This window comes from Rhodamnia argentea, chromosome 10, assembly GCF_020921035.1.
Source record: "Rhodamnia argentea isolate NSW1041297 chromosome 10, ASM2092103v1, whole genome shotgun sequence".
Classification (NCBI taxonomy): Eukaryota; Viridiplantae; Streptophyta; class Magnoliopsida; order Myrtales; family Myrtaceae; genus Rhodamnia; species Rhodamnia argentea.
Window position 1 is genome coordinate 5,684,157 of NC_063159.1, and position 144,179 is coordinate 5,828,335.

A 144,179-nucleotide genomic window follows, 5' to 3' on the forward strand; every position below is an offset into this window, starting at 1 on the left:
CAACCGGCATCCGGGTCATGGGTTTTTCGTTTGTAGGTCATGTTAACCTGTGGAGCCGGTTCCTTATCTTTCCTTACCGCAAACCTCTTAGTCATCGTGGTGACATCATCGTACCAACCTTTCTTCATACCGTTTTCAATTTCTTCAGCCATTGCGATGAGATGGCTGAATGACGTAGCTAACGGATCCCGTAATTCGGGTTTTCATAATTCGCGGCGAGTGGAAACAAACAACTTCATGAGCTCCCTTTCCGGAGGGGACCGGTTTTAGGCGAGATGCCACGTTCCTCCACCCGGTGGCATCTTGCTTGATTGTTTCTCCTTTCTTCATCTCAAGCTGTTCAAGATCTTCTGCGGTGGTGAGTACGTCCAAGTTAAAGCTAAAATGTTTGATGAAAGCATTAGCTGCCTTCTCCCAATCATCCATCCGATAGATCTCGTAGTCCGTATACCACCTCATGGCAGCTTCTTTTAAACTAGCCTGGAAAGTCTGGACCATTAGGGGGCCATTGGTCGCATGCTTGTTCATTCTTGCCTGGTACATCCGAACGTCTTGAACCGGGTTGGAAGTTCCATCATACTTCTCAAAGTCGGGCATCTTGAACTTCTCGGCACTTTGTGACCTTTGAAAAGACAGACAAGTCAATCCGGGGTATGTTGTGAGTCCCCTCAACCTCTCGGATCCTCTGTTCCATTTGGGCCAAACCGCTGGCCGTATCACCATTCAACCCGGGGGCCACGGGGCTGGCTTGGGGGATTGGGACTACGGGCGGCGTGCTCGTGCTCGCGCTCACGCTTGTGAAGATCACATCTTCTAGCGGCATTGTCGATAGGGAGCGGTTTCCGGGGGCTTTACCGGAGTTGTCCATAGGAGGAAATGGAGCGGGAATGGTTAGCGGTGGGCTGGTGGTGGATGATTGAAGTTTGGCGGCGAAGGCAGCCATCATTTCTTCCATCTTTCGGGACATCATCCCTTGAAGCGCTCGGTCAAGGAGCCAAGTTTCTCGTCTAGGGCAGCACCGACGGTGGCGTTGATGTCGGCCATCTTCCTCGCGGCCGATCGAGTAATATGTGGAGGATCCGTGATAAATTACCTGTACGTAGTAATAAACGCAAAATGAGTACGGAGAGCAAGAATATCGAGCCGGTCCATGGCATCCTTCTAGACTCAAACGAACAAAGTGATTATAACCAAAGGATTGAAACATGTAATTTTCAGTTTGTCCGCTTTTACGAAAAAATCCGTATCAATTTGCGCGTTGATCAAAACATGTCCAAATTTTACGAGCTTATAGTTGAGAAGATGATGAACAACTTTTATGTTGGCTAATCGGATTAGAAATGCACGGATCAAAGCAGTTTAATGTGTCTTTCCAAAAAATCACGTTCAGAAAACTATTATAACCGCATGTTGTTGAAAAAACGAAGGGCCATATTAAATTATGAATTTAATTCTGAAATTTTGTAAGACATTAGTTCAAACATAGGTCTACAACTTTCGTGTTTGGCACTTACTCAAAACTCGATCATAGAATTTAGTAAAAATCGTACAACAGGAACAAGCCAAATCGGAATTGAGGACAAGCGATGAAATTGTAAAAACTACATAAGCAAAGTGTGAAATTGGAAATAAGACGATGAGATTCCTAAACAATCAACCTATGAAAGTAAATACATGACTCAATTTAAGCAAACCAAGAAATCAAACGGTTTTTCTTTTTTTAGAGGCCACGTGATCTATAGACGAATGGGCCTTCAAGGCGCGCCGCAATCGTGCATTCTCCTTTGCCAAAGCATCCGCCTTTTCTTGGGCCTTCATCGCCTTCTCTTCGCTGGCTTTGAGTTGAGCTTGACGGGTATGCTGCATTGTCACGATCGGGATCTTCGGGAGTATCTCAGCGGGGATGGCATGAACCGAATATCCCGAGTTGTGGCAAAGTGACTCCTCATTTTTCCGGTGAGCTCCTCTATGGGCCAAATCAGCTTCTGATTAGAACACTCCTGCCAAGCCTCGGAATGACGTCTCGGTTCCGCTCTGTAGTTCTCGTCCTTCTCAAATTGAACTTGGAATTCGTTGGGCCCAAGTGAAGGCGGGATATCTGCGGAACCCGAAATTGTCGTGTAACCCGAAGAGGGCGATAGCTGGTTGCTCCATAAATGCCCATCAAAGGCACGGGTTTCGGTCGCCATGGCACAATCGAGCTTCTACCACTCGGAACCATACAGCTTGCCAAAGGAAAATCTTAGGATTTGGATTCTCGAATAAATGGACCCACTTGCGTATAGTGCAAGTTTTTAGTTCGATCCTGTATTTGTTTAAATCTTAAAATAGGGTTGTTAGTCATACCCATTTCAAATACGATCATGTTTTCCCGAATTGAGAAAGGTGTGAGAAAAACCAGATTTGTAAAAGCTCAATTGGGGCTCGAAAAGTCTTATCTTTTTCTTTCTTGTTTTCTTTTTTGGAATGAGCGAAACATGTTAGTGAAATGAAAGTTTCAGCAAGGATGGTGTTTACAAAATTGACCCCACCACAAACTTGTTTTACCGTCCATGCTATCACGGGATCTATAGCGTTCTGACGGAATGGAAAAATGATAAGTCCAAAAAAGGTTAAGATAAAAATCTTAGATCTCATGAGGTCGGAGTTATTTTCAAAACATTCAATGAGGAAAGATAATGGGCATGCCCGTGGGTTACCCTTGAGCACTTTTTCAATTTCTTTTTTAGTCGAACCCAAAAATTCAGCAAGCACTACCACCGGATCTACCCGAATAGGTGGTTCAACCACATCCAACTCAATTGATTTTCCGATGGCAATCTTGTATTCTTCCGGAGTGGGTGTGAGCTCAAACTTACCTCCGAACACAAACGTGGTCGTCTCGGGGCACCAAAAATGAGCAAGTGCTTGCATGATCCCGCTTTGAACATCAATCTCAAGAATTGGCAACATGAACCCGATACGCTTGAGCACGTACTTGCTGGCCATCCGGTTTCAACTTACCCCATAGCTTCTTGAGCTCTAGCTTTGGAGTAGGCACGAAACGGATATCGTTGCGACCCATTCGTATATAGATCACGTGCCAATTAAATCAACCTAAACCATGGACCAGCCCAAAATAAAAATGAGATAACAGGGCATAAGAGACAAGAAATTACCGCTCGTAGGAAAAAAATGTCAATCACAAAGACATGCACATGAAGTGTGGATTCAGATTTTAGTTCTTTTAGCAAAATGAAATGAAAGACGGAACGACATGTCGCAGCCTCGCGTACGTTCATCATGACTAGTTGCTTTGCCTTGCATACATAGTCACGACTAGTCGGGTCCAATCATCTCGGCTTGGTTCGGTCGACAAGAGCAACTCTCATGCATCATAGCCTTACGTGCATGAGAATAACTCTTGAGCCATTTTTTGAAGAATTCGGGATCAAGCGGGATAACCTTTAGCGAAGCCTTACCGCCAAGGTTAAAGAACCACATAAATACCATCCCGAAACTATCGGGTGACCCGGGTTCGGTCACAAGTCAAGGTGGTGTAGTGCAATTATATAGAGGCATGCACGACATTTTAAAAGCAATCAGCACTCCGATAGTTCAAAAATTAAAATTCTCATCACCAAGCCTGCAAAACAGAGGTTAGCCACGGGACTCCTCCCCTTATAACTCCCTTTCCCGCAAAACCATTTAACACCTAAGGATTAAAATTCAAAAAAGATTGCCGGATCAAGTGATTTTATTTTTCATGAAATTATTCTGGCCTAAGTCCTCTTTAGTCCCCAGCGGAGTCGCCAAGTCATCACGACCTAAAAAATAAACAAGTTAATTTTCGGGCTAATGGATTATCAGGTTAATTAATTAACTAACCTAACTCGGATTCTCCCAAGTCCATACCAAATCGCAACTTAAGGTTCAAATAATTAACATGCAACGTGTTTTGAATTTGGAGTCGCCACTAATCATTTTCGGTAGGTTGATTAGAAACCTAAATAAAATAGCGGGAGAAAACTATCTTATTTCCGCGAACCGGAGATTTTGAATTCGGGGATTTGGTTACGCTAGATTACTCTAACGCCCTTTCGGTACCATTTTCATGAAAAATATTTGATTTGGCAATTTTGATGGATTTTACTTGAAATTCAAAGATGCAATTTTTTTGGTTTTTTCTTCTTTTTTATGGGGATGTAAAACATTGAACTTTGTACGATATACACCATGGATGATTTAGAAAGAAAGAAAACGCAGCCAATCACGAGTATTTACAAAAATAAATTAACATGTAATAATGCTAAATTTTGGGACACGTGACATGTCTAAAATAAACAAACAAATGTTCACACCAAACGATTACATTTTTGTAGATCGAGATGGAAAGGGTTACCTTCTATTCCACAAAATCTTACTCACGTACACGTTATGGCTTCCTTCAAGATCTCGGAGTTGGAAGAACGTGGCTATCGTCGAAAAAAGGCAAGCAGTGGCGTTGTTGGATGGCGAGAGGCGAAGTACGTGCCGGGACTCGTCGAAGATGATGCTCGACTAAAACTCTTTTCTTCACTCTCAAATTTTCTCTTACGATTTTTCTCAAGAACTCTCTTTTTTCCTCTCTAAAGAATTTCTCTCACAAATTCTCTCAATTCTCTTCCACTCTAAAACTCTCTCAATTCTCTTTCACTCCCTCTTTCAATTCTCAAGAACTCTCCCCCCTTTTATAGCCAAATTTCTCCATCATCTTCCCTTCTTCATCTTCTCTTCATCATCTTCTCTTCATCACCTTCCCTTCATCATATTCATCTTCTCTTCTTCATCTTCCCTTCACCATCTTCCTTTCATTATCTTCTCTTCTTTATCTTCTCTTCATCACCTTCCCTTCATCATCTTCCCTTCATCATCTTCCCTTCTTCATCTTCTCTTGGTATTTGCAATGCAGTCCCCGAAGTTTCAAGTATTTGCAATACGGTCCTCGAAGTTTTAAGTATTTGCAATACAGTCCCTGAAGTTTCAAATCTTCTCGGTATATTTTTCCATCCCGTGCCTAGTCTAGACGCATGCTAAATTAAGTGTTACGCTTGCCCAATTATATGCCAATGCAATGTACGCTAAAAATAAATATATGAGATGATTTTTTATAATTTTTATGCAAAAAATAGATTAGTCAAAATTTAGGCGTCAACAGTATCTAGTAGTATCTAGTAGTATCTAGTAGTATACTACATTTGACCCCCACAAAAAAAGGTAAGATACTAAAAATGAGTTTGTAAAGTAACACAACTTGATCTTTTCAATGTGGAAGTTTACCTACAACTATGTATTTGTAAAAATTGAGATATATAAATGGTGGCTGAAGTGAGCTTTGTTTCAATGTTCTTTTTATTTTTTATTTTATATTTTTTTCCATTTCTACAAGGAAAAAAAAGAATTAATTTCAGGAAAAACTTCAAGCTGATATACGCCTATAATAAATTTAGCCCAAATTATTTTTCGAAATACAAAAAATCTCAAATTGGTACACATGTAACAAATTTATCACAAACTAATTATTTGACCACTAGAAATTTTAAACTGGTATACTTGAGATAAATTTACCATCTATTAGTCCCGTTAAATTAGGTTAATACCATAAAAATCACAAACTGGAACACATGTGACAAATAAATGGTAAAAACCCAAAGCTGCCATACTTCTCGCCGCAACGTGTCATCTAACTCAATAATTTGAGGTTTTTGCCCTCTATTTGTCACATGTATATTAGTTTGTGACTTTCAATGTATTAACCCAATTTAACGAAAACTAATATATGGTAAATTTGTCATAAATGTATCGGTTTTATATTTTTGATAATTACAAAAATAATTTATGGTAAATTTCCCATAGGTATACTAGTTTATGATTTTTTTTGTAATAGTTTTGGATAAATTTGTTATTAGTTTGGGATTTTTTTTATATTAACCCAAAAAAAAAGATGAGAATTCAAATAAATTTAAAGAAATTACAAAAAAATTTTAGGTCAGTGCCGACTATGGTCGAAATCCATGCAAGTAGTTTTATCGACTATGTTGGAAAATCGTCAAAGCTTAGGATTAAATTGACTAGATTAAAAAGTGTATGGCTGAATTAGTTATCGTATATTAAGTGTTACTTTTTGGATAATTATCCCCATTAAGATAAAACACTTGACCTCCTCCTTAGTCTTAGGACCCGAACGCCCTATCTCCTCCTAAGTCCAGGAGTCAAACATCTAATCCTCGATGTTCCGTCCCTTTCACGCACATCAATTAAGTATACGTCCACCCGTTGGCGGACCGTCACCTATAAACATAAAGATACATCTGCTGTTGTAGTTGTCATTTATAATCAAGCCATCACTGCCCTAATTTTACTTTAAAACGGTATATATTATCAAGAACTCTAAGGAATTCCAACGGAGATAATTGCCAAAAAAAGTCTTAATACTTATTGTAATTGTGTCAATTCAGTCCTAAATTTTTTTTTTTTTTACCAATTCAGTTTTAAACATTTTACATTTGTGCCAATTTAGTCCTTCTGGCTAACTTTGGTGGGAAACCGCTAACGTGACATGACCGGCGTTAACGTGATAATTTTTAATAATATTTTAAAAATGAAATATGTTTTTTCTTTTTTTTTTTATTTTCTCTCTCCTCTTTTTTTTATTCTTCTCTTCTTCCTTGGGTTGCTAGTAGACAGCCGGCTAGAGCTGTGGGCGGATGACATCGCCTCTCCTGGCACTGGCGATGTCAAGGCCGGCCTCGAGAGGGACGAGGTCTGGCCTTGCCCAAGCGACCGCGATTGCCTGGCCTTGCTGTGGGGCAGCGAGGCCTGGCCTCACCGTCACCTGGGCAAGGCTTGCAGATCCAGTGAGGCGACCTACCTCTCTACGCCTGCAAGCCTCTTTCTGTATCAGCAACCTCGCCCTCTTCCTCTTCTTGCTCTCCCAACTTCTTCCATTTTCCTTCCTTATCTCCAGCAACATGACGCATCAGCGATGACGACCACCACTGTGGCCGCAATCGCAGATGTGACAACGACAACAACCGAAAAGAAGACGACGATAACCCAATTCTCAGATTCATCAAGTCTCACACCCCTGTGCAAAACCCACCATGCGCAGAAAAAAAGAGAGAAGAAAAAAATATGAGAAAGAAAAGGAAAAAACAGCAAAAAGAAAAAAGTAAATAAATAAATAAAAATTTTAAAATATTATTAAAAATTTACCACGTCAACGCCGATCATGCCACATTAGCTATTTTCGATCAAAATTGGCATGAAGGACTGAATTGACACAAATGTAAAAGGTTTAGGATTAAATTGACATAAACGCAAAAGGTTTAGGACTGCATTGACACAATTGCAATAGGTTTAGTACTAATTCATGTCTTTGGATTTGATTACACTTTAAAAAATAACGTACGTTGTGTTTGGTCACCCAAATTTCTAGTCAAGATAGAACTGGATATAATAGAATAAGAAATCATATCCTATCTACTATTTGGTGAACTATGGATTTAAAGTAAGATAAGTAGAGGCAAGGCACGATTGAAATTGACTTTATTTTGCTCAAACATCAACATGCCTTAGAAATTATTCAATGATGAATTATGATAAGTGAGTTATTTATGAGTCGAGATTTGTGCCATTTGACGTCGTGCACAACATTAACGAAGCAGACCTCATAGAATTGGGGGGTCTTATCAAGCGAGTAAATAAGTGCATAACAATCTAATTATTTGACCTCTTCTCGCAAATTGAAAATCCACTCATGCAAGTCATCCAATAGAGCTCTTTCGAATGTTGAGACCCCTTCTAAAAGTCGATGATAAATCTTGAGTTTTTCGTAACATGTTGATTTCGAATGTTGAAAAGGTTTAAGTAGTTAAAAAACAAAATCGTGGAGATACCCAACTTTGCGGCCGGAGACCCCAGCCTAGCGTCGCCGAAGAGGCGGCCACACTTGATGATCACCGCCGTCAAAGAGGTAGCCCATGTTGGGTTTTGACGGAATATGTACGGGCAAAATTAAAACGCCAACGCAATAGAAATAAATATGTTTCTCTAGAGACATCGTTCGTGCGTTTCAATCGAGAATCAAACCGAACGAAATAGTTTGCGGAACACCTCTTGAAGCGTGCTCAAAGTGACTTGGTTCGGACGTTCTTCAAGTCCCACAAGTGTCGAACCTCTGAGTTAGACACACCACCAATTACGTCGAATGGAAAGACGAAACTCGTGAACGATCATCACTTTCAATTGTGCTACCAATCTCGTGGAGATAATTCTCCGAACTCTCTCATATTTTTTATCACGGCAAGTATGAAACGAAAGCAAGAAAGAAAATAAAAGCTTTTTTTTTGTTCTTTCACGAATAGCTTCCGCGCACCAAGAACGCTTTAAGAAAGAAAAGAATTTTTCTCTCAAAATTCACATGCACTCTAGAGATAAGAGAAAAACTCTTTCGTATCTCGTTGCACGATAGCACTACCACTAGCTTTATACAAGCTCGAGCAACTTGGTCTGCAAGATTGGACCCAAAAAAAAAAAAAAAAAACTTGGTATGGAAGTTCTTCAACTTGGAGACCAAGTTGTTGACCAGGCACGGTCAACAACTTGGTGACCAAGTTGTTGTCCTTTTTCTATTTATTTATTTATTTTTTAAAAACACTTGGTCGGCACAGCTCATTGTGCTGACCAATAGTGTTGCACGCACATCTCATATGCGTGCAATACCATATCTTATATATTAATGTAAAAAAAAATTAATTAAAAACAAAATAGAGAAATCACATGTGTGCATATTGGACACATCAATATATGTCCAACTTAGGTGTGCGTGTACATTATATGCACGTAAATCCATGACCAAAACATAAGAATTAAATTAAATCTCATTTAATTCAAGTTCAAATCGACTAATCGTGATTGCAAACATATTTGCAATACCATCTTTCACGTTCGACGTTGTCATGTATTGGTCATGGTATGTGACATTTCTATCTTCATCATTGAGCTGACGGTAAGACATGCATTATCGCATTAGTACTTCCAAGAAAATTGATTGTCCTTATCAACCTCCGGGTCCTACAAGCCATGAGTGACATCTAGCAATATGTCATTGTTATCCAATTAGTGTGTGAATGTTTCAAGAATATAATGAACCTGTCGGCTTTGGCTATAGTATAATTCAATCCATCTGCCTTACCATGTCCCGATCGAACAAAGGCCACAGAATATTTGTCAAGCCACCAATTCAATCGTATGCACAAATCCAATTGGCATGCATGTATATGAGACACGAACCTTTCATTCTCGGTTACAACCCTAACTAAGGATTTCAATATAATGTTACAATTAAATCACATAGGACATCAACCTTGCATGTAATAAAGAAATGGATTCCATTTTGCGCACATGTGTAACTTCGTATATGAACGAACTATGACCATCAAGTACATAGACGAATCAATGAACCGGCAATATGGGCACTTGTGAACCATAGCAATCCAACACACAAGTCAACATTGTGCCTCAAGTCTAAGGATTATTTAGATAAGATAAAGCATGAACAATTAGACATTGACTACTCTTGAAGCTTCTATGTTGCTAATCATTCAATGCGCGTCATGTTCAATGAACTTGTTCGGTATAAGTACCTATGTTCTAACTCGGATATCACAATACCCAATTACTTGTGACTTGTCATTCATTTAAGTATCCAATACTTAATGGAGAAGCTAAGACACATTGGTCTCTACAGGATCATTAATATCCGCTCAATGATCCATCGATCGGGAACAATTTAAAGATTCAATATAACCGTGAATCTATCACATATATTTTTGACGTCTTAAGATTAGGTTCAATCATAACCGATCTTATGGAATCATTCATTGAAATAATTAGACAGATGAATGAACGCATCTTTTCCATTAATTAAATATAAAATTGAAAAAAATTCCTAACATGTTACTATTACATGGTTGCTTTAAGGCATACATTTAATAGCCCCCCCCCCCTCCCCCAATTGGAGAGGCAGTCCGGCGCGGCGGAGATGTGGCCTAACGCGAAGGAGAGGTGGTGTTGTGGGAAGAATCTGATTCTCCGCGTACCCACTCTCTTGAGAAATCCTATCACGGTCTATCCCACCTCCTCCCGTGAGATTTTTTTATCTTGACTATATCCTCATTTATCCTTTCTTGGATAGCTACCAAACACAAAATAGGATAAAATATATATATCCTATCCCAGCTTATATACTGACGACCAAATGCAACCTAAGGGTTTGATTGGATCAATTAAAAACTGCAAAAAAAAAAAAAAAAAACCGATTGCGTTTTGAACCCAAGGTTGAGAATTCTTCAATCTTTGTGTAGGTTTCTCTCCCACTGTAATGTTATTTGGATGTGATGTTGAAAAGTCATGGACCATCAATTCTCTTGATTAATGGTGGAAAATAGAGGAAATGGATCTCCTAACATTGCCAATTCAAAATTAGGGATGACATTGATCAAATTGGGCCGTCCAAATGAAAATGGACGGCCAGATTTGATTCATGTCACCTCTTGAAAATGGGGAGAAAATTTTGGGCGGAAATTTTTAAAAATTTTGAAGAGGTGACATGGATTAAATCAGGCCGTCCAGTTTGATTTGGACGGTCTAATTTGATCAATGTCACCCATAACATGGCAATGTTAGGTGATCCGAATCCGGAAATAGATGTTAGATGTCTGCCTTTCACTATTTCGAGGTATCAACGTTGAAGTTGCCATAAGTTCATCGTCCAAATTCTACTTAACTTCATGTTATAAAGCACATGTTATACACCTTTCAATCTTGGATTATCCATAAATGATTAATATTAGGGAAAATCCCCCAATCATGTTCAACGCGATTCGTTCTATATAGGGCCGGCAATCAAAAGATTGAAACTTTATCTAGGGATGGCAAATTTATTACGCAATCTATTTACAAAATACGCGATTAAGCGTGTTCGGATTAAGTTTGAAGGTATCCATATCAAATCAACCCTTCTATACATCAATTTGAATATGTCTTGTGCAGGTCGACCCTTCTAACCAGTCTATGGCATGCTTAAAAATGATGAGATGGACAGGTTAACATAATATTCGTATTAATGAGACATAATTAGATAAATGTGTATATGTCCACACAATATACACCTATTTATACGTATACGAGAGCTTATACGTATACGTGTTAAAACGGGTCTGCGGACGTAACCTCGAGCGATCACGACGCCAAACATGAACTATTCAGCCCTGTTCCTGTCCCTGTCTTCAAAGCTAGCAGAAGCATCAAACCAGACGTTAACATGGAGTCAGAGTAACCGGAACAGGGAAGCAAAAGAACAAATTCAAAAATCCTGAGGTGTATGTGTGGGTGGTTCTCCTAAAAGTTTCCGATTCAGTGCATTTTCTGTCAGCAGCTCATTTCTCTTGACCTCCTCAAGTTTCTCTTGGTTTAGGAAGAACATATTGACGTCGCATGACGAAACAATTTTGCTTCAGCGCGTGTTTACAGAACCTAGCAATTCATCTTTGGTTATGGACTCGACGATCCTCACGAGCTTTCCATGAGAATGGAAAATCAAGACCTAATGGACTTCAACATGTTCGGGCTCCTTGACCGCCCTCCGCCGACTCAAAAGGCTGGTTGTGTGAGGAACTCTGATGAGAGAATCCACCCTGCTCACTCCATCGACTGCAGACTCCGAGTCCTCTGTAATTCCAGCAAGCATGGTGTCCGGGTTTGCCTCGATTTGATTGGACCCGGATTTTTGACTGATCCCATTCTCCTGCTGGCCCGGGTTGCCGCCTGGAGCACTGGCTATGGATTGGCTTGGAGGTTGATCATTCTTGAAGAACAAGCATATGACCGCACAGTCATCGATCTTACATCCTGGATACTTGGTCTTCCATGCTGTAACAGCGTGAGCAACCAATAATTTAGCAGCCACGGATCTCTTCTTTGCGGATGCAACAATCCTCACGACCTCTACATTGCTTAATACATCCCACACCTTGCGAAAGAAAGGAAAAAGTGAAGTCTGTCTCCCCGAAAGGAATTGAAAAGAAGAGTCTAGGATCAATGATAACGAACAATAACATCATCTTGACACCATGTACAGTAATTTGCAAATCAGAGCAACGACAGTAATTTTAGAAATCTACACTATTATCCAACGGGCAGTGTAATCTGCTGCCGCTATGGATTGAATTACTCTACTCTTACCCCATCGGTGGCTAGAACCACGAATTCATCATCTTGTGTAAGCTTTCTATAGGACACTTCAGGGGTGGATATCAGGCCATAATCTTTCAAGCAGAAATCTCCAAAAGCCCGAGCCATGGCAAGACCGGGGCAATTCTCGTCAGGCAACCATACTCTGAACACTTCTGGCTCTTCATCCATGGCAAAGACTCTGCCTTTGCATTTCTTGATCCTGTCTGCTTCACCTGAAGCAAAACGTTGAATGGAAGCAAAATTGCAGAAGGGTTAGGATGAGACATTTACTTGCTTTGAGAATGAATGAGGAAATAAAACGCACTTTTGATGTTCGGTTTCAGATCGACCGTGAGTTGGATGGGAACGGGCTGATTTTTCTGGCCTCTTGTGCACAGAACTGCTCGGGAATCTCCCAAATTGGCAATAATAAGATGATCTCCCTGAAAAATTTTTGAATGACACATTAGTGGATGTGACAATTATACTCATCAACATCTTCTACTTACAATTCTTTATCGTAGCTATCGCGTCTCTGTTTCGTACCTGCTTAACCATGGTTACTGCAGTCGTGCCGCTGCAGAAGCTGTCGATGGAGGAGTCGAGGCTAAGCTCTTCATCGATTTCTTTGAAAGATTTGATGAAACTAGCCTCCCATGTAGAGAGAAGCATGTCAGGACCAAAATCCTCCTCACAACTCTCTCTCGCATTGTCGCTTCTTTCTTTCTCTCCAATTTCTTGGCCCTCATCATCCTTATCCACCAGATCAAGGTCCCTACGAGAGCTTTCCTTGTTCTGCAAGGATTGGATCACTGAAGAGAGCTTCATCGGCAAATTGTCACGCACGTGGTGTGCAACTCTATGACCCACCGGACCATGGCCATCGAACACCCCGCAAAAGAATGCATCTTTCTGGCCATTGAAGTCCTGAAAAATTATCGAAGCTTTCGTCAGCCGTAGCGAGTCATAGAAATTACGGTGCTATCATCATGAGACGAAACACTTCGGCGTAGTTCCCAAGGTTCCAATTAAGCCATATGGCAGCATGAATCTACAGAGCCGATGGGTTCATGCGTTTAATTTCTGTCTGAAAGGTGCAACTTTTCATTGTAGATTTTGATCTTTTTTAACTAATGACTTTGACTTTTGAGTCCATTTGCACCCTCCCCCCCAACCATTTTTTACATGCACAAAAACATTTTTGCTTGTCTGGCAAGTAATTAAAAACCTCAAAAAAGAGAGAAAAAAGAACAAAACTCAAAGATCATATGATCATAACAGAACAAGGCAGAGTCAGAAGTCCCATATTGAATCACCAAGAACATGACCCATCTGCTCCAGAAAAATACATAAGAGGATTGAACCCAGAAAACTGTACGGCTCCTAGAAAAAGCAGAGCGTTCCCAGAAGCAATATCAACGGGGAAGCAATGATCAAGAACATGACCCATCTGCTCGAGAAAAATAGACAGAGAATTGAACCCAGAAAACTATACGGCTCCTAGGAAAAAGCAGAGCACTCCCAGAAGCAATACCAACAGAGAGGCCACCCCATAAAATCCTCAAAAGAACATGATAAAAAGCAGAAACTAACGAGACAAATTCCTTAAAAATTTACCTCCCAGACGGCCATGGCGTCTTGATTGATGCCTTTCCTTCCTTGCTTGGTGAACATGCAACAGGAATCATTCGAGCCTCTCAGCCTCACCCGCGCCCCAAGATCTCCTTCGCTCACACCACCTCCTCCTCCTCCTCCGTCATCGCCCTCAAACTCATCATCTCGATCATCATTCACCATCTCGACCCAGTCCCGACCCTCATCGCGGTCCGTGCTGCAGCACGCACCCATTTCCAAACAATCCCACACACGCACACAGGAACGAAAAAAGGAAGAAAAACGAAAGCGAAAGGGAAGGAAAGGAAAGGAAAAAAAAAAATCAAATCTTTCCGGGGGGAAAAAAACAACGAAAAGAAGAACAAAAGGAAAAAAAATTCACAGCAACCGAACACCCCCCAACAGAAATTTCTCCACCCTCATTCCCGGCAGATTTTGCCGGAAAATGGCGCGAGAAAACGACGGGAAAACAGATTGGGCTCGAGGGGAGGCCACGAAAGAAAAGGGGAGGCGAATCCGAGGTGGCAGCAAGTGTTTCTTTGGAAAGCGGGCGATTGCATGCGCCTTTTTTTTTTAAGAAACAAGAACAAGACAAAAAAAAATCAAGGAATCACATGCACCAAACAAAAAAAAAAAAACAAAGAAATGACGACAACTTTGTAACTTAACAAGAACAAGAACATAAATTTCTTCTAAAAATATTTTTTATTTTATTTTCAAGTCAAAGCCTGAAAATTATATTATTTTACTGATTTTTTTTAAAAAACATTCCCATTTTTTTTAATTACTAATTTTGGGGAAAACAAGGTAAATATGACAACTCACGTTGGCGCAATCTTTAGAAAGAAGGAACAGAAATTCAGTCTAATCAGAAAAGACTCATTCCTCGTTTGAAAACCAATCCTAATCCCTATCGATAAGGGGTCAGCTTTTCACATCTGATCTCATTCGTATCTTGAATTCCTATTTAGGAGGCTTTGCTAATTCTACGCTTCTAGAAAAAAAAAAATTCCACGAGAACGATGTACGAGGAAATTCACTATTTTTTTTTCATTTTTTTCATTTTTTTTCATTGTTTACTTCTTGCCGGTGGCCTGTCTCAGGCAACGGCTAGCCACCGACAAGGGCTGGGCAAGGTCAGCCCTTGCTGGCGATCGGCCCAGTCATCGGCAAAAAACTAGGGCACAAAAAAGAATGAGAAAACAATAAACAATAAAGGAAAAAAGAAAGACAAAAAGAAAAAAAGGAGGACAAAAAAAATTACGAAAATGCCTTTGGACAAGGGTACTTAGACCTTTTATTTAAACAATATCCATTTCGTGCCCTTTTTGGAAAATTTTCCTAACATTTTGCATGATTGTACTATAGATGTTAATTATTTAGAACTAATTACGATTAATATTGGTCCGTATCTCGCGCTTAATCTTATCAGCAAAATAATCCCTAAGAAAATGAATTGTTACGTGATATTTACTCAAATGACATGCATTTGATTCTGCAAATCCTTATCATTTGGTCAACGGGGCATCGATACGTTTGACATTTAGCTTGCTCCTGTTTGGTATTTGGTCTTGCAAAATCGAATCAATGTTCTTTTGTTGTTCCTCAAGCTACTCTTGCCACTTTTGGTTGCTTCGAGCGAGATTCTAATCTTCGTAGATTTGCCGAATTTCCGTGAGAACGATGCATGAGATACTAAAGAATCGATGGAATAAGGAATCTTATGCACTTAACCCTCTTTCTGTTTAGGTTAAGAAACATCACGCGACTTGTCGACGAGTTTGAGAAATGTTATTTTATCTCTTTTTTAAAGACCGAAGTAAATTCCATACGAATTTTAATTTCGGTTCACAATGCTAAATTTACAATTCGAACGTGTTATCCAAGAAACTAGATCTTATATCTTAAAATTTCAAACATATCTAACAATGATTTTCAAATAAAGCGATAGGATTTGTTATCCAAGTAGGCTAGCAACTCCAAAAGATTGGAAGAAGCCAACACCCAGCAGGTGGGTAAGCAGGATCTGGAAAACGAGAATTAGGAACAGAGCATGGGGGTTGGGTAACTGACCTTATTTAATTTAAGATTAATACCACGAAAAATCCCAAACTAATAAACCTATAGCAAATTTACCTCCAAAATATTTTTTTGACCATAAAAAATCACAAACTGATACACTTGTGACAAATTTATCCTCCGTTAATTTTCATTAAATCTAATTGTTAAAGTGCTAAGTTGTATGATACGTGGCAATTTACAAGTATATCACATTGGGATTTTTACCCTCTGTTTGTCACATGCGTATTAGTTTGAAAATTTTTGCGATATTAACTCAATTTAACGAAGAGTAAATTTGTTACAAGTGTACCAGTTTAGGATTTTTGGTGGTCAAAAAAATAATTTGAGGTAAATTTGTCACAACTATATCGGTTTGGGGTTTTTTGTGGTAAAAAAAATAGTTTGAGGTAAATTTGTCACAAGTGTACCAAATTGAGGTTTTTCGCGATATTAACCCTTTAATTTACAAGTAATTAAGCTTAACCAAGGGGATTAAGTCTCTTCGGTTGGCTTACCAGATTGAATTACTTAACGACTTGGACAAGTTAACTATGGTTCATTATTTCATCACGCAATCTGTCTGCCATATGACGTGATCGCTAGCGCTCGTTTGACGCTGCCTAATTCAATCATTTACTTAGTCAATCGTGAGTTCAAAGGCTGTCGTTATCGCTAAGCCTTAGGCAATTCTCCTATACTTTGCCGATATAGTTAACATCGATTTAACTTCGTGATTATGCCTGCCGAACCTTTGTTATTCTACTATACCCTTATCTTTCCGATTCAATGAGGAGCGTACAACTTTAATGAGGCAAAAAGGTTGAGTCCATCGCTCAGAGCTTGCCTGTTCGTTCACTAACCAAGGGCAAAATTTCCCCGCACGGTTTAGAATGTGTTCTGCCAATCTAAACCGGGTCGTCTATCGGGCAGTTTAGCTTTGTGATCTTGCAAAGGGCCGATAATCGACTTAATTAGTTGCTTCGGGGTGAAACACATTCGGCAGGGTCTACTTGGATCGGTGCTGCACCCGCCAGAGCAGCTGGCCGAGCCGTCGGCTATCCACTATCGAGAGTGAAAATCATCGTGCAAGCTCACTCATGATCGGAAAAGAAGAAAAACCTTAAATCCTCCTAAAATTAGCAGGTCCCAGAAAGGGTTGCCTCTTGCGCTGGCCCGTCTATTCCCTGAATAATACTCGACGTTGCTTGGTCGGGGTCGACCTCAACGGTCCTAAAATCATCGTCCAAACATGTCCACCGGGGAAGTCAGGCCGCCGAGTCCCATGATCGGAGATCCTTCACAGCCGAACGGGAGGAGCTTTACTCGCCAAATGCATCCTGGATTCTGGTTGGCAAACTCACTCCAGAGCGTCCTCGGTGACGTCTGTTGTCAGCAACATACCAACAAAAAAAAAACCATCTTTACGCTTTAACACCGCCGTTCACGAGAGACCCAATTAAAATTGTTTCTGATGTTGTAAACAGAGCATGGTTTCCGTATCAGATGTATTGCGTGAGTTCACCCAGGAAAATATGAGAAACTGACCAAATCGGACAGTACATCGTTGCCCTGAAGATTCCACTTTCACCGATCCGACTCGCGGAAAATGTCTTGTTCATGACTGTCTCGGGATACTCATTAAACATGATTAACGAGGAAAAATCCGGTCTCTACGTACTGATCATGCATATTATTGAAGCAGTCACTGCATCAAAGATTGCCATATTGCTTTATTTGGTTGCTCCTCGAGGCGCCTTTTGAACAAAATCCATATGAGAAATATTGATGAACCAACAACGGTAAGAGGCTGCAAAAAGTGGGCCCTCATATAAGAAAAGCGATGAGAAATTGCAGGCCAACCCGAAACAACAACGCCATGACATCGCAATCAATGGGAAGGAGAGGGGACACCAAAAGACACACCAGACATGCCCTTGGCTCTCAGGCAACAAGTCAAAAGCCGTAGCAAATGCAGTCAAGACAGCACTCGACCTCTACTGGAGTCTGTACCCTCCGAGTGTTCCGTGAATCTAGTATACATGGTCAATCCAACTCGGACCCGACCGTCAGATCTGATGAGACCCACGAGAGACTCGCCATCTTCGATGATTAGATTCAATTTAGTATGTGTGTGAGATTCATATGATAATTTCTCGTACCCTCCATTTTGACAAAACACTACAACCATACCTTTTATGAATGCTATCAGCTTCCTCTTGTGTCTCATCCAGTTGGCCTAGGGCCCTCCACGTTCTTTTAGAGAGAGAGAAAGAGAGAGAGAGAGGGGAAATTTGGTCCTCAACGGCTACTTGCAATTTAGCAGCAAACTAAATAAGCTAATGGCAACACAAGGTTGAGGCAAGGGGAAGAGAATATCTCACACTGTTTCATCCAAAGAATGAACACTACCACCTCTCCCAGATGTGGTCCTCAAATCGCGAAAGGGATATGAAGCGAATGCAGCAAGTGCCAACAGACCGACATGATCCATAGAAGCAAACTGCAATGGCAAGGTACCAGCAGAAAGAGCCACAGAAACTCTTATGTCTGACTAGTTCATAAGCTGAAAGAGAAGCTGCAAAATGAACAGAACAAGTGCACTTTCAATTCAATTGCGAGAGAAACCGTCCATCCGTTGTGTTTCATTCCGGGTATTTCACTAGAGCACTTCATACAATGGATAACCAGGAGAAAAGCCTAAACTGAAGCAGTACAGTAAATGCAACTGTAAGAGGAGAATCACAGCATCAGAAGGAAACATATGGTGAGCACTGGCAATAATGTTTGCTTATTTCCCAAGAGTTACTACCACCATTGATGAACAAGCACTCCACTCTGTCTGAGGGATGTGAAAAGGTCCAAGCATTGCCCATATGTTTTCTCGTACTTGGAGGTTCTCTCGCCGGGACAACATCTCTGCCATCTGTTGTAATGGCACTCGAGAAACAGTTCATCGATCAAACAGATAGCCCCGGTCTCGAACAGCCTGGGAATCAAATCGAACTCAGTTCCCTCCACATCCATCTTCATCACGACGAAATCCTTCTCTGAAACCGTGTTCTTCAACCATTCCGCGAAATCGAATCCCTCGATCTTAGCCACCTCTCCATCACTCGAGGACTGAACCGGCTGAATCCTGCCCATCCCTCTACCTTTGTCCTCGGATTTCTGACCTGGGTCTCGGTATATTTCGAAGGACAGAGTCTCGTTCTTCACCCACGCAGCATAAGGCAGCAAAGTGACACGCTTTTTCGACTTGTATTCCTCATGAAAATGCTCATCGGCCTCGATTGCATACACTTCAAAGGTCTTGTTCTGCTTCGGGTATTGTTTTCTAAACCAACTAACTATACTAGAGCCGTAGCTCCGAGCTCCGACATCTACATAAACATACCTATTCTTGAAATTGATATCAACCATAGATGGCAGATACTTTACATTCTTTATATTCCTCTTCAGCGTAATCCATGGTTTCAATGGCTCGTCCACAATCAATGGCTCCGCATCCCGGACCAATTTCCGCTTACTCTCAGAGACGAAGCACGAATTCTCCGAATCACCACCGGAATTCTTCACCGAGTGGCTAAGAATGCTAAAATCGCTAACTTTCTTCAGAACAATCTCACGTATCTTAGGAAACGAAGTATTGAGACCGGCAAAATCACGCGATCTCACTGGCTGGCAACAATTGAACAAATCAATGAAGGAATCGAAACTGTACGTATCGTTAGCCCTCACATGGAAAACCGCAAACCCTTCTGGCTTCAACGTCCGCGCGATCTCGGCGGCGGCGTCCAGCGGCCGCGGCAGCTTGTCGAAGCGCCCCCCTCCGGAGAACACGAAATCGAAGGTCTCGTCGCCGAACGGCAGGCGATGCGGCCGGCCCGAGATAACCAGAGGCCGCGAGGCCTTCTTCGAGACACCGACCGAGTCCGCCACACCAATCTCCTTCAGAGCGAACACGTCCTGCCCGCTCCCCGACTCGATGCACAGGGCCCTGGAGGCCCGCGACAGGAACCCCTCCGACACCAAATCCCGGAACACGGAGCCGTAGAACCGGACGGCCTCGATCCAGTCCTTCCCTTCGCCGCGGCGCGGGGGGCTCGGGACGGTGGATCGGACAGCGTTGGCGGCGGCGGCGGTTGCGCCGGAGACGACGAGGTCGAGATTCTCCGGCGGGGAGAGGAAGCAGAAGTCGCTGAGCTTGCAGGACTCGCCGGCGATGGTGACGACGTAGGCGAAGCGGACGAGGAGGAGGAGGACGCCGACGACGAGGGCCCGCACGAGAACGCTCCTGACGGAGTTGGGTTTGCCGGATTCCATCTGGGTATTCATGTATGTGGGTGTGTGTTCATATACAAAAGGAAGGAAAAAGTCAGTGAGAATGAGAGAGAGAGAGAGAGAGAGAGAGAGGGAGGGAGGGAGATGGGGACTAGCGAGAGCAGAAGCGAGCGGAGGTGTGGTTGGCGCCGACGAGGGGAAGGCGGTGGGAGGCGGAGGCGGAGGCGCAGATGGGGAAAAGAGAGAGGAGCAAATCGGGAAGACATGGCTTTCCTCCTCCTTTCGAAAGAGAGTTTAAGGCGGCGAGGACATCGCCGACTGCGAGGTTGGAGAGTCGTGCTCGTCTGCGAAGAGAGAGAAGAGAGTGTTTGTTGCAGTCGTGCTTAATGGAGGGAGGAAGAGGGGTGGGGTGATGAGAGAGGATGACGCGGCGGGGTAACCGGACGACCGGACTAGCAGGTCACCACGCGGGGAAAACCGAGTGGGGAATTAGTAGATTAGAGAGAGAGAATCCTGTTCTATTAAGTAATCTCGCGTAAGCTAATAAATCAATTTTTTTCGGAAAATTACAAATAGGTCACTGATATTATTATTGATCTATCTCTGTTTAATACACTTACTCGTTCGCCGACACGTGTATATAAAGGTCATTATGCAATCAAATCCTTCCGAAGCGCATCCATAATTTCAAGAGGGACGGGTACAATATACTTATCGACACGTGATTGATCGGTGACTTCACCCTGGCATCACCGATCGAAAACAAAAAAGTTTCGAGGACGAGCATTCCGGGTCAAGTCGGTGTAGCTCGAGGGATCCGAATCACGCGACCCCCTCGTCGGGAGCGCTCTTGAAATTAACATGAGCTCGAGTTCAATGTAAATCGGACGCCTAGCCGGACGCGGGCGGGTCCGAGTCATGAGATTCATGGACACGCTATTCGGGCGGCGGATCGAAACTCTCCGATTCCGACATGGGAGGGGCTCCCGGGAAAAGCCGATGATTCCGTTTTAGGGGTGTTCGGATTTATTGCATCGGCCAAAAGGGAAAGACCAACTAAAAACGCGTAAGAGCGGGACCGTTTTCGTCGGCCAAACGAACCTCATTTTTAATGTATTTGTAGGTCTGCCAGCTGTCCCATGCCCAACGAATTTGCTTTATTGTTATTGTTGCTATTTTTATTATTATTTCGGTGCGGCATCGTCCCAAAATGGAAGGAGAGAGGAAAATGACTATTATTAAGATAATGGGGTCCACTCACTTTCTCTTTTTGGGGGCAATCTAGGAATTGGAAAAATACTAGCACAGTAACTAAATTTTGACTTAATATGTAATATAGTCGCCGAACTTTATATTTGCTTAATGTAATTCTTAAACTTTAAAACTATCTAATAATAATAAAAGGACAACATTGATCATTTTTATATAGTTTAGAGATTAAATTGAACGTGCATAAAAAATTCAAAAGTTGCATTGAACAATTAAAAATTCGGCGATCACATTACATTTTTTGCTAAAAGTTCATAGACCACATTAAATAAATTTAAAGTTCATATATCACATTACACGTTAAATTAAAATTCATAGATTTTTTTTGTCTTTATTATTATTATTATTATTATTATTATTATTATTATTATGGGGTCCACTCGCTTTCTCTCTCTTCTGTTCTGTTCTATTCTATTATATTCTCTTCTCTTCTTTTTCTTCTTTTGTCTCTGTTTTCCCTTTCGGAGTAGGTGTGCTCTTCCTCTGGTTCTCGAACAAGCAAGAAGAATTTCCGGTTGGAATCTTGCGGTCACGATCGTGTCTGAAGACCGTGAACCGAACCGGGGGTGGGGGGTCATCCTCATCGACATCCCGCGACCCGTGATCATGATCAGATAATGAAAGTTGCAGAAAGTTTTGAGTCGGTGTCAGATGGGACAATCGGCCCTATCTCTACTTTTCACGATTCTGGAAATATTTGATTGGGCAGTTTTAAAAGATTGTCCTCGTTGATTGAATCACAGCAACAGAAGGCATTCTGCTTCTCCTCTTTAAAAATTTGGCGAAAATTATTTAAAAAAAAAATCATAAACCTATTATAATTATCCTGATTTAATCCTAAATCATTTTGTTGCCAATTTAGTACTAAATTTTTTATGTTTATACTAATTAAATCCTAAACATTTTGCATCCGTAACAATTAAGCCATATCGGTCAATTTTAACTGAAAATCACCGGCTTTATAAGATCGGTCTTGACGTGATAATTTTTAAATAATTTTTATAATGTTTTCTAAATTATTTTTTTTTCTTTTTTCCCCTTCTCTCCTCCCTCAGCCACACCTTTAATCGATGACACCTCCAACCGACTAGAGGTGTGGCCTCGCCCAACCCCTCATCAAATCGCCCACCCACCGGCGAGGTCGACCTCGCCACCCCTCCCGAGGCCACACCTCTAGCCGAACAGAGGTGTGGATGAGGTAGAAGGAAAGGGAATAAATAAATAAATAATTCAAAAATTATTTACAAATTATCACGTTAGAGTCGACCATGCCACGTCAACGATTTCCAGCCAAAATTGACCGGAAGAAGTGCTAAATTGAAATAATTGCAATAGGCTTAGGACTTTTTTTGGCAATTATCTAAAAAAAAAAAAATATGTAAGATTCTTTGTAAGGGATTTCTTTCAAAACAATAAATAACATAAAAAAAAAGGATATGTAGATATACATACACATATACATACATGTACATATATTGCAAGTAAAAAAAAAATGAGTAGACAGTTTGTTTGAACTCAACGCTTAAATTTAGGGCACTTTGAATAGAAATCAGAGGGTCAGCTTGGAGAAACTCCTTAAAAAATAAATAAATTACAGATGATTTTCTAATATATGCGAGCCTTTTGATGAATCGATAAAATATTTCCTCTCGGTCAATTTTCTTTTAAGCATTCTAGTCTAAGAAGCACCGATACTCTCCGACGGCCTTTGTGCCGTTTCATGTCGTGTCTGACACTCTCCGACATACAATTGACATGTGATCAACGCTCCGGAAAAGTCGGCGACACTCGAATCTAACATCCCAACATATCATTTCGATACGCACAGAGTTAATTTTAAACACTTTCAATAAATCAGGAAGTCGAAGAAGAAGAAACTCAATATTTTCATATTTGCACAATAATTTATCTTGTATATAAAAAATGTACATTTAATATACAACGTGTCATAATGTCTCAAAATTATTTATTTTTTGAGAAATGAAGTGTCGGCGTGTCGTGTCGTGTCGTGTTGTGTCGCCTAACGCATGTCGGTGTCGATGTTACTTAGATTCTAGTACACCTCTTTGATTCAATCAATTGAGATCACATTATTATTATTTGTTATTATTCATGAAATCTTGCTAATACCTAGAGATCACAAATGGGAATATCGGCTAAATCTGATCGAGTTGAAAAGGAAAGGCACCGCATTAAAAAAGCGCGAGATGAACGTAGAATCTAATACCTTCCGGTCACCATCGCACTTACCGTGGATCCAACCAATATGAATCGTCAACCCAAATGAAAAGAAAAAGAAGAGAATACCCTAATTAAGTACACTTGACTTTGAATGCAAGTGACCTTGCTCACATCCCTATCCAGGTATTTCGGTAGACGTGGCAGTAATAATAGTAATGATCATAACAATATTTAATTATTACTACTTGATTTGAGGGACAATTCTCTTGGATCTCTGACCTTTATTGCGCAGGTTCACGTCCACAGATGCAGCCGCGCCAATAGCCGGACTCAACGGCCATCTTTGATGTGACACCCTATTTTGGATCCAAATCCCCTAATATTGTCAGAGATGACATTGATCAAATCGAGCCGTCTAAATCAAAATGGACGGCCCGGTTTAATCAATATCACCCTTAATATTGAATTGGCAATGTTAGGGGATCCGATCTGGATTTGGATCGCCTAACATTAGGATTTCCGTGACATGCGTGACATTACTCAAATCAGGCCGTTCAAATGAAAATGAACAGCTTGATTTGAGCTGCGTCGTGTGTTGAAAGGAAGAGAAAAAATGTGGGCGAAAATTTTTTTGAGATTTGAAAAATTTTGAATCTCAAACGTGGTTCAAATCAGGCAGTTTATTTTCATTTGGACGGCCTGATTTGAGTAATGTTACGCATGTCACAGAAATCCTAATGTTAAGCGATCCGAATCCGATCCATTTCACCTTATTTTGCCCTGACCCTGTCAATGCGACCCTGTTTTGAATATGCTTGTTTCTTCTAAGGGGGAAAGAAGAAGTTTTGCTCGGTGTTTCATGAGCTTTGAGAAAAACATAGGGGCATGTGATTTTTATCCGATCGTGCCTCTAATTGGCAGGTGGGTCACAAGTCAAAAAGACGTCGCCTTAATGTAAATTTAAGTAACGGTAAATGCGGGTCACTTCCACGGTTGTAATTCACCGATGAAAAGATTAGTTAGAGAAATTTCTCCTCAACTAGGGATTATCCGTAAGATTTGGACTTGTACGTATGATTTCGCACATTGAATATCGATGAGAGGGCATTCGACTAAGTTACATTTCTTTTTTGCTAGTCGTGGTGTAAATTCGAGATGATAAAAAGAACGCCAGATTATTGGGCCTAATGCTCTAAAGAACCTCAAACTTTAGCAATTGTCTCAAAATTTACCTTTGGTCTCATAAAAAAGAATTCAATTTTAGATTCAGTTCAAATTCTACCATAAACTTTTTTTATCCCATGAAAGGCCTCCAATTTTAGGTTATGTCCCAATTCTACCATAACCTTTTTTAATCTTATAAAAAATTATCAACTTTAGATCTTGCCCTAATTTTTTCGTTTCGGTCTCAATTTCACCCTAAACCTTTTTCAATCTCATAAAATCACAAACTTTTACTTGAGTTACAAATCTGCCTCCATTGATACTCCATCCAAAGTTTATCATTGACAACCGGGAAATGGAGAACTCCTAAGCAAGAGCTATTTCGAGAGTCCATAGCACGAGCTCTCCAGCTGCGAGAGATGGAACATTCTTAAGACCGAGTTCAAAATCACTACGGGTGATTTTGACGGATGGTAAATGGGCAAATTTTGGACTCAAGTAAAAGTTAATGATCTTTTATGAGACAAAATAAATTAAAGTAAAATCAAAACTGGACTTAAATTTGAGATTTTTTTACGAGACAAAGAAATGTTTAGGGTATAATTAGTATTGGACTTAAAGTTGATGGCTTTTTATGAGCCAAAAAGTTTATAGTAGAACCGGGAGTTGATCTAAAGTCGAGGATTTTTTATGAGACCAAAAAAGGTTTAGGATATAATTGGAACCGCACTTAAAATTAGATATTATTTTACGAGATAAAAGGTAGAATTGGTATAAGAGTTGAAGTTAGAGAATTTTTTAAGATATTAGTCTCACACTATAGATGTGTTGATGGTTACTTCACATGGAAACAATTTCAACACCAAGTCCCACATTGACTTAGCTAGGCGTGGACAAGGCAACATTATGACAAAATTACCAAAAACGTGCGTAGGTCCTTATGCTATCTCATAGGTCGGCCCATTCATTGTGGTGGCCTGACAGGTAAAAAAACTGTCTTATGAATTAGATTTGTCATCTAAATGGAAAGTAGTACCACTCTCGTCTAAGAAATTGATGCTACATATGAGACCGGAAGAAATTACCAAAAAATTATAAATTCATTTTATGAATATCAATTCAATTTTAAATTTTTTTATTTGACCGATTAAGTCCTAAAATTTTCAACGATTTGCCACATTAGCCATCTTATGTGACACAATCGACGCTGATAATGACAGAATTATGATTTTTTTTTTAATTTTCTCAATTTTTCAAATATTCTTTTTTTTCATTGTGGTTTGTGAGGGTTGTCGGGGCCTCGACAATAAGCGGCAGCTCTCGTTGGCCACTAGGTGAGGGCCTGCAAGCCCTCGCTCGATCTGGATGAGGGCCGTGTTGCCAACGCGATCCTCCCCCACCGCTTCGATAATCCTCACTGGACACAATAGGAAAAAAGAAAAGAAAAGAAAAAATCATAAAATTTATAAACATTCATTTATTTTAGAAAAAATTACAGAAATTATCTACGTCAGCGCCAGCCCTGCTACTCGGGATGGCCAGCACTTGAATTAGCGATTTTTGGTCCAAAATTGGTCCGAAGGACTAAATTGAAAATTGTCAAAAGGTTTAAAATTAAATTGACCAAATTAAAAAGTTTATGATTGAATTGACATATGTCCAATGAATTTACTACTTTTTCGGTAGTTATCCATATGAGGTCGTTACGAAATATAAATCTTTTGCTCTATTCTATCCACTATATGGTGAATTGCAATAATAAAAGAGAATGTTTGGATATCCTATCATACATTGTTTGGTAAAAATGTCATCATATCAATTAGGGGTGACCCTGGTCTAACCTGAGAATTGGATCTGACTGAACCGAATTAGCCCGTTTTCTGTTCACAAAATGTGGAATAAGCGGAACCGGGCCATTTGCCCCAAAATAAAATTTAGGGCTCAAACTCTCCATGCTACATCTCCCTCACGTTTTACCCTTCATCTCTCTCGGCAGAGAACACGGAATCTACTCATTTTAATGTATCCATCAGACATGAGCACCAAGATACAAGCAGAGAACACACAATCCAATACCTCGTGTCATGGCCACACACGAGTTCTAAGCAGGCAGTGGCAGTTAATAATTGATGGCCAGTACAAACTACGTTAAATTATGCCAGATCGAAAAGATAATTCGTCTGCTCATTGCTTTGAGCACTAACACCATCACAATTTTTACTGTAGTTCCTTGAGGAATTCTTCATTGTCAACCAAGGAAACTTCGACCAAGAAAAAAAACCCAAGGAAACAAAAAAAAAAAAAATTGTACACAGCCGATCTTGGTCCAACTCGGGAACCGAACGTCCTAGGTGGACAGGGTCAGTTTTGATTCCACGAACTAGCAACCAGCCCTGTCTAGTCAGGTTCTCGGCTTAGTGTGAGAACCAAGCTACCCTAGAATCGACCACCACTAACATCAGTATAAATGTATCAACGAAAATGATAAGAATCTATCACGATTCACTGCTAAAAGAATTGTAAATGCATAACAAGGAGACAACTGGCAACAATCAATCCATTCCCAAAACTTTAGTGCTTCGACTCTCTTGTTATTTTTATTAAGCTTTGACTTGTACTAGAGAGTTATTGAGGAGAATGAGCCTTGACATTCTAGCTACCTTAGAGAAAGCTCATGGGAAAACCACGCTTTCCTTAATTCGGTTAAGTCAATCAACCCCTAAATTGGCCTTTGTCTTGTCCATCTAAGGCCAGGACTCCCTCGCTAGCCCCGAGCCTTTTGCCTACTCCATATGTAGATTGGATTCTCGATATTCAATAAATAAGTCTAGCCCTTTCGGCTCAGTATTTACTCACAAAAAAGTGAATCCGGAGGTCTAGGCAAGCTCCCTTCAGCCGTCTAGCTCATGGATGGCTCTCGGTTCTTGAGCATGTTGGGAGATTAGGTGGTAGGAATTGCTGCAGGTGGCGCGGTGAAGCTTCGTACACAAGGCATCTCGCTTAGTGCTTACGAACAAAAAAGTCTTTGCTCTTTGATTTGAAGGGAGGCATTTCACAAGTAGAAGTTCATGTTGAAAGTTTGCTTGTAAAACAAACAAAAAGTGCCTTTTCCTTATCTCACGCATGAAAGATGGAAGAATGCAAGATACTTTATTAGTTAAAGACTATTCTAATCTTTCAAATGAATAATAAAGATGAGCGGATTATACCCCACTATACTACGCTACGGATGCGCGATTATTCCGAACCAAACACAACCTTTCATGTCTCAAAAAAATAGTTGATTTAATTAATTCTTTGAACTTTAATTAATTTTAAGTTGTCTTCTTTTCGCTATTATATGTTGAGATTCTATTCAATATTCTTACTTTAACTTCTAGATTTTCGTTTCTTTTCAAAGAGATATAGTCTTCTTTTCTAATTGTTTCTCTTTGAGAGTTCTTAGAGAAATATTAGAAAATTATTTCCCTTTGAGAGTTCTTGGAGAAATATTAGAATTGCTATCTAATATTCTCGGTTGAGACTCTGTTGTATCTGGAAGGAATTTTGTTGGTAACCATCATCAATATTGTGGGGAAAATAATTCATTAAAGAGAGTATTATCACGCCTCTTATTCCAGTTGTTCCCTTCGTACACAATATTTTCCCAAGTGCTTCGACGTGAATCAAAGAGTAAGAGAGTAACATGAAACTTCAACGCGAACTAGAGTTAGGGATGAGATGGAGAAGGAGAGGGTAGGGATTTTTAGAATAATACTATGGTATGAAAAAACCCTTATCCACCTTTATCCCATCTCCACATGAGATGTTTTCATCCGAGTTATATCTCTTTTATATGCGATTTCATTTTGTCTTGGACAATAATAGATAAAATTCATCTTATTTTGCCTTTTATCCTGTCTATCAAATGTAGCCTTAGACATAAATGTATGCATAAAATAATTACCTAAAATAGTAATATCTGATGTTTTTGACAACTGACTTACTAGAAACGAAAGTCAACCGGGACTGTGCGCTCAAAAGTCTTGGGAGACTTCTAATGCAAGCTGGGTTTACATAGGGTTGCTTGAACTCTCAAGCCTTGTTCTGGTGTTCCTGATGGAGTGACCTTCTTCAGAACCTTGGGGTTTCGTTCAAGATAAAAGGGCGGAGAGTTGAGCGGCAAATTTGGATTCACTAAACGGGCTTCTGTTTTGAATAGATAGCAAACAATGCAGAAAATTAAGAAGTGGTGTTCTCTTGATGGAACTAGTTTGCACCTGAATCCGGGCAACATTTGTTCTTCGATTGCTTGCTTCTCCAAATCGTACGGCAATCCTCGTTACCAACTCATGGTTATTCTCGATTCACCGGTGGCCGGGAGGTCGAGCTCCCAACGATTCTGCAGAACCCCGAAGGCCAAGTCTTTTCCTGAAACTCTGATAAAGCTTGGCTGGGAAGGGCACAATCTACTTCGCTTGGAAAGCTAGAGATGGTTGCTTCCTCAACCCTAGCATGTCGGGAAGGGTCGAAGACAATAGAATTCGCATTTCGGAGGAAAGATGGCTCAATTGATTCATGACAGGAAGCTGATTTTATCTTGATGCTGATAAGATGTTATGTGAGACTAGGAATGGCTGTACTTTGGTTTTAGGAAAGCAAACCATACGAATTGTCCGGGGCACAATAGTTAAAAAATCGATGGATTTCCTAGAGTTCCTAGATTTGGCACTAATCTCCCACATATCTATCTTCGTTTTAAACAAAGTAACCTAATATTACGTGATTCAGCTGAATGGATTTCATCGATCTCCCTTTTTTCGCCATCGAGTCGGAATGTTCTCCATAACCTACAAGCACGAAGTTTACTGATTTTTCCCCCCTAATCAAAACTTGCAATTGGATGAGCTTTTTGTGGTAGAACTCCCTGCATTAGAAGATATGAACATTGGGACAACTCAAGAGTTAACACTTTCTGATTATCTCGCATAATTGTTTCATTAGTTGATCGTTTGCTCGACAGGATTAATTCGATTTCTTATGTTTCGTGTGTAAGGGCCAGACGTACACGTTACGTACACGTTAGGTGGAATCTTGAGTAATACTAATGTTATGAATACTTTTTATTTTTATTTTTAATTTATTTATTTTTTATAGCCTTAAGTTTTGGGAAGAAAGATAGATCAAACTTATAAGTAACTATCATTTTCACTGGATTATCTTGTGTTGAGAATTCAATCGTGGAAGGGCACATGGTCGAATTAGACAACGTCGGGATCAAGACGAAATAAAAGTACGTGTTGATGACTGGCCTGCCCCTATAAAAATTCCCATTTGGAAGATTCCTTAATTGGCCTGTTTTATTATTGCGGACAATTGCCCCGAAAAATTCTAAACATATCATAGGGGAGTCAAAACAGTCATACATATTTTAATTATGTCAATTTAGTCCTAGAACTTTTGACGATTTGTCAATTTAGTCCAAAACTTTTAACGATTTACCAATTCAGTCCTTCCGGCCGATTTTGGCCAAAAATTGTTGACGTGATAGCCTAACAATTTTTAATTTTATGGTTTTTTTTTTCCATTTATCCCTCCGCCGAGCCTCATCGATGGCCAACAGAGGTTGTTGGCCTCAAGTGAAGGTCGCCCTCTCTCGATTCGGCAAGGGCAACCTGCCCAAGCGATGGGCACCTTGGCTTGGGACCGATGATGGTCGGTGGAGGGAAAAGGCGGAAAAAAAAAAAAAGAAAAGACAAAAAGAAAAATAAGAAAGAAATTTTTTCATAAAATTAAAAATTTTAAAATGTCCATTTCGGCATCAACCGGTCATGCCATATAGGACAAACGGCTCGCAACGTTATCGATTTTAGGTCAAATTTAGTCAGAATGACTAAATAGCAAATCGTCAAAATGTTTTGGATTATATTAACAAATCATCAAAAATATTTAGAAATGAATTGACACAATTGAAAGATTTAAAACTAAATCGACATAATTCAAAAGTTTAAAATTGAATTGGCCGTCGTACAATATGTTTATGATTTTTTGGATAATTTTGATTTCTTATTGTCAAATTATTTCAAGTGACGACGAGTTTTATTGTATAATTATTTCAATTTATATAATTTAGAAAAATATTTTATAAATAATTCATATTTCGTGAAACAGACGAAGCCATAATTTTTTAGTAATTGTAGGATACTTTGATAATGTGAAAAGAGAATTTATAGAAACGCCTTTCTATACCATCGGCATGAGAGAGCATATAATTTTAATCCACAAATAAAGGATAAATAACTTCTCTTGTGTCGAACTCTGTTTATGCTTGCAGAGCGGTCTATTTTGCAAAAACAAATTTCCATCATTAAAAAAAGATTAATACTATGAAAAATTTTAAATTGATATATCTGTAACAAATTTAATTCGAGCCCTAGTCGCTCAGCATCATCTTTAACCACACAAGGTTCGACATCGGTAAGCATCTTTGCTACAATCTCATCAGCATGTGAACGGTCCGTAGATAGAACCTCGAGAGCACCGATGATCGTGCTTGCCGGATCACTTCCCAATCCGGCGTGGATGGAGGAGCAATCGCGATCGGGCATAAATCGGTCGTCTTCCCCCTCGATTTAATACCACGATTACCAATTGATCATGATTACACGTCATTATTTCTTAAGAGTCAATATAATTAATTAGTTAATCATATCAATCAATTAATTAATATATTAATTAATTAAAAGTCTAGGATAATTCTTGAAAAGTAATGTCACTTTGATCCAAACTGATGTTAGTTGGTCCGCATGGGGTTGCCCCAGCAATCACCTGCTCCCGACAACCTCCCAACCATCTCAAGATGGCCAATCAGACGCCCCCTTGGAATCTTCCCAATGAGCTGTCCGCGTTCTATTGGTTCTAGACTTTCGAATCTCAGTGTACTCGGCTGTACATGATAACACCCGCACGCTAAAGAATAGCAAAACTGAGCTGTCAGAAGGAAGGCGCTTCTTCATTCGCGTAGGCGAAGAAACCACTCTCAACTTCTTCGTCTTCTTCCTTCCACACAACAGAGATTCGCACGCAGAAGCGTCTCGCGCGCACTTCACGCATTCAAAGATTCGATTCCATCCTCGCGAGGCCGATCGGGAAGCAAATCGGGTGAAACCGAGAGCCGCGATGTCGGGCACCGAAGACGGCGAGAAGCCGCAGAAGCCCGTCCAGTCGCCGCCGTCCGCCCCGCCGGCCCCGGACGTCGAGAGCCGGGCTCCGGCGGGGTCGGGGCTGGGGGTTTCTGCGATCGTGAGGCGGGGGAGGAGGGACGATCTGATCCGGAAGGGGTCCCTGGTCCTCCGGGGTCTGGCCTTGCTGTTCTCGCTGCTCGCGTTCATAATCATGGCCAGCAACAAGCACGGCGACTGGAAGGACTTCGACAAGTACGAGGAGTTCAGGTTCGAGTCCGATGTCTCGCTCTCTGTCTCGATTGATTTTGGGATGTGGAGGATTTGGTGTTCTGTCGAGCGCACCGGTCCTAAATCCTAGAAGTGGAAATGAATTCTTATATTGGCGATCAATCGTTTCTGTTGTATCACAATCATTCAAAGAAGTTGCAGCGTTTGAATCATCAATTGAAAAGAATTTAGGACTGCACTCCGTACAGAAATTTTAGGGTTGCAGTGCACTTTTTTCACTGGATTCAGAAATTTTATGATTAAACTGGAGATTTGCGCACAGGTATCTGTTGGCGATATCGATCCTGGCTACACTGTACACCGGAGCGCAAGCATTGCGGCACGTTCACCAGATTTCTACCGGGCAGGAGCTGTTTCAGCGCCAGACTTCGGCTCTGATCGACTTCTTCGGCGACCAGGTGGGTAATCTGTCTCTGTTGCGCTTTTATTTCGTGTTCAAGACATCTACTTTCTCTGTTGTCTGAACATGGCAAAGACAAAGGCTCCTCCTTTCATCCCAGGTTATTTTCCTGAACAGTGTCCTATTAAAAGCTCATGCTTTACTCGGAATGACAGATATTCTGAAATGTTCATAGAGTGAAGAGGAACAGAACATTTTTGCCATTTAAGCATCCGAAAGCTTGCGAAAATTAGATGAAAGATTTGGGTAACGAAGTTTTCGATATGGACAGAAGAATCATTTTGAAATTCATCGATTACTCGTCGTTATGCTATTGACTCTTCGTGTGCCCTTGTGGGGCTAACTTTCTATCCTTTTCCAAGTCAAGGTGACAAAGTCCCTTTCTTCTGTTCAAAAGTTTTCAATTCAGCCCTAGTTGCATCATTGCTGGTATTCGAGAACAGGGGACCCAATTCCATTTGTAAAAGCGAGACCCATGTTCGTTGGACAACAAGACAAGAACAGATCACATGGAGTTTCCAAGTTCTGTCTTAATCATTGGGTATCCCAATCATTTTGCCTGCAGAAAACGTACTCTTTGTATGGTCCTCAATTGGAAAAAGAATTTAGACCTTTTGTTCTGGGTTATAGCAATCACTTGCCAGAGTAGCTGGGATGGCGTTGATGAAAAAAGATCGAGAGCTTGGCCATATGTTCTCAGTAGAGCATTTCAATCTTAAACCATGATCTCATCTGATAGCTTGGTCTTCAACCTGGCAGTTTCTACATGATACTGGAATAGGGGATCGTGCATTCTTTATTTTTCATCTTGATCATTTTGCCTCCTCATATAATTCGATTATTGCACTTTCAGCCTTGACAACGGTCTCACAATTCACATGTCCACATGTCCACCTCTCTATGGAGACTGTCTATATCAATCTGTGTGATGATATTGTTTTGATGTATTGACTGGGATTCAATTATCTTGGGTTGGATTAGGTTGTGGCATACCTCCTGATATCGGCAGCATCTACAGCAGTGCCCATGACCAACAGGATGAGAGATAATGTGGATAATCTGTTTACAGACTGCTTAGCAGCTTCGATAAGCATGGCCTTCTTTGCCTTCCTCGCATTGGCTTTGTCCGCGCTTATATCCGGATACAAACTCTCGTCCCAATCCTACATTTAGTTTTGAGTTCGTTCTGCTCACATGTCCATTGTTTGTGCTGTTGTTATACCTTCATTCTTTACATGCACGGTGTTTAATCATGTCTTGTAAATTCTGATGGTTTCGTCAAAGGAGTGCTGTACGGCTTGCCTCTGTATTCCAGTTTTGGGTGTTTCAATAGGTAAAATTGTACGACGAAGACATGTTAACATGTGGTCACTCTCTCTCCAGTTCTCCGACTATGATGAAGAGATTCTATCTGACTTTTCATAAACCAAATCAAACACACATGCGAAACTGTCTCTTTGCAGAAGGAGATGACACAAGAAGTTGAATGACCATGAGGATTTTGCAAATGTAGAAGCAGCATCTTCATGTTGCTAACACATACTGAAACAGAGTCCCAGTTTTCATCTCTCAATCCTATTTAAATTTATTAGGACAGCTGAAATTGCTATATTTACAGAGGATTGTTGCCTGCGATCCAGCTCTAATAAGGTTCTTGGAGAAAATCCTCAAACAGCACAAACTATATAACAGAAGCTCCCGCGCTTCAGCTCCGACCAGCATCTGAAGAAGGTCTCATCAACAAACTGCCCAGGAGAGCGATCTTTTCAAAATGAATGAGATGCTTGCGGACGCGATAAACATGTAAAGTATACAAGATCGCCGAAATTGTAACTGCCAGAAAAGATAACAGCATCAACTTCCAGAAGTCCTGATGCAAGAACAACAATTTGAGAAGTTAGATTCTGAAGCAAAAAATCCTCATATTTAAGAGGGAGGGAAAAATAGTTCTCCATTTAATTGCAGCAGCACCAGGAATCACCTGTGGTTTCGAGATGAATATTCCCATAACATAAGCCATCAGATCCAGAAAGGACTGGAGTGAATTCTGAACGCCTCCAACGACGCACCGGTCAGATTCTGGTACCTCATCCTGCCAAAGCCAACTAAAGACATGAGAAAAGAGAAACAAAAGTAGTCTTCTGTTCAAGCAATGAACAGCTGCTCCATCTGTCTATGTTCGGGAAATAACAGATCTACAATCATGCTTGTGATATGTAAATAACCTGCATCTGTTGAATAACAGCTAAATCGAACATCCACAGTCCCAGTCGAGATGTCGCCACTCCTGCCATCAGCATGTAGGCAGCTACTAAGCCGTTCTGAACCCATATTGAGCCGACACATAGAAACAGGAAGATCCACTGCAATATATTTTAATTATCTATCCATGTAACGCTTGTCAAATTTACGGACAAAAAATCCCTGCAAAGTTGGAACTGGAGAACCATACTTGGGACCAAACAGACCAGAGCCCTGTTCTTAGTGTAGAAATCCGGGATTGTAAGACTGGATACACCAGAGTGGCTGCAATGCCAATTGTTGCACTAATGCCACGTGCTATTCCGATGACAAATGCAGGTACACCTTCCCACTCCAATGTAGCGGTCATCAAACTTCCGAAGCTGTAGAGTTTGAAACCAAAACAATAAAATTCTTCTACTTGTAAATGCAATGAATTAGAGCGACAAATTCACACTGCCTTGATGATTGAGAAGCAGCGACAAATGCCTTCTCATAGATAGTACGAGAAAATGGTAATGGCATTAAGACAACTCAAATTTGATGCAAGCACAAATCTGTCGTACACGTACTGCACAATTGTCCTCTCTACTTTTAACTCAGCTGAAGAAAAATGAACCTTTGAGGGCAGATCAGTCTTTTTCCTGGAGTGTAATATGCATGTTCTGGGACTAGTTCTAGATATATAATTGCAGAGTGAAGTAATTTCTAGTACATCACCTGAGGACTGTAAAGTACAGCAAAGCTAGTGATACTCCAGGAAGCACAACTTCCTGCTCTAGGTACACTTTCCAAGCACCAATGAAGGGAACCTTTGAAATTTTCTCCCTGAGATTCCGCTTTTGGCTGCTTTCTGCTGATCCAGGATCTTCATTTTGAATCAGTGAGCTCTCCAACAGATCAACCGGAGAAGGTCTCGAGGTTCTTCTCAGGTTTCTCTCAACAAGAGCCGGAATCCCCTTATATACAGACATGAAAAACCAGTACTCCAGCCAAACACATGTTGTGTTCAAGACGGCTAAAGTCATAGCAGATACCCTTAGCGAAACAAAGCTGATTATGAAGCCGGAAACAACCGGAGCAAATAATTTGCAGATCAGATCGATCCTTCTGATGACCGAGTTCATCTGGGTCAAAAGTCCTGGAGGTTGGCCTTCTGACATCACTACCACCCTGCAATTAGAGGCATAATTATGAGGGAAAATAAATTGAAACAAAAGTTTGTAGCAAAAAGATACTGGAAAAACGTCTCTCCTCAATTCGCCAAAAGACTAAAGGCATACTATTAATTAGCCAATATGTGGAAGAGACTCTAGCTATAAGTCTAAACTTAGTATTACCATTCTCTTTCAATCAAAATTGTTCCAGCTAGAGTAGAAAGCATGCCCATAGCTCCCGAAACATTGGTCACAATGATGAGCATGATGAACAATCCAGAATTTGTGGATTTCAGATCTGGATAGGCCAGCATACCAAAGACTGTGGCTCCGGCCACCACGAATGAGAAGTTTTGCGTTATGAGCCAGAGCTGTAGAACCTGCAACAAGTATGAGACTTTACAAAAACAATTCGAACTCATTGAAATATTCTGAGCAATTATTTTCTCTCTGAAAAATGCTTGCTTAGTTCCAAATTTTTGGTTGCAGCATTTGGACCTAAGGTGCCGTCCAATTTCTTTAGCTCTGGTCCTGAATTGAGAAATTTGAGAATTGAAGTTTATCGAACCTTGACATAACTCAACTTATCGACCCACTCTCCAATGGTTGGACCAAGCAAGAAAATGGAGCCAGATTCTACCACTCCATATACGGCAGCCAATAGTAGAGAGTCTGGCCAAATACTGATCATGTACAGACCTACCGAGAATTCCCACATCCTGCAAGACAAGAAGACATTAACCTACTTCATATTCTCATAAGGACTGAGAACACAGATCGAAATGAAGCATGACCTTACCAAGGTTTGATTTTTTCTGTAGAACTGCACATACCAAAATTTCTGGAACTACTGAATAGGTTGGGTCAAGATCTTATTTCACCGAGAACCATGTAAAGGATATGAATGCATGCATACACGAGAATTAAATGGCTGTTTGATTACTTATTCTGCTACATGATCCTGCTATATGCATCTTGCATACTTCTGAAAGGCACAACCTTTTTTCATTTTACCTTTTACCTGTTAAATTGAGGCTAGTAAATCTTCGACCAAAAAAAAAAAAAAAAAATTGAGGCTAGTAAATCAATACCATACAGCAGCTACTAGAACAACTGCCTTTTCCGCTACATAGAACTAGTAAACATCAGTTTGCAACTTGTTTTCCAACTTTTGGCCATGGAAGGGAAACAAATTACTTGTTTTTTTGCCTGAGATAATTGAATTAAGTAGTTGAAACTCCCTTCTCAATTCCAAAACTATGATGTTGAAGTGATAGCAGAAAATCAGCCTTTCTAAACAATGAGAGGAAAATGGAAGAACAAAAAGGAAAAGCTTGCAAAAGTTCGAAACATCTCAAACTTGAAACTGTATGAAGAGTACTATGTTAAACTGGGCCCCATAAAGAAAATGTTCTCTTTCACATTATTAGCAAGTGTTCTTAATATGGGTGATTCCGAACTATCGCCGAAGCTGAAGTGAAATGAGAAGTGTAACCTCGCACCCCATCTGGCCAAGAAGTGGCCGGAGTACAAATATCTGGTGAGCAATGGCGGAAAAGATGGCTGTTGAGGATCCGATTCCCGGTCAAGGAGAGGCTCCCTCATCATTTTAAGTGGCTGAACTGACTTCTTGAATCATAGCAAGTGGCTCCTCCTCCTCCTCTTCTTCTTCCAATGAATTGTGGATGGGATGAACGACTGATTGGGATGTGGATCTTTACTTTGTATTGTGGCCACTCACTGCATGCAAATGATGATAGGCTTTGAGTTGTACTGTACTGTTGTGACGAGTGCCCTGTTTCTTGGTGTGAATGATGAAAGTGATGCAAATGGTATCAAGGAAGTTGTTCGTTCTGCTGTAGACTCGGTTTCACCAAAAACAAGAGCAAATCCTGAAAACTGAGAAGAAAACGGATCAAGAAGTCAGAATCGTGGGTGTTAGGTGTGCATTGCTCCTAAGATATTGTCTACAAGCTGTATGACTGTTTATCTTTGTTTTTTCCCATGTGAACAAAACATAAAACACAGAACCTTAAAAAAAATGTTCAAATCTTTGGATTCAGCAGGATCAGAAAATGGCAGGACCTTTGTCCAGAGAGCAAGTAAATGGCTTAAATGAAACCCAAAAAAAAAAGGAGGAGGTAAGAGCAAAGGTCAAACCTGTGGATTACAAAATGCCAAATGCCTAATGTTTGAAGAGAAAACACAGAGCGTTCCCCGGTAAGATGAGCCATGTGGCTTTGTCTTTTCCTGTCAAAAGGCTAGATCCAAGAACAGCCAAACACATGTTTGTGTCTCATCCCTAACACCAGCAGCCACAAAGATCCAAGGTCAGAATCAGATCAGAACAGTGTAAGATGAAAAAAAGTTCACTTTTTGTTTTTGTCCATTTTGTTTGTCAGAGAGCTAAATTGTTTCCTTATCTTGTCCAGAAGCACATTCGCAGCCGCCATGCCCAGATAGATAACCTGGTAACACCCCCTTGGTTAAAAGGAAAGGAGCCTAGCTTGAGAGGGCAGAATTTCGTTGGGAATATTGGAGAAGAAGTTGCAATATCGATTCGCCGATTGTCATACCGATCAAGTAAGATTTGCTCATTTCTAAGACTAGACCATTAGATGATGTTACTCGAATAATAAAATAATAGATAGAACGAGGAACAGTGAATTTATGCGGTACCATTAAGGTGACCTACTAAATGGAGAGAGCAGAGAGGGGTATAGGATTCTATCATAGATCAAGTGATACAATAGATGTCACAATCACCCTAGAGTTATTCCAACTTCCAATAACTCACTCGTCTCTTGAATGCAATCCACAAAGAAGACCCATTTCTTACAATTGAGAGAACACCTCTCTCTCTCTATATACAGAGGTACTAAGACACTAAACTAGAAGAACATTGAATTAGGAAACCTTAACCAAGATATATTAAATCAGGAAACATAAAACTATGAAATCTTCAACCGGAAAATTTCAAACAAGGAAACATCAAATTAGAAAACATTAGATCAGGAATAGGAAACCTTTGACTCACAAAGGAAACCAAATTTTAAAGTAGGAAATCTTAAAAAAAAAAAAAAAAAAAAGAACTAGCCTTTATTCTTCACTCTTCTTTGAAAATCCATCTTGGATACCTTTTCCTTCTTAGACCTTGATGCTCCCACATCATCTATGTAGAAAAAAAACTTGGGATGCAAAATAGAAAGCCTCAATGTGGCTCCGGCATAATCATCATCTCGATTGGCGTAATCATCATTTCGATCTTCAAAAAAAAAAAATGAAATGCTACGAAGTTAGATGGCACTTATCAGGAACCTGTAAGAAGCAGGCACCATATCACTGTGGCTCGATGGCAATGTGGCCGATCTGACCTCTCTCTGGAAATAACTGTTTTATCATCTCAATCAACACGAGCCGATTGGTGCCCGAAATCGCTGTCGTGGACGGATCTTTCCCCGGGGGCAAGCTTTGCGGGTCAAACATTTAAGAGGACTGGCAACCAGCATCTGGTAAAGCTGCCGTCATAATCAGACTACAGATGAATTATCAAACCAGAGCAAGTAAAACATACATATCATGACAGAGACATGCAATGGATTCTTTCTGAATAATTAGTCATAAACTGTTCTGGCGCCTTCTGTATTAATGCATGCGCGATGGCCTTTCCAGGATACTGTTTCTTACCATGCGGTTGTTATTTTAATGCATGAATGGATGCATCAGCCCTCTCGTTCTGGGCCCTGGATGCCTGGGTTTTACCTCTCTCTGGCCTGCTCTTCAAATGCTTTTTGAAACTTCTTCTGAGGTTGGCCAATGCTTTTTGCCCGTTCATGAAATAATGCTCTAGGGAGATCTTGCAATTCATAATCTAAGGCAAGATGAAATCATTATCAAAGAAACCAACAAGTGGTCTCCGCAAAGTCATAAAACCATGTATAGGGGTTGACGCCTACCCAAGGTCGGAAGGTAAAGGAAGTTGGTGATCTGATGACAAGGGAGGCGGCGACCATTGGTACCCACATCCTATCAATAGAGCCGGACTCAAATAATTCACTATCAATCCAAAATTTAGAGAGTTAGGAATAATTGTCTTATGCGTCCCGAGCTTATTGTAGGATAGTCAATTCTGCCATGAACTTTTCAATTTGGCCGATTTAGTTCTAAACCTTTTGACGATTCACCAATTAAGTTATCTTGGTTAATTTTGGTTCGAAATCGCTGACATTGATAGTTTTTGCAATTTTTTTTTTGTTAAGTTTCTCGAATTTTTTTTTCTTTTTTCCTTTATATATGTTCCTTTTTTTCCTACTTTGGTTTGTTGGTTGCCAAGCCTCGACAATGGTCGACGGAGGTTGTCGGCCACACGCGAGTGAAACAAGGGCGTGGACGCCTCTCGCTGGCCAAGTCCTCACCAGATTTGGGCAGGGTGGCCAATGAGAGTAGCCCTTGCCGGATTCGATGAGGACGACCTTTGCTTGTGGCCGGTGGAGGGAATAAAAAAGAAAGAAAGAAAGGAAAGACGAGAAAAATAAGAAAAAATTTAGCATTGACTTTGTCATATAATATGACAATTGGCACTAATTAGATCGCTACATCAGTAATTTTCGATTAAAATTTGGCCATTGAAATTGAAACGGAAAGGGAGAGCCCCGATGCTCCCCTTTTGGGAGAGAGATGAGAGATGGTGGTAATGGTCAGCCTGCATTCCCCGTGTTCGTGTTCTCGCATGTTTCCAGTATTCCCCATAAATTGGAGTGTTTGAGTTTGAGGGTTCAAATCCTTTTCCTTAAAATTAGGTAAGGAAAAGGCCGTTTCGGAAAGTGGAAAATCGATTGGACCTTATCTTTTTCTCGCATGTTTCCAGTATTCCAATATAAAACTCCTCACAAACATTGTAATTATCGCACCAAGTTTCGCTAGAGGATAAGGGTGTGTATGGTAACGTTTCTGTTCCTGGAACAACTTTTGGAACAAAAACACTTTTTTCTGTTTCTGTTCCCGGCTACGATTTTTGGGAACAGAAACGCGTTTGGTAACTACAAAAAAAAAAAAATGTGTTCAAAAGCTTTGATAAAAAGTCGTCGTCTTTGAAAGTGTGAAGGAATAGTCCAAAAACAGAGGGTTGCAAAAAGTGTTCCTCTTGCGTTATAAAATGTGTTCGAAAGCTTTGATAAAAAGTGTTCCGGGAACAAAGAAATAAGTATTTTTTGTTTCTCGTTTCTGCTCCAAAAGTGTTCCCATTTCTGAAAAGTGTTCCCGGAACACTTTGGGAACACTTTTTTACCATACGCGTTTCTGGAGCTTTACCATACGCACCCTAAGAAAACACCTCCACCATGTTCGTGTTCTCGAACAAAAACAGGTCAAAATAAGATTTTTAAACCCGAGTTCGCGAGATCCATACGACTACCGGGCTACCACAGGATGACCAGTAGCAAATTTAGTAGGCTGGGTGCTGATCAGGGCGGGCGGCTCGGCCACAAGCTTGTCGACCACCTGGTCCATGCCTAGTAACTTCGGCTACTATGCTTGATCTGACTGGCATCCCCGTCCTTTTTGCCCAGGTGCCCAGTCCCCTCTTTTATCGCACCCCCCGAACACCTCCGAACTTGTCTAGGACCTAACTTGGCTCTCCAGGCTCCGATGTAAACTCCGATTCGGCAAGAATTTGAGCCATGAAATCAACAGGCCCAAATGGCCAGCTTCAGATCATGTCCGATTAATTCTGTTAAATGAACAGTGAAAGTAGTTTCCATGTCCAAACCAACCAATCCTGTCCGGATCATGTTTGTCCAGATACTTATTGCTGATCTCCAGGGACGGAACTGGGCAAGGGTTTTGAGGCTAGATTGCCTGGCCTGTCCTTTCTAGGAGCTCAGTCCAAGCCCCCCTCGTTGATCAGATCCATCCAGTGGGCCAAGTACTCATGCAAAACCTCAGCTCATCATGCATTAGGAGTTGAAGTTCAATGACTTCATCATAAGTGATCTCAGGCGTCAGGAAATTGAAGTTCAGTGGCTAAATAAAAGTCACTCAAAGTATGGTTACCGGAAAGTGTAATTTTTATTCAGGATTGCATCTTAAGCATGTGAAACAATCACTCTGCGGGGCTTGTAAGAAAGCACGTAAGAGGTAAGATGAACAGATGGATTTCGCAAATGTAAAATCAGCAGCCGGCATTCCTATAAACATACCGAGTCCCTGATTGTACTTCTCAATCCCGTTATCAAGATCCTGTTAGGACAGTCTGAATTGTTATCCTTTTCTATTTCACCCAGGATTGTCAGACATCATGGCATGAGCAGCTTGTCCTGGAGTATGATATCGTTCCGGAAATACAATGAGATTCTTGTCATGTCTTAGAAAAGAACTAATGAAGTTCACGCGGTCTGACTCTGGTGCGCATCCGAAGACCATATGATCGACCAACTTCCCAGCAAAATGAGCTTCTCAAAATGGATCAGGTGCTTGCGGACACGGTATACGTGTAAAGTATATAAGGATGCCGATAGGGTAACCGACAGAAACGACAACAAAATCAACTGCCAGAAATCCTGATGCAGAAGCCACAAATTAATAATTCAGTTAGATCGTAAATCGAAAGTTTGATGAACTTAAGGTAACTCCACACATGATATAAGTAGTGTATCACTCTTGTCATCATAGGAAGTAGAAGCAGGGGTGATCACCTTTGGATTTGAGATGATTATTCCCATACCATAAGCCATCATATACAAGAGGGACTGTAGAGAACTCTGAGCGCCTCCAACCACACACCGATCAGATTCTGGAACCTTATCCTGCCACAGATGAGAAACAGGATGGAACAGAAAGTGAATTTTGAGGTCTGAGAATTTGACAACCACCACGAGAAACAGTTTTCATGTAGAATGGCATTAAAATATCCAACCAAAAGTTTAAGCTAGTAAATAAGAATGAACCCATATGAAGAACCAACAGGGAGTCGAAGAATGAGGAAGAAGACAAACAGAAACCCCCTCACAAGATGAAATACTAAATGGTGAGCTAAACCTCAACCACACATGAATCAAGAATGTTTGTGAGATGTCTAGGGAAACGAGTGACCGGTGCTATTCTTTTGAGTTATTATTGAAACCGAAATAAAGAACCTGCATCTGTTGAATGACGGCTAAATCGAACATCCACAATCCAAGTCGAGATGCCGCCACTCCTCCCATCAGCATAGAGGCAGCTACTATGTTGTTTCGGACCCATTTTGACCCAACACACAGAAGCAGGAAAGTCCACTGCAATAGTTCCTCATAATGAAAGTTCAATTGTTTTTCGCTAGTCTATACAGCCAAAAAAGTCCTAAAACAAGATGATAGTTGAAAATTATACCTGGGACCAGCTGGACCAGAGCCCAGTTCGGATCGTGGAAATGCGAGACTGTAAGACTGGGTAAACCAGAGTGGCGGCAACGCCGATTGTTGCACTTATTCCGCGTGCTATTCCGATGACAAATGCAGGTATACCTTCCCACTCTAATGTAGCTGTCATCAAACTTCCGAAGCTGTAAATCCATACAACAATGCTGAATGGTCAGTGCATTCAAATCAGAGCAAGAAAGACTCTGAGACTGCCAAAATTTTGCACAGTTTCCAGACAATGCAGCAATGCAATAGTAACTGTCTAGCAGATAATACCAGAAACGACGTTACAATTAAGACAACCTTAGGTTTTGATGCATATGCAAGTTTCCACCTGATGATATATCAGGAATGCTCATCCTGTTTTTTTACCCTTTTACGAGGAAAGCAAAACGTCAATAGTAGAACATTACAGGTAAGTCCCATTAACTAGGGTGAAAGATATGAACTTTGAGGATTCATCAGTTTCCCGTGCGTTACCTGAGAACTGTAAAATACAACAAAGCTAGTGCGATTCCAGGAAGCACAACTTCTTGCTCAAAGTACACTCTCCAAGCACTGACTAGGGGCAGATTCGCGATTTTCTCACCGAGACTTCTCTTTTGGCTTTTTTCTGCATTTGCTGGATGATAATCATCTGGAACAGAAGAGCTCTCTGTCAGTTCAGCAGGAAAAGGTTTCTGGGTTCTTTGTCGATTTCGCTCAGCTAGAGCAGGGCTCCCCTTATATGCTGACATGAAAAGCCAGTACTCCAGCCAAACACTTATGGTGCTGAAAACTGCCAAAGTCATAGCAGATGCTTTTAGCGAACCAAAGCTGATTATGAAGCCTGAAACAACAGGGGCAAACAACTTGCAGATCAAATCAATCCGTCTTATGACCGAATTCATCTGGGTAAGGAGTTTAGGGGCTTGGCCTTCCGACATCACCACCACCCTGCAATTAGAGGCACATTAAAAGCAAATTTGAAAAGAACATGAAAAGAGAATAGTATGCCTTGGGGATGCAAGTACTTAAGCTCAAAGCTATTACCATTCTCTTTCAATCAAGATTGTTCCAGCAAGAGTGGAAAGCACGCCAACAGCTCCGGAAACATTGGTCACAAGGACGAGCAAGACAAAAGTTTCAACACTTGTGGACTTCAAATCTGGGTAAGCTAGCAAACCGAGAACCGTGCCTCCAGCAGCTATGAAAGAAAAGTTCTGTGTCACAAGCCAAAGCCGGAGAACCTGCAACAAATGTTTGCCCCTTCGTGAATGTAATATCACTCAATTATCATATTTAAATAAATGCACTTACGATAACATTGGGAATTAAAGTCCGATGTTTTCTGTAGTAGATAAAGGATTGTAGGTTCATCAGACCTTGATGTAACTCAGTTTATCCACCCACTTTCCAATTATCGGGCCGAACAAGGCAGTGGAGGCATTTTCCACCACTCCATAGACAGCGGCCAACAATAAAGAGTCTGGCCAAATGTTGATCATGTATAAGGCTACAGAGAAATCCCACATCCTGCAAGACAAGCAGACATGAAAGATGGAGAGGTATCAAGAGAGAAAATAACCTGAGAACAGAACTATTACTTTATTGAGAATCGCCGCACTTATATGGTCAAATTCAAGTAAAAGGCTGGATTGAAATTTAAATGGCCATAGGATCGATTTTCCTAGTGCACACATAAGACAAAGTTTTCACTGTTCGTTGATGAATTGGGGCAAATTGATGGTTTCACTAACAATCATGTACCAGTTATTCCAGTGACATAGTATATCAGGCATGGGGAGAGAAGGACGGACAAGTGATGACACCAACTGAGATGATCTGAACTGATGGAAAGGTTTCGAAATATCCGAAGTAGGAATGACACAGAAAGTAGTTACACTAGGATAGAACACTCCAAACCATTGCATATCCAAAATTAAGAGCAAGTCATCATATCCTGGGAGAGCATATTCAGAACGGCAACAGCAGTTTCAGATGAGTTGAACCAAAGTGAATTGCAGAACCTGGTACCCCATCTGGCCAAGAAGTAGCCCAAGTACAAGTAGTTGGTGAGGTGCGATGGGAAAGAAGGCTGTGGAGAAGATGCTTCATGGTCGGGGAGAGGCTCCCTTGTCATTTCTGCAGTAGTTTAAGTCACTTCTTCATTCTTAGCAAGCAACTCCTCCTCCTCCTCCTCCTCTTCCTCTTCTTCTACTTCTTCTTCTTCTTTGTACTCTTACTACAAAGATATCGTCTCTACAAGCCTTTGTTTGAAGTCTTAACGCACTTTGTTCCTCCCCTGTAAAGAAGAAGGACCTTAAGAAAAGCCAACCAAAGAGTTGCTTTTGAAAAGGTGATGGAGGCTGCATCCAGGGATGTGTGGTTGTATGCGGTAACTCCTCCCCTTGAATATTCCTTTTTTTGTCCTCAACACAACAGACATATACTAGTCATCCCTTCCCGCTGTTTGGATCTCTGTGAATCAAACAAGACCGATACTTCATAACACCACTCCGTTGGGAAAATTACCAAAAAAGTCCTAGATTATTGAAATTATTTCAATTCAGTCCTAGGTTTTTTTTTTTTTTTGCCAATTCAATTTTAAAATTTTTGCATTTGTGCTAATTAAGTCTATCCGACTAACTTTGGCTGGTTGATGCTGACGGAGATAGGATCTTTTGAAAAACTCATCCTTAATTAGATCTCATTTAAGTCCATCAGTAGGCAAGAGGATACTAGCATGATCTTCTCTTGCACCATAACATTACATTTTTAGCTACATGGACAGATTTGCCATGCCGATATCCATAGGCGATGCCTATGGCACACTATCTTTAATGGGGAAAACAAAAGAATGTTTTAGCTACTATAGAACGTGCTTCGTAAATGCCATAAGCCTCCTTTCTGACAATTGAACTTTTGGGACAAATAGCCTGTCCGATAAAAGTTTCGTCTCCTCACTCTGCTAGACTAGCGCTGATCGGCTCCTTAATCATCATTCATCATGGATTGATAAGGGCAGACTCTTCCCTCAGATGCCTTGGGTCGAGCCCTTTGTATGGCTGGTAATTAGCATCTCAATAAGCTAATATAGTTGCAGCTAAATTGTGATCATATCAGAGTCAATAAAACTGGTACATCATGACAAAGACATCCCTGAATTTTTGCATACTATGATTCAGCAACAACGCTTTTCCCCAAACGTCGTTATGTACATCATTTAACAAGCAACATTCCTCTATTCGCCAAGTTGGGTCTCAACATTTCGAGAAATCCTTTGGAAAAGAAGCTGGGAATGATTAACTTCTTTTGTTTCGATCCTTTCGACCTTTGCCCCTCACGAGGATTTTCTGTACCAGTTGACCATAGTCAATAGCTTCTCCATATGAACAAGGTGCTTCCGGACACGGTAGACCTGCCAGCAGTAGAGAATTGCAGCTAATGTTACCGCCAGAAATGATGCCAATGTCAATTTCCAGAAATCCTATAGCCAAAAAAAAAAAAAAAATTGAGTAACTGAAGCTCTAAATGGACTTTATTTGAGAAAAGAGAATAATTCCAAATGTGATGTGTTAAGATAATCTGCTTCAACAAATATCATCAATTATAAAACTAAATTAACCACCAAACAACTTTCTCTCTCTAGTGCGAGCGCGCACAATTGTTTAATAAGTTCCTTAGCATGCCCATCAACACTACCTTAGTCAGCAACAACTGACCCAACAATACTTAAAAGAGTGTCCTGGTTTGGATAATACAATAGCCAAAACTGTTGGTTATGCCTTAAGGATCATTCTTGGTCATTTTTTGTTTTGGTCTGTTAGCTGTTTGTTTTTGTTTTACTTAGTCAACAAGATAGTAGGAGTTTGTTGTTCGGTTCCTATTTTGTTGCTAGTTAGTGCAATTCAGTTTTTCTTTATTTTTTGAAAATGCTATGTACTCTTCTCGGAATTTTTTAGAGTGTGACAAGTGCATTTCCAGATTAATCTTCTCTTGTTCTTCTAAATTGAGAGCACATTCTCTGTAACAACGTAGAGCACATTACGTGCAACAAATTGGTATCAGAGCCCTATTGATCTTAAGGGACTTGTGAGAGAGTGCTAAATTCGAAGTAGAAAAAAAAAAGATGGAACAAACTAGTGTTCCCTCTTGCCTCATTCTCAACAATCACAGCTCCAATCTTCGATGGAGACAACTACCAGGCATGGGCAGTGAAGATGCAAGCTTTCATGGAGGGTGCGGATCTATGGGAAGTCTGTGGAAGAGGACTACGAAGTTCTTGATCTACCCAACAATCCAACTATCAATCAAATCGGGTACCATAAAGAGAGAGTAACCAGAAAAGCAAAGGCAAAATCTTGCTTGTTTTCTGCCGTCTCCTCGACCATATTTACTAGAATCATGAAAAAGGATTCAGCATGATATATGGAATTATTTGAAGGAAGAGTATGAAGGGTATGAGAGAGTGAAAGGGATGAAGGTGCTGAACTTGTTAAGGGAGTTTGAGAGGCAGCAAATGAAGGAGAATGAGTCTGTGAAAGAGTTTGTTGATAGGCTAGTTGATATAGCCAATAAGATAAGGGTCTTAGGGACGGATATAGATGATAAAAGGCTGGTTCAAAAGATTTTGGTTGCGGTGTTCGAAAGGTTTGAAGCAACCATTGCTTCTCTTGAGAACACTAAGGACATTTCGGACATTAAACTTGCTGAAGTCCTAAGTGCTCTACGTGCTCAAGAGCAAAGAAGGCTTATGAGGAAGAATGAGCCTATCGAAAGTGCTCTGCAAGCCAAGCCCGCATCTTCGAGAAAAGGGAAGAGGATGGAACCGGAATAGAAGACATGTTGAGGCCGGTCATAGTCATAGCCAAGGAGGTTCAAGTAGTGGTGGACACGATAGGAAGTGGAATGCAGTTCCATGCAAGCATTGCGGAAAGAGAAACCACCCTCATTTCAAGTGTTGGAAGAGACCAGATGTGAAGTGTAGGAGGTGTCACAAAATGGGCCATGTTGAGGCCATTTGCGGGGAAAAGCATCGGCAACAACAAGCTAAAGGTCAAACTGCAGTAGCTAGTGAAGTGGAGCACCTGTTTGTTGCCTCCTGCTTCATCTCAAATGCATCTAGAGATGGATGGCTCGTGGACGGTGGATGCACCAACCATATGACGGGTAATGAAGGATTATTTAGCAATTTAGACAAATCTGTGAAGTCTAAAGTCGGGATTGGTAATGGAGAATGCATAGAAGTAGAAGGCGGAGGTGATGTAGTGCTTGAAGGTCCTGGTGGTGTTAAGCTTATCATAGAGGTTTTGTTTGTGCCAAAGATAGATCAGAACCCGCCGAGTGTGGGTCAGTTAGTAGAGAAGGGGTTGAAGGTCGTGTTTGAGAAGAGTGAGTGTGCCATAGGAGATGAGAATGGTCACATTTTTTTTAGGATTCCTATGAGGAACAAGTGTTTTACATTTGATCCAGTTGATGAGAATTATGAAGTCATGAAAAGTATACAAGATGAGGAAGAGTTATGGCATAGAAGACTGGGTCATTTCCATAGCAAGGGGCTGCAATACTTGCAGCAAAATGAAATGGCAGTGGGCCTACCTATGTTGCAAAAGGAAGTAACTCGGTGTAGAGCATGTTTACAAGGCAAGCAAGTGAGGATTCCTTTCAAAAGGTCAAATTGGAGGGCCAGTGAGAAGCTGCAACTAATTCACACTGATGTGTGTGGTCCAATGCCAGAGGAATCACCGAATGGCAGCAAATACCTCATCACTTTCATAGATGACTGCACTAGAATGTGTTGGGTGTACTTCATAAAGACTAAGGCTGAAGTTAATGAGATTTTTTTGAGGTTCAAAAGAGAAGTGGAGAAGGAGAGTGGCTGCAATATCAAGACAATTAGATCGGACAATGGAGGAGAATACACCTCGGGCGGTTTCAATGTTGTATGTGATAATGCGGGGATCAAGCACCAACTCACTGTGCCATACACTCCACAGCAAAATGAAGTGAGTGAAAGGAAGAACAGGAGTATCATGGAGATGGCTAGATGTATGCTACATGAGAAAGAACTCCTTAAGAAGTTCTGGGCTGAGGTCGCCAACACTGCAGTCTTTCTTCTGAACAGATTGCCCACTAAAGCTCTCAACAAGCAGACACCATTTGAAGCATGGCATGGTTACAAGCCTAAGGTGAGCAACCCGAAAGTGTTTGGTTGCATTTGCTATTCATTGATTCCTTTCGTTAAGAGAGTTAAGCTTGATCCAAGAGGAAAAGCATGTATCTTTGTGGGATATAGTTTGCAATCTAAGGCTTATAGAGTTTATAATCCTGCTAGCAACCAGGTTGTGATGTGTAGAGATGTGAGTTTTATGGAAGATAAGAAGTGGGACTGGTACGTAGAAGGTGGCAAGGCTGAAGAGGAGGTAGTGCAATTGCAGGTTGAACCAAATGAAGTGGAAGTCGAGGATCTAATTGATCATGTTCCTGTGAGAGACACTAGATCTCTTGCTGAAATTTATGAGAGATGCAATATAGCTATGATTGAACCAGCTAGCTATAAGGAAGCAAGTGAAGATGTGAAATGGTGTGCTGCAATGGAAGAAGAAATCAGAATGATTGAGAAAAACTAGACATGGGATCCGGTTGAGAGGCCCGGAAACGGAAAGGTGATTGGAGTAAAGTGGGTATTCGGGACAAAGTTGAATCCCGATGGCTCAATACATAAGCACAAAGCAAGACTTGTTGTGAAAGGCTATGCGCGGGTATGGGGAGTAGACTATTCTGAGACCTTTGCTCCGAGTGGCAAGGTTAGATACCATAAGGATTGCTGCTGGCTACTTTGCACAAAAGGGCTGGAAAGTATTTCAGTTGGATGTGAAGTCGGCTTTCCGAATGGAGAGCTAGTGGAGGAGATATATGTTGAGCAGCCTGATGGCTTTGTAGTGAGAGACAAGGAAGATCATGTGTATAAGTTGAGAAAAGCCTTGTATGGGTTGAAGCAGGCTCCAAGAGCTTGGTATAGTAAGATTGATAAGCATCTGCGGGAACTTGGGTTTAAAAGAAGTTTGAGTGAAGTGACCCTATATGTGAAGAAATGTATGGAAGGTGTAGCTATTGTCTCTCTTTATGTTGATGATCTTTTGGTCATTGGTGATTGCGAAGAGCAAATTGCAGAACTGAAGAGAGGACTGATGAAGCGATTTGAAATGACTGATCTTGGACTAATGTCCTTCTTTCCGGGAATGGAGGTGCAGCAGAGGAAAGGCGAGGTATTCATCCGTTAAAGGAAATACCTAAGAGAGATCTTAAAGAGATTTGAGATGGAGGAATGTAGAAGTGTGAACACTCCTATGAATCTAAAGGAGAAGCTGCAGAAGACCGAAGGAGCCGAGCCTGCTGATGAAGGAGTATACATGAGTTTAGTTGGTTGCTTGATGTATCTAAGCGCAACAAGACCGGATATCTTGTATGGGAGGTGTGCTTTCAAGATTCCTAAGTTGTGCTGGTGAAGAACACTTGGTAGCCGCAAAAAGAGTGATTAGATACTTGAAAGGCACTCGGTCATTTGGTGTCAAGTTTACTAAAGTGGACAATTGCAGGTTGCAAGGCTTTCTTTGATAGTGATTGGGCTGGTTCGATCGAGGATATGAGGAGTACAAGTGGTTTTTTGTTTTACTTTGGGATCTGGATGTTTCACCCGGAGCTCAAAGAAGCAAGAAGTGGTTGCTCGCTCTCTGCACGCTGAGTTTCTAGCAGCCTCTGCAGCAGCCAATCATGCAATATGGTTGAGAAAGCCGATGCGGGATCCGGAAATAGAAGTTGAAGGACCAACCGAGATACTTGTGGACAACCAAGCTGCACTAGCCATATCTCAAAATCCTGTCTTTCACGGGAGAACCAAGCATTTCAAGATCAAGTTCTACTATTTGAGGGAAGTGCAACAAGAAGGTGAAGTGAAGCTACTCTATTGCAAGACGGAAGATCGGGTGGCTGATGTGTTTACTAAGCCACCGCAAGCAAGCAGACTTGAGTTACTGAAGAAGAAGGCTGGAATGTGTTCTGCTCCTTAAGCCAAAGAGGAGTATGTTGGTTATGCCTTAAGGATCATTCTTGGTCATTTTTTGTTTTGGTCTGTTAGCTGTTTGTTTTTGTTTTACTTAGTCAACAAGATAGTAGGAGTTTGTTGTTCAGTTCCTATTTTGTTGCTAGTTAGTGCAATTCAGTTTTTCTTTATTTTTTGAAAATGCTATGTACTCTTCTCGGAATTTTTTAGAGTGTGACAAGTGCATTTTCAGATTAATCTTCTCTTGTTCTTCTAAATTGAGAGCACATTCTCTGTAACAACAGAGAGCACATTCTGTGCAACAAAAACGTGATTTACCTGCGGATCGGATATTATTATCACCATGATGCTGGACATCAAGTCCAGAGCAGACCGAAGAGAGTTCTGAGCTCCTCCAACAGCGCCACGGTCACATTCAGGAACATTGTCCTATCCAGAGTTAAGAAAAATGCTGAGCATGCCAGCTCGGTGTATTACTCATGGCAGAAAATGTTCCCACTTCCTTAGAGGGATTCAGCTAGATTGATGCATGGTATCCTCACCTGCATCAGCTGTGTCACAGACAAGTCGAACATCCACAATCCTAATCGAGATGCTGCCACACCCCCCATCAACATGGACACCGACAAATGCTTGTTTTGAACCCAGATTGAGGCCACGCACACGATTAGGAAGGTCCACTGTGTCATCATGATCATGCAATATCAGACAATTTAACTGTGTGGCTGAACCTAAATCAGAAGTTGAAATGCCAAGCTGAAAGTTCCGCAAGTACCTGGCACCAAATAGACCAAAGTCCAGTACGAAGTGTCGAAATGCGAGAATGCAAGAAGCGGTATAAACGAGTTTCTGCAATTCCAAATGCCGATAACATAATCAGGTATTCCTTCCCATTTCAGATCCGCCGTCATTAAAGTCCCAAAACTGCACTACGAAAGTTAACAAGATGCCAACACTTAATACGGGAACTCGAGCCACAACCAAAAGGAATCAATCAACCATGATCTCAAAGCCAGAGAAAAAATCGGAACATGTCAAGCTAACCAAGCTAAGCACATTACTCAGTTTGGCCTAGTAATATATTCATATCCGGTCTTCCAAAGTGGATTCTACATGCGACACAATTTGTTCTAAAAGCTAAACCAACTTAACAAGTTGAAAATCATCTCGCACATACAATCGACAATCGCCAGCACAATTTCCAAATTGCAGACTTTGAACATGTCACCTGAGAACTGTAAAATACAACAAGGCAAGAGCTACGCCAGGCAGTACCAACTCCTGCCTTACATATGCCCTCCATGAAAACATGAAAGCACTATTCATTACTTGATTCATTTTCCTCGTCATCAAGCTCTTTTCTTCCGTCCCATGAACACTTGCCTCATCATGAAGCATCCCACTATCTAATGTAGATACTCTGCCTTCGGTGCCATCTGAAGGAATCTGCTGTCTTCTCCTCCGGTTGCTCTCTCTCAGTGCAGGGATGCCACTGTATACGGAACTCATAAGCCAACACTCTGACCAAGCAGATGCAAAATTCCAAAGTGCAAAAGCCACAGCAGAAGCCTTCAGCGATGCGAAGCTGACAAAGAAGCCCGACACTGCTGGAGCAAATAGTTTGCAGATTAGGTCGATGCTTCTGATGACTGAGTTCATCTCTGTTAAATTTCCGGTGGATGCCCTTCTGATGTCACAACCACCCTGCAATCTGTCTTTCATCAGGTTTCTTAGAAGAGAATTTTTGCGTTTTATGGTTACGAGCAAACCATTTATGGTATACTTGCTACATGAGGGAACAATGCCCTTCTGATATCACAACCACCCTGCAAACTGTCTTTCATCAGGTTTCTTAGATGAGAATTTTTGCATTTTATGGTTACGAGCATTTTAGGGTTACACCAGGCTTGCTACTTGCTACATGAAGGAACAGGAAAGCTGTAAATTTTTAATTTCCAGAGTCATGACCCCTCAACCACATTCAACGGAACTTTTGATGGTATGATAAAAAAAAAACCTTGTTTAGAACTCAAAAATTTCTCATTAACAATTAGATAGAATCACCATTCCCTTTCAATTAGGATGGAACCGGCAAGAGCAGACAGAACACCAACGGCTCAAGAGAAGCATATTAATATAACTAGAGAGATAAAGGCCACGAAGTTTGTCGACTTCAAATTTGAGTGAAAGAGCAGCTCCATCACCATTCCCCCAGCGATCAAAAAAGAGAAGTTCTAAACAAGGATTCTACATGCACAGAGCAGGTGAAAACATGGATATCTTAAACGACGCTGATCGAGTTCTCCAGGTTATTTGTTAGATGTGAGAGATGTTAGTTGTAAGAGATGTCAGTATATGGCCAAGGCTCATCGTAAATGCTAATGAGACGATCTACCGGCAGAATATGGAGCAGCAGGAATGTTGAATGTTGATTCCTCCGTTATATTCAAGACAAAGGAGAACCAAAAAAGAAGATTCCTAACAACACAAGTTCCTCCAAGGCACAGCAGACAAACGAGACAACACTGCAGTAAATCGCACTAACATTTGCAAAAATATGACAGCACCCACACAGGAAACTCAAAGTAGTTTTATAACCTAAATATACCGATCACACCTATTTGAGTAATGCTATTGGTCAGCGAAACACAAACATCCGTGCATGCCACTGCACGCACGCAAGTAGAGTATACGTGTGTGCCCGCACGTGCCATAGCATGCTTACCAACGTGTGCAAACGGACCAATATAGCCATCATTGCCCCCCAGCCCGCGAAGATAAAGGAGGAGAAGAACAATCGCCAGTTGAAAAAAGGAGGGCATTGAGATTCACTAAAAAGTAAGAAGACATGCATTAAAGAAGCTGCCTGCTCGAGAAAGCACATAGCACAGAGCCCTCCTAGCTGATTCATATATATATATACACACACACACCACAGTATTCTGTATGATGCATTTTACAAGCTTGACATGCAATGGGAGGATTAACTGTTAATCCCAAAAAAATCACTTTTTTCCGAAAAAAACTTTATAGCAGCTCGACTAGGTGAGCGCACAATTGATATCATCATGGAGAAGCAATGGTACTTTTGGAAAGTGCACATATAAAATAAACACACATTATCAATGGAGTGTTGATTGAGTTGGTGAGATTTCTTGGCTTTAGACAGTTAAACCGGTAAGGAGGTCCCAGGTTCGAATCTCCCCGGCCTCCATCTTGGGGGTTTATCCAGTGGCATTGGTCTTGTACCCCACCACTTCGAAGATTTAATCCATTGCACATGAGAAATCTTGATTATCGAAAAAAAAAAAAAAGCCAAACGCGCATTCATGCATGGCATCAACTACATTAATTAATTAAAAGTCTAGGACAATTCTTGAAAAGTGTCTCAATTTGATCCAAACTGACGTTAGTTGGTTCGCCGGGGGTTTGCCGCAGCAATCACCCGCTCCCGACAACTTCCTGACCGTCGTACGTGTCATCAAGATGGCCAATCAGACCTCCCTCCTAGATGAGCTGTCGGTGACCTATTGGGAGTGGGATTCGAATCTTCGTGCACTCGGCTGTACTTGATAAACACCCGTATGCGGAAGAACAGGAAAATTGAGCTTCCGGAAGGAGACGCTTCTCTACTTCTTCTTCTTCTTTCCACGGAACAAAGATTCACACGCAGAGGCGTCTCGCGCATACTTCAGGCATTCAAAGATTCCTTCCGCGCGAGGCCGATGGGGAGCAAATCGGGTGAACCGAGCGCCGCGATGTCAGGCACCGAAGACGGTGAGACACCGCAGAAGCCCATCCAGTCGCTGCCCTTCGCCCCGCCGGCCACGGACGTCGAGAGGCAGGCTCCGGCGGGGTCGGGGCTGGGGGTTTCCGCGATCGTGAGGCGGTGGAGGAGGCACGATCTGATCTGGAAGGGGTCCCTGGTACTCCGGGGGCTGGCCTTGCTGTTCTCGCTGCTTGCGTTCATAATCATGGGCACGGCGACTGGAAGGACTTCGACAAGTACGAGGAATTCAGGTTTGAGTCCGATGTCTCTCTCTCTCCAGGAATTCAAGTACGAGGATGTGGAGTATTTGGTGTTCTGTCGAGCGCACCAGTCCTAAATCCTAGAAGTGCAAATGAACTGTTAAACTTGGCCATCAAACGTTTCGGTTGTATTATAATCATTCAAAGGATTTGCAGCATTTGAATGATCAATTCAAAAGAATTTAGGACTGCACTGAGTACAGAAATTTTAGGATTGCGGTGCACTTTTTTCACTGGATTCAGAAATTTTTAGTATTGAACTGGAGATTTGCGCACAGATATCTGTTGGCGATATCGATCCTGGCTGCTCTTTACACGAGCGCAAGCATTGCGGCACGTCCACCAGATTTCTACTGGGCAGGAGCTGTTTCAGCGCCAGACGTCGGCTCTGATCGACTTCTTCGTCGACCAGGTGGGTAATCTGTCTCTGTTACGCTTTTAGTTCGTGTTCCAGACATCTACTTTCTTTGCTGTCTGAACGTGGCAAAGACAAAAGGCTCGTCCTTTCATCCCAGGTCATTTTCCTGAACAGTGTCCTATTAAAAGCTCATGCTTTACTTGGAATGGCAGATTTTCTGAAATGTTCATATAAAGAGAGAGTGAAGAGGAACAGAATATTTTTTCCATTGACTCTTCGTTTGCCTTTCTGGGCGATGAAGTTTTCGATGTGTAGAGAAGAATCACTTTGAAATTCATCGATTGCTCATCGTTATGCTATTGACTCTTCGTGTCTCTTTTTAGGGCCAACTATCCTTTTTCAAGTCAACGTGACAAAGTGCCCTTTCTTCTGTTCAAAAGTTTTCAATTCAGCCTGAGTTGCATCATTGCCGGTATGCGAGAACAGGGGACCCAATTCCATCGGTAAAAGCGAGACCCATTTTCGTTGGATAATAGATGTTGCGCGAAACAAGCGATAGAACAATAAATAGATAGAACAAGAAAATAAATCGAATACCGGATATACGTGATTCGGGCGTAGAGACCTACATCCACGGGGAGAGAGCAGTAACGAATTCCACTATAGAACGAGCGATACACGGAGATTACAAATCAAACTCGAGTAATTCAAACACTCTCAGTATTTTTCAGCCCCAATTACATTTAAGAACGCACACAGTATTTATCCCTCAATTCCTAGCGAAATAATCTCTCAACCTCGCAAAGGAATTAAAACAAATCTAACCTCAAGATTTAATCAGCGTCGACACTTAAATTCTTGATATAATTCCGCGGAATAAACCACATCAACAAGCACTCGATAAATGGTGCTTCAAGAACTCTGCATCAACTTCAGCACACCAAGCACACACGAAATCGATGCTTCAAGGCCACGCTAGTCTTCGTCCTCTGACTTATATTATGCATATATGTATTAGTAGAAATTCCACTGCAGGGTCCTCCTCAGAGTTGACTTCTACGTAGAGGAATCAACGGTCCAAGATTGGACTGATCACTTTTTTCTCTTTTTTTTTCTCTTTGCCGACTTCAATAAGGAGGTCTCCAAGATATCGCCCAACAGAAGGTACCGTTTCCAGAACATGCAGTCCCGATTGAAGGGGTTTCGGGATTGTTAAAACGCAACGGAATATAATTCTAAACCGAAACCCTAGATAAGATCTATGCGTATATTGAAATCAATAGGAGTTCAAGATGTACCTTTTGCAGATCGAAGATAAAATTGATGATCGATTGTAACTGGATTAGCGCTCCAAGTGTTGCGCCTCTCTTGGTATCCACCAGGGGTGTGCAACCGGACCGGGTTTACCCGGAACCCGGATCGGCCCACCCGAAAAACAGGGTCGGGAATCGGTTCTTGCTCAAACCGGTCCGGGTTTCGGTTCCAATTTTTGGGAACCGGTTGAAACCGGTCCGGTTCCCGGTTCTAGGTGAAGACCCACCCGGACCGGTTTTAGAACCGGTTTTTAGTTACTTAAAAAAAAAAAAAGAAACCTTAATGTAGTGTTCAAATAACTATGATTTTGGTTTTATGCTCGTGGTGTTTGAGTTTTTCTGGTGCTGGTTCATGTGCGCTTAATGTGGTGTCTTTTAGCATATTATTTGGATCGTACAATTTCAGTTCTTTTTTAATGGGTATAATGAAAATTGAAGTGTGATAGAAAGACTTGCACTATGTTAATTCAGCGTTACGGAGGATCATTGTTGCTTTTGGTGGATTGCAAATTTTATTTTTTATATTAGGGTTTGTTGCTTTTGGTGAATCATACTATTATTTATTATTATTTTTTGGATTGTTGCTTTTGGTGTATTATAATTTTTGTTGCTCATTTCATCAATGCTCATATTATTTTCATAAAAAAAAAAAAAAAAAACAGGTTCTCGGGTAGACCCCGAAACCGGACCGAAAAATAGGGTCTGTTCCAAAACAGGTTCCAAGACAAACAGGGTCGGTTCTCGGTTCCAAAAACTAGGAACCGGTTATAACGAGATCGGTTTCGGGGTCTAGGTCCGGACCCGGCCCACCCAGCCCATGCTCACCCCTAGTATCCACACACATGAACCGAAGTCTCCAACGATCTAAGTGCTAGCTTATAGATATTGGAGCTCCTCTTGCTTGATTGCTTTCATCTTCGAGACTCTCTCAAAGATCTAAGAACAAAGAACGATTCTCTGTATTTCCTTTCTTTTTCTCCTTCGAAATAAGACTCTTTTATTCTCATAAGCCTCTCTAGGGTTTTCCTCTGTCTATAAATATAGCCTCAATATTTACGCGTAACAAAGAAGTGGGGCCGAGCAATTCGGGTCTGTCAAACCGTCTATCTTCAATCGTGCATACAATCGTTATCTTACAACATGCACGATTACATAGATATTTAGAATATGAGAATAAATTAAAATTTACTTCTTAAGTAGATCAAGGCGCAGAGAAAATATGAACTCGGTTCACTTTTGTGTGCGACATTGTAGGTTCACTAAACATTAGAAGTGTGCTCAAAACTCTTTTGGGCCCATAAGTCATAAGCGGTCTCTAGCAACATATTATGACTACCTAAGTATGGTGAAGGTCGTTTTTCGATACAACCTAATCCACAACTAATGTTAGAGCATCAACTTTAATTAGTTCCTAGGGCGGGCTGCTAACACCGATGTCCGGGAATATTCAAATTGGGACTTTCTTGATCTTTATCTTTTTCTTCAATTATGTTTTCACGTTAAAGTCTTCCATCTTAGATTCTCAACTAGAGAATTATCAAAGCTAATTCTCACCCAGCAAACAATTTCCTTATTCATTTATTTATCGTTGCAATTTTATATTTTCGCTTCGGGCTCAACTCGAGACATATTTTAACAATAAGATCACATAGAGTTTCCAAGTTCTGTCTTAATCATTGGGCATCCCAATCATTTTGCTGGCAGAAAACATACTCTTTGTATGGTCCTCATTTGGAAAAAGAATTTGGACTTTTTGTTTTGGGTTATAGCAATCACTTGCCGGAGTACCTGGGATGGCGTTGACGAAAAAAGATCGAGAGCTTGGCCATATGTTCCCAGTAGAGAATTTCAGTCTTAAACCATGATCTCATCTGATAGCTTGGTCTTCAACCTGGCAGTTTCTACGCGATACTGGAATAGGGGATCGTGCATTTTTTATTGTTCGTCTTGATCATTTTGCCTTCTCATATAATTCGATTATTGCACTTTTAACCTCGACAACGGTCTCACAATTCACATGCCCACATGTTCACCTCTCTATGGAGACTGTCTATATCAATCTGGGTGATGATATTGTTTTGATGTATTGAATGGGATTCAATTATCTTGGGTAGCAATAGGTTGTGGCATACCTCCGGATATCAGCAGCATCTACAGCAGTGCCCATGACCAACAGGATGAGAGGTAATGTGGATAATCTGTTTACAGACTGCATAGCAGCTTCGATAAGCATGGCCTTCTTTGCCTTCCTCGCATTGGCTTTGTCCGCGCTTATATCCGGATACAAACTCTCGTCCCAATCCTACATTTAGTTTTGAGTTCGTTCCGCTCACATGTTCATTTTTTGTGCTGTTGTTATACCTTCATTCTTTACATGCACGATGTTTAATCATGTCTTGTAAATTCTGATGGTTTCGTCAAAGGAGTGCTGTACGGCTTGCCTCTGTATTCCAGTTTTGGGTGTTTCAATAGGTAAAATTGTACGACGAAGACATGTTAACATGTGGTCACTCTCTCTCCAGTTCTCCGACTATGATGAATAGATTCTATCTGACTTTTCATAAACCAAATCAAAGACACATGCGAAACTGTCTCTTTGCAGAAGGAGATGACACAAGAAGTTGAATGACCATGAGGATTTTGCAAATGTAGAAGCAGCATTTTCATGTTGCTAACACATACTGAAACACAGTCCCAGTTTTCATCTCTCAATCCTATTTAAATTTATTAGGACAGCTGAAATTGCTATATTTACAGAGGATTGTCGCCTGCGATCCAGCTCTAATAAGGTTCTTGGAGAAAATCCTCAAACAGCACAAACTATATAACAGAAGCTCCCGCGCTTCAGCTCCGACCAGCATCTGAAGAAGGTCTCATCAACAAACTGCCCAGGAGAGCGATCTTTTCAAAATGAATGAGATGCTTGCGGACGCGATAAACATGTAAAGTATACAAGATCACCGAAATTGTAACTGCCAGAAAAGATAACAGCATCAACTTCCAGAAGTCCTGATGCAAGAACAACAATTTGAGAAGTTGGATTCTGAAGCAAAAGATCCTCATATTTAAGAGGGAGGGAAAAATAGTTCTCCATTTAATTGCAGCAGCACCAGGAATCACCTGTGGTTTCGAGATGAATATTCCCATAACATAAGCCATCAGATCCAGAAAGGACTGGAGTGAATTCTGAACGCCTCCAACGACGCACCGGTCAGATTCTGGTACCTCATCCTGCCAAAGCCAACTAAAGAAATGAGAAAAGAGAAACAAAAGTAGTCTTCTGTTCAAGCAATGAACAGCTGCTCCATCTGTCTATGTTCGGGAAATAACGGATCTACAATCATGCTTGTGATATGTAAATAACCTGCATCTGTTGAATAACAGCTAAATCGAACATCCACAGTCCCAGTCGAGATGTCGCCACTCCTGCCATCAGCATGTAGGCAGCTACTAAGCCGTTCTGAACCCATATTGAGCCGACACATAGAAACAGGAAGATCCACTGCAATATATTTTAATTATCTATCCATGTAATGCTTGTCAAATTTACAGACAAAAAATCCCTGCAAAGTTGGAACTGGAGAACCATACTTGGGACCAAACAGACCAGAGCCCTGTTCTTAGTGTAGAAATCCGGGATTGTAAGACTGGATACACCAGAGTGGCTGCAATGCCAATTGTTGCACTTATGCTGCGTGCTATTCCGATGACAAATGCAGGTACACCTTCCCACTCCAATGTAGCGGTCATCAAACTTCCGAAGCTGTAGAGTTTGAAACCAAAACAATAAAATTCTTCTACTTGTAAATGCAATGAATTAGAGCAACAAATTCACACTGCCTTGATGATTGAGAAGCAGCGACAAATGCCGTCTCATAGATAGTACGAGAAAATGGTAATGGCATTAAGACAACTCAAATTTGATGCAAGCACAAATCTGTCGTACACGTACTTCACAATTGTCCGCTCTACTTTTAACTCAGCCGAAGAAAAATGAACCTTTGAGGGCAGATCAGTCTTTTTCCTGGAGTGGAATATGCATGTTCTGGGACTAGTTCTAGATATATAATTGCAGAGTGAAGTAATTTCTAGTACATCACCTGAGGACTGTAAAGTACAGCAAAGCTAGTGATACTCCAGGAAGCACAACTTCCTGCTCTAGGTACACTTTCCAAGCACCAATGAAGGGAACCTTTGAAATTTTCTCCCTGAGATTCTGCTTTTGGCTGCTTTCTGCTGATCCAGGATCTCCATTTTGAATGAGTGAGCTCTCCAACAGATCAACCGGAGAAGGTCTCGAGGTTCTTCTCAGGTTTCTCTCAACAAGAGCTGGAATCCCCTTATATACAGACATGAAAAACCAGTACTCCAGCCAAACACATGTTGTGTTCAAGACGGCTAAAGTCATAGCAGATACCCTTAGCGAAACAAAGCTGATTATGAATCCGGAAACAACCGGAGCAAATAATTTGCAGATCAGATCGATCCTTCTGATGACCGAGTTCATCTGGGTCAAAAGTGCCGGAAGTTGGCCTTCTGACATCACTACCACCCTGCAATTAGAGGCATAATTATGAGGCAAAATAAATTGAAAAAAAATTTTGTAGCAAAAAGATACTGGAAAAACGTCTCTCCTCAATTCGCCAAAAGACTAAAGGCATACTATTAATTAGCCAATATGTGGAAGAGACTCTAGCTATGCGTCTAAACTTGGTATTACCATTCTCTTTCAATCAAAATTGTTCCAGCTAGAGTAGAAAGCATGCCCATAGCTCCCGAAACATTGGTCACAATGATGAGCACGATGAACAATCCAGAATTTGTGGATTTCAGATCTGGATAGGCCAGCATACCAAAGACTGTGGCTCCGGCCACCACGAATGAGAAGTTTTGTGTTATGAGCCAGAGCTGTAGAACCTGCAACAAGTATGAGACTTTACAAAAACAATTCGAACTCATTCAAATATTCTGAGCAATTATTTTCTCTCTGAAAAATGCTTGCTTAGTTCCAAATTTTTGGTTGCAGCATTCGAACCTAAGGTGCCATCCAATTTCTTTAGTTCTGGTCCTGAATTGAGAAATTTGAGAATTGAAGTTTATCGAACCTTGACATAGCTCAACTTATCGACCCACTCTCCAATGGTTGGACCAAGCAAGAAAATGGAGCCTGATTCTACCACTCCATATACGGCAGCCAATAGTAGAGAGTCTGGCCAAATACTGATCATGTACAGACCTACCAAGAACTCCCACATCCTGCAAGACAAGAAGACATTAAACTACTTCATTTTCTCATATGGACTGAGAACACACAGATCGAAATGAAGCGTGACCTTACCAAGGTTTGATTTTTTCTATAGAACTGCACATACCAAAATTTCTGGAGGTACTGAATAGGTTGGGTCAAGATCTTATTTCACCAAGAACCATGTAAAGGATATGAATGCATGCATACACGAGAAGAAAAGGGCTATTTGATTACTTATTCTGATACATGATACTGCTATATGCATACTTCTGAAAGGCACAACCTTTTTCTTTTGCCTTATATTTTTTTTCATTTTACCTTTTACCTGTTAAATTGAGGCTAGTAAATCAATACCATACAGCAGCTACTAGAACAACTGCCTTTTCCGCTACATAGAACTAGTAAACATCAGTTTGCAACTCGTTTTCCAATTTTTGGCCATGGAAGGGAAACAAATTACTTGTTTTTTTGCCTGAGATAATTGAATTAAGTAGTTGAAACTCTCTTCTCAATTCCAAAACTATGATGTTGAAGTGATAGTAGAAAATCGGCCTTTCTAAACAATGAGAGGAAAATGGAAGAATAAAAAGGAAAAGCTTGCAAAAGTTCAAAACATCTCAAACTTGAAACTGTATGAAGAGTACCATGTTAAACTGTGCCCCATGTAGAAGATGTTCTCTTTCACATTATTAGCAAGTGTTCTTAATATGGGTGCATCCGAACTATCGCCGAAGTTGAAGTGAAATGAGAAGTGTAACCTGGCACCCCATCTGGCCAAGAAGTGGCCGGAGTACAAATATCTGGTGAGCAATGGCGGAAAAGATGGCTGTTGAGGATCCGATTCCCGGTCAAGGAGTGGCTCCCTCATCATTTTAAATGGCTGAACTGACTTCTTGAATCATAGCAAGTCGCCCCTCCTCCTCCTCCTCTTCTTCCAATGAATTGTGGATGGGATGAACGACTGATTGGGATGTGGATCTTTACTTTGTATTGTGGCCACTCACTGCATGCAAACGATGATAGGCTTTAAGTTGTACTGTACTGTTGTCACGAGTGCCCTGTTTCTTGGTGTGAATGATGAAAGTGATGCAAATGGTATCAAGGAAGTTGCTCGTTCTGCTGTATACTCGGTTTCACCAAAAAAACAAGAGCAAATCCTGAAAACTGAGAAGAAAACGGATCAAGAAGTCAGAACCGTGGGTGTTAGGTGTGCATTGCTCCAAAGATATTGTCTACAAGCTGTCTGACTGTTTATCTTTGTTTTTTCCCATGTGAACAAAACATAAAACACAGAACCTTAAAAAAAAAAAATTGTGCAAACCTTTGGATTCAGTATGATCAGAAAATGGTTGGACCTTTGTCCAGAGAGCAAGTAAATGGCTTAAATGAAACCAAAAAAAAAAAAAAAGAGGAGGTAAGAGCAAAGGTCAAACCTTTGGATTACAAAATGCCAAATGCCTAATGTTTGAAGAGAAAACACAGAGCGTTCAACTGTAAGATGATCCATGTGGGTTTGTCTTTTTCGTCAAGAGGTTAGATCCAAGGACAGCGAAACACATGTTTGTGTCTCATCCCTAACACCAGCAGCCACAAGGATCCAAGGTCAGAATCAGATCAGAACAGTGGAAGATGAAAAAAAGTTCGCTTTTTTTCTTTTATTTTTGTCCATTTTGTTTGTCAGAGAGCTAAATTGTTTCCTTATGTTGCCCCAGAAGCATGTTCGCTTTGTGGGTATCTTCTAATTTGGACTTCTTTGAGCCTGCCATGCCCACAGATAGATAACCTGGTAACACCCCCTTGGTTACAAGGAAAGGAGCCTAGCTTGAGAGGGCAGAATTTCGTTGGGAATATTGGAGAAGAAGTTGCAATATCGATTCACCGATTGTCGATACTGATCAAAGAGTTGCTCATTTCTAAGTCTAGGAAATTTGATGATGTTGATCGAATAATAAGATAATAGACAGAACGAGGAACAGTGAATTTATGAGGTTCAATTAAGGTGACCTACTACATGGAGAGAGCATAAAGCCGTATAGGATTCTGTCATAGATCAAGTGATACAATAGATATCACAATCACCTTCGAGTTATTCCAACTTTCAATAACTGACCCGTCTCATCCACAAAGAAGACCCATTTCTTACCGTTGAGAGAACACCTCTTTCTCTATATATGGAGGTACTAGGACACTAAACTAGAAAAACAATGAATTAGGAAACCTTAACCAAGTAATATTAAATTAGGGAACATAAAACTATGAAATCTTCAACTGGAAAATTTCAAACTAGGAAACATCAAATTATAAAACATTAAATCAGGAATAGGAAACCTTTGACTCACAAAGGAAACCAAAATTTAAACTAGGAAACATAAAATGAGGAAATCTTGAAAAGAAAGGAACTAGCCTTTATTCTTCAATCTTCTCAAAAATCCATCTTTGGATACCTTTTCCTTGTTAGACCTTGATGCTCCCGCGTCATCCATGTAGAAGAAACTTCGGACGCAAACTAGAAAGCCTCAATGCGGCTCCGGCACAATCATCATCTCGATCGGCGTAACCATCATTTCGATCTTCGAAAAGAAAAAGGAAACGTTACAAAGGTGGATGTCACTTATCAGGAACCTGTAAGAAGCAGGCACATCCATATCGCTGTGGCTCGATGGTGATGCGGCCGATCTGACCTTTCTCGAGAAATAACTGTTTTATCATCTCAATCAACACGAGCCTATTGGCACCCGAAATCGCTGTCGTAGACGGACATTCCCCCGGGGGCGAACTTTGCGGGTCAAACATTTAAGAGGACTGGTAACCAGCATCTGATAAAGCCGCCGTCATAATCAGGCTGCAGCTGAATTATCAAACCAGAGCAAGTAAAACATACATGTCATGACAGAGACATGCAATGGATTCTTTCTGCATAATTAGTCATAAACTGTTTTGGCGTCTTCTGTATTAATGCATGCGCGATGACCTTTCTAGGATTACTGTTTCTTTGCCGTGCTGCTGTTATTTTAATGCATGAATGGATGCATCAGCCCTCTCGTTTTTGGAGTTCTGGGCCCTGGATGCCCCGGTTTACCTCACTTTTGCCTGCTCTTCAAATGCTTTTGAAACTTCTGTGTGGTCGGACGACAGTGGCCTAAGAACCAGGAAAGAAATACGAGGTTGGCCAATGATTTTTGCCCGATTTTATGAATTAATGCCAAAGCTAAGCCCACCTTGTAATTCAAATCCAACGCAATACGAAAAAATTATCAAAGAAATCAGCGGAAAATGATAAAAACAGGGAAAAAAAAAACAGCATAGATTTTAGGTGGTTCAGTATGAGCATTGGTACCTACATCGGAAAAGTCAAACTTAAAGAGTTCACTATCAATCCAAAAGTTGGATAGTACAACGGCAAATTCAATCTTAAACTTTTCAATTTGCCCTACCTTTTGAGGATTTGCCAAATTAGTTATTCCGGTCAATTTTGATAAAAAATAACTGACATTGACTGTTTTTGCTATTGTTTTTCTTGAATTTTTTGAAATTTTGTTTTTTCCTTTTCTCCTATTTCCCTCCACCGATCACCGGACCCCGGTGATGGGCGGTGGAGGTTGTCGGCCACAAGCAAGGGGCCAAGGGCTAGGATGCCTTCACTGGCCACAATCCTCATCAGATTTAGGCAAGGGGTGGCCAATGAGGGAAGCACTCATCGGATTCAATGAGGGCAAATAATGAAAAAGGAAAGAAAAGACAAGGGAAAAAAATAATAAAAAATTTTCAAAAAAAATTATAAAAATCGTCCACGTCAATATCCATCGCACCACATAAGATGGCTGGCACTAATTGGACCGGCACATCAACAACTTCCGGTTTAAAATTGATTAGAATGACTAAATTGGCAAATCATTGAAAGGTTTATGACTAAATTGATCAAATAAAAATTATTTAGTATTGAATTGAGACAGTAGGTTTAGAACTTTTTGGAAAACTTTTATAGAGTTACAATCAATCATTCAATCTCTCACGTGTTTCCAATATTCAAATCCTCGCAAGCCTTGTAATTATCACACCAAGTTTCGCTAGAAGATAATAAAAAACACACCTCCGCCGTGTTTGTGTTCTCGACAAAAAAAAAAAAAAAAAAGATGTCAAAATCAGACTTTTAAACCCGAGTTCGCGAGATCCATATGGCTACCGGGCTACCGCAGGATGACCAGTAGCAAATTTAGTAGGCTAGGTACTGATCAGGGCAGGCAGCTCGGCCACAAGCTTGCCGACCCCTTGGCCCATGCCTAGTAACTTCGGCTACTAGGCTTCATCCGATCGGCATCTCCATCCTTTTCGTCCAGGTGCCCAGTCCCCTCTTTTATCGCACCCCCCAAACACCTCCAAATTTGTCTAGGATCTAACTCGGCTCTCCAAGCTCTCCAATGTAAACTCCGATTCAGCAAGAATTTGAGCCACAAACTCAATAGGCCGGACGGCCAGGTTCCGACCAGGTCCGGTTAATTCTGTTAAAGGGACAGTGAAAGGAATTTCCTTGTCCCAACCAACCAACCCTGTCACTGTCCGGATCATGTTTGTCCAGATATTTATTGCTGATCTCCAGGGACGGGACTGGGCAAGCGTTTTGATGCTAGATTGCATGGCTTGTCCTTTCTAGGAGTAGCTCAGTCCAAGCCCCCCTCATTGATCAGATCCATCCAGTGGTCCAAGTACTCATGCAAAACCTCAGCTCATCATGCATTAGGAGTTGAAGTTGAATGACTTCATCAAAAGTTCAGTGGCTTATTGGAAGTTACTCAAAGTACGGTAACCGGAAAGTGTAATTTTTTTCCGGATTGCATCTTAAGCATGTGAAACAATCACTCTGCAGAGCGTATTAGAAAGCACGTAAGATGAGCAGATGGATTTCGCAAACATAAAAGCAGCAGCTGCCATTCCTATAAACATACAAAGTCCCTGATTGTACTTCTCAATCCCGATATCAAGATCCTGTTAGAACAGTCTGAATTGTCATCCTTTTCTATTTTACCCAGGATTGTCAGACGTCGTGGCATGAGCGGCTTGTCCTGGAGTATGATATCGTTCCAGAAATACAACGAGATTCTTCTTATGTCTTCGAAAAGAACTAAATGAAGTTCATGCAGTCTTGACTCTGGTGCGCATCCAAAGACTGTATGATTGACCAACTTCCCAGCAAAATGAGCTTCTCAAAATGGATCAGGTGCTTACGGACACGGTATACGTGTAACGTATACAGAACTGCCGATATGGTAACCGACAGAAATGATAACAAAATCAACTTCCAGAAATCCTGATGCAGAAGCCACAAATTAATAATTCAGTTAGATCGTAAATCAAAAGTTTGATGAACTTAAGGTAACTCCACACATGATATAAGTAGTGTATCACTCTTGTCATCATAGGAAGTAGAAGCAGGGGTGATCACCTTTGGATTTGAGATGATTATTCCCATACCATAAGCCATCATATACAAGAAGGACTGTAGTGAACTTTGAGCGCCTCCAACCACACACCGATCAGATTCTGGAACCTTATCCTGCCACAGACGAGCAACATGACGGAAAAGAAAGTGAATTTTGAGGTCTGAGAATTTGACAACCACTGCAAGAAACAATTTTCATGTAGAATGGCATTAAAGTATCCAACCAAAAGTCTAAGCTAGTAAATAAGAATGAACCCATACGAAGAACCAACAGGGAGTAGAAGAATGAGGAAGAAGACAAACAAAAACCCACTCACAAGATGAGATACTAAATAGTGAGCTAAACCTCAACCACAAATGAATCAAGAATGTTTATGAGATGTCTAGGGAATGAGTGACCGGTGCTATTCTTTTGAGTTATAATTGAAACCGAAATAAAGAACCTGCATCTGTTGAATGACGGCTAAATCGAACATCCACAATCCAAGTCGAGATGTCGCCACTCCGCCCATCAGCATGAAGGCAGCTATTATGCTGTTTCGAACCCATATTGACCCAACACACAGAAGCAGGAAAGTCCACTGCAGTAGTTTCTCATAATGAGAGTTCAATTGTATTTCATTAATCTATGCAGCCAAAAAAGTCCTAAAACAAGTTGATAGTCGAAAATTATACCTGGGACCAGCTGGACCAGAGCCCAGTTCGGAGCGTGGAAATGCGAGAATATAAGACTGGATAAACCAGAGTGGCGGCAACGCCGATTGTTGCACTTATTCTGCGTGCTATTCCGATGACAAATGCAGGTATACCTTCCCACTCTAATGTAGCTGTCATCAAACTTCCGAAGCTGTAAATCCATACAACAATCCCGAATTGTCAGTGCATTCAAATCAGAGCAAGAAACACTCGAGACTGCCAAAATTTTGCACGTTTCCCAGATGATGCAGCTGTGCAATAGTAACCGTCTAGCAGATGATACCAGAAACGACATCACAATTAAGACAACCTTGGGTTTTGATGCATATGCAAGTTTCCACCTAATGATATATCAGGAATGCTCACCCTGTTTTTTATCCTTTTACAAGGAAAGCAAAACGTCAATAGTAGAAGATTACAGGTAGGTCCCATTAACTAGGGTGAAAGATATGGACTTTGAGGGTTCATCAGTTTCCGGTGCATTACCTGAGAACTGTAAAACACAACAAAGCTAGTGCGATTCCAGGAAGCACAACTTCTTGCTCAAAGTACACTCTCCAAGCACTGACCAGGGGCAGATTCGCGATTTTCTCACCGAGACTTCTCTTTTGGCTTTTTTCTGCATTTGCGGGATGATAATCATCTGGAACAGACGAGCTCTCTGTCAGTTCAGCAGGAATAGGTTTCTGAGTTCTTTGTCGGTTTCGCTCAGCTATAGCAGGACTTCCCTGATATACTGACATGAAAAACCAGTACTCCAGCCAAACACTTGTGGTGCTCAAAACCGCCAAAGTCATAGTGGATGCTTTCAGCGAACCAAAGCTGATTATGAAGCCTGAAACAACAGGGGCAAACAACTTGCAAATCAAATCGATCCGTCTTATCAACTGAATTCATCCGAGTAAGGAGTGTAGGGTCTTGGCCTTCGGACATCACCACCACCCTGCAATTAGAGGCACATTTAAAAGCAAATTTGAAAAGGAAAAAAAGAGAGAGAATAGTATGCCTTTGGGATGTAAGTATTTAAGCTCAATGCTATTACCATTCTCTTTCAATCAAGATTGTTCCAGCAAGAGTGGAAAGCACACCAACGGCTCCAGAAACATTGGTAACAAGGACGAGCAAGACAAAAGTTTCAACACTTGTGGACTTCAAATCTGGGTAGGCTAGCAAACCAAAAACCGTGCCTCCGGCCACTATGAATGAAAAGTTCTGAGTCACGAGCCAAAGCCGGAGAACCTGCAACAAATATTTGCCCCTTCGTGAATGTAATATCACTCAATTATCATGTTCAAATAAATTCATATACTGTAAAATTCGGAAATAAAAGGTCCGGTTAGATATTTTCTTACGTGCCGTAGTACATAAAGGATTGTAAGTTCATCAGACCTTGACATAACTCAGTTTATCCACCCACTTTCCGATTATCGGGCCAAACAAGGCAGTGGAGGCATTTTCCACCACTCCATAGACAGCGGCCAACAGTAAAGAGTCTGGCCAAATGTTGATCATGTATAAGGCCACAGAGAAATCCCACATTCTGCAAGACAAGCAAACATGAGAGATAATCCATTTCCAAATGGAGAGGTATCAAGAGAGAAAATGACCTGAGAACAGAACCATTAGTTTATCGAGAATCGCCACACTTATATGGTCAAATTCAAGTAAAAGACTGGATTGAAATTTAAACGACTAGTGGACCAATTTTCCTAATGCAGGCATAAGACGAAGCTTTCATTGTTTGTTGATGAATTGGGGCAAATTGATGATTTCACTAACAATCATGTACCAGTCATTCCAGTGACCTAGTATATCAGGCATGGGGAGAGAAGGACGGATAAGTGATGATACCAACTGAGACGATCTGAAATGATGGAAAGGTTTTGAAATATCCAAAGTTGGAATGACACGGAGAGTAGTTACACTAGGATAAAACACTCCAAACCATTGCATATCCAAAATTAAGAGCAAATCATCATATCCTGGAGGAGAGCATATTCAGAACAGCAACAGGAGTTTTAGGAGAGTTGAACCAAAGTGAATTGCAGAACCTGGCACCCCATCTGGCCAAGAAGTGGCCCGAATACAAGTACTTGGTGAGGTTCGAAGGGAAAGAAGGCTGGGGAGAAGGTGCTTCATGGTCGAGGAGCGGCTCCCTCGTCATTTTCTGTCGTAGTTTAAGTGACTTCTTGAATCTTTGCAAGCAACTCCTCCTCCTCCTCCTCCTCCTCTTCTACTTCTACTTCTTCTTCTTCTTCTTCTTTGTACTCTTACAACTGTTTGAAGTGTTAACGCACTTTGTTCTTCCCCTGTAAAGATGAAGAAGCTTACAAAAGTCAACCAAAGAGTAGGTTTTTGAAAGGGTCATGTAGGCTGTAGCCAGGGATGTGCGTTTGTATAAAGTAACTCCTCCCCTCGAATATTCCTTTTTCTGTCCTCAAGACAATAGACATATGCCAGTCATCTCTTTTCACCGTTTGGATCTCTCCTGAATCAGCCAAGATTATACTTCACAACACCCTTTTATTGGGAAAATCACCAAAAAAATCCTAGACAATTGTAATTGTATCAATTCAGTCCTAAATTTGTTTTTTTTTGCCAATTCAATCTTAAACTTTTTACATTTATGCCAATTCAATCTATTCGGCCAACTTTGAGCGGTCGACGCTGACGGATATAGGTTCTTGTGAAAAATTCATCCTTAATTAGATCTCATTTAAGTCCATCAGTAGGCAAGTGGATACTAGCATGATCTCCTCTCCTCTTGCACCGTAACATTACATTTTTAGCTACATGGACAGATTTACTATCCAGATATCCAGAGGTGATGCCTATCACACACTATCTTTAATGGGGAAAACAAAAGAATGTTTTAGCTACTAAAGAACGTGCTTTGTAAATGCCATGAGCCTCCTTTCTGACAATTGAACTTTTGGGACAAATAGCCTGTCCGATAAAGTTTCGTCGCCTCACTCTGCTAGACTAGCGCTGATCGGCTCCTTAATCATCATGCATCACGCAGACTCTTCCCTCAGATGCCTTGAGTCGAGCCCTTTGAATGGCTGGTAATTAGCATCTCAATAAGCTAATATAGTTGCAGCTAAATACTAATCAAATCAGAGTCAGTAAAACTTATACATCATGACAAAGACATCCCTGAATTTTTGCATACTATGATTCAGCAACTACTCCTAGATCTACTGAGCTAATGCATGTACAAGGACCTTCTAAACTCCAATACGTATTTTTCCCCGAAGCGTCGTTATGCGCATTTTTTAACCAGCAACATCCCTCTATTCGCCAAGTTGGGTCCTCGACATTTTGAGAAATCCTTCGTAAAAAAACTGGGAATGAGCCAACTTCTTTTGTTTCAATCCTTTCGACCTTTGCCCCTCACGAGGATTTTCTGTACCATTTGACCATAATCAATAGCTTCTCCATATGAACAAGGTGCTTCCGGACCCGGTAGACATACAAACAGTAGAGAATTGCAGCAAATGTTACCGCCAGAAATGATGCCAATGTCAATTTCCAGAAATCCTATAGCCCAAAAAAAAAAAAAACTGAGATTAACTGAAGCTCCAAATGGACTTTGTTTGAGAAAAGAGAAAATACTTCCAAATGTAATATGTCAAGATAATCTGCTTCAACAAATATCATCAATTATAAAACTAAACTAACCACCAAACAAAACACTTTCTCTCTCTAGCAGGCGTGCGCGCACATGCGGGCATGCGTAATTGTTTAATAAGTTCCTTAGCTTGCCCATCAACAGTACCTTAGTCAGCAACAATTGACCCAATAATACTTAAAAGAATGTCCTGGTTTAGATAATACAAGAGCCAAAAGTTGATTTACCCGCGGGTCGGATATTATTATCCCCATGATGCTGGACATCAAGTCCAGAGCAGACTGAAGAGAGTTTTGAACTCCTCCAACAGCGCCACGGTCACATTCAGGAACATTGTCCTATCCAGAGTTAAGAAAAATGCTGAGCATGCCGGTTCGATGTATTACTCATGGCAGAAAATATTTCCACGTCATTAGAGGGATTCAGCTAAATTGATGCATGGTATCCTCACCTGCATCAGCTGTGTCACAGACAAGTCGAACATCCACAATCCTAATCGAGATGTTGCCATGCCACCCATCAACATGTACACCGACAAATGCTTGTTTTGAACCCAGATTGAGGCAATGCACCCGATTAGGAAGGTCCACTGTGTCATCATCATCATGCAATATCAGACAATTGAACTGTGTGCTCAACCTAAATCAGAAGTTGCAATGCCAAGCTGAAAATTGTGCAAGTACCTGGCACCAAATAGACCAAAGTCCAGTACTAAGTGTCAAAATGCGAGAATGCAAGAATGGGTACAAAAGAGTCGCTGCGATTCTGATTGTGGCACTTATTCCACGGCCTATACCAATAGCATAAGCAGGTATTCCTTCCCATTTCAGGTCTGCTGTCATCAAAGTCCCAAAACTGCACTGAGAAAATTAACAAGATACCAACAGTTAAAACGGGAACTTGAGCAACAACCACAAAAAAACGATTGCTTAAAGGAATCACAATCAACCATGATTTCAAAGCAAGAGAAAACGGACCATGTCAAGCTAACCAAGCTAAGAACATTACTCAGTTTGCCTAGTAAGATATATAAATTTGGTCTTCCAAAGCAGATACTACATACTGCACATTTTGTTCTAAAAGCTAAACCTACATTAACAAGTTGAAAATCATGTCACGCATACAAGCTACAATTGCCAGAACAATTTCCAAATCGTTGACTTTGAAAATGTTAATACCTGAGAACTGTAAAATACAACAAGGCAAGAGCTACGCCAGGGAGTACCAACTCCTGCCTCAAGTATGTCCTCCACGAAACCATGAAAGCGCTATTCATGACTAGATTCATTTTCCTCCTCATCAAGCTTTTTTCTTCCATCCATATAATTGCCTCATCATGAAGCGTCCCACCTTCTAATGCAGATACTCTGCCTTCGGTGCCATCTGAAGGAATCTACTGTCTTTTCCTCCGGTTGCTCTCTTTCAGTGCGGGGATGCCAATGTATACACAACTCATAAGCCAATATTGTAACCAAACAGATGCAAAATTCCAAAGTGCAAAAGCCATGGCAGAAGCCTTCAGCGATGCAAAGCTGACAAAGAAGCCCGACACAACCGGAGCAAATAGTTTGCAGACTAGGTCAATCCTTCTGATGACTGAGTTCATCTGTGTCAATGTTTCTGGCGGATGCCCTTCCGATATCACCACAACCCTGCAAACTCTCCTTCATCAGGCTCCTCAGATTAGAACTTTTGCATTTTATACCGATGAGCATTTTATGGTTACACCGTGCTTGTTACTTTCTACATGAGGGAACAAGAAAGCCTTAAATTCTTAATTTCCAGAGTCATGACTCCTAAGCCACATTTGGATGAACTTTTGATGGTATGAGAGAAAAATAATGTTTAGAACTCAAAAGTTGCACATTAGCAATTAGATAGAATCACCATTCTCTTTCAATCAGCATGGAACCGGCAAGAGCAGACAGAACACCAATGGCTCCAGAGAAGCATATTAATATAACTAGAGAGATAAAGGCCACGAAGTTTGTTGACTTCAAATTTGAGTGAAAGAGAAGCTCCATCACCGTTCCCCCAGCAATCAAAAAAGAGAAGTTCTGGGTCAACAACCAAATTCGAAGAACCTGCAAACAATTGAATACATAATATTGTTGTCAGCATGTCTGCCAAAACCAATAAGCCATACCACAAAAAAGAAAAAATTCTGCTTGAATTAGATTAGAATGCAAAATCAGATTTTGGACAACTATGTGCATATGTTATCAATTAAAAGAATTCCTCCAAAGTTGCCAAGAGCAGGCGAAAACATGGATATGTTAAATGACGCTGATCAAGTTCTCCAGGTTATTTGTCTGATGTGAGAGATGTCAATTGCAAGAAATGTCAGTATGTGGCCAAGGCTAATTGTAAGTAATGCTAATCATGAATTAAAACAATATAAGATTCTTAAACTAAGAGGAATCACAATGGTGTATAGAGTCAAGAAGTCATTCAGTCTCAATACCGCATGTATTTTCTAATGAAACATATCTGCAATTGTAACAAGCAAGTTTTGCAAACCTTTGTATAAGTCGACGTATCCACCCATTTCCCAACAACCGCCCCAAATAGTGCAGTGGAGGCCGATTCCACTGTACCATAAATAGCAGCAAAAAGTAAAGAACTTGGCCAAAGACTGATGAAGTATAAAGCAACGGAGAATTCCCACATCCTGCAAGCAAATGACTAGTGTCGTTGAGCATGGAATACAAGCCGCGTGACCTCCTGATAATCTGACTATCCTTCTATTTAAATGTAGACATGGAAAGGGCCAGACGATTCGACACATCCATAATTTGCTTAACACTTTTAGAATGTTACTGACAAAATAATGGAATTCACCAACATGAAACTGCTAAGACACTCAAAAAAATTACCAGACCTGGAAAAAAATTACCAAATTACAGATATTCAGTTCGTGTAAATTTAAAGTTTTGGGCAGCTATTATAATAGACTCCCTTATTTTCATTGCGTGCCATTTGCTGCTTAAATTGGATGTTACCTACCACATATTTGCTACAGAGTGTAATGAACCACGGGAAGAAAATTCGAGGTTTGCTATACAGCACAACATCAGCTAAATGAAGGGGTGTATAACGACCGAAAATAATATGCCAGCCGTGATTGTTGCAAAACTCCTGATAGCAAAACATGATCCTTTCGCTTGTTCTTCTTGGTTGTCTTAAACCAGAAGCTAATGACGTGGTGTATGACTGACCCCAAAACACTTTCTCATAAATCACAGGTAGAGAATTTTGGTCGAAACGAAAATCTGCATTTCATATGAAAAAGGGGTAGAGAATGGCAAGGAAAGGATACAACCAGAACAAAACACTGAAGGACTGATTGAGAAACTTGTGCGATGTAGAGACCCTCTCAGCTAAAGAAAGAAGTCCCTCATCCCACATTGCCTTTGTTTAGACTGTTGGACCAGTAGACTAGCCTCACCCAACGTCACATTAAAAAAATTTGCAAAATTTAAAGCCATAAGGGCACGGGTGAGTCAAGACCAGAGCGAGCAATATGGTGTTAGCAACCCACTAGGGCTTTGGCTGCCTATGGTGAATTAGAGTGATATTAGGCGTTGTATACAGCAGCAGCAGCAGCAGCAACAAAGCGACGACGACGACGACAATACAACAGAACCTAGTCAAAGCAAAACCAGAGAAACAGAATCGATAGTTGATACTCAAAATGTCAATTTCCTTTTTCCGTCTGAAGTTAGAGAAAGAGAGAGAGGGAGGGAGAAACCTGGCACCCCATCTGGCCAAGAAGTGGCCAATGTACAAGTATCTGACGAGAAGTAGAGAAGTTGGAGCGACTGTTTCTTGACTTCCCATCATTTCTCGCTCCGGGTCTCGCCGATCAACGACATTAAACTCGCTAATCGCCGCATCCCCTCCTGTTTCAACTCCACTTTCAGTGAGCCCTGAAGTTGAACTCCGAGCAATTGCCCCGGCAACCGCTTCGCTCTGTTGAATTGCACCATTTTGATGGCAACCTGACCCCTCCATCTCCATTCTGAGAAATTGCACACAGAATACAGAAATGGGTCACTCATGCACATAACTGGTGAGCCTAAAAACGTCGCCTTTTTCTTTTTCCACTTGGACGTTGTAGCGCCATGGGAGGCTTCACGTGTACCAAGTTGAATACATATTATAAAGAACCAAAGAAAAAAATACAAGGGAAATAGCAGAAAAGTTGGCCGCGGCAATATTTTATTGTTGACTTGTGGTGGTGAATGACTATTTTTAAAAACTTTTGCAATAAAATAAGCCATGGGCATGTCAATGAACCGCCTACAGAATCAAATGAAATTTACCAAAAGGTGGTAGAACTAGAGATAAATGAAATACCAGCGACAATCACAAGAAGCCCCATTGTGCTTTTGTTCTCGAGAACATGTTTAAAATAGAAATTCATTTGATAAAATAATTTTATTTTTCTATTTTGGGGATAAATTTTTAGCATAAGAAACCTGGACTTTTGAAGAAAGAAAAACGGATGCCTCAACCGACAAGAAAATTACCCAAAAAGTTTTAAACCTATTACAATTGTGCCAATTCAATCATAAACATTTTTTGCCAATTGAGTCATACCCCTTTTGCATTTGTGCTAATTTAATCAATTTGGCATGCCGACATCGACATAAACGATTTTTAATAATATTTTAATTTTATTTTGAATTTTTAATTATTTTTTAATAACTTTTTTCCTGTCTTTTTTTTTTCCTGTCTTTTTTTTTCTTGTCTTGTTTTCTTGTTAGGATCGGCAATTAACCATTGGGCGAAGGCCTATGAACCCTCATCGGATGCGGGCGAGGGTTGCGGCCCTAGCCATCCCCTAGGAAAGGACTCGAGGCCTTGCTCGGATCCGGGCAAGGGCTGAGGTCGATGGTCTCTTGCCAACCCGAACAAAAAAGAAAAGGAAAAAAAAAAGACAGGAAAAAATTTATTAAAATAATTAAAACATTTTAAAATTTGAAAATATTATTAAAAATTATCCACGTTAGCGCTGGTCGGTCAAATGGATTGAATTAGCACAAATGAAAAATTTTGGGACTAAATTGAAAAAAAAAAAAAATTAGGGCTGAACCGGCATAATTGCAATAAGTTTCGGTTTTTTTTTTTGGAAATTTCCCCTTCAGTGGCAAACAAGATATGGACAAAGAAAAAAAGATATAAAAGGGGGCACTATTCTGTTGAGGGGTGATTCGTTCTAGAGTTGGGCCAGCTCCACCCTAGAATTGGAAACCACAACAGCAAGGTCAGTCCTAGTCCGGTTTCCGAATTGGACCAATCCGATTTAGGGATTTTAGCAATTCTCTTTTCTTTATTCTTTATTATTTAAAAAGTACATAAACAAATATTGGTCCGATCCGGTCACGTGGTATGGTTCCGTACAGAGAATTGGGAATTGGATCGACTATTTGCAATTCAAATAATTTGGAATCGAGAATCGCCCAAAATCAATTGATATGGTCTGGTTCATATGCACACCCGTAATTATATTACTATGTTGTCCTTAACTGATAAATTTCTACAACAATTGATAACTGTCAAATATTATTGGTAAAAATATGGGGAAAATTATTGAAAAAGTCTTAAACCTATTGGATTTTTGTCAATTCATTTCTAAACCTTTTAAACTTACCAGTTGAGTTCTAAACCTTTTCATTTTTTGCCAATTAATTGATATTGGCTAGAAATATCGGACGTGGACGATGGTCATCTTACGTGGCACGATCGATGCCGACATGAATAATTTTTAGTTTATTTTAATATCTCTTCCAATTTGAGTATTACATTTTTTTAATTTTTTTCGTTTTTCCCTTTGCTTTTCTTCTCGGCGGTCGGCGAGGGTCACCTAGCTCTCGCCAAAGGCCGAGCGAGCCTAGCCGGCCTTTGAAGAAGAAAACCAGAGGAAAATAATGAAAGAATAAAAAAATATATAAAAAATTAAAATAGTATTAAGATATGATTAAAGATTGTCTACATTAGTGCTGGTCGTGTCACATAAGACAACTAATATTCACATCAATGATTTTCAACCAATATGACTCAACCGATAAAAAGTGAAACGATTTGTGACTTAATTGACAAACTTAAAAGATTTAGAACTGAATTGGAAAAAGTTCAATAGGTTTAGGACTTTTTGGATAATTTTCCCTAAAAATATGTGAACAAAGAATTCTTCTTAAAATAATTTTTTAATAGTTTACCAACTTTCAAATGAATTTAGCAATATTTTTTAGATTTTTTAGAATTGCCAACTGACTTTATAACTTTTATTTGTATGAATTACCAATTTTCAAATTTACCGATTCTTATATTAAACTACCAATGTTAATTGCAGCAACTCACCAACTTTCTTCCTAATAAGCTACCCAAAGTCTTAAATCAGCCAATTGCCAATCTTATTTGACCGAGTAATTGCCTGTAAATTACCAACTTCTCTAATTATTTGCCTTCTTTCTTTAGTTTTAATTGTTTTCTCTCTAATACGTGGGAAAATTTCCATTCCCATATCCTAAGTAGAAAATTGTGAATTTAAATATTTACCACATTGTACACTAAATTACGGCAAAATTTTGGAATGCTTTGTTAAATGCCATAGAGTAGAATAAAACAATATTATTTAAATATTGATGACCTCATGCATTAATTACAACAAACCGTAGTAAGCTTTGTACGAAGTCGGGAAAAATTTCAATGAAGGGCCTCAATTAAGGCTATTTTCTAAAAAAAAGGCGTCCACAGTGGATTTTGTCTTAAATAATGGCCTCAAGTGATAATCTAGTCTCAATTAAGGGCCTGGCGAAGCATGTGCATCTCACATGCCATCATGATGAGGCATTTTCTTCCGCAAACATCCCTTCCTATTTAATAAACAAACAATTCTCCTTCACTTTTTGGATTTCCAGCGAATTTCAGGTCTTTGCGTTTTATTTTTATTTGTATTGTGAGCACAAATGAACGTAATTCTTTGTCTCCATCCCAACCCATCTTTGCCTGGGAGGGAAAAGAAAGAAGAAGATGAACCGGAGAGTCTGACGTAGGAAGAAGAAACAAGAAGACCAGAGAACCAAGAAAGAAAATGGAATAAAAGGAAGAAAAGATTAACTTTGGATGAAAATGCCCCCAATTATACCGTGGGAAGTTGCATATGAGATGCATATGCCCACTGAAGCCCTTATTTGAGACTGTGTTGAACACCTCGGGCCTTAATTTGATACTTTGATAGCTACTTCAGGCCTTTATTTAAAACAATATTCATTTGAAGTCACTTTTTTTTAGAAAACGATAGCACTGCATGTCTTTATTTGAAATTTTTTATAAAAATCACATACAATATTATACTTCGAAATTTACAACCTTGGTAAATAGTGTAAGAAGGAACTGTCATGAACCTTTGATAAATGTCACTATATATTGAAAGGGAATCCAATAGTTAAATTTAAGTAGATTACGGTGTATATCGACAGTCCATAAGCCTAACTTACTAACTTTTCAAATTCCCAACTCTTATATTAAATTACCAACTTTAATTTAAGTGATTTACAAGTTTCTTTCCTCCAATTAAGTTACCAACTAAGTTGCCAACTAGTCTTGCGTTAACTGGTTCAAGTGGGTTCCGTTCTCATGAATTTGATCCCAAGATTACAAGTAACTGAATCCTGTTCGTTCTACAGTTTCTCCATTGCTCGGTATCACTCGGACTTCGATTCGTGTATGAAGAGATTTGTTTCGCGTTCAAGTCCGCTTTAAAAGACTTCACAATCAGGAGGTATCCCCCAGAACCCAGAGTGTTAAAAAAGACAACCAAGGTCCATTCCCCACACTGAGACTAAACATTCGCACCAGCGTGGACTCGCTCTTTCCATTCGCTGTCAAAAGCGGCCTGTTCTCTGGATTCAAGTGTAATCCAAGATGCTGTGTCGCCACGGTCCATTCATTTTGAGTTGAACAAATGAAATGCCTTTATGCAATGTCAAGGAGCATCTCGACGACCCCATATTTCTCGTCCTAATCCGGTTCACCATGGACCATGATGACCACGATCGAACGGTCTAAGCCCCAAATAGAACCCACCGGATAAATGGTCAAGAGTTCATCAATCCGCAGCAGACCAAATTTTGGGCAGGTACTTCCTTTCCATGAGTAGTGTCTAACTCTACTTCTCAAGTGCATCCAAACTTGCAGAACCAAAGAGCATTTCTGCATTAGGTGCAGTCAATGCAAAATCAAAGCTCACGCACAGACCAAAGCAAGCTTATTACACTGACAAAACGGATTATCTTCCTGTCCCTACCGAGACTTATTAACACCTTAATAAAAAGTGCAGCTTCTTCTAGCCCTTCATATTTAAGCCATACAGACCAAAATATTTCACAGCAAAAACCAGGCATTCATTTTCCTGACAATGAGGTGCCCATGACTTGTCTCTGCTAGCTAAATCCCACAAGATATTTCAGATAATGAAAAGATCTAGTAAAATTGTTCACATCGTTCACCCACCTTGAGTCTAACACCAAGTAACTTCACTAAAAGTAAAAGAAATTCCCACAAGCTGTTCAAATTTGTAAGAAACTGGAGAAGTCAATCACTCCACAAGCTGCCACAGTGGCCAGGATGGGGGGCACAGATGGTCAGAAGTCCAAGTTGCTGACCTCTAAAGAGGGATGAATATTATAACACTGGATGAAAGGCGTACACTGTGCACAAACTTTTCTCTGTATTGACACCGGTTTGTCTGCGCAGCTTAATCATCAATTGTTAATCTAAGATCCTGACTCCATCAAGTAAGTACCCCCACACAGTTAGCAAAATCAAAAGAAGAGGTAAAAGAAGCCCCCAAACCAACCTCTCACTTGATCTTTCGCCAAAAGGCTGAAAAAGGTATCCCAACTATCCTTGTGCAAATGTGAAACCAGACAAAATGAAGTAAATATACCTCCGTTGACTACAAGGAGCAAGACTGTTTACATGGTAGATGAAGGGGAAAAAGTGAACAAAAGGGAATCTGAAGGTGCCGCAAATACACGCGCATCCCCAAGTAGCCCCTAGTACCTACAGCAAGCAACATTACAAGATTAGGAAAAAGAGTGCTAAATGCCCAGTTCATCAGAATCACAAAAACAATGCTACATCCCCAAAAAAAGCAATTCACAATCTGTTGAACATGATTAAATCAACAACAGAGACGCATAGAAGACAATCATTTAAGTAACCAGGCAAAGAAGTAGTCTCTTAACCAGGTCAAATTGAAAATCAAGCTAACAAAGAATGCCGAAGCAGCCCCCGATCTTGATATCAAAACTTCTTCACATAACATTCCAGCCAACTTTCCTCCCCACATAAGAATATCAACTCAAAGTCATCCAGTCATCACTTAATAGATGCACAAGTTTTTCAACTAAACAAAGGTACATATTAGGGCTCAGCTTCCCATTGGTTGCAGTTGCAAATGATTGCGTTAGACAAAGAAGACCATGGGTCCTTGATTCCTTCTTAATTAGAGAGAAGTTGAGAATACTCTCATACTACGGATGTCTCCCATGATCTAAGATCTAAACTTTCATTTAACCCTAAAACAAAGCCAAGATGCTGTCTCATATCCGGTTTCCTGCAAGTGCATTAAGGACTCTAATTTTGCTCACAAAACTACAGTGTTTAAAAAATTGGAGGATATGTGGATGGAAAGCTACATTTCCCTATTTTTTTAACTGGAAAAATGGCACATGTTCTATCAATGTACTGAACTCACCTACCCACATTATGTGAAGACTTTGTCTTCACACTAGAGTCTACGATATAGGTATTGCATCGACAGCACAATAAAACTTGGCTTTGTAACAACTGGTTACCAAAACCAAGAGGAACAAGGTTCAAGTCTGAACGAGACTTATATAAGATGGAAATCCCACAAAGACAAATTCAATCAGTGCATTGTCCATCATAGGAAAAATCTTGGGGCCAAGTAATCAGAGCTTTTAACATGCTCTAGGGTTAGTTATCATAAGATTCTCCTGCAATAGGAAAGCCATCAAATCAAGTTTGGATGTGTTTTTCAAACCTACAGGTGAAACAAAATGAAATTTTGGTTGGATGATTGGATGAATTTGAGTTCTTAGAATCCCATCCATCTTGCCTTGTTCACTAAAGAAACCTTGACTACACAGTTAGCTTTTCCTGCATTGTCAAGCAAGATAGCTATCCTTAACATCTAGATCAACATAAAAGCTAGTTTTTCTGGCATTCAATTTTCTATTTATACAAACTTACAAAGTTTCATGAGGAATACGTTGTATGGACTAATAATTACACAGATAAATTCAAACTCAAACCATCATAAATTAGATCTAAATGAAGAAAAAAAAAATGCTTTGGTGAGGCATATAAAAATGAGTTGCAAAATAGCTTAGGTGTTACGGCTAATTGACAGAACTTCTTAAGAGGAGAGATCAATCCTAATACTTACATCTGCCCATATAACTCCTTAATATAGAACTCAAGCACAGCAAGAAGCTGAAGACTCTAGCACAAAATGGTAGTTCTTCCACTCCCCTTAAATTAAAATAAACGCCAAAACCTTGTCACTATTACCATACAGACACAGGCGTAACTTCTAAGTCATGACTAGACAAATGGAGAATGTCATTCCACAAGAAATAGAGAATCTAACAACAAGCAGCAATTACGTCATGACTAGACAAATGGCAAAGGTAAATGGCTTGAAGAACAAGTATTCAGCTTTCAGCTGAAAAATATAAAAGCACCAAGCTGGTCACTAATGCTAACTAGAGATGCTAAAAGAAGTCTAAGAGTTCTGCCAAAGAAAAAAGTCTCAGGAGACGATGGAAGACGAATTTGTGAAATTCCTTGCCAAGGATCAGAATATATGTCCACTGAAAGAGAGGCTAAGAAATGAAATCACCAACAGAGGTCATGAGCGCTTCTGTCCCTCAGAACTGTCTTTCATGTCATCTGAATCCGAGTCGCTGGCATTATATCCTGACAATATGACCAAATTACCAAACAACAGCACCATAATTAAGCATCTATTAAATTGAAAACCAGGAAAATACCATGTATAACCAGTGAATGCAAACAAAAATAGGTCGGAATCATACAAATGTGCATGAAATCAACCTGGACGCTTATCACTAACTTTCCATGCAGAAGAACGGACCCTTGATGCCCTGGTCATCCAACTTCTTCCCTGAACTCTCACAAAAAGATCAAAACTTAGAATCACTGTTCATTATAAATACATAAAAAAAAAAATCAGCATAGAAATAAACATACAAATCTGAACCCAGGAAAACAGTAAAAAAGGTTCTAAAGCACATTTTGCATCCCATAGAGCAATCACAATTACACGTAGCATCTGCATCTCAAATAACTACACTTTCATTCTTTCCCTCATATAATGTTATTGGTACTTGAAGGCATCCTGAATCAAATAATATAGAGAATCACGGAAACATTGCATGTGAAGGGTATGAGAGTAGAGGAATAGAGGAAGTGAGCAAGTGCATCAGTTGGTCTCGCAACACAAGCAATTGTCATTGTCCACAAGACAGATTTAGTTCCACAAATGTAACAGCACTGTATGGCACTTTGCAGTTGCAGGGCTGAACTTGGGATGTAAAACGTCAGTCACTACACAAACAACATGCTGCAAAATGTAATTTTTCTAATAACGTGGATGAAAAGGACAATAGATGTTCAGAACTTAAGGCATCGTTCACTCTGAATAAGAGGGTCTGCTCGGCCATCATTTTTCGGCTTTCTTGCAACTTCAGGCTTAAAAAAGACTCGTTTAGCATATTAATGGTAAATTTCTATTTCTTGCTCTTCTCTTTCTCTTTTGTTCTCCAACTCCCTATAACATGTGCTTGAAATTGTTTCTTTGAAATTACGATTAGCTTTATTCTAATATCAGTTCTGTTGTTCAGTAACCAAGACTAGTGATTAATGAAAATGAGGATTTGAAATTTGAGCAATAGTAGCCAAAACAACATATTCTACATGTCCCTATCAGAATAAGTACATCAGAAATATGTTGGTGATAGAAAAAGAAAATCAAGGGCAAACTTCATACCCTCTCCTTTGATACCCTTGTCCAAAGCTCACGAAGCAAAACGCAGCTAAAACCCCCTAGCAAGCGGCCTAACCTAACAGCAAAGACCAATAACCAAACCCTAGAACGCTAACGGTTCATTTCCATCAAACAGAACGGAAATATGGCGACAAAGTCAATACCTTCTGAGCATCCCTGGGAACTCCATAGCCGCTGTAATACATCTGACCCACCAAGACCTGCATATTCACATCCCCCGCCTTCGCCTCCTTGAGCGTGTCCTTGAACCACCGCTTCACGCAGTCGGACACCACCTCCGACAGGGGCACGCGCACGCTGCTCTCCTTCTCGCCGCTGGCCTCGATCTCCATCGCCGCCCTCCGGTTCCCCGATCTCCGATCTCCACCCGGCGCGGCCCTGGCCGATTCTAGGGTTCTGGCGGCGGACCGCGGCCCAACTCCCGCTAGCTGGCGCAACCTCGTCGCAGAGGGGAGGGATTTCCCCATTAAAAACTCTTAGGAGAGGGAACCCAATCACGCAAATTTCGCCAAACGACAAGCGACAAATTGCAATAAAAGAAAGTTCAACTCTCTTCGATGGCGTATCCGCCTATCGATCTCACCTGTTCCGGAGGCTGTATCGAGGGTCAACGGGCCTGACCTTCGTCGTCGTCGTCGTCGTCGTCTTCTTCCTCTTCCTCCTGTGGCGATGCTATCTGGACATCACGCTCGCTGGAGCTTTTGAGGACGCTGTTCTGATGGTTGGGAAGGAGCGACGAGAGTGAAAATGGAGAGAATTATGAAGGGTTTACGGGTGGAGCGGAACCGGCGAAGCAGGCGATCCCTATGTCAAATTTTTTAAAAAAAGAGATAAATAAAATAATACGATAATATTTCCACAAATATATAATTGGATTGTTTATCGCTACACATTCAAATTCCCAAACTAATTTTCGCATCGCAAAAAATTCTCACATCGATATCCATAGCACGTTTGCTCAAAACTAATTTCGGTCTGAAAATTCAAAAAACCGCTACCCGTGTCACATTTACCCACAAATTGAAAAAAAAAATAATAATCCCAACCTAATACCCTTAACCCAAATCTACCTTGGGTTAAAATGCTTAGTGTCGATACACATGGGTTTTCCATGTCGGATCTGTCATTCTCTATGTTACATCCATGTTAAAGTTGTTTGCCATGTGTGTTAACATGTATGCATTATAATGGGATATTGGACAAAATATCTAGGGCAAATTTAGATTAGGGGTACCAATTTGAGTTAATTAGGATGATAAGTTTGGATTTCTGTGATCTGAAAATTAGTTTGCGATAAATATGTCATGTGATACTCGCTTGTGATTTTTAATGGTATTAAACCTAATATAAAAAAAAAAGATTTTACTAGTTTTATATTGTTCATCTAGATAAATCTTATAAATTGTAACATATAGTTTAACGTGATGTTGCATTTAGTGGTAATTTTTTGATCCCTCTTTTGTATAAGGGCTATGTGGATCTTAAAATGATAGAGGACATTACTACCGTTTGAAAGACAAAATAGAATTCGGGAAAAGCTCTTCTTGTTGAGTCAACTATAAATTTTGACCCTCCTAATCTCCTTGAGACATCAAGTTGAGGAATGCCAGGAATTGCAACTATTTACTTATTTAAATTACGATTTTCAATTACTCATTTAAATTACAATTTTCAATATTTTAAAGTTGATATTTTGACTTATCAACCAATCAATTTGCTCTAATTGTCTTAATCAATTTGCTTACGTTGTCTTGATCAATTTCGCTTTCGTGTATGGTCCAATACATCTTTGACATGTCTTAATTAAATAAAGAAAATGACCTTTGCTTAGCGTGCTTGTGTTTTTTTCCATTTTGACTTTGATTATTTCGGCTGTAACGTCAAAATCGTATTCCAGGTATTTTAGCTAGAGATTGATACATCGTGCTAAATTGAAATGTCCATACCACATTTACTTCAAACTCATTTTTGTATCATAAAAAATATCAAACCGGTACAAACTAATTTTTGTGCCACTAGAAAATCTCAAATTGTACTCAAGTGCTACATTTCACCTAAACTAATTTTTATATCGCCAAAAAATGGCCAAATCACCAAGATCTTAGATAGGAAAATCTGCTAATTTTTCCTAAGAGCCCCATTGAGTTTCGAAAATCTAGAAAATTAGTTCTAAGTAAACATGACACTTCAAATTTTTCGTGGCACGAAAATTAATTCAGGACAAACGTGATACTAGCATACAAGTTTAAGATTTTTTATCATACGGAGATTAGTTCGGAATAAATAAAGCCGACATGTATTAGTTTGGAATTATTAATAGTATTGGATGTATGGGGAAAAAGGTATGAGTGAGCATGGTTTTAGGATAGAATTGGGAATCTAAAAATCGAACTTGCGGTTCCCGATCCGGTTCCAAGTTATAGTAAACTAGGGTTCGGTTTATTTTGCATTTTGAGGAACCGTCGGTTCGATTCCGATTCCTGGTTCTCTATGGAACCGAATCGGAACCATCTTTTTAAACCGAAATGGCATGTTCTCTGGGTGGATGAGAGAGCTGTGCCTAATGATCACTATGATAGTAACTACAAGCTTGCTTACAATAGCTTTCTATCACAAGTATGTCTATATTCTCTAAAGGTCTGATTTTTAATGTCATCTACACTTCTCCAAAATGCAAAGGTCATGCTTTGATGATGTGTGTGGATATGCTTATTACTATTATTCCTCTTGCTAGATCATCTGAAGACACGCCTTGTCATTCGATTGCACAAAATGTTACCCTAGCATGTAGTATTTTTTAAGGTCAATAGGGTACTCATTGGTTTTGACCTTCTATTACTTCAAGGCGCATTTTTACTCTGTTACTTTGACTTGAGAGTTAAATTGACATATTTTCGGAAACCATGGAATCCGAACCGGAACCTATGATAGGGTATATTCCAAGTTCCGGGATATGCATGGTAGGTTATAGGTTCCGAAAAATGAGGAACTTGTACTAATGGGTAGGTTCCGGGTTCTAAGTGGAACCAACTCTGAAACATGAAACTGCTCATCTCTAGAAAAAAACACCATAAGCCATCATCTAGGTCACTAGACTGGTTGGTGTCACTGGTCTCCAAAAATGCTTGGATGGCGCTGACGAAGGTTCATGTTCCAAAGATAAGATTGATTCAAGACCATCTTCCCAGGGAAAAAACTCCCTATCTTCAATTCGATGGTATGCTTCACGTGATTACCTTTCTTCTTGGCTCGAAGGCTATTATTTGTTAAGTGGCCTTTGCGTCCAAATATGAAAATCTTAATTATTATGAATTGCAAGAGTTAATACGAGTTCACGTTAGGTTATTAAAATATGAATTAGAGATAAGAGAAACATATTTGACTATTGGTTGCATATAAGAGTTCACTATTTAGGTCTCAATCGTCAAAAGTAGCTCTACAAATATCCTGAGTTAATCCTCGTTAAATTAACCCTGTCATCAAGGCTTAAACGGCCTTAACCTTCTTTTAAAGAAATTGAGAGACCGTACCTTGATTTGCCCGTAAGGAATTCAACTGCAGAGTTCCCTCGATTGAGTTTGAAAATCCGGGAAGCGTTTGTTCCACTGAAAATCCAAGATTTGCAAAATATTTTATAAAAAGTGATTGATCATATTGCTTAGAAAAATTAGCTAGAAAACACTTTATGCCTACATATTTTGGTTGCAAATTTTTTTTTATTTATACGGTTCTGATTTTTCTGAAGACGTAATCATGGAAATTCCTTCGCCATTTTACGTCCCGGCATGACTCTGCATGCCGCGTGCTTTTGCAGCTTGAGACTATGCAATGAATCATGAAAATATGCATGAATCGTAATTTATGACGTGTAGGCATACGCAATTGACTAATGATGTGTAATTAGACGATGCGTGCTTAGCCTTGAAATAGGGAAAATAACTATAATCTTTTCGAAAGTATGTTGAAATGTCATTACATGCGCGGGGCCTCGATTCATGTTCCATGGGGCCTCAGCTCTTTAGACTTCGTATTTGCCCAAACTGATGGGTCACAATGGATGGAAGTACTCATCCGATGGCCTATTGTGTACTTCCGCCTATTGTAACGCATCAACATGGTATTGAGCCACTCTTTGTGCGGCTACTGGCTTAAGTACACTATAAATATCAAAATTTATGTACGACGTTCATTTTAATGTCAAAACTTTCAAAACGATCACTTAAGTGCCAAATTTTTTGAAAAACGATCACTTAAGTACCAAAACTTTCAAAACGATCATTGAAGTGCTAATTTTTTTTAAAACGATCATTTAAGTACTAATTTTTTTTAAAAAAATGATCACTTCGGTATCAATTTCACCGAGCCACGTTAGCTCAATTATTAATAAAAAAAAATAGCACGTGTCAGGTTTTCGACAAGCCACGTTAGCTCAAATTGGAGTTGGCATTGAAGTGATCGTTTTTAAAAGAAGTTAGCAATTAAGTGATCGTTTTATAAAAACTTTGATATTTAAGTAATTGTTTTGAAAGTTTTGGCGTTAAAGTGAGCGCGTCTAAGTTTGGGACTTTAGTGTACTTTTTGCTCCCTTTATGGCACTTCATTTTCGGAACTGCGGTCCCTTGGTAGCGACCTGAGGCGTCGTTCTCGAGGCCGTTCTGCGAGGTCGCAAAATCCTTGACAAGGGGAAGGATGATGGGGGCAAAGTCATCGGCAACTAAGTAGATGTTCGGGGGCTTATAATTGGTTGGGTTTCTTCTCCTAGCAAGCTAGCATTTCGGGATGAATTCTTCCATAGTAACGCATCACAAACCAATTCTCTCGGATATTCCAACCCTTGGATTGGCTTCATGCAAAGTGTTTTTCTTAAGGGAAAAGCATCGAAAAATTCCAAAACCTATTACAGTTGGGCCAATTCAATCTTAATCCTTTCATTTTTGCCAATTAAGGCCTAAACCTTTCGACGATGTGCCCAATGTAGTCATCCAGCAAATTTTGATAGGAAATTGCTGACATGTATGTGGACCGTCATATGAGGCACATTCGGCGCTGATGTAGACAATTTTTCAAATTTTCAAAAAAATTTTGAATTGTTTATTACATTTTTTTTTTTTTGTTCTTTCTTTCCTTTCTGTTTTCCTAACTATGGGTTAGCAAGGTTGCCAAGCAATTCTTGCCCGCCCCATGCTAGGGCATCGGGCCCTTGCCTGCTACCATAGAAGAGGATGCCATTGCCTGATTTGGGTGAGGGTCACTAGCCCTCTCCTGTGACTGGCGATGTCGGCTAGCAACCTCATGTAGGACGACCGACATCCATGTAAACAATTTAGGCAAAGAATTGGCTGAATAGACTATATTGAAAAATCATCAAAAGTTTTAAAATGCGATTGGTACAATTAAAAGGTTTATGACTGAGCTAGCATATATGCGATATGTTTATGACTTTTTTGGTATTTTTCCCTGTCTCCTGAAGCATGTCATATGGATGTCCTGTAAGCTAGGTAACTCAAACTTTAGCAACACTAGTAGATACGAGGTTTTTCTACTAGATAGTAGCTCTGAATTTAATTTTGAAATGGTATCTAGTTCCTTTTAGATTGGTCCATATACGTGGGAGTTTATTTGGTGGTGGGTTCACATATTGTCAAACAATATTATCTTGGTTGCAAATTCTATAATATATATTCACGAGAGATATAATAACACTCACATTATCGTGTTTAGTGGCAACAAAATCTAGTACTAACTATAGGTAGTTAATAAGATCTTTCCTAAGCCCTAACAATTCACACTCTTTCAAATATTTGACTTTCCAAAAGTCAAAGTTATGGATTTATTGGGATTAATATTTTCTGGAATTTCATCTTGATCCATTGCGATTGATTTTAAGTTTCCTAAGCATTTCATAATTCACCTCATGATAAGAGTTGTAGCACAATGTTTCAAGTCGAGGAAAATCTTACTTGATGGATAAAATACATAGAGTTCTGCTTTCGAACATTTTTCTAGTGGCTGAGTCTGCAGTATAATCACCCTTCCAAAGTGGCCTAATTTAGGTTCCGTCTTTAAAGCAAGCTCTTTAAAGTGTGAAGTGATAAGAAAAAATGTTTACATCCTAGAAGGTTGGAATGTTTTATCCTTGGATTGGTCTATAATTTTTTTTTTTTGGTAAGAAACTTGTTTTCCTCCTTTTTGTGGCTGGGTTGAGGAGAATGGGCTATGATGCCTATAGCGTAAGCAGCTTCATGGTTTATAATTTGATAAGTTAGGCTTCTAACTTTTGAGTAAAAGTGAGTTTAAAAAGATATGTCGATGAGCTCAAACTTTTTGCTCATTCTCGGGTCTTCACATATGGGGCAAAATGTTGGAAGATAACCTCCAAGTGTGTGTAGGTATTTGGGCTCAATAGGGAATCTCATGAATCAATTGCAATTGTCGAGTAAGGTATTTGGACGTTGGATGTCCGACTGGTTATTTGATTTGATATACTTAATTGGCCCATTACTCAATAGAGTAAGATTTTCAAGGGAAGGCTGCCCAATTAGGTATATCATAGCTCAAGGTTTGGAATTTTTCTTGGATCTATCCATTATGAAGGTATTGGGCTTATGTTAAACTTCTCCAAACTCAAAAATGAGGTAGAGTTTACTTTGGAACTCATAGTAGATATTCAATATCTTCATATGGAGAAATCGCCAAAAGAAAGACCAAGTTAGATCCCATTAACATATCAAGTTAGAATCCAATTCACTAAAATACTTAAACCAATGAATTATAAACCATATCAATCATCCGTTGTCATCACCGAACTTGAGGCCAAGTTTTTGAGTGGTCATCCAAACTCACACGTGCATCTCATTACTAATTTTCTGATGTAAGACTTTTTCAATATTACGTTCGTGTACCTCAAATAGCAATCGTTCAGATCTTATTTTAAATTGGATCATATATTTCTCTTAACTTAAGTTACCATAAATCTAGTTTTGACTGATCATTGTACATATCATGTTAAAATATATCTTGAGTTTGAACCCATTAAACGAAACTAGATCCGTGATAAATAATAATTTATGGTCATCCGAAATACTGAGCAAACTTGAATGCATTAACCTTCTACGAATAGGGGTTGTGATATGATAATGGAAGTCCAACTTGGACTTTGTTTGATATATGAGGAAACTACTTTCCGTATTGAACCCTGCAACAAAACAGAAAAGGGAAAAGTCCAGTTGGTCTTGCGTTAACCCAATATATGGATTGCATAATCCTTGGTATCAGCCACTAAACACTTTTGTTTGGGCGTATATTCTCGGATATTTGGGATTCCTCGAAAAAGATATTGATGTTTCCTTCAATATATAATATGGGACAGTAGACGGTTCTTCTACGGAGACTTGAATTAGTGCGACCATAAGATTTTTTTGGTGTGCAATTCAAGGCAAAAGTTTCTTTATAGAATTAAACCAATAATTTTAGTGTCAAATCCGATTAAATCTTCTGTTTGAGATTTGTGAAATTCCTTTGCGAGATTGAGAGATTATCTCGCGAGGAATTGTGAGGGCTAAACACTACGTGAGTTATTGATTGTAATTGGGGGTTGGGAAACACTAAGAATATTTGAGTGACTCGAATGTAATTTGTAATCTTTGAATTGTATCGCTTGATCTATAGTGGAATTCGTTGTTGTTTTCCTCATGGACGTAGGTCTCTACGACCGAACCACGTATATCTAATATCCGATTTATTTTTTTGTTTTTGTTCATTTATTGTTCAATCACTTGTTTCACGCAACAATTGGTATTAGAGCTAGGCTTAGTTGGAGTTGAAGCGAATTGATGGTGACAGATTAAGGAAAAGTGAAAATCGACAGATTTGATGGGAGAGATTTTGGTTTCTAGAAGATGCAAATTGAGGATTATCTATATCGGATGAAGCTGCATTGCCCCTATCTGAGGAAAAGTCGAGACACAATGAATCAAGTTGATTAGGAATTGCTGGATAGACAAGCAATGTGTGTTATTCGGTTGATGTTGGCATTTGATATTGTAAAAGAGAAGACCATTGCGAGTTTAATAAATGCCCTATCAAACATGTACAAGAAGCCCTTTCCGATCAATAAGTTATATTTGATGCGACGTCTATTTAATTTAAAGATTATGAAGGTGTGTCAATTGCTAATCATATCAATGAGTTCAATGTAATCATTAGTCAATTGAGTTCAATTGATATTGACTTTGAAGATGATGTATGTATTTTGATTCTATTATTCTCGTTGCTTGATAGTTGGAATACTATTATTACTGTTGTTAGTAATTCCTCTAGATCAACAAGTTTAACGTTTGATGGGATTGGAGATTTAATTCTGAATGAGAATATCCGTAGAAGAGAATCTAGTCATTCTGTATCTACTATTTTAGTAGATGAAAATAAAGAAAGAACTGGTACTCGTGTTAGCAAAGGTAATATAAACTTGAACAAATGAAGTCGATCTAGGATTAGTGGTGCTTTCTATTGAATTGTGGCAAGATGAGGGCATCTTAAAAGTGATTGCTTTAAGCTGAAAAATGATAAGGGTTTTAGAGAACTATAGTTGAATATGCATATGATATTGTAGTTATAGTTGACAGTAATTCGGATAATGCTGATTTTGTATTGTCTGCATTCGAGTATTGGTCGTTTGGTGGTTGGATTATGGATTTTGCTTTCATGCTACACCAAACGGGAATTGGTTTATTACTTTTGAATGTATAAATAGTAGTAAAGTGTAGTTGGAGGACAATGATGAATGCGATATTGTAGATATTGGTAATGTTAGAATCGGAATGCATGATGGCATCGTAAAGACATTGACGGGAGTGAGACATGTTCTAGAGTTGAAGAAAAATTTGATTTCCTTGATTGCCCTAGATTCATTTGAGTATCGGTATTCTTTAGAATGTGGTGTTCTGAAAATTATTCAAAGCGCCTTAGTGATAATGAGAGGAATCAATCACAATGGCCTGTATGAGTTTCAAAGTGAGATAGTGACGGAATTCGCTATAGAGACGTCGGATGCATCTATTTAAAAGTCCGAGTTATGGCATATACATTTGGGGCACATTAGCAAGAGAAGTCCGAAGGTTCTAAGTGAAAAGAATTTATTATGTAGTTATATGAACTAAATGTATGCATGTGCTGTGATTTAGATCAACGGCGAAAAGTGTAGTTTAGTGTGATTGTCGGAGAAACCACAAAAATTGCAAAATTAATTCACTTAGATGTTTACATATTATCGTGGTTTCCTTCAAGGAAGAGTGCCAGATTTATGTTGACGTTGTAGATGACTACTCGAGAAAGACCTGGGTATTTGTGTTTAGGCACAAGTTTGATGCTATTGTCGGGATCATGTAGTTAAGAGTTTTGATTGAAAAGAAAACTGTAAAATAATCAAGTATTTGTAGACCGACAAAAGCATGACGTTTTGCTCTAAACTGTTAAACGAATTCTGCATGAAAAAGGGCATAGTAAGATATAGCACTAGTACTAATGTACCACAACATGTTGTGGAATTGATGAGCATTACATTACTAGAAACGGCCTAGAAAATGCTCTCTAGTGCTAGTATGGCTAGGAAATTCTTGGCGGATGCGATTAGTAAGGTGAGCTACCTCCTGAATAGATCTCCATTGACTATGATTAGATGTTGGACTCCCAAAAAAGGATAGTCGGATAACGTTACTGATTATTTTGATATTAGAATATTTGGTTGCCCATGTTATGTTCAAATTAATAATGGTAAACTAGATGAAAGGGCAAGAAAGTGCATATTTCTAGGCTATGCATAAGGTAAACATGGTTTTCGGTTGTGGTGTTCAAAATTAAATTCACTTGTTATCGGTAAGAGAACTTACATTTGACAAGTCTCCATTACTTCTGGCTAGGAGTGATTATATAGCAGTGTTCATATGGATCTAGGATGGTGTTAAGCTTGAGGTGAAGTTACAACTAGAAACTCCTTAGGTAGCAAGTACTAGCGAAATAATCAACACAAATAGTATTTGTAGCAATGTGGAGCCCGAAGAACCAAAGGTTGATGTTAATTGCTGATATTGACAAAATACGTATTCAGTCTCCTAACAAATATTGATGCAATTATGGTTTTGCTTTATCTATGGGTAAGGAGCTTGTGTAATTGGTGTTTTGATGAGGTCCACATTTATAGCAAAGTTCAAGCGTGGCTTGGACTTGGGAGACATCTGTGGCGGTTGAGCCCATTGGGGCTGTGGAAGAGTAACGATCGTATTCAAATTCTAGCAAAGCGATTATGACTTAGCTCAAATATCGAATTAAGGTGGAGATTGTTAAAATATGCCTTGAGTTTGAATCCATTAAACAAAACCAAATCTAAGATAAATAATAATTTATGGACATCCAAAATATTGAGCAAAGTTGAATGCATTAATCTTCTATGAACAGGACTTGTGATTTAAATATAGAAGTCTAACTCGGACTTTATTTGATATATGAGGAAATTACTTTCCATATTGAAGTCTGCAACAAAACAAAAAGGGGAAAGTCCAGTTGGTCTTGCGTTGACCGAATATATGGATTGCCTAATCCGTGATATCAGCTATGGAACACTTTTATTTGGGCATCTATTCTCGGATATTTGGGATTCCTTGAAGAAGATATTGATGTTTGATAATATTGATAATGCTGAAATCTCTTGGTGGGTGGAATTAATGAATGATTTTTGTTGGAAGGTTGTTTTTAGGAAGCTAATGTTCTTGCTCTTTTATTGTTTTTAGAATTTACATAACCTTTGGGGTAATGTCGGTGATATCGGATTAAAACGGAATTAAAAGGTGAGCATATAAGACAAAGAAGTAAATTTTATTATACTTCAGCCGAAGACAGAAAGCAAAACCCGTGGAAAAAAAATGTCAAAAATAACATCCGATCCTTATCCAAATAGAAACTATCTCTCGAAAATGAAGAGAGAAGAAGAACAACCGTCACCGTCACCGTCACCATCACCATCACCGTTAGAGATGATCGATTAGGTAAATGAAAATATACGAGTTCAATTAAAGAGAATCGGACATCTATATATCGGTTCATCATATTCGTTAAATCATGTGAATTTTAAGTGAGACTTGTACAATTTGACTGTGCGGCGGACCAAGTGCACGTCCATCCGAGCCACTGGAGAGAAAAAATCAAGGAAGAAAGGGAGTCAAAAATGTCAAACGCCCTAATTTTCAAAACCCGAAACATACCTGAACCTTTCGGTGTGAAAAAGGCGACCACCACGAGGCGACAAGGATGAGCCGTCGTTGTTGCCATCATTCTGTTTTTGGCCTTGAGCGCTGTGGATTTGATGGCAGTGCCTGATTCCTCTTCGCTATAGCTGCCACTATTACCTGCGATCACGCTTACGAAACAAGATAAATCTTTATGTATGGGACAGTGGACGGTTTTTCTACGGAGACTTGGATTAGTGCGATCGTAAGAATTTTTTTTGATGCGCAATTCAAGGTATAGCTTCTTCATAGAATTACACCAATAATTTTAGTATCTAAGCCGATTAAATCTTATGTTTGAGATCTGTGAAATTCCTTTGTGGGAGTGAAAGATTATTTTCTAAGAAATTATGGAGCTAAACACTACGTGAGTTATTGGTTGCAATTGGGGACTAGAAAACACTAAGAGTGTTTGAGTAATTCGAGTGTGGTTTGTAATCTCCGAATTGTATCGCTTGATCTATAGTGGTAATTCGTTGCTGTTCTTCTCGTGGATGTAGGTCCACGCCCAAACTATTTATTTATGATGTTTGATTTATTTTCTTATTTTCTTTATTTATTGTTCGATTGTTTGTTTTGTACAACATATCGATGTTCAATTTAGTAGATCATACATGCCAGCGCTATGTAATTTCTCTAAATCTAATAAATGGGCACATCCTATTTAGTTTCGTTTGCTATATTCTACTGCATTTACATATGTTAAGACGGTAGGTGACTTATTTCAATGTTAGCCTAAGTTCATGTAATATTTGGGGTTTACCAAAGCCGAATATGCACATAAATTGTACTTCTCGACTGTTCCTATCTTCTATTTGATGTCCAACTTTGAGGTTACTTTCAATTCAATTAGCTTGGAAGGGTTTAATTGAGCGTCTGTTTTTTTTTTTTTGTTTGGTAGAAGGAAATTCTCATTTTACTTAAAAAAAAAAAAGGAGCATAGTATTAAGACAAAACCAATCACAAAGCGTTACAATCCAATGCAAATCTGAAAAAAAAAAATATCGACTTGGCTGCAGCAACTCCCTCCTTCCACAAGAACGGATTTGTCATTATATTGTAGCATAATCAGTAGCCAATCACCGAAGCTGGAATCATCTTCGGTGATGAACACATGCGGACATCTATAGTAACGATTTTGTGAAAAGGTGGTCCATGCCTAGGTTCAAACGCACTATCACCATATGGAGATAACAACACTACTAATATGTTGAAAAAGTACAAATAATATCTTATAAACCTCATATCTATATCTATATCGGGATAGAAGAACTTTCAAATTTAGATCCAATTATGAATCGGTAAAGAAATAGCAATAAAGTAGTTACAATTAATCGAAACACTTTTAGAATAAACTCACTGTTGAGTGTAGTGAGAGAGGAGCTTCAAAGACTTGCGGAGCGTTTGAACTATGTCCACGAAATCAACGAAGAAGTCTTCAACATTCTCAAAGATGAAAAGATATAGACATAGACAAGGATATAGAGAGAAAGAGGGAAGAGGGAGAAAGAGAGAGAGTCTCCCTCTCCCTCAAGGACATTCTTCAATGGAGGGAGAGTTGGGTTTGGCGATGAGAGAGAGACACAGAAAAAGCCCTAGACGGAGGGGGGATGGGTGAGTATCCCTGGCGTCCGGGTTCAAGTGTGCCAAGTCCCCTATTGAAATCACAAGCATCATACTCAAAATAACTTCTTACCGCAACGCTTGTCACCCTATTTATGGAGTCTTGCCTAATACAGGTGGACCGAACGTTTTGCACGCATTAATCAAAGATTAGTCACCGAACCACAAAAAAGTACAATCTAAGCCGCTTCCATCCAATATCTTGTTAAAATAGTATCAAAATCACGTCGAACTCGAAGTATCACGTCAACCTCCATTCAATTACAATGTCCTTACCTTTTGATTTTTCTAAATTGGGCGGTGGATCGATTGAAAAATGACTTGATCAAAAGTTGTGAAAGCGCTTAATCAAAAACAAGTTGAAATTCCCATTGCCTTTGTGAATTGTGATATAGTATGACCATAGAACGACCCAGGACAGATCAATCGTGTGAATCCGAGGTTTAATGGTCCCGGATATTGACCCGCTGGGCTCCCCATTCGGTCATCATTTAAGGCCGACCCGGATATTCATGCCTGCAGTATAATTTTGTCTAATTCACAATGAGTAAGCACATTATAATATAGTTTATTGAATGTCTCATAGACTATAACAAGACAAAGACTTCTTGATGGTGTCGCAATCAATAAAGAACGCGAACTTGTAAGCACATAGTAAATTACGTGGCCTTGAACATATAGTTTTGAAATAAAAGAATTGACCAATTAATTGACTGGATTTGAAATTGTAAAACTTATTATTTTGTACTTAAAATTCAGTACATGGACCGAATAAGTTTCGACTTGGAACTATGGTAGTCTTCTACAGGTATGAATACATGCTTATGTGGATGAAATGTAGGACTATGGTGTCAACTGATTCGACTCGTTTGTATCCACCTGTGACCATCCATTTACTAGACCGAACTATATCGACATTGATTACTTCTTGGATCATGATCGGGAAGCCCATCATGGAGATCATTCATATCGGGACAACAACTATTACCATCTCGAATTTATCTTTACGTACACTTTGCATCTCCTATTTTCGAAACATACGCATTGCATCTAATTTGTCATTCAACACGACGGACCAAGAATACATTGAGTGAAGTATTTGCCGATGTTAGTGATGTATTTCCTGAACGTGAGATTTACCAACCTAGACTACCTCACGTTGGAAAAGAAAGTTACTCTTGTCATCACGTGATTAGGTCCTCTCGCAAAAATTCAATCGAATGCAATGTGCATCAAGAGAACAAAACGTTAATTTGAAGTTTTCCTTCATCTGACCGGAAGAAAACTTCCCTCAATTGATTTTTTTATTGTTGAGTTAACAATGCGTACCTCATCCAGATTTGTATTTAATCAAGCTCGCATGCTTTTTCGTTCACAGGAGATAGCTGCCCTTACTTCCTAGAAGGCAGGAGATGAGAAACTGCTTTGTCTTTGTACAAAGCAGGAGATCAATAAGAGTGCAGGTTTAGCGCTATTGCTGTAGTGCTTTCTTATTGTGGTAAGGAGATTGCTATTCATTAGTTTTCCAAACCCCAGGGACTGATTTTTCGAGTCCTCTGAATTTTGTCCTAACAAGAGAAAGAATATCTGGATATGATGTCCATTGATCGATGTAAAAACGGATTGTATTGTCAAAAAAGTCCTAAATCTTTCACACTTTTGCCAATTTAGTTCTAAACCTTTTAAATTTGTCGATTTAGTCCTATTGGCCAGAAATCCCTAATGTAGATAATTTTTAATAATACATTTTTTTAATTTTTAATTTTTTTTTTAATTTTCTCCTCCTTTTTTTTTTTTCTTTCTATCTTCAAAGGCTGGCCAAAAAGTAAAACAGGAAAAAAAAAATAAAGACATCAAATATTTTTAATAAAATTACAAGATATAATTAAAAATTATTCATGTTAGCATGGGTGGTGCCGCATAGAACGGTTAATATCCAGGTAAGCGATTTCCAGCCTATATATTTGAATTGACACAAGGTAAAAAGGTTTGAATTGAATTAGCAAACTTTAAATGTTTAGGATTGAATTGACAATTGGCAACCGTGGCGATTATGTGAAAGGTTTAAGACTTTTTTGACAATTTTCCCAGAGCTTATGGCTCACCAACTAGAGAAGTGGTTGGAGATGGAGGAAAATATAGCTCTATGTTAAGTAATAAAATAAGGTTTGACAATAAAAAAAAAAACTAATCAAATAAGAAATTGTAACAATTTTCAGTATAAAGTTGTCCTAGGCATACGCATAACCACTACGTTGAGAACCAAATACTTCTTCTTAGGTATACCTAACAAGCACGCGGGGGACAACTCGCGCTAATATGACCCTACAAAGAAACATTGCTAGTATTGCTCATTTACATTTTTTTGGACATATAAAAAGTGAAAAACAACCCTTTTACTTTGCCCACAAACTCTATGGCTCTATTTGTTTAGCAAAAAATAATTGATTCAAAAAATATATTCTTTAAAAATAATCACACATATCTCTTGAAATGATCAGTTAATGAAAAGCATTTTTATTACCGATAATAATTTGTGTCCAAACATTTGCATAAACGATGAAAATATTTTCCGTTCGTTCATTTTTATAGGCAATATAAGCCGTCATTTCTTAAAAAATATTTTTTTAAAATCGTTTATTTTTCGTGAAGTACTGAATTTAAATGTCAATTTTTTCATATCGGTAAAAGTTCTAGGCGTTTTAAAATATATTTAAAGCACGTGCAATGCAAGCTGATATAAGGGTTAGTGTTTTGAAACAAAAAGAAATAGAAGTAAACTCCATAAATACCCTCTATTTGTGGTCCTCGAATTATATATTCATTTGTTTGTCTTGCTTCATCCGATGAAAAAGTAAATTGAAAAGCTGACATGACCGTTAAATTGAACTATACAATGGAAATTTTGAAATAAGAATTGAAATGAACACAAAAAAAAAAAAAAAAAAAAAAACAAGAGAAGGGAGGAGAGAAGCTAATGTCATAAGAGCGGTGCCGCGCACACAAATCGAACCGAACTAAAACCAACCCAATTCGCTAAACAAAAATGAATAGAGAAAATGAATTGGGTGCGTTCTCGGAACGATGACTTGTGAAAAAAATATCGAAAAATTGAGCCGAGCCAAACTGGATTTTTAGTCAGGTTCAAAACTAATGCGCACCAGAAAGATTCGACTCGAGTTCCTGAAAAACCGAACCGTTGACACTGTTAATGTTGCTGGAGAATTAGAGATGTCACTCGTCACTGCTGAGGCATTCTTCGAGCTCATGTCCAGACCGCACTATAAACACGAACAAAGCTTTTGCTTGAATGCCTCTGGATTGTCATCACCACTTTAAACGGAAGGCTGCAGCCCCACCACAAATGCTGGGCAAGGGGCAGCCGTCGTCAAAGGGCCATATGATTGACCTCGCCTCTATGTGCGTGTGTTGTGTTGGGGAGGAGGGAGGGGGGACACGGTGGTCACGGCCAGCCAAGTCGCTAACGAGAATAGCTGGACCCTCATTGGGCTAGGTGGCTTCGCCACTAGTGAATATGATCTCTACCAGACATATGTTACAAGATCTACGGTTGTAATTCACCCAATCCAGGGACCGGTGTTTAGGAAAGAAATTTCACTGGTGCAAACGCTATTTTTGCACGCACTGAGTGTGGGTATATCCATTTGTGTACTTGTGTTTATGTGTGTATATAGATACGTATATAATGTGTGCGTGTCACTGCTGGTAACTGTAGCATGCCAGCTAAGTTTAGTTTGTTGACTACGTCTTTTAGATAGTAATATGTAGAAAAGGGTTCAGTAATTCTTGTCATTCCTATGGACCAACAGCACACAAAGATTGACTTTGCCATTAAGATTTTGACTCCGGTTACATTCGTAGTTCCTCAATTGGATGGACATTGTTTGTTCTCTCTCTCTCCCACAACACATGTCAAGGTAAAGTAGGAAATAAGTTTGAAGTTATCATTACCGTTGAAACCATGAATAAGCAAGACAGATCGATTGGATTGAAAATTACATGGACCAGTCGGTTCGGTCCGGTCCTCAAGTCTATAAAATTAAAATAAGTGATTTTTAATCCAGTTCTCAGTTTCAAGGAAATCGGACCGATTGGTTTTTTATTTATTAAATGTAAACCAAACAATTCACATGTTATTTTTTCATTTTTTAAATGCAAACCTAATATTAACTAATATACTAGAATTAAAGTTAGTGTTGCTCACTTATACTAATAAATTACCGGTTTCATTAGATCTCCCGGAAACTAGATCAAATCGGTCGGGTCAAGTCAAGTCCAAGATCATCGGGTTCGATTTCCGATCCCAAAAATTGAGAACCAATCCTTCCGGCCCGATTCTCGATTTCCGAATGGGACCGGATCGGAAATTGATCACCTCTAAATTCACACCATGTTGAAACCGACAAGTCAATCGCAGGCATTGATCCCCAGACAATGATGATCTAAGGTCCAAGTAATAAGGCCGATCTTATCCAATCGAAATTGGTTAATAAGCTCAAATGGGATTTTAGAAGATACATTTGGTGGACGTGGGTGGGTCATGTGAAAGAACAGCTCTTTCCTAATGGTCCACATTTCAATCTTCAATAAAGTCCTTGACGTGCAAGCGGAGGACCAAAAAAGTCAAGGTCAGCTTCGTGGAAGACGCCACGAAAAGAGAGAAGAAACCCATTCAGCTCACGCCTCCTCCTCCTACAAAATCCTCCCGTTTCTCCCATCAAACATTGCCACATCTTACCTGGATCTCTCTCTCTCTCTCTCTCCATACCATGACTGCTCAAGTTTTGCCTGAAAAGTTCGTCCAAGAAATCAGTCTGATGCTGGGAAATGAGAATAGTACTCCTTGCCCCAGAAGGTAAAGAGGTCGTCAATGCATCATTTCAGACAATATTCTGGCAAGAAATGTAATAGCTCGCGTTGATTTTGAGAAACTATGTGCTTAGCATGCGTAGAAAGATATTGTATATTTCATCTTTTGAATGCAGAATGCATAAGAGCAACCTTCCATTGCAATAGCCCTAACCATATTGAAAGGAGTATTTTTCTCATGTAGGTTGGAAGGGAAAATAGCAATTGTAACCGGTGGAGCAAAAGGAATTGGAGAGGCCACGGTTCGACTCTTTGCGAGGCATGGGGCGAAGGTTGTCATCGCCGATATTGAGGATCTTCTCGGGAACGCGCTCGCCAACTCACTATCTCCTTCTGTTACCTTCGTCCGCTGCGACGTTAGCTTGGAAGAGGATGTCGAGAACTTGGTGAACTCCACGGTCTCCCGCTACGGACGCCTCGACATCATGTTCAACAATGCCGGGTTGCTTGGGAACCAATCGAAGCACAAAAGCATCATCGATTTCGATGTGGGGGAGTTTGAACGCGTGATGAACGTCAACGTGAGAGGCTCGGCGCTCGGGATAAAGCACGCGGCCCGCGTCATGGCGCCGAGGAGGAGCGGGTGCATAATCTCCACGGCGAGCGTGGCCGGGGTCATGGGAGGGCTCGGCCCTCATGCTTACACGGCTTCGAAGCATGCCATCGTGGGGCTCACCAAGAACGCCGCGTGCGAGCTCGGCAGGTATGGGGTCAGGGTCAACTGCATATCGCCATTCGGCGTGGCGACGTCGATGCTTGTCGATGCGTGGAGGAGCGGCAACGAGGAAGAGGAAGATGAGGGCATGAGCTTTGGGGTCCCCAGCGAGAGAGAGGTGGAGAAGATGGAGGTGTTTGTGAGAGGACTTGCCAGCTTGAAAGGAGCAACACTAAGGGCTAAGGACATTGCTGAGGCTGCTTTGTACCTTGCAAGTGATGAGTCCAAGTATGTTAGTGGGCACAACCTTGTTGTGGATGGTGGGATAACAACCTCAAGAAATTGTGTTGGTCTGTAGAAAGTATCTCTTCCCCTTCAGGATTCTCAGCTTTGCTATGGAGCTTTTCTCAGTGTTCACTTGTTTTTTTTTTAATAAATAGTTAGTAGCATTCTTTTAATTGGCTCACTAAGGGAGATCTATTTCTAATTATATCCCTTTAATATCCTTCTTAAATGTTTGTTAATGAATTATGATTTGGGGAAATCAATATTGTTTGAAAATAACATATTATTTTTCTCTGTCCTTTACTGTCGCTGTAGCCTCATAGGTCGTTTTATCAGCAGATGTAGCGTGTAAAGCCTACTGTCACATGTAATAAGAAAAGAATCACCCGCACCCCAATTTACTTATGACTCTAAACACGGATCTTACTACAGTCACATATAGAATTTTGTTGTTGATTCGCTATCTAAGTCGATGACCTACTTCAAGATCCACTTCTCATGTATTTTTGACCAGTGAACACAAACTTCAAATCTATTTAGTCTCTTGTGGAAATGCTAACTCCAGGCAATTCATGTCATGAAAGTCAAAGGGCTTGTATTTGAATCCCATAAAAAAAAAGGGGGGGAAAAATTGTAAGCAACTTTTGGACCGGCACACTAGTTGTAGTCAACAATATAGTTTCATTCACATAATGCAAGGACACAAGAATGAAAGTCGGTGTATTGTTAACAATAAAATATAGTTCCATTCAAATAATGCAAGGACAAAAAAGTGAAGGTCCTCTCTCTCTCTCTCTCTCTCTCTCTCTCTTATATATATATATATATATATATATCACCTAATAAAATGAAGTAATGCAAGTACATCAAACTCAAGTTATTAGGGGAAGCCTTGGAATTTGAGAGGAGCGTGACATCAACCCTAACTCATTCATGAAGCGAGAATATTTATCTATTCACTTGACACAAACTTGTTTAAGTACTTGCTGGGATGGTCCATTACTAGTTCTTTCGCATATGGCCATATGCTTACCAAGAAAAAGTTCAAGGGGATCATTGGCCAAAAAAAGGGGAAAGCTCTTTGTTCTTGATTTTCGAAAAATGGTTCATGTATGTTTGTTGCTGTTGTATAGCTAGAATTATCACCTCAAGAAGGTGAATAGGTGATTATGATCAAACTTGATAAAATAATGCGGAAATAAAATGTTCAAGTTTGATAGGAGTGGATATAGTTAACAAAATCATGCAATGCTTCCACCAGACAGTAAATAGAGGCGAGTAAAGTGTAGAAAACAATGCACAAGAGATTATAGTGGTTCGGCTTTTGGTGAAGTCTTACGTCTACTCTTCCACACTAATAGCCTACTAGCTGGATTCCACTAAGTAATCAAATGAGAGATTATATTAAGATGTGATTGCCACAAGCACTTCCATAAAAGTGAGTGCTGCATCTATCAATGCTATCTTACTCTACACACTTTGACTCCGTATAACACCTCCCACAAAATCTCACTTTAAGCATGAGTAGATAATTGAAATAGATGAAATTCTCTTGAAATATGGATGATGATCTTTTGATCTCTCTTACTTCTCTTCGAACCCGATGCTCTTTATATACTCCTCGTCTTCCAAACTTTCCGCTAGACAGAATCACTCCGAGGATCAATCTCCAAAACTAATTGTTGGTTGATTGTCGAATTAAGATCACGAGCCGTTGAGGTGAGAGGATTTGCTCACCCATACAATCAAATCCTTAATGCCATAAATCAAGCTTCTAACAAAGGAAATTATCTACGGGGTGATTGCCAATCAATTAAGATTCCTCATATGAAAAGTAATGAGAATGTCTTTGTGATTGTTGGACAATCAATTTAACTTAGAAATGCAATCATAACTAGATAATTGACCGTTAGTAGGGATTAATATGAATATTGAAATATATTTCCCATAGAATCTCATATGAGTCTGTCTCTATCCATGAATTCTTGCTTCTATCAGAATAAAAACGTTAAGAAGAGTAAGTAGTACAAAAGGCATAGAAATATATTTGTAAAACTTCCTCAAAGTATGTATCAAAGTCTTTTCAACAAAGTATGATAGTTTTGTTTCATTCAAAATCAAATATAATTTCTCAACAGTTGCGGGGGCAACAAGTCACTGTCCTCATTATCGTCACTATCCTATTTAACAAATCCCGAAATTCAAAAACACTGGTTATCCAAAAACTTATGAATCTACCTGAAAAGCCATCCAACGAGCTCTGAAATAGTGCATAAGCAATTTACCAGTTCCTATGGATTTCTCTCGCGGCCCTTGAGACTATGGTGATTCTAATATGAGACTCATAAACATCTCGTATCAAGACCAGAAGCCAGCATGCAAGACAAGTGGCAACCAGATCCTAGACCTCATGTATCTACAGTTCCTAGATTAAGGAGATGCTTTCAATTTCCTAATACGTTAATATTCCTCTCAATACATGTCAGAAAAATTAATTTCCATTGATGTTAAGACCAAACTCAAGAGACACTCGATTAAGAAAGACAGCCCATGCATTTGTCAGCCTTACGAGTATCTAGTCTCGTCCTGCAATCTTTTTGCTTTTTTCCAGACTTTGGAAAGCCCCACCACCCAAAATTAACGGGATAAACAATGGGGAGGCCATTCCTTGGTCCAGCTTTATGCTTTGAGAGATGAATATTCAAAGAGAGAGAAGAGGAAAAAGGTGAAAATTGGGAGACGTGTATCCGAGCTGTCATCATACGTTACCCTCCCGAAATCTTTGAATCGACCTGGGATTATGAGCTGGGTATGCATGTAGTACAGTTGGAAGAACCAGAACAACACATTCAAAAGTTCATTTAGTTCAAGAAAAAGTCCCCCAAGACAGGCATGGAAAGAAGCCAAAAGGAGACCGAATTTCAAGAACCAATAGTCACCACCAACTTTGGCAACTTTCAAACGTTTCTAAGTGGCTTTCTTTTTCCCAATTAGTCTAAATTCTTTTGTGGGTCCTATTAATCGGTGCTCTTATGGCACTCGGGAAATTAATTTGATGACAATTAACATTTTTCGATGTAATTTGAAGGTATACATTCTAGTGAAGTTACTTCCTTCATATAGAAAACTTCATATTTTTAAGGGTAAAATATCAGCAAAAAATTTCAATCGGTATGAGAATCCCAAATCAATACACATATGTCACATTCACCCCAAATTAATTTTCGCATTACGAAAAACCTCAAATCGGTGCATACGTGCCATATTTAACAGCAATTTTGCCCTACTATTTTGGTAGATTTGTCACCCTAATTTGAAATTTTTCGTGACATGAAAATTAACTTGGAGCAAATGTGGCACGAGTACACCAGCTTGAGATTTTTGTAGGTATTAGCTTTACTTTTAAAGCATATGATAGGCTTTAAAAAAATTATGACATTACCATTTAACAAGACCCCCATGCGTTTGGTCGTTCGGATTTCTAATCAAGATAGGATTGGATATGATAGGATAAGAAATGCAGAGATTTTGTTATATCTCATTTATTATTTGGTGAACTGCACATTTGAAGTCAAATATTTTTATATTCTATCATATCTATTGTTTTGTTAAAACTGGATATATGTGCCCTACCATGATTGCATGGCCAATGATATCGAGTATATTGCAATTCGCAACCTAAAGTAATGCCTCCACTAATCCAAAGAATCGTACTCCATGGCTATGGCTCAAAATTAGGCCAAGAATCGGATGTTGCAAGGCCAAGAACCGAACAAATAGTTTTGAGACAGTATTTTGGTAGCTCAAATGTCCTCAAGGATTATCAAAATCGACTTTCATGCCATTTCGAAGCAGCCCAGCAACTTTGACGTGTAGCTTTGAAATTTTTTTTCCAGCTCACTAAACAATTAGGTAAAAGAATACTAAGGTAGATTGAAAGCACACGCAGACCCAGAAATTCAAAAGTTGTTACTTTTGATTTAGACGAATATCCAATAATCCAAATTTAGGGAAGAAAAAGTGAGAAGCTGTAAATTCCACGTTCAGTCTAGAAATGTCATTTTCAATAGCAAGGTGATTGTCGATGAGCAAAATGGATACGCCGTATGTGAGGACAAAGCGTTAGACTATGGATAAAAAAGCCAAGAATTTCAAGCATCAATATCTGAAAAAACCGAAAAAAAGAAAAACATGAAAATGCTAAGTTAAAAAGAACACTGGAAAGAGGGATAAATGAGAGAGATGGTTGGAGATTTTGTGCTCTATCTGTTCTTGTTCGATCCAATCCAAGAAAGTATAAAAATAAAAATCAAAATACTAGGTGCTTGAACGACCGGGATTTCTTGGATTGAAGCTTGAACTTGCCTGAATTTGTTGGATTAGATCTTTGGCGAAGAAGACCTTCGACTCTTGCTGCTTTCGTGAATTGTTTTCTTGAAACTTATATGTGAGAAGAGTCGTGTATGTGAAAGGAGGAGAAGAAAATGGAGATTGTAGGGTTTTATGAAGAAAACCTAGATAAGGGAAATCGGGTCTATCTTATGCCATTTATATCCGACTTTATCGATCGTTTACTGGACAATTACCAAATATAGAATATGATAAAATATATACTATCCCGACTTTTATCCGGACGATCAAACGTAGTCTTAAGGTATTATATCAAATCTTTGCTTCGAATACTTTGATGAACTTCCGCACTGAACGATCCAATGTGTAGTCAATGTTTCATATTTGATTTAGGCAGCCTCCCTATTCAAGAAGATGTGTTCTTTTTTTTTTTTTTTTTTTTTGGGCAGTCAATGGTTTCGGTGATGTGCAATCGAGAGTTGATGTACATGTGTATGTATGTATATATGACGTCTACATTTGTGAGTATTAAAATAAGGTGCCCAAGCACATTTAATTCTATGTCTAAGTAATAATCAAAATAATCTAGGAAGTCGAACGAATTTCTTTTATGTTAACGTTAGGTTAGTTCATATGAAGATTAAAAAGAGTTTAATCAAGATGAAACTAAAATAACTCATAAATGCGGAATTCGATTAAGTAGAAGGGACATGCAATACATCAAACAATGAACAAAGCAAGATAGAAAGTAAAACCATCTATGAAGGAGAGGAGGTAAGTACTTACTTATATTTAAATTGTGATCTAAAAATACAACCATGAGGAAGGGCGGTAATCCGTAATCAAGAGAGGTATGAACTGATATTTAAACTGATAAGAAAGATTACAACATAAATTGAAAGTTACAGTGATAAATGAAAATCATCCACAAGGGCGGTAATATATATAACTTAATCATGTCTTAAATCTTAAATTACACGGATAGTCTATGCACAATATTTCCTTTGCTGAAATGAGGAAAACGTAGATGAAGGGACCGGGCCGGACTTTTCAATTTGGGCTAAGCCCACCATTCTAAAAGAGGTAAAGATTTTTCACTTTTTGGGCTTGGAAGACCAACCAGGGAAGTATCTCCAGCCTTACAAGACTTTCAATTTGGAACAATTTTCACATATTATGTTATTGTCGTAATATGCGTAGCATCCCGTGCAGTTGCATGAATTATAAAGGTTATTTCATTGTAACGATGCATGTACCCTCTTTATCATCTGGGTTCATTTAGTGTTTGTCTAGTGTACGCCGGGAAAATTGTTCTACTAAGGATCGGGCGCACATCGCACTCAATGCATTTAAATTGACTAAACTGCATGATAAAGCCACGCTCACAGTGTCATGTTGTATTCGTGCGATAGTCTCTGGCAACAAATTGAGTTGGATGATGCTGATGAAAGAGGAGGGAACTCCTACGTACGCACGATCTCCTGAAATAACTACCGCACCTTTCCGATCAATCTAATGTGGGAGATCCCATCTCCCCAATGGCCCAAGCTACCTCATAAATCACGACAAGACTCCGCATAATATTCAAGAGTACACATGAAAACCCTAAATTCTTAGAAGTTCTCGTGACGCTAGGGTTGGATCGCCTTGGCCACTTTCTTGGTCAATCATACCTTACAGAACCACAGGTACGTTGTTCCGAGACATGAAAATGCTCGCCTGTCAGAACGCAGAGAGAAGCACACAGAAAGATCCCGTAAAACTGTCGACCTAGTCTTAGAGTGCTTGCAAATTGTCGGGAGGGAAGTGGGTGGAGGGCTGGTGATGCGCCTCGGTCGGATCTGCAACTATGATGAGCCAGTCTGCAGATAGACTCGAGGGATGGACCAATGCAGATTGCTGTCTCAAAGGAGATCGGGTCAAAACGGCAACGCGCGGATTCATGCGCAGCCAAATCCAAAGTTTGCCCACATTACTGTGCTCGGCTCTCTTCTTGCACCCCCGACCAGCAAGCAACCCAGCATGGGCCTGTAGCTTCTTCATCTCGGGGTTTCAGAAACGCCACTCGTATCCTGTCGTAATAATATATTCCAGATTTCATCCGATACTTTTCAAGTTAAAGAAAGACTTTTCTCAAGATTTTCTTGTAATATTCCTTATTTTGGCTGTATATTCTATGGACCGGACACTCTCGTTGTTGGCCAAGGCGGTCACATCAGCTTGTCTCGTGCCTGAGATCTGGAGCAGCCATCTTGTTTAAACCGGGATCTCATGGGACCGCCCTCGTTCACAACAGGAAAATTCAAAGCTGGGGGATTCAAAATTTACCATTGACAGAAATAATACCGTTTCTTTCTTCTTGTCAAGAGAGTTTCACTCAGGCAAGCAAACCCTGTTCTTTAGAATTTGCTTCTGCAACATCTTCGGAAGTCGCACAATGTCTGTCCTCGGTGACCCGTCTCGCTGATAATGAAGATAGACTTTCTAGTAAACTTTACTTTCTTCACGAGGAAAATGTCCATTTTGTATAGTACGACGCCGAATCGTTTGGCATTGAACTACAAATCCATTTGTCATCTCGTGTATGATGTTGTTATAGAGAGTTTGCGATAGTATATTCGACTAAAATTTACGTTCATATTTTGTCCTTCATTGCGGCTTGCCGTTGCGTCACCCCTCACTATTGCAATTACGGTTGATGATATGACATCAGATCGAAGGTCGCTACACTCAAGCGACCTAGATTAGAGGTAGGTGACCCTCCAGTGGCGAGGAATTCTCCTAGGGTCACCATCTCGCGAATTCGCTAGCTATGTCCTTTTTGCAACCCGGTCTATGAGCTTCTTCAGACATGTTCTCCTTTACGTACATGAGATTTCGTCATTGGGACCAATGTCGTTTCGATTTCAAAAAGTATGTTTGATAATCCCATGTAGGAGACTAGGAGACATGGATCGAGTCTTGAGATAAAGTAAGACGATCTGAACATTCACATAATTGACACTTCGTTGACTACAACTCTTTCCACTTTCCTCCAACTTGACATTAGTGGACCTGATTTTCTTATCAAACATATTGAACACACGGACACACACGCCAACCCCAAAATTTTCATTCCCAACCACCTGAATTCATGCACGACCCTCCTCATATTGCAAGCAAAAGCCCCGGCAATGACCGGTCGAAACGGTCGCTTGGCTGGCTCTGCCACAGTGTATGGCTCGCCCCTGCCGCCTCCCACCTTGGCGACGACACCTCTCTCACGGTGAGCCACGTGTTGAAATACTCTCGGAACTGCGTGATCAGCCCGTTCTTCAGTGTCCAAACATGGACCCAATATGCCTGGGCCCCTTCCCACCCCTCGGCGATCACGCAGTCGTCGCCTATAGCCTTTGTGGTACGTGGATGGAATGGAAAGGCCGAGTAGTCCGATTCCCCGGTAAGCACCCACATCATGTGCTGGCAACCGGGCGGCCCGTGGAACCACCATTCGAGATCGCTGGCCAAGAGCTTGGCCACCTTGTTGGAGTCGCCGAGAGCCAATGCCCTATAAAGGGCCTCGACGGTTGCTTTGTTTGTGTCGGATTCCGGCTTGGTGAATGCAATCTCATTGGATGCCATTTGGGGTTATAAATGAAGGAATGTGATGCGATAGAGAATGGTCTATAAGCTAGAAGAACAGTGGGATGGGATTTTGTATGGATTGTGGCTTGTTTTCTTGCTTGGGAACCTTGGTCTCGGTATTGCACTATAGGCCTAGTGGTGAACATATTTATAGCATGAAATTGGGAGAGGGAAGAGGAGATTGGGACCCGCTTTGCTGATTAGTCAGAGATCAACGGTGGTGATCCGTCGTGGTGATGACGTGGAAGATCAGACGGCCAATACTTGGTCCTAAGATGGGGATGTCCTTTGTGCCACAGTTAATGCCAAGCAAGAATTCATGGCTCCCACAATAATACAACTCTAAATTCAATGCTCTCGGGACAATCGATGGGGATTGTACCAGAACCGGGTGGATCTAAAAACCATAATCAAACATTGCCCCGGTAAAATGACCATAATACCCCTTGCAGGATTGATCTATCCGGTCGCACCTTAGTTCTCTTCCTTGTGGACAGAAAATTCTCTTCTTGTTGGTAACCCGGAATTCATAGAGTAACTTATCAATTTCACAAGCTAGGAGTGGACCAAAATTCACGTTGGTAACTATAACATAAAATCGTCTACACTTGGTGAGGTGTGAGAAGTCCACATGTTATGCTTTTTCTGATGCGCATAATTCATCCCAATATACTTGGTGGGCAATTCAAAGAAAAAAGTGTTATAAAAGTCATCCACCTATTGCATTGATGTCAATTTAGCAATGAACTTCTTAATTGCGTTAATTTAATCCTAAACATTTTGACATAATGTCAATTTAGTCCTTTTGGAAAACTTTGGCCCCGATATTGCTGGTGTGGACACCGACCAATCTACATGGTACGGCTAGTGCTGATGTTGATATTTTTTTTTCATAATATTCTAATATTATTATTTTTTTCCTTTCTTTTTTGCCGTTTCTATTATTTTTGTCTCTTTTCTTTCCTCCTCTTTCTGATGGGCGGCAAGGGTGAATGCCGGTGAGGCAACCCTTGCCGGATCTAGCGAGGCCGACCCTAGCCTAGGCGGCACTTGGCCTTGTTAGATCCGGCAAGGACAGCTTTGCTGATTGCCGACACTTGTGTGTGGCAGCGAGGGCCATCCTTGCTCGGGTAAGGCCTGCCCTCACTGGTCATCCGAAAGAGGGGGAAAAACAAGGGAGAAAAAAGGAAGGAAAAAATTTAAAAAATTACTTAAATTTTATTAAAAGAATGTGTACGTCAACGTTGTGCCACATTAAATTGGCACAATTAAAAGGTTTAAGACTAAATTGGTACTGATGTAATAAGTTTAGAGTTTTTCTGACATTTTTCCCGCAATTGAAAGATATATTACTTGAGTTCATTGAGTGCATAGGAGTCCGGTGCACTTTGTACATTTTTATTAGACCACTGTTAACTATTCTAAATACGTAAGTTGTTAAATGAATGCATGATTTATTTTTTCCTCATGCGTAGGTTGGACTTTGGCCCCAAGACTAAGCATGGAAATGCATAATAAATGAGTTAAATAAGGGATTTGGAAAGATTTGAACTCACAACTTCCTACTCTGATATCATGTAAAATTTTGCTGGATCGCTTTCTAATTGTTCTAACAATTTAAGTTGTTTGATGAAAACTTCCTTCAATATTCTAGCACATATTAGCTCTTAAATCATGTGGGATCCATCAAAATCAAAGGTTGTAATACATTAGACTCACGTGCATTCTCCGCATAGAAGGATTATTCCACTAAAAAAAGGTTGGCTTGTCAATTTTCTTGTTCTTTTCTTTCTTTGAGGGTAATTTTATAGTTCCTATATTCCTTTATTCCTCGGGTATCTACTCACCACGTAATGCTACTTAGCAAGCGAGAAAGCGAAATGGGGTGTTCCTATTTTTGTCCGGATTTTTTTTTTTCCTTTGGTCGGATTTGTCCGGATTGAACTCGACGACTTTGCATGCTCCCAAACTTAATGGGTGAGCAAACAGAACATTCCACTCCATATCTCATTATCTGTTAAGTTTGTCCACTCTTTATTTAAACGTGTTACTGAATGTAGAACTAAGACAATGACGATGATGATCATGTGGGCATTCATGGAAAGTAGACATAAACAAAAAGTTAGTGGATGGATTTCTAAGATTTGTATTCTAGGGTTTGCCATCCAAGAAATTGACAACGAATTGACCTTTTTCGATGATAACATTGACGACAAGTCTTCGAATGTTCGCTTTCCTCCTTCAGTCCAAGAAGATGCGTGCTGGCTAGACGAATGTCCTGGAAGGCTTTCAAATGTTGTCGACTAAGTCTTGGCTTTATTAGGAGAATTGTGTCTAAACGGCGATGACAAAATTTTTTTTTTTTTTTGGGTCGAACTTGAGGTACTACTTTCATTCAACGAAAACAGAGTTACAACTACTAGCGTTCTTAGAATCTCAATGCGGCCGGCGCATTGGGGGGGGGTGGTGTGGGCGGCGGCGGCCGGTGGGTGGTGTGGGGTGGAGGAATTACATTTCGGGTCTTGTATAGGGAAGCAATTGCCCTCCTCCATTCACCGTCACCAAGAATTATTAGAGATGTAATTGTCCATCCTTCGAAGTTGTGACAACTAATTGCCCGTTTTATCGCCAAACACAAGTGTTATCTCCCCTTGTCACATATGACACGAGAAGATTGTCCAAAAAATCTTAAATTTATTGTATTCTCTTAACTTTTGATTGTACAAATTTAATTTTAATCATTTGGCGATTTATCAATTTAATCTTTCCTCCTTTTTGGCACTAAATCGCTGACGTGAACACCAACCGACTTACGTGATATGGCCGTCGCTAACGTAGAATATTTGAGAAATTCTTTTTAATTTTTCTCTTTTTTCTTTTCTTTTTTGCCTTTTTCTTTTCGCTGGTGGCTGGTCTCCAGAGATGCCGACGAGGATCACCCTCGCCAGAGATACCAGGCTTGTCTTGAAAATCCTATAGGTCCTAGGTTTTCTTGAGTGCAGTAAATGGTTCTTAGAGGAATTATAATTATTGTACACTAAAATTTTAGAGCACTCTTGCAGTAAATGAGAGCGAAAGTAGTTGGTCGATGGAAAGATTGTGTCTCTACGGTTTTAATTTGAGAGGCTCGTGCATATATAGAAGTGGCATCTGCTCGTTTTTTACATCCAACATACAATACATGATATCAATGGAGCATTCTCTTTGAAACGCTTCTCTCTCTCTCCCTCCCCACGTTCTAGGGAGAGGTTAATCTTGGCGACTCAAGTAAGAAGTGACTAAGTCAAAGGGGTTGAACTGCCGCACGGTTTCGATCTCAAGTGTTGACTCATAGTAATCACGCGTCTGCTCATTGTGATGTTTAATTATCTATAGAATCAACCATGGAAAATTTTTCGCCTTCCTTTTCTTATACTTACCAGATAGATATCTAAGTAAATCATCCAATTTGGAAAGAAGCCCAAGAAATGCTTCATTCATAACAAACAAGCTTTCACACAAGTTGGATGCCCATATTTGGAAGTTGAGGAGGATCACTAAGGGCGCGCATGGCAACACTTCTGCTTTCGAAACACCATCAGAAGCAGAAGTTGATTTTTCAACTTCACCATCAAAAGCAGAAGTTGATTTTTCTATTTCTGTTTCAGAAGTTGATTTCTGATAAAAAAAAAAAAGACGTTTGATAAAATTTCTACTTTTAATCAAATATCGGCGCTCGCCGGCAAGCGGTGGGAGGCGGCGGCCGCCGGCGAGCGGCGGCGAGCGGTGGGCAGTGACCGGCGGGCGTTGGTCGGCGGAGTCGAAGAAGTGATTTCTGAAGCTAAGAAGTAAAAATTTTTTACTTCTCAAAGTTGATCAAAAATCCAACCAGAAGTAGAAATCTCTTTCAGAAGTAGAAATTCCTACCAAAAGTCAATATTTTTACCAAACGGATTTCAATTTCAAAAGCACTTTTGAAGTGTCTTTACCAAACGGATTTTAGCTTCATAAGCACTTCTAAAACAGAAATTCTGCTTCTGAAGTGGTATCATGCGCGCCCTAAAAGCCCACATGAAGACGATTGAGACAACTTTCTTTTGCTATATAAAAATTGTGATGGGGCTCGCTCAAACTCTTCAAGCTATTAATACATAGTTTGTTATTGTTTGGTGTTCCGCAAAACCCTTTTAGATAGAGTTTGGTGATGACCACGAACTAAGAACTATTAATTAGTGAGAAAATTAATTAACCAATTTTAAACCTATTATACGAATGCCAACTCAGTAGTCAAGATATTAATCTATCGTCCTTCTCGTTATAGTCAACATCATAAATAGATATTTGTGAACCCATATTGTAGCTAACAATTAGGTAGTTTATCAGAATTGGTGGCATCAGCGTTATCCACCTAAGGTGAGGAACTTCGTGTTGCTTTTTCTGCACCTATAATATGTTATGACTCCACACGAAGTATTAAGGAATGCCTCTCAAGATTAATATGAATTAGAGTTATTGCGATTTGAATACAGAATCTCCTCACCGAATTTCCCGATGCATGTAATTCATCCTAAATACATACTCGATAGTGCATCTCAATGTGCTAATAATTCCAAAAAAAAGTACATGACTTGTCACATCATATTGCAAGCCAATAAAACCAGCATTTAAGAATACCAACAGTTGGATCCAACCTGGAGGCGCTCGTGTGCTTGGGACATACATTCTCAAAAGGCATGAATCCACACGAGCAAGAGAGAATTATTGACTCTGTACAATCATGGCAGCATCGATCCATTGCACATCGACCATGAGATCATAAATGAGAGAGGGATCTGATCTCTCTCCTTGGTAGGAGGAAGATCGCTTTCATGCTTATCAATCAAGAATGTAAATGCATTGGCGTTGGATGTACTTGGAGTTTTCTTCCTTTTTGTTTTTCTTCGATTTGGGAATGATCCAACTCAAAATCTCAAGTTATTCTATGGATATGAACACACGTGTATGTAAAATTAGAACAAGCCACCAAAGTCTAATTGGAAAAATGTCATATTTCATATCTTAATCTCCTCATCTTATCAAGTAAAAGATCTCTCTTCCTCATACATCAAAGTTGATACGGTAAGTCATATTTTTTAGGAATTCAACAAATTATCCAATTGAATAGTGAAAAGTGTGACTTGTGGAAGGAATTCATGTTCCATATAACGCTATATGCAATTAAAAGTAGGGCACAACGAGTGTTGGGTCCAACTAAATATGTTAATGGGCTCGGATTTGGGCTCCCTCTTGGCGATCTCCCCGGGAAAAGGTATCTGATTTCTGTTACACGATCCCAACAAATGATATCAAAGTCGATGATTAATTAATGGTCCACTCTCAATATGTATCGGTGTTTGGTGAATATTTCAAAGAATGAATCCGGTGACTAACATGGTTTTTGGGCTAGTAGGCATTGTGGTGTACCAACGCTGGTCCGATGGAGTTGATGGAGGTTCAAGTTTAGATATGTTGGTGTATAATGGTACTTGAATTAAGAGAGAGCAAACCTAACACTAGAGCTCACACGTGAGGGAGAGATTGTTGAGATGCATATGTGAGTTGTGTTATAGAAGTCCCACATCGAAGAATTGATGTGACTTTGAGCAGTTAATATACCCAAGTTGGCTCATAACTCATTGGCTTAAGCTTTTGAGTGAATGTGGGTTCAACCGAATATATTAATGAGTTCGAACTTGCGCTCCCTCTTCTCGATTTCCCCGCGTGAAAGTATCGGACTTCTGTTGCGCACTCCTAATAATGAGAATAAGAAATCGATGATGTGCCATCCTCAATGCTACTCCCGGGATTGCCCAACTTTTCGGTTATAGTTGAAAAGCATCCTTCGGCATAGATCGCGTGCATTCGATCCACCACCCTATGAAAGGCGTCCGATCAGATTATATACTGGAGAGGTGCGGCTGAATCTTTCATTGATAGTTGTCAACGGAGTCTGCGATAGAATGCTCGCTAGACAGAAGTAATTACTACAATCTTTCTTAGAGAAAGGCAGCTCTTCTAACGAAGAATTCTTCATTGAGTTAAAAGGTAGGCGAGGCCACTTTGCACCAAGAAGTTGGGGGACAAGCTGTAATGTAGCTTGATCTCTAATTAATAAGCAAGGTTAAGGAGGTGCTGCATTTAATTAGCCCAATTCAGAGGTTTCTCCGATAACATTTCGTGCAAATATAGGGACTGAACATGTGCTTTTTCTCCTTTTCCATGATATAATTGCAATATTCAATTGGCCAACAAATGCCAATGCAACTTGTTGGGGTTATCGCACATCACTTGTAAAAGGAGCTGGTGGTTGGTTTATAAATATGAGGGAAAGTCTCATCTTTTGAGCTGACTTTTGAGATAAGAGATGTCAAATACCTACCAACACTGGAATCAAAGCCTAAGTTATTAATAAGTCTGGACTCCATTGATTATCGGGGTTATCTCATATCGATTGTGGAAGGGGTTGGAGCTCGATTTGCTATTAATAAGTCTGGACCCAATAGATTATTGAGGTTATCTCACATTGATTGTAAAAGGGTTGGTGGTTGATTTATAAATGTGAAGAAGTCGGTTTATAAATGTAAGGAAAATCTCATCTTTTGAGCGAGGTCCAAAATCACCCAACACTTATGGGCATCTCGACACAACTTCAAGAAAATCCATTATGCCTTGAGAAAACTTTTCGAATTCGAAGTCCTTGGACATTGAGTGAAGGTGAAAGGAGGATCATATGGACAGCCACGGTCCAGCAATGGTCAAAATGAAGGAGGAGCGTACTGATCTTGAATTAGTGCATTTCGGTCTTCTGTAGAGATTACATGATTAATTAGGTCTCTCTTTTCAGGCGCCGATTCTGGCGGAGCAAGCTGGGAAACTTCTTGGTTATCCCTATCTGCTTGGTAGCCTCAGTGGCTATGATTATTTAGTTATCGCTCTTGGTGTAATCAAAGCTTTTAGAATATGTCTTGAATTTGAGCCCGAAGCTAAAATCTAAAATTTTAAAAAAATATATATTAATCGCGAAATTAAAGATAAGAGAAACGAGCATGCACCAATTTTTTTTTTTGTTTTGCTTTTGGAGTTTATCAAGAAGATCAAAGAAAATCTAATATGGAAGTACGTTGACCAAACTTGAATTTTGCATTGGATAAGATTTGTTTTGGATTTCCTAATCCTAGTTGGAGAAGGTATTCTTATTTTAAATCCAGCAATTGCCTATAAATTAGAAGTGGATTTTCATTGTGAAAAGTATTAAAGAGGAGCTTCTCCTTGTGAATTACAAGTGTTGAAGCCAGTTAAATCTTGTAACTTTGAGATTTGTTCATAATCATAATTTCTTCTTGAGATTGAGAGATTATTTCATGAGGAATTAGGGTTAAGCATTGTGTGCGTTATTAGTTGTAATTAGGGCTGGAAAACACCGAGAGTGTTTGAGTGAGTTGAGTGTGATTGTAATCTCCATTTGAATTGCTTGTTACGTAGTAAAATTCGTTGCTGCTCTTTCCATGGACGTAGGTCTCTACGACTGAACCATATACATCTACTATCCGATTTATTTTCTTGTTTGGTCTTTTATTGTTTAATCACTTGCTTCCGTGCAATAGAGCTATCTTTGCCAAAGAATATGTGATATAAACCATGAAGAAGACGCCGTATTTTTTCGACGCCGTGAAAAAACAGATGCAACAAAGCCAATCATGCTCCGGTCCCAAAAGGGTGCTCGATATTGAAAGCTGCATTGCCTTCCGGTAGTTGAGAACCCGGCAGAATCGAGGCTCGATCTGTTGACCAGAAGTAATTTTAACTGGTAGTACCCAAAACCTTGGCAAGCCAAGGAAAACCACAAAAACCAAGGCTGGTTCAGTCTCTTTCTGTACAGAAACTCTTGGGCTCAAAACATGGGTTGGGGAGAGAGAGAGAGAGAGAGAGAGAGATGAATGAATTGTATGTTAGGTGATGAATGGAAATCGTATGATGGTGAAATCACAACAGCTTGCGAATCAATTCATGCTCGTTCTTTTGTGTCGACGTGTTCATTTGGAAAATCAGAAGATGGTTCACTGAGATCCGCTTTGTTGGTTTGGTGGGGAGAAGTGTCAAAAAAGTCCTAAACCTATTACATTAGTGCCAATTTAGTCCTAAACCTTTTTTTGGTGCCAATTCGGTCCTAAACCTTTTGTATTGGTGCCAATTAAGTCCTAAACCTTTTATTAGTGCCAATTCAGTCCTAAAGCTTTTATAATAGTGCCAATTTGTCCTAAAAATTGTGTATTTATGCCAATTGAGTTAATCCGGCCAATTTTGATCGAAAATCGCTAACGTGGACATCGATTGTCCTACATGGCATAGCTAGCACTAACTTGGATATTTTTTTAATATTTTAAATAATTTTTTAAGCATTTTTTTGGTTTTTTTCAAAATTATTTTTAAAAATTATTTAAAATATCAAAAAAATATTTAAAAAAAATCCACGTTAGCGCCAACCGTGCCACGTAGGATAAATGATGTCCATGCCAGTGATTTCCAATCAAAATTGGCTGAATTGACTCAATTGACATAAATACAAAATTTTTAGGACTAAATTGGCACTATTATAAAAGGTTTAGGACTGAATTGACACTAATAAAAGGTTTAGGACTTAATTGGCACCAATACAAAAGGTTTATGACTGAATTGGCACCAAAAAAAGGTTTAGGACTGAATTGGCACTAATGTAATAGGTTTAGGACTTTTTTGACACTTTTCCCTGGTTTGGTGCTGACCCTTTGACTAGACTCAACCGACGAGATTTCCTTGGTTTGAGTGTTTCTTTTTTCTCCCTTTTTTTCCCATTTAAATTTGTACAATTGAGTCCCCTACATTTGATGTTTTTGCCAATCAACTCATCATAAAGAGACGTGAACTTCTTCGAATAATTTCGTCGGTCATAAATGACCTGAAAGAAAAGCACCAAATCGCATGGAGTTTCATTAGTACGACCTTTCCTTCTTATTATTACATTAACCGAATCTTTCAATTTCGCTTCGCGTTCCAATCACAAAGATTGCGCCTTACATGCATTCAATCAGGAAACGATATCAAAGCCGCATGTTGTTTTTGATGAGTAGGAGTTACCTTTTGGTTTTCACTTTTGTTTGACCTATCACTTAGTCACGATAATTCAAATTTTTCATTTCATCACTTATGAGATTACACACTTCAAAGCTGTGTCTTTCACAGTTGATACTATAGGAGAGAACAAAAGTTATACGTATGTCTATCCTCTTGTTACAATATCATGCCTTATTTTGTGAACAAACGGTTGATAACTTACAGAAGGACATAAAAGAGCCGGTGAATCCTTTACAAAAAAATAAAATAAAATAAAAGGATATGCAATGGTGCGAAAGATTTGCATCAATACATTCAAGGAGGGCTTTACATAGAATTGTTAAGTCATGGAGTAAGGCAATACTTATTGAAAGCTCCGGCTTTTTTCTTTCTCTCTCTGTGCGCGTGCGCGATATCTGCTTGAAATTAGAGTTGAAAGTCGCGACATAAGATTGATCGTCACTAGCCTCAAGCGACCCAATTCAGAGGTTGGTGACCCCCTTAATGCGAGGAATTCTCCTATAGGCCCTATTTGGTTCAACATTTGGCCAAAGGACTTTGAGAAAATGTAAATACATTTGGGCTAAAGGCATCTTTCAAAATGCAAGTAATGTTTGGTAAAGTGCATTTTAAAAACACATTTGGAAAGTAATTTTGACGTAAATGTTATTTGGTGAAAAATGAACTTTGTAAAGTATTTTTACATTTTGAAGAAAAAAAAAAAAGCGGCGGCGGTGGGCGGTAGTGGGTCGTGTCCGGTGGGCGGGCGGAGCCAGCCGTGGTCGGCGGCGAAGGGCGATGGGCTAGAAGGGCGGGCGGCGGAAGCCGGGCAGACGGCGGCGGGCGGTGGCCGGCGGGTGGAAGGGATTGGCGGCGGGCAGGCGGCGGTGGCGAACGGCCGGTGGACGAGACGAACGGCTCCGGTCGGTGGCCGCCGGTGGCTCCGGTCGGTGGTGGTCGGCTACGGCGGGAGGGCGGGCCGGCGGCGGCAAACGAAGGTGGCAAAGTTAAAATAAAATGAAAAATTAGTTGCATTTCGCAAAAGTCCTTTGGCCTAAAGTACCTAAGTGAGCCAAAAAACGAACCAAACACCATTTGCATTTGGCCAAGGGACTTTAGAACCCCAATGCTCATTTTAAATGCTGAGCCAAATGGGGCCATAGTCATCGTAGTGCGAACCCCCTAGCTAAGCTATTTTTACACCTTGGTTTATGAACTTCTCATACCATATTCTACGATATTTCGACATTATGGGATTTTGCGTTCAAGAGATTTGGACACATGCATTTGAGTCTTGGTATCCGATAGGTGGATAAATGATTTTGCACTCTAAAGGGTACGTACATGTCATTTAACAGTGGATGGTGATTAAATTATGTTTCTGCATGAGCGAGTTCTTCCTAATTAGGGGTGATCGATTCCCCACGGTTCAATGAAACCGATGGACTATAAGTGTGGTGAGCAATACGGACTTTAGTTTTAATATATCCACTATAATTAGGTTTGCATATAAGAAATAAAAAAAAATAACCGGTAAATTATTAGGTTTATATTTAGGAAATAAAATATATAAAAAAAAATCAATCCGGTCTAGGCAGTCCGATTGCCCTTGGAACCAAGGAACCATAACGAAAATTACCAATTCTAATTTTATGAAATTAGAAACGGTGTCGGCGCCTCTTAGAATCGGACCAAATCAATCAGTTCAATAGATCCATTTTGCTCACCCCTATTGCTATTAACAGCCTAATCTATTGAAACTCTCCTTCGTAAGATGTGAAAGCTTATCTATAAGATTGACATGAATCGATCGACCAATAGTGGTCCTTCAAGTAATTTCCATCATTTTGCTTACGTGGGAGGCCCTGTAGGAACTTTCCATTCAGACAAAGATTCATGGTCCAACACATGCGTGATTTTAACATTCACGTAATTGACACTTCATTGACTACAACTCTTCCCACACTTTCCTCCAACTTGACATGGGTGGTCCTGGTTTCCTTATCAAACATGGTAAACCTTCCTCATATGGCGAGCGAAAGCCTCGGCAATGACGGGTCGAAAATCTCTCTAGTCTGGCTCTGCCATAGTGTGTGGCTCGCTCGCACCGCCTCCCACTGCGGCGCTAACACTTCACTCACGGTGAGCCACATGTTGAAATAATCCTGAAACTGCGTGATCAGCCTGTTCTCTAGCGGCCAGACATGGACCCAATATGCCTGCGCCCCTTCCCACCCCTCGGTGATCACATAGCCGTCGCCTATAGCCGTTACGCTACGTGGATGGAATGTAAACTTGGAGTACTCCAATTCCCCGGTGAGCACCCGCATCATGTGCTGACAACGGGATGGCCCGTGGAACCACCATTCGAGGTCGCTAGCCAGTAGCTTGGCCACCTTGTCAGAGTTGCCGAGAGTCAATGCGGCGTAAAGGGCCTCGACGGTCACTTTGTTCTTGTTGGATTCCGGCACGGTAGGTTCAATGTCATCGGCTGCCATTTTTGGGTAAAAACGGAGGAATGTAATGCAATGGAGAATGGTCTTAAAGCTAAAAGATCAGTGGGATTGAGTATGGAACATGGCTCGTTTTCTTTCTTCTGGGTGTTGGTATTGCCTTGTGGGCCTAGTGGTGAACCTACTTATAGCATGAAATTGAGGGAGGGAGCTTGCCACTTTGCTGACTAGTCAGAGGTCAACGGAGGTGATGGGTGGTCGTGGTGACGTGGAAGATCAGACGGCCAGCACTTGCTCCAACGATGTGGTTGTCCTTTGTGCCTCAAATAACGCCAAGCAAGAACTGATGGCTCCCACTATAATACGACTCTAAATTCAATGCTCTTCTGGGGACAATCGATGGGGATAGTACCGGAACCAGATGGAACCGAAAACCACAGTCAGACATTTCTCCTGAAAATTACCATTCTACCCCTTGTGGGGTTGATCTATGCGGTCACACCTTAGCTCTCTTCCTTGTGGACTTGACTTTAGATGGGCAATCCCGAATTCATAAAGTAACTCATTAATTTTACAAACTAGATAAGAAGTGAGTAGAAATCCAAGTGGGTAACTCTAATATAAACTTGTTCACACTTGGTACTATGTATAAGAAATCGAGTTGCTCTGTTTCGTACGAGGTGCGTAATCCACTCAACATGTTTGGTACTTAATCTCTAGCAATCTCAACGAAATACCGAGCACATGACTCCGGACAATCCTTAGTTCACTTGGGATCCAAAATTAAATCTATAATTCATTGAACTCACATGCCTTTGTGAGCTTGTAAAGATTTCCTCCACTCCAAAATGGTTGGTCACCAGTCAATTCTCTCGCTCTCTTTTCTTTCCGAAGTGGCGAAGTGGCCAAGCATAGACAGAGGTAATACAATAGCTACTATATCCCTTTATTCCTATCGTATCTACTCACCATGTAGAGCTGCTTGGCAAGAGAGAAAGCGAAAAGAGGTGTTTCTATTTTGAGAAAATAACACAAACGGTCTTTGAATTTTGACCTAAAATGCAATATGGTCCATGTACTTTTAATTTATTCAATGTTGTTCCTAAACTTTTGCTAGATGTACAATGTGGTACCTGAACTTTTAATTTATTCAATATGGTCCATGAACTTTTGGTACATGTTCAAAATAGTCCATGAACTATATTAAAATATTATGTTGTCCTTAAACTTAAATTAATCAAAAAATAACATTGATTATTTTCATATTGTCTAGGGACTAGTTTGAATACTCATCAAAAGTTCAAGACCACATTGAACAAATCAAAAATCCATAGACCACATTAAATATTGATCCAAAGTTCATGGACTATTTGTGTTATTATTTCTCAATTTTTGCTTGGAGCGAAATTGATGATTTTTTATACTCCCAAACTTGATGGGTGCGCAAACAGAACATTCCACTCAATATCTTATTGACCACTAAGTTTGTTCCCTCTTTATTTAAACGTTTTTACTGAATGTATAACTAAGACATTGTGATTATGATGTGGGTATTTATGGAAAGTAGACATAAACAAAAAGTAAGTGGATGGATTTCTAAGATTTGTTGTTCTAGGTTTTTCCATCCAAGAAATTGACAAAAAATTGACCTTTTTTTTATGGTTACATTCATGACAAGTCATAGAATGTTCTCTTTCCTCCCCTCCAAGAAGATGCGTGCTGGCTAGACGAATGGCCTGGAAGGTTTCAAATGTTGCGTAGTATGTCTTAGCTTTATTAGGAGAATTGTGCCTGAGCGGCAATGACAAATTTGCTTGACCTCTCCTTTTGGTCGTCAGTCGTTTTCACCATGACTAGAAACTTGATCAAAATGGGAGATGCCCCTCGGAAAATAATCAAAGTATAGATGATGAATAGGAAGCTGGCTATCCTAGAAGTTAACTTCACTGCCATTCAATAGATGAACTAGCTTGCAACATGCGAGCTAAAGTTCAGGCGAGCGGCTCAAATATAAATTGGTTTGCACTTGGCACATACACAATCGGACCTATGTCACACGTTTAATCCGTACTTTATTGCGCTCATAAATGGAAGGACATTATGGACTAGCTTATTTTGCCCTATTTTAAGTGAAAATTACTTATTGACTTTTTCACTTGTCAATATTTGTATGATTTGAAAGATTTCAAGTACTTCATATTCAACTAAATGTCATCTAGGGAGAGTCAAAATGCATTAAAAGATGATAAAAAGTTAAAATAAAATCACTTTATATTCTAGGTGTTTGCTTAGATGGTTAAAACTTGGGCCCATGTGATTTGGAATTATCTTGGTCTCGAGTTCATCTCTCAATCCCCCCTCAATCTCAGAAAATCCTAATACTTCTAAGGTGTGCCAAGTGTATTATAAACACGGTTATTCATGAGATCAATTGATTTAATATCATCAAGGCGTAATTCATCCCATGCAATTTACAAGCGATAGATTTTATCATCTTCATAGGATTGTAAATTGCAAAACCAAGAAAAAAAAACGAGATTTATGATAGTAAATATTCTCCCATTTATGGTACTGCACAATCCATTCTAAAAGACAATTAGCCAAAGCGATTAATTTGAGTAAAACTTGAGTTCTTGTCTTAGTCGATGATTGAGAGCAGAAGAAATTGAACGATATTCATCTTGTATCTTAAGTGAAATGAAATGTTGAATTAGCAGCATAGTATTCTATGAGATATAAGTTTTGGTACTTGTGATATACTTAAGCCGACTCAAATTGGATTGGTTGATTGATTCTGTAGTTTTCACCACGCTTGGCCTTTCCCACTTTCTTCGGAAGAGTTAGGCAGGGATTTGCTAAGTTCAAAGCTAGCGACCCCCAGGAGGGAGCAGACAATGAAATTAGACAAATGCAATCGTGAACCTTAGCTTAATCAAACAACCCGGTCGAGTGGCAGGTTAACTCGCAGACTTAGTTCCTAAATGGAAAAGGCTGAATTGGAAGATTTTCTGCATATTGAAGACATTTCTAGCGAGGAATTTAACTCGACAACCGTTGAAGTTGGGCTCACTCAAACGAGCAAAGGCTGTGGCAACATTTAAGGAATGACCAATCCTGGGCACCCTTTCCCACCCTCTTTTAACATAAAAAAAAAAGGTCCTACTAGCATGACAGTATAACGGTGAAATGTTAGACATAAGATTAGAAGTGGGTCCTGCAATAATTGCTAAATATTTGTTGCTATTCATAACACTTACGATGGTGACGGTACTGAGTCCTCCTCAAATCAACCCACATTGGAATTTCCTTGATCAAGTGTAGCAAGAATAACGACAATGATGGTGAGTATATGACTCCTGTGGTAATGGCTAAGGAGGTTTTCATGTCGGTCAATGCATTCTCGCCCTTGTCCTTTTATTTAAATTTTTTTTTTGTCGAAAGGACATATTTTATTCATACATCAAAATGATACGGAAGAGATTCAAGACTAAGCAAATCTCAAACAGTAAAGCGGATCAACAAAGTAGAAATTGCCGTGATGAGCGCACTTTCATCCCACAAAATGGATCTGTCTTAGAATCGAAGCAAGCGGCGGCCGATTACCGAATTTCGCATTGTCATCAATAATGAACACACACCATAATTTCCCTTCTACAGTAGCTATCATTTGCCTAGTGAGCGGCATATGCTTAAGTTTAGCATCCTCAATACCATTACCGTATAGAGACACAAAAAATAAGTTGAACAAGCTCCTAGATCTAGATCTAGTGCGGGAGAGGTTGGACGAGCATAGAAACACCTCTAAAAAACTCCTAGATCTAGATTTAGATTGGGAAAGAAGAGCACCCAAATCTAAATTAAATACTCTATCATGAAAAATAAAATATAATCCCAGCTTGGGTTGAGAATACGAAGCCTCCCTCTACCGACAGTTATTTCTCGGTTGAGAAGTTTGGAGTGGAAGATAAAAGGGGTATCAAAGAGAGGATGGTGAGGAGAGAAAGTAGCAAAAATTTAATTAGCTCATTATTATGAATTGATTGATTGCTGATAAACAGGTCGTTATTGAGGTAAGATCAAAATAGCAACATAATCTTTTCTCCCGCTATATCTCGAGTGCCCAAATGATTCCTATCGAAAGGAGCAACTTCAAGAGTAGAAATTGACGATGTATACTCCATGTAACTTAGTGATTAAGCAACCGATTCATTATGTGAGTTAGGGGGCGATATAAGGTTCAACGTTTCACATCACCATGTGCCAATGATCTCGGGCCACCTTATGGGGACTCTTTGCTGGGTACCTATACATATGGGTTAAGAGAGAAAGCAAGTTTATATTGATCTTTAGGCATCTACAGCAATATGTAATGAGCAATTTCGTTCAAGCTCTATTTTCGTATCATGATGACGTGAAGGAACTCATAAAAGAATGTGAAGAGAATTGATAGTATACACTCAAAACTTTGAGACTTTGTTTTGTCTAAACCTAGAGCAGTCGACCCACTATATGCACAGAACATTAGATCATGCGGAAAAAGAAACAGACGAAGGACAACATCGTCATTTTGCATATATTCGGGGCGGCGGCGGCGGCGGCGTCTTGCCTGATGCCAGCCAGCCTGGCAGTATCTTTGACTGGTTTATTCTTTTTTTTTTCTTCTTTTTTTTTCTGGATAACAACGTCGGAAGGCTATCCGAAAAGGTCGCTTTCAGCGTAATGGGCAGCATGTGAACTTCCCAAAGTATCCCCCAAGTTCCAGACAGATTAGGACTTTAGCACGAATCACAGCTGCCTTTGACATGACAATTGAAACTTTGGAAAGGTCGGCCCGTGATTCGTGACCGTGACCCCCCTCCATTAGGTAAAAATTAAAATATCAGTTTGATAATTAAATAATTCCGACATCTCTGTGTGTATCCCATCCGATGTCGACTGATTTCGTCAAGACACTCTTGGAAAGTATAAGAAATGTAAAAAGAAATGAGTACAAGGCAAAAATGGGAAAAAAATAATAATATTTTGGCCCTTTTTCTCGTATGATTTGTGAAACCATATCATCTTTGATTTGTTTAGGAAAATAATTTTCGATTTCTAACAACGTAAAATTTATGCTTAAATTCTTAATTTCAAGGAAATAATTTTCTCTTTAAAAATTTTTAAATTATTTTTTAAAATATGACTAGGTATCGACGCTTTGATTCAAAGCTCTATACTTGGACATGAAAATCCCAACACCGATTCTCGGGTTTTCGGCATCCAGGACCAAATCTCCGGTGCCTTCGCCCGAGGTCATCGAGGCCGGGCTCGGGACCTTGGTGGCCATGCCTAGATCCTTGGCGCCCTTACCCGGGTCCATCAATGCCAAGCTCAAGACCACAAGCCCTCGATAGTCGCACCAAGGTCCATTGAGGCCAAGCTCGAAACCTCGATGACCGTGGTCGACTCCCCGCCTCTCGGGCTCGCTTCCACAAAGGTTGAGCATGGGATCTTGGTATCCAAAATCGAATAGCCAACATTAGGCTTGGTCCATGAAGGCCATGCCAATTCCATTGAGGTTATGTCCAAGACCTTGGTGCTCGCGCTCAAGTCCATTGAGGCCGCGCCTGGGACTTAGGTGCCCATGCCCCAATCCCCGACGCCCTGATCGGGGTCCATCAAGGCAGTGCCCGAGACTTTAGTGCCCGTGCCCTTTTTTTCGGTTTTCCATGCAGAAGTTACTAATGGCCAAATGGTGTTTGTTTATTTAGAAATAACAAATTAGATTTTTTATACCAAATAATCTAAAAAGATTTTCAATTCATTTTGAGATTTCAATCAAATACTGAAAAATATTATCAATTTTTCTAAAAAATGACCTCGAAAAGAAATAATTTTTTCCATTGTTTGTTGTTCCGCAAAACCCTTTTAGATAGAGTTTGGTGATGACCACGAACTAATACGTATTAATTAGTGAGAAAATTACCCAATTAATCTTAAATTTATTATACGAATGTCAATTCAGTAATCAAGATATTAATGTATCTTCCTTCTCATTATAGTCAAGGTCATAGATAGATATCTATGAACATGTATATTGTAGCGAACAATTTGGTGGTTTATCAAAATCGGTGTCACCAACGGATATCCAGCTAAGGTGAGGAACTTCGTATCACTCTTTCTCTACTTTTTATTAATTGATTTATGCTAAGACTCCACACAAAGTATTAAGAAATGCCTCCCAAGAATAATACTAATTAGAATTATTTGCAATTTAAATACATAATCTCCTCATCGAATTCCTCTATGCATGGGATTCATCCTTAATACATACTCACAAGTGCATCTTAGGCCGTGTTTGTTTAACTGAAAACTGAACATTTGAAAAATGTTTTTCAAAAAATAATCGTTTGTATCTCTTATAAGAATGATAGCTGAAAAAATATTTTCACAGCCCATGAAAATTATTAGGCACAAATTATTGTAGACAATAAAAAAAATTTCCATTGACTAAAATTCTTGAGTGATATATCTATTCGTTTTTTAAAATACATTTTATAAATTTTAAGTTTTTTATGAAATAAACCCACCCTTGATGTACTAATAATTCAAAAACAAAGTACATGACTGGTCACATCCTATTGCAAGCCAATAAAGCCAGCATTTAAGAATAACAACAGATGGATCCAACCTGGAGGCACTCGTGCACTTGGGACATACATTCTCAAAAGGCATGAATGCACACGAACAAGAGAGAGTTATCGACTCTGTACGATCATGTCAGCATCGATCCATTGCACATCGACGAGGAGATCATAAATGAGACCTAACCTTTCCAATGAGAGAGAGAGAGAGAGAGAGAGAGATTTCTTGGTAGGAGGAAGATCACTGTCATGCTTATCAATCAAGAACAAAAATGCATTAGGGTTGGATGCTCTTGCAGACCCAGTACTTGGAGTTTTCTTCTTCTTCTTTTAATTTTTTTTTTCGATTTGCAGCGTGATCCAACTTAAAATCTCAAAGTTATTTGATGGATACCAACACACGTATATGTTAAATCAGAAAAAGCCCCTGAAAATCTAAATGGGAAAAGTTATATCTCCTAACTTGACCTCCTCGTCTTGTCGGGTAAAATCTTGTCAGGTAAAAGATCTCTCTTCCTCATAATAATTTGGATAATACATCCATCTAAGTCGATGTGGTCAGTCATATTTTCACGAATTCAACAAATTATCCAATTGAATAGTGACAAATGTGACTATTGAAACGGACTTGTGTACCCAATAACATTGGCCGTAACAAAAAGTAGCACGTAGCGAGAACAAGAAATTGAAGATGCATGACGCGGCGTTCGGCGAATAACGCAAGAAAATCCTTGCTAAAGGAGAGAAATCTCGAAAATTCTATGAATATTATTGATGATGTCCTTCAAAAAACGTGATAAACACCTTTTATAGGGTGTTATCCTAACCCTAGTCCAATTAGGAAACAAAATATAAAAAAAATGGAAAATTACAAAAGTGCCACTGAAATAAAATTAAGCCCGAAAAATACTAAAAAAAATAGGAAAACCCATCTAGACATTCTCGAACGGCCAAAATTCATCGTTAGTCACGGCCAAAGGCCGTGAGTATTGATTAGGACGCCGTTTCGCTTCAGCCTACCGAATTTGAGCTCAATCCGACGTCGTCGACTTGATCCGTTGGTTCTAGCTGCAGCACCGTTTCGCCTTCCGATTAGATTTGTGTTGATCCAATCGATCCAGAAACGTATTACTAATGACATCCGCATCATTCTCCTCTACTTGAGAAAAACTCGTCCTCGAGTTAGAATCAGAATCCGGATACATCGGCTCGGTTGACTCATGGAATGGCGACAAATCAGCAACATTAAAAGTGTTGGATATGCCCATGCTATGTGGAAGGTCTATAACATAAGCATTATCATTAATTCTCCGTTGACGATTATAAGGCCCGTACTTCTTCTGCTGTAGTTTGTTGTAAGATCCATTTGGTAACCGCTCCTTACGAAGAAACACCATGACTCGATCACCTACCTCAAACACCGCTTTCGCTTTGTGCTTATCTCGCATTTGCCTTATACTTCTTATTAGCTTCCTCCAGCACTGTCCGACTTCATGATGCACCTCTACAATCTGTTTAGCCATATGATCCGCCGCAACACTCTTGTCTGTTTGCTTAGGCAATCAGTATCAAATCTAGAGTATCTTGAGGCGCCTTTGTATAAACAACGAGTAAAAGGCGATCTCGCCAATAGAACTATGGATCGCATTATTATAAGCAAACTCGCTCGAGATAAAGTAATATCCCCTTTGTTTCGGCTTGTCTCCACGGATGCTTCGAATTAAATTGCCCAGGGTTCTATTGACCACCTGTCGTCGACCATCGGTCTGCTGCGGGTGTCTTTGTGCTACTAAAATTCAAAGAAGCGTCAAAGAGCTTCCACAAAGTCCTCCAAAAGTGCCCCAGAAACTTACTGTCCCTATCAGAAGTAATAGATTTAGGCACTCCGTGCAAGCGAACCACTTCTTTGAAAAATAATCTAGCCACACTTATCGCATCGGACGTTTTCCTACAAGGAATGAAGTGTGCCATCTTGGAAAATCTGTCTACCACAACAAAAACAGAATCTACGCCTCTTTGGGTTCGTGGCAAACCAAGCACAAAATCCATAGACAGATCTTCCCATATATTGTCGGGAACAGGTAAAGGCATGTATAGACTCGTATTCTTAGATTGCCCCTTAGCAGTTTGACAAACATAACATTTTTGCACGTACCTGCCGACGTCTCTACGCAACGGGGCCAGTAAAAGCGCTCCCTCACGGCAGCAATAGTTTTGTCACGTCCCGGATGTGCAGCTAAACCTCCTTCATGTAAATCACGAATTACCTTCTCTCGTAATGAGGTCCGAGGAAGGCAAAGCTGATTACCTCGCATCAGATAACCATCCATGGCATAGAATTCTTGCACAGGTTGCCCAAAGACACATGACCCCCAAATCCGCCCAAAGTCATCATCCCCTGCATAATGAGTCTTTGTTTGCTCGAATCCCGGAATGTCTTGACTTAACGTAATCAACAAGCCGGACCTTCCGCTCAACGCATCAGCTACTACATTCTGCACACCTGACTTGTGTTGTAATCTGAAAGGAAATTTTTGCAAGAATTGACACCAACGCGCGTGCATGTCTTTGCTAATTCTCTTCCGACTATTCGGATACTTCAAAGCTTCATGATCAGAATATAGCACGAATTCTTTTCCAATCGGATAATGCTCCCAGGTCTTCAAAGCCCTTACGACAGAATAAAATTCTTTGTCATAAGTACTCCACTTCCGTCTTGCGTCGCTAAGCTTCTCACTGAAATAGCAAACCGGTTTGCGCTCTTGAGATAAAACAGCTCCTATGCCCACTCCACTAGCATCACAGTCCACTTCAAACAGTTTATCAAAATCAGGTAAAGCCGTAACAGGCGTAGTACACAATTTTTCCTTGAGAATAGCAAAACTACTCTCGCCTTCCTCCCCCCATACAAATTTCCCTTTCTTCATACACTCTGTAATTGGGGCCGCAATAGTACTGAAATTTTTAATAAAACGCCTATAAAAGGTAGCCAACCCATGGAAACTCCTAACTTCAGAAACGATTTTAGGAGCCGGCCACTCTCTTATTGCTCTAACTTTCGCCTCATCCACCTCTATTCCCTCGGCGGTAATAATAAATCCCAAGAATTGTTGACGCCTAAATTTTGATTAATCTATTTTTTGCATAAAAATTATAAAAAAATCATCTCACATATTTATTTTTAGCGTACATTGCATTGGCATATAATCGGGCAAGCAGAACACTTAATTTAGCATGCGTCTAGACTAGGCACGGGATGGAAAAATACACCGAGAAGATTTGAAACTTCAGGGACTATATTGCAAATACTTAAAACTTCAGGGATCGTATTGCAAATACTTGAAATTTCGGGGGCGCATTGCAAATACCAAGAGAAGATGAAGAAGGGAAGATAATGAAGGGAAGATGATGAAGGGAAGGTGATGAAGAGAAGATGATGAAGGGAAGATGATGAAGGGAAGATGATGAAGGGAAGATGGTGAAGAGAAGATGAAGAAGAGAAGATGGAGAAGGGAAGATGGTGAAAGAGGATGGTGAAATTTGGCTATAAAAGGGGGAAGTGGAAGAGAATTGAGAGAGAGAGTAGAAGAGAATTGAGAGAGTTTTTTAGGAAGAGTGGAAGAGAATTGAGAGAGTTTTGAGAGAGTTTTTGAGAGGAATTTTTAGAGAGGAAAAAGAGAGTTCTTGAGAAAAATCGAAAGAGAAAATTCGAGAGTGAAGAAAAGTGTTTTAGTCGAGCATCATCTTCGACGAGTCCCGACACATATTTCGCCCCTCGCAACCCAACAACGCCATTGCTTGCCATTTTCGACGACAGCCGCGTTCTTCCAGCTCCGAGATCTTGAAGGGAACTATAATGTGTATGTGAGTAAGATTTTGTGTAATAGAAGGTAATCCTTTCCATCTCGATCTACAAAAATGTAATCGTTTGGTTTGAACATTTGTTTGTTTATTTTAGACATGCCACGTGTTCCAAATTTTAGCATTATTACATGTTAATTTATTTTCGTAAATACTAAGTGATTGGCTGCGTTTTCTTTCTTTCTAAATCACCCATGGTGTATATCGTACAAAGTTCAATGTTTTACATCCCCATAAAAAGAAGAAAAAACCAAAAAAATTGCATCTTTGAATTTCAAGCAAAATCCATCAAAATTGCCAAATCAAATATTTTTCATGAAAATGGTACCGAAAGGGCGTTAGAGAAATCGACGTAACCAAATCCCCGAATTCAAAATCTCGGTTGCGGAAATAAGATAGTTTTCTCCCGCTATTTTATTTAGGTTTCTAATCAACCTACCGAAAATGATTAGTGGCGACTCAAATTGAAATCACATTGCATGTTAATTATTTGAACCTTAAGTTGCGATTTGGTATGGACTTGGGAGAGTCCGAGTTAGGTTAGTTAAATAATTAACCCGATAATCCATTAGCCCGAAAATAAACTCGTTTATTTTTAGGTCGCGACTTGACTTAGCGACTCCTTTGGGGACTTTAAGAGGACTTAGGCCGGATAATTTCATGAAAAAGGAATCACTTGATTTGGCAAACTTTGGTTGAATTCTCATTCTTAGGTGTTAAATGCTTTTGCATTGGGAGTTATAAGGGGAGGAGTGATTGGCTAACCCTTTGTTTTGCGAGGGCTTGGTGAATTGGAATTGTGATTTAACTTTTGAATCATTGAAGCGGTGTTTGCTTTTAATTGTTGTGCATGATTTATCGTCTTTGCACTACATTTGCACACAACCGTGACCGGACCTGAGTCACACTAATAGTTTTAAGATGGTATTTAGATGGTCCTTTAACCTTGGCGGTAAGGCTTCGCTAAAGGTTATCCCATCTGGATCCCGAAAATTTTTTCAAAAAATGGCTCAAGGGTCGTTCTCATACACGTGGGGCTACGATGCATGAGAATTGCCCTTGTCGACCGAACCAAGCCGAAGTGATTGGACGACTAGTCATGACTATTGTACGCGAGGTTGCGACTAGTCATGATGATTGCGCGCGAGGCTGCGACATGTCATTTCGTTCATCATTTCACTTTGCAAAAGCCTTTTGGATAGATAGAATAAGATTTAAATTCACAATTCATGCGCATGTCTTTGTGATTGGCATTTTCTTCGTATGAGAGGTAATTTCTTGTCTCTTGTACCATGTTATCTCATTTTTATTTTGGGCCGGTCCATGGTTTAGGTTGATTGTTTAGAAGTTTCATTGTCTTATTTTCAATTTCGCACTTTGCTTCCGTAGCTTTTACAATTTCATCGGTTGTCCTCAATTTTGATTTGGCTTATTCCTGTTGTGCGATTTTTACTAATTTCTACGATCGAGCTTTGAGTAAGTGCCAAACACGAAAGTTGTAGACCTATGTTTCAACTAATATCTTGCAAAATTTCAGAATTAAATTCATAATTTAAGATGGCCCTTCGTTTTTTCAACAACATGCGGTTATAACAGTTTTCTGAACGTGATTGTTTTGGAGAGACACATTAAACTGATTTGATCCGTGCATTTCTAGTCTGATTGGCCAACATAAAAGTTGTTCATCACCTTCTCAACTATAAGCTCGTAAAATTTGGACATGTTTTGATCAACGTACGGATTAATACGAATTTTTTCGTAAAAGCGGACAAACTGAAAATTACATGTTTCAATCCTTTGGCCATAATCACTTTGTTCGTTTGAGTCTAGAGGGATGTCATGGGCCGGCTCGCTATTCTTGCTCCCTATACTCATTTTGGGTTTGTTACTACGTCATGGTAATTTGTCACGGATCCTCTACACATTACTCGATCGGTCGCAAAGAGGATGGCCGACATCAACGCTATCGTCGGTCTTGCCCTAGACGAGAAACTTGGCTCCTTGATCGAGCGCTTTGAAGGGATGATGTCCCGAAAGATGGAAGAAATTATGGCCGCCTTCACCGCCAAACTTCAATCATCCGCCGCCATCCCGCCGCTTCTGCTCTAGTTCCTCCTACGGACAACTTCGGTAAAGCCCCCGGAAGCTACTCCCTATCCGACAATGCCGGTAGAGGATGTGATCATCACGGGCGTGAGCTCGAGCACACCGCCCGTAGTCCCAATCCCTCAAGCCAGCCCTGTGGCCCCCGGATTGAATGGTGATGCGGCCAAGCTGTTGGCCCAAATGGAACAGAGGATCCGAGAGGTTGAGGGGACTCACAACAGATTGACTTGTCTATCTTTTCAAAGGTCACGGTGCCGGAGAAGTTCAAGATGCCCAACTTTGAGAAGTATGATGGAACTTCCAACCCGGTTCAGCACGTTCGGATGTACCAGGCAAGAATGAACAAGCATGTGACCAACGGCCCTTTAATGGTTGAGACTTTCCAGGCTAGTTTAAAAGAAGCTGCCATGAGATGGTATACGGACTACGAGATCTACCGGATGGATGATTGGGAGAAGGCAGCTAATGTTTTCATCAAACATTTTAGCTTTAACTTGGATGTGCTCACCACCGAGAAGACCTTGAGCAGCTTGAGATGAAAAAAGGAGAAACAATCAAGCAAGTATGCCACCAAGGTGGAGGAACGTGGCATCTCAAGTGAAACCGGTCCCTCCCGAAAGGGAACTCATGAAATTGTTTGTTTCCACCCCGCCACCGGTTATGAGAACTCGAATTTTGGGATCTGCTGCCACGTCATTTAGCTATCTCATCGCGATGGCTGAAGAAATTGAGAACGGCATGAAGAAAGGTTGGTACGGTGATGTCACCACGATGACTAAGAGATTTGCGGTAAGGAAAGACAAAGAGCCGGCCCCACAGGTCAACATGACCTACGCCCAAAAACCCACGACCCGGACGCCGGCCGTATGGGTTCCAACCCAGCAGAAGGCCAATTTCGGCGTGCAACGACAAAGAGAGAATCAACGGTCCCCTCGGCGGTTTACCCCTCTACCGGGAACCCCGTCGCAAGTACTCGCGGTTCTACGTAAGAGAGGTTTAGCGACTTCCGAGCCTCTACGACCCAAGAACCCGAGCTCGCCGAGATATGATCCATCAAAGAAATGCGATTACCATTGCGGGGAGCTCGGACATGACACTGACGGCTGTATCGTGTTGAAGCATCGGATTCAAGATCTTCTTGATTCTAAGGCATTCTCGTTCCAAGGCAACAAACAGCCAAATGTCGAGAATAATCCTTTGCCGGATCATTCCGGTAAAATTAATCTTGTATTCGGGCTGGGAATCGGACAGGTTGGTGCTAGTAAGGATGAAGGAGTCTTCGATATCGCCGGTTGTTTTGATGATATAACCATTGCTGCTATATCTCGAAGACGGAGCGCATAAGGAGGAACCTTACCCGACGCCTTTAAACCTTCCAAATCATTCATTAATGCCATATGTGATGATCCACTGGAGGGTTTAGATTCGGAGTAACATCTTTATGTTTATGCAATCCCCTACGTGGGACATTTTCTGTTTCCTTTAGATTTTGGATCGCATTTGGATTTCTATTCTGTCTTGCACTCTTGGATTTTCTTTCCTAGAAGATGTAATTTCATATCAATAAAATTGCACCATTTTTCGAATCTTGTTGAAGTATCCCAAACCAACCCGATGACGATAACCAACGACCAACAAGTTTGTTATCATGGTAAGAACTGAGGGTTGGGCTTCTTCAAGAATTCATGTCCCATGGTTTTGAAAAATAAAAATAAAAATAAAAATAAATTCTTCAAAAAAATCACACCGCAATTAAGCCCTGTTTGTCCTTCCGATTTTGTTACTTTATGTTTCAAGGGGATACATGAGGAGGAAAACCTAGTGGATTTAGAAGTATACGACCTAGATGGGTCCAAGTCTGATTATGAGGAAATTCGTCGGGATTTCGAACGTTATGAGGAGATCAAGCCCTTGACAAGTGAACAAACTATCTCGGTCAACCTAGGCGATGCGGAAAACCCTAAAGAAGTTAAGATCGGGGCAAACCTTTCCAAAGAGATGACTGAGCGCTTGATTAAGCTCCTGAAGGATTACCGGGACATTTTCCCCTGGTCCTATGCAGATATGCCCGGTCTTGACCGTTCCATTGTCGAACATTGTTTGCCAATCGATCCTTCGGCTAAGCCGGTAGTGCAAAAATCAAGGCGACCGGACCAAAGTTGATTGGAAGATCAATACAGGGAAAACCTATCGAGCAAAAGGTACCCGGCCACTTCCCAATCAAGAATACGAAGCCATACCAACCTTCGTTGGTGGTTCTAGCAATCGACCAGTTGATCATCCCTACAAGTTTCCGAGCAACGGCAGAAGCTCAAGCTCAAGGAGTCAAACTGCTCACGGCGAGAACAAAGTGGGAAATCCGTCGCCGGTGTTAGCAAGTAACACTGCCCACCCGAGTATCAATCGGAAGATTACTTTGATGATGAGCTCACCACCTTGATTAGCCGATTCGGAGTGAAGGACCTCCGAGTTGTGATCCGAAGCAAGTGATTATGGATCCTTGAACAACGATCGTTGGTGTATGATCCAAGACAAAATCGGTCGATCATTGGAATGGCCAGCAAAAGAGGGGATTGCCAACTGTTTTGAGAACAATATAGCAAAAAGTGAACCAACCGTGGACGCCAACATCACCACGGCCTGGTGGTTGGGGAATGACAAATGGTCCGAGGCGTCCCAGGTTCGATCCCGGGATTTGGCATTAATGTACAAAGATTAATAAAAACCTTTTTGCTTCGCAGTTCAATGCCGATTGAAGCTCAGCCCGGATGGTTACAAAACCGGAGAGATAACATCCGGACATACAATCCGATCCGGATGAATCGATCTTTTCAATTCAAAGTTCGCAAGGAATACGTACAAGGGTAAAGCGGTATCGTTTCAACTCGTTTAGAACATGAGAACATACATTGATGCTTTCCCTTTTGATTTTTACAGGGGTCACTGCCTTTCCGGATAGGGAAGTATCCATTCTCCTTGAAAAATTAATGAAATAAGAAATTCCTGGAGCCTTTGACAATCTCATGTCTCGAACCTGATAATGAAGTTTTGCAACTCATTTGCATGAGCGGGGGCAACTCCCAATCCACGCCCCTAAGAAGTTTCTTATGTGCTTGCGAATTCTGTCCACCAAGATAAAAAGTTGTTGCATTTTATATGCTCAAAAACACTCATACATTGCATAGTTTGCGCATGACTGTTCCTCATGTTTAATTTACCAACTCTGAATAAGGAACATGAACTACATAAGATACATCGAATGTATGGAATGGGGCAGGGCGGGATGATGAAAGGCAATCCTTTCCCAAACACGTCCCATTTTTTCAGGCGAGATGAACGGTGGCCAAATTCCGCATTCCCCGAGGTAAAGAGTTTTCTCGCAAAAGGTACGATAACCGAAGTAACGGAGGCGTTCATTTCTCTATCCTAAACACTACAGGTTATCCATTGATTACCCCTTTTGAGCGGTGGTTTCATTTCTTTACCCTCGTCAAGAACCACCCTACATCGGGGTCCAGGACGAGTTAATTCTAATCAAGAACACGAGGTAAATGGTTAGAAATTTTCTTGCTCGGACTAACATTAATCACGGGTGTTTCTTTGCATTTATACTCGAATTTTAATTCAAGTGCCTTAGGATGATGAAGATCATTCACTTCTCTATCCTATACACTTCATTCTTTGCATAGCCCACTTGAGCCTGCAAATTCATTTCTTAAACCCCTATTGGTGATCATTTGCTCATTCCAAAGGCGAAGATAGCATTTTCCCAAGGATTAGAATTGGAGATGGTCGAGTCAACGGAGAATTCCCGAATGATCATTATGCTTGTTGTAATTCCTGGTTCAAAGTCATGGGATTGTAAAAAAAAGGAGAGGCAAACTCGGCTTAAAGGAGAAGGGCCCGCTCTAAAGGGCCGCAATAGTACTGAAATTTTTAATAAAACGCCTATAAAAGGTAGCCAACCCATGGAAACTCCTAACTTCAGAAACGATTTTAGGAGCTGGCCACTCTCTTATTGCTCTAACTTTCGCCTCATCCACCTCTATTCCCTCAGCGGTAATAATAAATCCCAAGAATAACAACTTATTAGTCAGAAAACTGCACTTCTTAAGATTTACATACAGCTTATTGATCCGCAAAGCTGTCAACACCTCCCTCAAATGCATCAAATGCTCCTCCTCGGTTCTACTATAAATCGGGATATCATCAAAATAAACTACGACAAATTTGCCAATAAAAGATTTCAAAACCTGATTCATAAGCCTCATGAAAGTACTTAGAGCATTAGAAAGCCCGAACGGCATCACCAACCACTCGTATGCCCCCTCTTTTGTCTTGAAAGCTGTCTTCCACTCATCGCCGGGCCGAATACGAATCCGATGATATCCGTTCTTCAAATCCAGCTTCGAGAACCACTTAGCGCCATGTAACCTATCCAGCATGTCATCCAATCTTGGAATAGGAAACTTGTAGCCCACGGTTATCTTGTTGATGGCTCTGCTATCTATACACATCCTCCAACTCCCATCTTTCTTAGGAGTTAACGGGCGGGAACAAACACATGGGCTCATACTATTCTGAATATGCCCCTTTCACAAGAACTCTTCCACCTTCTCCTTTAGAATATTGCTCTCTTTTGGACTCATCCTGTAGTGCGGTAGATTAGGCAGACTAGCACCAGGAATTAAGTCTATATGGTGCTGAATATCGCGCATAGGAGGCAACCCGTCTGGAATCTCCTCGGGCATCAACTCGCTAAATTCCTTCAATAAAGGTCTAACTGATTCAGGTTGCTCCTCTACTTGTTGTTCGGCGTCTGCCTCAACCGCCTCCTTTACTATCAAAACATGAATTTCCCTGGTCTCCTTAATTTCAGAGTCAAATTTCCTTGTAAGGGTAAAGAAATTACCTCCGGCAACCTGTTTGCTTTTGTTCTTCAAGGGCAGCAATGTATACTTCACACCATCTTTCACGAGATTATATTGATTGCTCCTTCCCGAATCTTGAGCATCTACATCAAATTGCCACGGCCTCCCAAATAACACATGACATACATCCATGTCTACCACATCACAATACAATTCATCATGATATTTACCAATGGAGAATGGAATTTTACATCGCTCGATCACTTGAATGCTATATGCTCCAGATTTAATCCATCCTAACGTGTATGGGTTAGGATGCTTCTCCACGGGTATGCCTAGCTTCTTCACTGCCTCTTTCCCGATAATGTTCTCCATGCTCCCACTGTCAATGACCACAGCGAAGATTTTTCCCAGAATGGTACATCTGGTTCGGAATAACCGATGTCGCTGCGAAACATCCTCCTGTTTTGGGGCTAACATCATCCCGCGCACAACACAATTCACTTCATCTTCCTCTTCTTCAAAATCATCCTCGTCGCCATCCGGTTCACAACAATATTCATCTTCCTCCTCTTCCCTCGTTGCCACATTAACTGTCTTTCTCTGAGGACATTCATTAGATTTGTGCCCAGGTTGATTACACCTGTAGCACTTTATCCCCGCTGGTTTAGCGTAAGGATTTGGGTTCGCAGATTTCTGCGCTTGCGTTCCCTTATCCCTCGCCTCGTTCATAGGGCGCTTCTCCACCGCCTTATCATCTCGACTCCGCTCTGTGTTATAGCGATTGTTGAAGCCGCTTTTCTCTACTGAACTGTTCGAACCGCTACCTCTATAGTTCTCATAGCCCTTCTTTCCTCGTTCTTGCTGCATCATCTCCGCCTTCATCGCCATGTTCTTCGCTCTGCATGCATTCCGCAAAAGCGTACTCCAATCTTATCTCGGATAAAGGGCTTCAATCCATCGAGATATCGGCCACCTGTTGCCCCTCCGTCTCCGACAGGTTATTTCGCTCCGCCAACCTCATAAATTCTGCCGTGTACTCGTGTATACGCACCGATTACCTTGCTTGGCAACGTTGATATTGCTTTGGAACATGATCTCGCTCATAATCGGGAGGAAGGAACTCCCTGTCAACAATCTTCTCATCCTCCGCCAAGTTCGAACTCGCTCTTTTCCTTCTCTCTCTCTCCTATGCTGCAATCTCTCCCACCATGCGGACGCACCCCCTTCAATCTACAAGGCTACTAATCGCACCCTTTTTTCACTAGGGGTTTCCATATAATCGAAGAATTTATCTATGTCGACAACCCAATCCGTAAATTCCTCTATTCCCGCACCTCCATTAAAAAAAGGGATATCGACTTTTAGTTTAAAGTCGTTACCTTCACGATCGTCATAGCGTCGCCTGCCGTCTCTTCTTCCACGATCGTTGTAACGTCCCCTTCGATTTCCTCCATAATTGTTCCGGTTTGCATAATCATCATGTTCTTCATCCGAAACTTCGGTCTCCTCTTCTTCCGAACTCTCTGAATAAAGAGGATTATCCCGCTCGCGAACAGGAACAGGCCTATCGACAGGGTCACCGCGAGCAAAATCTGCACCCGGCCTTCTGCCTTGTCGCCGATTCCGATTCACATCAACGCCGAGACCCTCGAATCGATCCGCTATCTCGTCAAATCGCTCTTCGAAACGACGAAGGCCTTGATCAAATCGTTGATCTATGCGTTCCATTAAACGCTGCTCCAAACGTTGCAGCGCGTCGTCCCCAAGGATTGGGGCTCCAGTCTCCCGAACATCGTCACGAAGACCACCGCCGGTCGTCATAGGCTCTGATACCACCTGACGCGGCGTTCAGCGAATAACGCAAGAAAATCCTTGCTAAAGGAGAGAAATCTCGAAAATTCTATGAATATTATTGATGATGTCCTTCAAAAAACGTGATAAACACCTTTTATAGGGTGTTATCCTAACCCTAGTCCAATTAGGAAACAAAATATAAAAAAAATGGAAAATTACAAAAGTGCCACTGAAATAAAATTAAGCCCGAAAAATACTAAAAAAAATAGGAAAACCCATCTAGACATTCTCGAACGGCCAAAATTCATCGTTAGTCACGGCCAAAGGCCGTGAGTATTGATTAGGACGCCGTTTCGCTTCAGCCTACCGAATTTGAGCTCAATCCGACGTCGTCGAATTGATCCGCCGGTTCTAGCTGCAGCACCGTTTCGCCTTCCGATTAGATTTGTGTTGATCCAATCGATCCAGAAACGTATTACTAATGACATCCGCATCAATGCACCATCCTCAATGCTACTTTCGCGATCACCCAATTTTTCCGGCTATAGTTGAAAAGTGTCCTTCGGCATAGATCGTGTGCATTCTATCCACCACCCTATGAAAGGTGTCCGATCAGATTTTATAATGGAGAGGTGTGGCTGAATCTTTCATTGATAGTTGTCAACGGAGTCTGCAATAGAGTGCTCGCTAGACAGAAGTAATAACTACAATCTTTCTTAGGAAAATGCAGCTCTTCTAACGAACAATTCTTCATTGAGTTAAAAGGTAGGCGAGGTCACTTTCCACTACCAAGTTGGGGGACAAGTGATAATGTAGTTTGACCTCTAATTACTAAGCAAGGTTAAGGAGGTGCTGCATTTAATTAGCCCAATTCATATGTCTCTCCGACAACATTTCGTGCAAATATAGAGACCAAATGTGTGCTTTTCCCCTTTTCGTTGTTACAACAGCAAGAGAAATGATTATATTATTGTCCCCAATCCACAGTGAAATTAACAGTTTGTTTTAAATTATAAAAAATAAAAACAATAAATAATTAGAATTTATTGTGGAGTCAACTTTTATAAGAATTTGTGGTCCACAACATTCTGCTATTCACATCGTCGCCCAAAGACTGTTATACTAACAAAACCTTAATAGCAATAATCGAGAGCCCAACAAATGGCAATGCCACTTCAAGTAAATCCGTTATGCCTTGAGAACTTCTCGAATTTGAAGTCTTTAGACATGGAGGGAAGGTGAAATGAGGATCATTATGGACCGTCACTATCGAGTAGCTCTTTAAAGTGCGTCCGATTCCAAAAGGGTGTTCGATATTGAAAACCGCATCGCCGTCCAGTCGTTGAGAACCCGATAGAATCGAGGCTCGATATGTTGACCAATAATAATTTAACTGGTAGTACCTAAAAACCTGACCAGCCATGGAACACACAAAGACCACAAAAACTAAGGCTGGTTCAGTCTCTTTCCATACAGAAACTATCGGACTCAAGACATGGCTTGGGGGGAGAGAGAGAGAGATGAATGAACTGTATGTTCGGTGATGAAAGGCGATCGTATGATGGTGAAATCACAACAGCTTGCAAATCAAATCATCCTCGTTCTTTTTGTGTCGACGAGTTCATTCGGAAAATCAGAAGATGGTTCACTGATATCTGCTTTGTTGGGTGGTGCTGACCCCTTGACTAGACTCAACCGACGAGATTTCCTTGGCTTGAGTGTTTTTTTCTCCCTTCCTTCCCATTTAAATTTGCACAATTGGGTCCCCTACATTCGATGTTTTTGCCAATCAACTCCCCATAAAGACATGAACTACTTCGAATAGTTCGGTCTGGTCATAAATGACCCGAAAGAAAAGCACCAAATCGCATCGAGTTTCATTAGTACCATCTTTCCTACTTAGTTTCACCTTACATTCAGTCGCTCATGAAACAATGTCAGAGCCGCATGTTGTTTTTCATGAGTAGGAGTTACGTTTTGGTTTCGACTTCTGTATGATCCATCACTTAGTCACGCTAACTCACCTTTTTCATTTCATCACTTAAGAGATTACACACTTCACAGTTGCATCTTTCACAGCTAATAATATAGGAGAGAATCCCCTAACTATGCTATGTTCACACCTTGGTTTATGAACTTCTCATACCATATTCTCTGATACGCGTATGGTATTTCGATATTGACCAATGTGGTTTTGATTTCAAGAGATTTGGAAACATGCTTTGAGTCCTGGGATAGGATAAATGATTTTGCGCTCTAAAAGGGTACATACATGTCATCTGACAGTGGATGGCGATTAAATT

General features: G+C 40.2%; 9 protein-coding genes, 3 long non-coding RNA genes and 1 pseudogene across 18 annotated transcripts; 5 read left to right on the top strand and 8 right to left on the bottom strand.

Moving 5' to 3' along the window:
- Positions 1-11,316: 11,316 nt before the first annotated feature.
- On the bottom strand, positions 11,317-14,416 carry LOC115749244 (probable protein phosphatase 2C 65). The gene is made up of 5 exons (XM_030685980.2): positions 13,873-14,416; positions 12,802-13,182; positions 12,581-12,698; positions 12,265-12,488; positions 11,317-12,052 (listed from the first exon to the last, which is right to left on the bottom strand). Exons 1-5 carry the CDS (start codon positions 14,101-14,103, stop codon positions 11,627-11,629), a joined length of 1,380 nt encoding a protein of 459 aa, XP_030541840.1. The 5' UTR covers positions 14,104-14,416; the 3' UTR covers positions 11,317-11,626.
- A 4,097-nt stretch (positions 14,417-18,513) lies between these two features.
- LOC115749243 lies at positions 18,514-20,610 on the bottom strand. Its single transcript, XM_030685979.2, has one exon. The coding sequence runs from the start codon at positions 20,263-20,265 to the stop codon at positions 18,736-18,738; it is 1,530 nt and encodes a 509-aa protein (XP_030541839.2). The 5' UTR covers positions 20,266-20,610; the 3' UTR covers positions 18,514-18,735.
- An 11,205-nt stretch (positions 20,611-31,815) lies between these two features.
- LOC115749301 (CASP-like protein 4B1) lies at positions 31,816-33,988 on the top strand. The gene is made up of 3 exons (XM_030686047.2): positions 31,816-32,255; positions 32,539-32,674; positions 33,658-33,988. The coding sequence occupies exons 1-3, from the start codon at positions 31,984-31,986 to the stop codon at positions 33,847-33,849; spliced, it is 600 nt and encodes a 199-aa protein (XP_030541907.2). The 5' UTR covers positions 31,816-31,983; the 3' UTR covers positions 33,850-33,988.
- Positions 33,989-34,184: 196 nt separating this feature from the next.
- LOC115731682 (solute carrier family 40 member 2-like) lies at positions 34,185-63,722 on the bottom strand. Of its 4 annotated transcripts, none has more exons than XM_048286022.1 (8): positions 63,219-63,718; positions 36,643-36,793; positions 36,258-36,454; positions 35,638-36,090; positions 35,129-35,300; positions 34,902-35,039; positions 34,658-34,768; positions 34,185-34,546 (listed from the first exon to the last, which is right to left on the bottom strand). In XM_048286022.1, exons 1-8 carry the CDS (start codon positions 63,329-63,331, stop codon positions 34,382-34,384), a joined length of 1,500 nt encoding a protein of 499 aa, XP_048141979.1. In that variant the 5' UTR covers positions 63,332-63,718; the 3' UTR covers positions 34,185-34,381. The 4 variants fall into 4 exon arrangements, with proteins under 4 accessions (XP_048141979.1, XP_030518226.2, XP_048141980.1 ...); XM_030662366.2 differs by lacking the exon at positions 63,219-63,718 and adding an exon at positions 37,570-37,905; XM_048286023.1 differs by lacking the exon at positions 63,219-63,718 and adding an exon at positions 36,908-37,001.
- Positions 37,887-38,595, top strand: LOC115731683. Its single transcript, XR_004014269.2, has 3 exons — positions 37,887-38,009; positions 38,284-38,286; positions 38,521-38,595. It is a non-coding gene; the product is annotated as an uncharacterized LOC115731683 (long non-coding RNA).
- Positions 42,335-45,703, bottom strand: LOC115730947 (solute carrier family 40 member 2-like). Its single transcript, XM_048286024.1, has 8 exons — positions 45,478-45,703; positions 44,833-44,983; positions 44,501-44,697; positions 43,949-44,404; positions 43,440-43,611; positions 43,208-43,345; positions 42,767-42,877; positions 42,335-42,631 (listed from the first exon to the last, which is right to left on the bottom strand). The coding sequence occupies exons 1-8, from the start codon at positions 45,588-45,590 to the stop codon at positions 42,458-42,460; spliced, it is 1,512 nt and encodes a 503-aa protein (XP_048141981.1). The 5' UTR covers positions 45,591-45,703; the 3' UTR covers positions 42,335-42,457.
- A 3,539-nt stretch (positions 63,723-67,261) lies between the features above and the next one.
- LOC115749260 lies at positions 67,262-76,333 on the bottom strand (annotated as a pseudogene).
- LOC125316756 lies at positions 71,620-72,141 on the top strand. The gene is made up of 2 exons (XR_007199840.1): positions 71,620-71,834; positions 71,877-72,141. It is a non-coding gene; the product is annotated as an uncharacterized LOC125316756 (long non-coding RNA).
- Positions 76,334-80,670: 4,337 nt separating the features above from the next.
- LOC115749278 lies at positions 80,671-85,154 on the bottom strand. Of its 4 annotated transcripts, XR_004016307.2 has the most exons (6): positions 84,935-85,154; positions 84,495-84,826; positions 83,379-83,448; positions 83,164-83,240; positions 81,195-81,296; positions 80,671-81,139 (listed from the first exon to the last, which is right to left on the bottom strand). XR_004016307.2 is itself a non-coding variant. In XM_030686019.2 (5 exons), exons 2-4 carry the CDS (start codon positions 84,816-84,818, stop codon positions 83,173-83,175), a joined length of 462 nt encoding a protein of 153 aa, XP_030541879.1. In that variant the 5' UTR covers positions 84,819-84,826; positions 84,935-85,154; the 3' UTR covers positions 80,671-81,296; positions 83,164-83,172. The 4 variants fall into 4 exon arrangements, 3 of the variants coding, with proteins under 3 accessions (XP_030541879.1, XP_030541880.1, XP_048127530.1); XM_030686019.2 differs by having other exon boundaries at positions 80,671-81,296; XM_030686020.2 differs by having other exon boundaries at positions 80,671-81,296; positions 84,495-84,779; positions 84,935-85,152.
- LOC125312669 lies at positions 81,815-82,188 on the top strand. Its single transcript, XR_007196754.1, has 2 exons — positions 81,815-81,918; positions 82,141-82,188. It is a non-coding gene; the product is annotated as an uncharacterized LOC125312669 (long non-coding RNA).
- Positions 85,155-102,012: 16,858 nt separating the features above from the next.
- Positions 102,013-103,355, top strand: LOC115749272 (short-chain dehydrogenase reductase 2a). Its single transcript, XM_030686010.2, has 2 exons — positions 102,013-102,129; positions 102,328-103,355. The coding sequence occupies exons 1-2, from the start codon at positions 102,044-102,046 to the stop codon at positions 103,154-103,156; spliced, it is 915 nt and encodes a 304-aa protein (XP_030541870.2). The 5' UTR covers positions 102,013-102,043; the 3' UTR covers positions 103,157-103,355.
- A 7,052-nt stretch (positions 103,356-110,407) lies between these two features.
- LOC115749227 (senescence associated gene 20-like) lies at positions 110,408-111,158 on the bottom strand. The gene has a single exon (XM_030685957.2). The coding sequence runs from the start codon at positions 111,052-111,054 to the stop codon at positions 110,581-110,583; it is 474 nt and encodes a 157-aa protein (XP_030541817.1). The 5' UTR covers positions 111,055-111,158; the 3' UTR covers positions 110,408-110,580.
- Positions 111,159-121,961: 10,803 nt separating this feature from the next.
- LOC115749228 (wound-induced protein 1-like) lies at positions 121,962-122,766 on the bottom strand. Its single transcript, XM_030685958.2, has one exon. The coding sequence runs from the start codon at positions 122,661-122,663 to the stop codon at positions 122,190-122,192; it is 474 nt and encodes a 157-aa protein (XP_030541818.1). The 5' UTR covers positions 122,664-122,766; the 3' UTR covers positions 121,962-122,189.
- Between the last annotated feature and the right edge of the window lie 21,413 nt (positions 122,767-144,179).

Coding starts and splice junctions, on each gene's coding strand:
- LOC115749244 (XM_030685980.2), bottom strand. CDS start 14,103: ATGGGTGCGTGCTGCAGCACGGACCGCGATGAGGGTCGGGACTGGGTC. Junction 13,183..13,872: donor ACGCCATGGCCGTCTGGGAG/GTAAATTTTTAA, acceptor ATAATTTTTCAG/GACTTCAATGGCCAGAAAGA. Junction 12,699..12,801: donor CAGTAACCATGGTTAAGCAG/GTACGAAACAGA, acceptor AAAATTTTTCAG/GGAGATCATCTTATTATTGC.
- LOC115749227 (XM_030685957.2), bottom strand. CDS start 111,054: ATGGCATCCAATGAGATTGCATTCACCAAGCCGGAATCCGACACAAAC.
- LOC115730947 (XM_048286024.1), bottom strand. CDS start 45,590: ATGACAAGGGAGCCTCTCCCCGACCATGAAGCATCTTCTCCACAGCCT. Junction 44,405..44,500: donor ATCTTGATTGAAAGAGAATG/GTAATAGCTTTG, acceptor CTCTAATTGCAG/GGTGGTGGTGATGTCGGAAG. Junction 42,632..42,766: donor TAATCATCTCAAATCCAAAG/GTGATCACCCCT, acceptor CTTCTGCATCAG/GATTTCTGGCAGTTGATTTT.
- LOC115749301 (XM_030686047.2), top strand. CDS start 31,984: ATGTCGGGCACCGAAGACGGCGAGAAGCCGCAGAAGCCCGTCCAGTCG. Junction 32,256..32,538: donor GACAAGTACGAGGAGTTCAG/GTTCGAGTCCGA, acceptor ATTTGCGCACAG/GTATCTGTTGGCGATATCGA. Junction 32,675..33,657: donor TCGACTTCTTCGGCGACCAG/GTGGGTAATCTG, acceptor GGGTTGGATTAG/GTTGTGGCATACCTCCTGAT.
- LOC115749243 (XM_030685979.2), bottom strand. CDS start 20,265: ATGAATACCCAGATGGAATCCGGCAAACCCAACTCCGTCAGGAGCGTT.
- LOC115749272 (XM_030686010.2), top strand. CDS start 102,044: ATGACTGCTCAAGTTTTGCCTGAAAAGTTCGTCCAAGAAATCAGTCTG. Junction 102,130..102,327: donor AGTACTCCTTGCCCCAGAAG/GTAAAGAGGTCG, acceptor TTTCTCATGTAG/GTTGGAAGGGAAAATAGCAA.
- LOC115749228 (XM_030685958.2), bottom strand. CDS start 122,663: ATGGCAGCCGATGACATTGAACCTACCGTGCCGGAATCCAACAAGAAC.
- LOC115731682 (XM_048286022.1), bottom strand. CDS start 63,331: ATGATGAGGGAGCCACTCCTTGACCGGGAATCGGATCCTCAACAGCCA. Junction 34,769..34,901: donor CTGTTATTCAACAGATGCAG/GTTATTTACATA, acceptor TGGCTTTGGCAG/GATGAGGTACCAGAATCTGA. Junction 34,547..34,657: donor TATTCATCTCGAAACCACAG/GTGATTCCTGGT, acceptor TTCTTGCATCAG/GACTTCTGGAAGTTGATGCT.
- LOC115749278 (XM_030686019.2), bottom strand. CDS start 84,818: ATGGGGAAATCCCTCCCCTCTGCGACGAGGTTGCGCCAGCTAGCGGGA. Junction 83,449..84,494: donor TTCCCAGGGATGCTCAGAAG/GTATTGACTTTG, acceptor GTGAGAGTTCAG/GGAAGAAGTTGGATGACCAG. Junction 83,241..83,378: donor AGTTAGTGATAAGCGTCCAG/GTTGATTTCATG, acceptor TCATATTGTCAG/GATATAATGCCAGCGACTCG.